At 43.2% G+C, this 103,757-nt stretch overlaps 1 protein-coding gene across 6 annotated transcripts; it reads left to right on the top strand.

The window, feature by feature from the left end:
• Positions 1 to 11,931: 11,931 nt before the first annotated feature.
• Positions 11,932 to 93,272, top strand: lig3 (ligase III, DNA, ATP-dependent). Of its 6 annotated transcripts, none has more exons than XM_068010187.1 (22): positions 11,932 to 12,017; positions 22,189 to 22,379; positions 23,526 to 23,836; positions 24,529 to 24,630; positions 26,738 to 26,932; positions 27,725 to 27,876; positions 31,492 to 31,658; positions 41,856 to 41,933; positions 43,663 to 43,831; positions 61,487 to 61,642; positions 70,696 to 70,827; positions 74,047 to 74,126; positions 74,586 to 74,673; positions 76,209 to 76,286; positions 81,549 to 81,672; positions 82,619 to 82,761; positions 82,889 to 82,963; positions 83,271 to 83,417; positions 84,016 to 84,187; positions 86,671 to 86,771; positions 88,500 to 88,577; positions 91,450 to 93,272. In XM_068010187.1, exons 3-22 carry the CDS (start codon positions 23,554 to 23,556, stop codon positions 91,681 to 91,683), a joined length of 2,754 nt encoding a protein of 917 aa, XP_067866288.1. In that variant the 5' UTR covers positions 11,932 to 12,017; positions 22,189 to 22,379; positions 23,526 to 23,553; the 3' UTR covers positions 91,684 to 93,272. The 6 variants fall into 6 exon arrangements, with proteins under 6 accessions (XP_067866288.1, XP_067866287.1, XP_067866284.1 ...); XM_068010186.1 differs by having other exon boundaries at positions 23,259 to 23,836; positions 88,503 to 88,577; XM_068010183.1 differs by having other exon boundaries at positions 23,259 to 23,836.
• Positions 93,273 to 103,757: the final 10,485 nt, after the last annotated feature.

Raw genomic sequence — 103,757 nt, 5'->3', positions numbered from 1 at the left:
TAGTCAAGAAGGCATACGGCATGCTTGCCTTCATCGGTCGGGGCATAGAGTATAAAAATTGGCAAGTCATGTTACAGTTGTATAAGACTTTGGTTCGGCCACATTTGGAATACTGCGTGCAGTTCTGGTCGCCACATTACCAAAAGGATGTAGATGCTTTGGAGAGGGTACAGAGGAGGTTTACCAGGATGTTGCCTGGTCTGGAGGGCATTAGCTATGAGGAGAGGTTTGAAAAACTCGGATTGCTTTCACTGGAACGACGGAGGTGGAGGGGTGACATGATAGAGGTTTACAAAGTTATGAGCGGCATGGACAGAGTGGATAGTCAGAAGCTTTTTCCCAGGGTGGAAGAGTCAGTTACTAGGGGACATAGGTTTAAGGTGCGAGGGGCAAAGTTTAGAGGGGATGTGCGAGGCAAGTTTTTTACACAGAGGGTGGTGAGTGCCTGGAACTTGCTGCCAGGGGAGGTGGTGGAAGCAGATACGATAGCGACGTTTAAGAGACATCTTGACAAATACATGAATAGGAAGGGAATAGAGGGATATGGGCCCCAGAAGTGCAGAAGGTGTTAGTTTAGGCAGGCATCAAGATCCGCGCAGGCTTGGCGGGCCGAATGGCCTGTTCCTGTGCTGTACTGTTCTTTGTCCTCCTGCCTGCCACAAGGAGGCCGCCTTTTTGTGGCAATTGTAAGATTAGACCCAAAAGAGTTTGCTGGCCTTCCTCCAGTTAAGGTTATCAACATTTTCCAAGTGCAAAGCCAGATAGATGACTGAATAAAAGCAGGACAGCGTGTATGGTGACAATCTCTGTCATGAGCTATGCTTTATTCACAACTACAAGTGTGAAAACTTTGTTGGAATTCCCTGACATTAATTTACCTTGTTTCACAAGCAACAAAATCATGAGCAGCAGACAAGTGATCATTTCACGCTTGTTTCACACAAAATGTCAAAAAATTTAATTAAATGTGGATGTTTTCATTTCGATATTAACTTAAATTTATTTGAGATGAGTTGTTTTGCTCATTGAGGCCTAGGTGCTGAGATGTGGGCCATTTTTGGACTTTCAGCCCCTGCAGGTCAAGTAAAGTATGGATTGGAAACAGAGTAAAGCTCCTACTCATAGAATCATAGAAATTTACAGCACAGAAGGAGGCCATTCAGTCCATTGTGTCTGCACCAGCCGACATGTAGCCATCCAGCTTAATCCCACTTTCCAGCTCTTGGTCCATAGCCTTATAGGTTACGCCACTTCAAGTCCATATCCAAGTACTTTTGAAATGTTAAGAGGGTTTCTGCCTCTACCACTCTTTCGGGCAGTGAGTTCCATATCCCCACCACCCTCTGAGTGAAAAGATTTCCCCTCGCGTCCCCTGTAAACCTCTACCTCTTACCCTAAATCTATGCCCCCTGCTTATGGACCCCTCAACCAAGGGGAATACGGCCTTCCTATCTACTCTGTCTAGAACTCTCATAATTTTATACACTTCAATTAGGTCTCCCCTCAACCCTCTTTGTTCCAAAAAAAACAACTCTAGCCTATCCAATCTTTCCTCATAACTAAAATTCTCCAGTCCTGACAACATACATGGGAAATGACAGGTCATTAGTTTCTGCATCTTTTTTGCAGACCTGTACTCCTTTTCCATTTGTTCTAGGAATGTAGGCAATGCTGACAAGGCCACATTTATTGCCCATCCCTACTTTCCCTGAAAAGTTGATCATGACCCTTCTAACTGTGCTTTGTATAGATTGTTTTTACAACAATGTGACGTACTGGACAACGTCAGGCTGCACTGAAGGTCAACCACATTGACTTCCTTTAAAAAGCAGCAAAATAGCAGAAGCAACTGAGATTTGCATGATATTTCTGTCCCTTTTGCCATGCAGATGGAGCTTAAGCCTACTGACCAAATATACATATGTTACCAACTGTTAATCAGGTAGTTGACATTTCCTGTCATCACAGACTGCATCCGCAACCTGGCTTGACTGCTTCTAGTTCCTGTCATACTATGTCTGCAGGTCTTCAGTACGTTTTGTAGAATAAATTAATTTAAGATTTCATGCAATCAAGTATACTTGTATAAATGATAGCACTAGATTCATAATTCAACATGCAGAACATCTACTAGATAAATATGGAATTTGTACTTAATGCTGCGTGTACTTTTACCAGTTTTAAAATAAAATTGTTGCTTTTTTGTGTTAGCTGAATTCGAATTAATTTTCTTGCATAACAGGGCATACAGACATTGAGAATGGACATGATTATATCTGGTGTTTCTTCATGAACCCAATTTCCTCATCTTAATTGTGCAGCGCTATAGGAACCACCCAAAGGAGTTCCTATTTGCACTTTGTATGCAGCAACTTCAATTGCAGCAACAAGCAAGAACATTGGAAGACTGCATTTAAAAAATGTCTTCGGATACAAACATGGCACCATACATAACAATAGAATCTAACTAAATATAATTAAACTTCAATTAACAAAACACATATTTAGCCCTTAAAACTACGTTTAAGAAACCACCTACAGCAGGCCAGACCAGTGGTTTAGCCATGTCTCTATTTTATATTGGTCGGTATGGACTCGATGGGCTGCATGACCTCCATCTGTACTGTGACCCTATGGTCACATCAAATTTCACAGGAAACATCTGGCTTAAGGGTACAAATGACTTTTGAGGATGCTATTCTGCAAACATAATAACAGGAGAAGGACATTCAGACCCTCGAGCCTATTCTATCACATCTGAATCTTGACAATCTGGCCTGGAAATTGGAAACTAATTTTTTTCAGGCTTCATTGGTGGATAAATCCTAAAGAACATCTGTAGCGATCAGCAATAAATCTAACTTATTGGGAACATGGATTTAAATTTAGTAGGTTGTCCTACGGCTACATGGTATGCATGAATACGGCCCAGAAATGCAAAAACAAAGGGCTGCGTTGCATCAGATCACAGCAGAGCTTCAGCCTTAGCTCTGGAGCTTCCACCTGTCCAACTTCGGATTTGGCTATTTGGAAATTTCCAAGAGGTAAACCAGATACCAAGGGAGGCAAATTCAACTTTGCCAGGGTGCAAAAGGGTTCACAGCCGTTATACATGCCACCCAATTGGTCAATGAAAAAGAAAGTTGGGAAGAGTATATCAAGAGCAGCCAATCTGCTACCACCAGAATTGTGCCCTCTCCCCACCCCAGCAAAAGTGAATAGGCTTTCAAAATAAAAATCCTTTTGTCGACTTACTCCTGTCTCATTATGCAAATGAGGTGCTGGTTATTGAGGTATCTGATAACCATTCACTATCAGAAAAGCAAATCTCAGAAATTAAGCCATGGTCATCTCTGAACTGTCCTGCCCACCATGCCACCATCTGTCCACGTATTGATTCAGCTAAAGATGGTGACCTGTTTGTCCCTTTAACGTCCAAAAGATCTGTATTATGTTACAAAGGGTCTAAAAAGAGAGAAATTCCACATGAAGAAATTGGGAACTTGCAACATTCATTACATTCATTTTAATAACAATTATGTTTCTGGGTATTCAAGTATGTCAGTGAATCTAGTTCTGTATATTTTCCCTCCTACTAAAACAATTTAATGTTTTTGACAAAGTCGATAGCAACCTGTGTGGGGCAATAAGTGACGTTTGCATTCTGTCAGTCAGTAGGCCTGTAATGAACCACAACCTGAAATAATTGCCCTTATCTTGCTTGAAAATGAGCTGGTTGATGCTGGAACTTGCTGGCCAGTCTGCATTTGCGATGTAGTTAAATCAGAACTTTGAAATTTTCCGTCTTTAGGGAACTGGGTAATTAGTCACTCTGAGCTGGATTTTGTGCTCATAACCCCTCATAACTTTGATTATACAGAAGTGTCAGTCGTGGTTCAGTTGGTAGCACTCAATTCAGAGTCACAAGGTTCTGGGTTCAAGCCCCACTCCAGGACCTGAGCACAAAAATCAAGGCTGACACTCCAGAACTGTACTGAGGGAGTGCTGCACTGTTGGAGGTGGTGTTTTTCAGATGAGATGTTAAACTGAGCCCTGTCTGCCCTCTCAGGTGGACGTAAAAGATCCTGCGTCACTATTTCAAAGAAGAGTACGGGATGTCTCCTCACTGTCCTACCTCAGAACATCAGAAATAGAAGCTGGAGCAGACCATATGGCCTGTCAAGCCTGCTCCACCATTCAATATGATTGTGGCTGATCTTGGGCTTCAACTCCATTTTCCTGCCTGGTCCCCATATCCCTTGATTCCCTTAAAGACCAAAAATCTGTCTATCTCAGCCTTAAATGTATTCAACAATGGAGCATCCACTACCCTTTGGGATAGAGAATTCCAACGATTCACAACCCTTTGAGTGAAGTAATTTCTCCTCATCTCAGTCCAAATTGATCGTCCCCTTATTCTGAGACTGAGCCCCTGTGTTTTAGATTTCCCAGCCAGCAGAAACAATCTGTCAATGACAACTCTATCAACCAGTCAAAATCTTGCAAGTTTCAATGAGATCACCTCTCATTCTTCTAAACTCCAGAGAATATAGGCCCAAATTACTCAACCTCTCATCATAGGACAACCCTCTCATCTCAGAGACCAATCTAGTGAACCTTTGCTGTACTGCCTCCAATACAAATATATCCTTCCTTAAATATGGAGACCAAAACTGCACACAATGGGTTGAATTTTACCAGCCCTCCGACTTTGGGCATCATGGTGGGGGGGCCCAGAAAATACTTCCAGGAGAGACCCGCCACGGGTTTTGATACTGGGAAGGCTCCGCTGCATTATACCGCTGGTGGCGAGGCCTTGGGGCGACCCCTCCCACCACTCAGCAGCGGAGCCTTAATTTTAATATTTAAATAAATGTTAATGCATGCAAAAGCATCTACCTTGTCCCGACGTCCGTCCAACTCCAATATTCCGGCTGATGGCTGGAACTCCTGCGCTTTTGGATCTCCATTCGGAGATCCGAGGCATGACACTGGTGGGGAGGGGGGAGGAGTGAAGTTTTCAGGGCGGGGGAGGGGGAGTGGGGATAACTATTCCTATTGGTTGTGGGGATGGAGGGAAGGCGTTGAAGGTCAAAGTTGCTGAAGTTCGGGGGGGAAAGTTCGGAATAGAAAATACTCTTCTTTGGGGGGATAGGGCAATTTATTTATTGAGTACTCAGTGGGAAGGGCTGGGAGAGGGGATTCAAAGTTAAAATTTTATTGCAATTTTTAAAACAACGGGGCTTTAAAAATTTAAATTAAACCAAAGGGCTTGAAGACCTTTAAAAATGGCGACATCATTAGGGCTGGGTGCTCCGCCCTCTCCATGCTAATGAGCTGCCACGCAAAATATCGCGGCGGCTCCACAGCGCACATCTCTCTAGTGTCGCTGCGCACTTTCTGAAGCTTGCCACCGAGAACGACAGCGAGTTATTAAAATCCAGCCCAGTATTCCAGATGTGGTCTCACCAAAGCCCTGTACAATTGTAGCACAACTTATTTATTCTTGTACTCCAATCCCTTTGCAATAAAGGCCAACATTCTATTTGCCTTCCTAATTGCTTGCTGTACGTGAATTCTAACTTACTGCATTCCTTGTACGAGCACATCCAAGTCTCTCTGAACATCAACAATTACCAGTTTCACGCCTTTTAAAAAATATTCTGTTTTTCTATTCTTACCGCCAAAGTGAACAACTTCTCACTTCCCCACATTATACTCCATCTGCCATCTTTTTTCCCACTCACTTAACCTGTCTATAACTCTTTGCAGCCTCTCTGTGTCCTCCTCAAAGCTTGCATTTCCATGTACCTTTGTATCAGCAACTTAGATACATTACTCTCTGTCTCTTCATCTAAGTCATTAATATAGATTGTAGATTGCTGAGGCTCCAGCACTACTTGTAGCACGCCACTAGTCACAGCCTGACAACTTGAAAATAACCATTTATGCCTGCTCTTTGCTTCTTGTCTGTTATCCCTGCTAAAATACAGCCCCCAACTCCATGAGCCCTTATCTTGCCCATTAACCTTTTGTGTGGCACCTTATTAAATGCCTTTTAGAAATCCAGGTATACTACAACTACTGGTTCCCCTTTATCTACCCTATGTCATGCCAATTTGCTTTGTTGATTGATAATTTTCTGTAATCCACTGACTGGAGGTTTGAATTTATATTTTTTTGGAAGAAATTTTAAAAAGAACAGATTAAAAAAAGATGACTTTGCTTGCAGCTTAAGAGGATCACCTAGTTTGCAATACTGTATCCTATATTGCAAGGACTGTGAGGAGGAAGGCGAAATGTCTGCTCATTTCCCAGCAAGAACAAGGACGCCGGAAGTTTAAGGGAACTACCTGTTCTTTTAGCAAGAAGAAATACTGCTAACTGTTATGTTTGAATCACTGAGTGACTGCTATGTGACAAGCCCCTCCCCATCTGTGGTTTTAAGCTTGTGTTTCTCTACAGCAGCAGAGGAGAAGCTTCTGGACTCTGACATGTGCAGACCCAGTGGGGTTCCCTCTGTTTCTCTCTCTGTCTCTCCATTTTCAGCTTACAAGCTTCGACCACTGCCTGTCAACTGACCACCTTTGCATACTCCGTCTACAATCAGAAACCCCGTTGGAGGGAATCATCCGCATCGCTGTCTCCAAGAGACCCACCAAACCAGTCATCTACCTCTTCAAATTAAAAGCCTCAGGATCACCGAATTCAACTAGAAGCCAACTGAATACCAACCGCCACAGAATGTATACTCCTTTTTTCTATGGACTCTAACTCAACTAATCTACCTTTCCCTAGTCTGTAACCTATTTGTGTGTGTGTATACCTCTAGCGTGTGTGTGTGAGTGAAAGTTGGCACATAATCTATTATTTTCGTTAGTTCGGTTTAGGTACAATAAAGTTAACCTCTTTCTTTGCTAAACTCAAGAAAACCTGTCCGATTGATTCTTGTTATGATCATGGCAAGTAAGTAATCAAACCGCTTGATTGGCACCCCATCTACAAACATTCACTCCCTGCACCACCGACGCACAGTGGCAGCAGTGTGCACCATCTACAAGATGCACTGCAGCAATGCACCAAGGCTCCTTAGATAGCACCTTCCACTCCCGTGACCTCTCCTAACTAGAAGGACAAGGGCAGCAAATGCACGGGAACACCACCACTTGCAAGTTCCCCTCCAAGTCACACACCATCCTGACTTGGAACTACATCGCCGTTCCTTCATTGTCGCTCGGTCAAAATCCTGGAACTCCCTTCTTAACAGCACTGTGGGTATACCTACCCCAAATGGACTGCAGCAGTTCAAGAAGGCAGCTCACCACCACCTTCTCAAAGGCAATTAGGGATGGGCAATAAATGCTGGCCTGGCCAGCGATGCCCACATCCCATGAATGAATTTAAAAAAACGGAATTGACCGGTACATTGTCAAACAAGGAGAGGGAAAAGAGGGAAGCCCTTCGACCCCTCCTCACTTGAACATAACACCTACTAGTTACATCCACAAAAACCTCTTAATAAATTTGTCAAACATGATTTTCCTTTCATAAAACCATGTTGACTTTGCCTGATCCTACTATGATTTTCTAAGTGCATTGTTAAGATTTCCTTAATAATAAATTCCAGCACTTTCCTGATGACTGAAGTCAGGCTAACTGATTTTTAGTTCCTGTTTTATCTCTCCCTCCTTTCTTGAATAGCAGTATCACATTTGCTAACTTCCAATATGCTGGGACCATTCCAGCATCCAGGGAAGTTTGGAAACTCATAGCCAGTGCATCCACTATCTGTGCAGATGTCTCTTTTAGAACCCTAGGACGTAGGCCATCAGGTCTTGGGGACCTGTTTGCTATTAGTCCCTTAAATCTCTCCAATATTTTTTCTCTGTTGATATTAATTACCGTAATTTCCTCATCTTTTTAGCCCCTAGGTTACCTTCTATTTCTGGTATGCAACTTGTGTCTTCTACTGTGAAAATATTTGTTCAATGTTTCTGCCATTTTCTCATTCCCCATAATAATTTCTCCAATCTCTGCTTCTCAAGGACTAATGTTTACTTTAGCTACTCTCTTCCTTTATATATACTTGTAAAAGCTCTTACAATCTGTTTGAATATTCCTAGCTAGTTTACTCTCATTCTATTTTTTCCCTTTTTATCAACTTTTTGGTGGCCCTTTGCTGGTTTCTAAAACACTCCCAATTCTTAGACTTGCCACTATTCTTTGCAACATTATACACCTTTTCTATTACTCTAATATTATCCTAAACTTCCTGAGTTATCCATGGATCTATCTTTCTTGCTGAATTTTTATTTTTCAATGGAATGTATTTTTGGCAAACATGTATATTGTTTCTTTAAATGTTTCCCACTATTTACTTACTGCCATACCTTTTAGGCTACTTATCCAATCCTCAGCCAGGTCTCTGCTCATACCTTGGTAATTGGCTTTGTTTAAGTTCAAGATTCTTGTTTGTGATTGGAGTATGTCGCTTTCAAACTTAATATTGAATTCAATGGTATTATGAACACTATTTCCCAGTGGCTCTTTTACTATGAGATTACTAATTAACCCTGCCTCAATACACAATACTAGATCTAAAATAGCTTTATCCCTAGTCAGTTCCACAATGTATTGCTCCAGGAAACTGTCACAACAACATTCCACACTCATCTTCTAGACTACCCTTGCCATTTTGTTCGGTCAGTCTATATGAAGATTAAAGTCTCCCACAATTATTACATTGGGCTATTTGTTCCACTAGTTCATCTACTTCATTGTGGATGCTTCATACATGCAGATAAAGAACTTCTAATTTAATTTTTTTACAGCTATTCCCTGCATGGACCGTACTCGCTAAAGCACAATTATTGTTGAACTCTCTGTCCCTTCCTGTCTCACTCTGCTTGTCTTTCTCCAATTGCTTGAATGTTCTATTGCCTCAGCTTTTCTCTTTAAATTTCTAAATCTCCCTTCATCTTAGCACTCCTCCTCCTCTTTTAGTTTAAAGCCCAATCCACAGCCCCAGTTATGCAATTCAGTAGGATGCTAGTCCCAGCCCGGATTAAATGGAGCTCATCCCAACAGAACAGCTCTCTCTTTCCTAAGTACTGGTGCCAGTGCCCCATGAATTGAAATCCCTTCTTCCCACACCAATCTTTGAGCCACGCCTTTAATTCTTTAATCTGCTTGATCCTATGCCATTTGGCGGTGGCTCAGGTAACAATCCTGAGATGATTACCTTTGATGTTCTGCATTTTAATTTGGACTCTAACTCCTCACACTCTCAGCAAAACATCATTCCTAGTCCTACCTATGTCATTGGTTCCCACGTGGACCACGGCAACTGGATCCTCCCCCTCCCATTCCAGTTTGGTCTCCAGCCATGAGGAGATGTCCTTAACTCTGGCATTGGCCAGACAACACGACCTTCAGAACTCTCGGCTGCGGCTGCAGAAAACAGTATCTATCCCCTGACTATACTGTCCCCTATCACTACCACATTCCTTTTTGCTCCCCCCACTTGACTGGTTTCCTGCACCATGGTCAGTTTTCTCATCCATCCTACAGTCCTTGTTCTCATCTGCACAGATAGCAAGTACCTTGTACCTGTTGGTCAAATACAAGGGCTGAGGCTCCTCCATCACTTTATGCTGCTTCACCATACATGCCTGACTCACAGTCACATCCTCCTGTCCCTGACCATTGATCAACTCTAAAGTTCTACTTAGCCTAAGGGGTGTAACTGTCTCCTGGAACAAAGTGTCCAGGTAACTCTTCCCCTCTCTTCAATATCTGCAACTCAGACTCCAGCCCAACAACTCTGAGCCGAAGTTGCTCCAACTGCAGACACTTACCGCAGATATGGTTGTTCGAGATTGCAATGCATTCCACAGATTCCCACATGTTGCAGTCATGGCCAATATTTAACCCTCAATCAACAACACAAAAAGAGATTATCTGGCCATTATCATATTGCTGTTTGTGGGAGTTTGCTGTGCGCAAATTTACTTCCACGTTTCCTACATTACAACAGTGATTACACTTTAAAAGTACTTCAAAGGCTGTAAAGCGCTTTGGGATGACCTGTGGTCATGAAAAGCGCTATATAAACGCAAGTCATTTCTTCTTAAATGTGGATAAGTGAGGCACCAAGCTGTTGCCATGAGCTTGCCTCAGTCTGAAAAGGCTCATTACCAAAATATTGCTAACTGGCAGACTGTTTGCTTGCATTTTCAGCTAAAGCAATGAATTGAAATTTTAAGTGCTCCAGACAGAATCCACTGATAACTCCCTCCTTGTGTGTGGGCACAATGCTGGTGCTTATAGCTGCTAGTGATTCCTAATTAGATTAGTAGAATTTTTTCCCTTGATACATGAGGTTGAGGGTGAAAACTCCACTGTTGAGTATGAACAAATAATCCAGCTGCCACTTCAAAAAAAGACTTGCATTTATATAGCGCCTTTCACAACCTCAGGACGTCCCAAAGCACTTTAATATGAAGTACTTTTTGAAGTACAGTCACTGTTACAATGTGCAGTGCAGCTCTGAGGGAACAGCGCATAGCAGAAGGTGTCTTCAACCTCAGGAACAAGGTTGACTTTCTTCCACTCCATGGTTGTGGGTCCTTAGGTGATTGAATAGTCCAATTCTGGGTCCGTGCAATCTGCCACAGGTGGGGTAGGTGGTGTTTGGTGAGGCGAGTGAACAGAATGCTCATCATTCCGAATGCTCCTTCCACTATTTGCACCTGGTTGCTGCCTGGGCATGTCGACGTTGTTCGAACTGGCTGGCACCTTCGCGGATGCTTCTTCTCCATTTTGCGCAGTCTCAGGCAAGGGATTTCCACGAATCAGTGGAGATATCACATTTTTTCAGGGAGGCTTTAAGGACATCCTTGTAGTGTTTCGTCTGCCCTCCTGTAGCCTCTCGCCATGACGGAGCTCGGAGTAGAAAGCTTCTTTTGGGAGTCTTGTGTCAGGCATGTGGACCGCCCAACATAACTGACTAGCCATGACCAGTGTCTCGATACCGGGATGTTGGCCTGAGAGAGAGAGGACACTGGTATTGGAGCGCCTATCCCGGCATTGAATTTGCAGGATCTTGCAGAGGCACTGCTGGTGATATAGAAGGTGTAGTGTTTTGGATAAAACATTAAACCGATGCCTGCTTTGACTGTTCAGATAAATATAAAGGTGGCAATATTTGAAGAAGAGCTGAGAATTCTCCTCATGTGCTGCCAAACATTCCTCTTTCAACTCGATGACACAAAAACTGATTAACTGCTCATTCGTCTATTTTGCTGTTTGTTCTCATTTGTTGTGTGCAAGTTAGCTGCTGTGATTAGACAACAGCAGCAACTGCATTTCAAAAGCAACCATGAATTGTGAAAAGCTTTGGGATGCCCTCAAGATATGTGCAAGTTCCTAAGTCTGCTTCTGAATTGGTGAAAACATTTAGGTTGGAGCAGACCTGTGAAATTTAGGAATAAAAGCAGAAAATGCTGGAAATACTCAGCATATCTGGCAGCAAGCATCTGTTGAGAGAGAAACAGAGTTAACATTTCAGTCTGTAACCTTGCAACAGAACTGGGAAATGTTAGAAATGTAATAGGTTTTGAACAAATGAAGGGGAGGGAAGGTCTGTGATTATGGTGGAAGACAGGAGAGGTTAAATGACAAAAGAGTTGGTGGTGCAGGGCCAGAGGGAGTGGTAAGGGGAAAAGTAACGAAAATAAAGATGTGGCTTTTATTCTGTATGAAATTTAGGACCTGGCATGCTTTATTTAAACAGTAAGCTGTTTCTTTTGCAAAATCCAGCCCACACTGAGGGAGTTGATGGATGAAACCTCTTAGGCCCAAGATTTTTTTTCTTGTGGGCAAACTATTTTAGAGGCGCCTTTAATTGGGCGCCACGTCACGGCGACCGAAGTGGAGACAAAGCGGGAGCGCCGGCAGTTAAAGGGGAGGTTCCTGCCGGCAGAGAGTGCAAGGCCGCGGCTGGGGCTTCCGAGCAGGTTGGTCAGACGGTGGGGAAATGGAGGATCAGGGGTCACGGGGGGCAAGCCGCTGGGCGATGAACGGGTTCCGGGCCGGGATAGATGGCTGCCTGGTTCTTTATGGCAGAGTGACGGTTAATTTTGAAGCGGTTTGTGGATCTGGGCCTTGAGGCTTTGGCCTCGATTTGGTGGCGGTGGCGGAGGATCAGGATCAGGATCCGGCCTGTCTTCGCCGCCGAAGGTCAGAGAAGCAGGGTGGCGGCATTTAAAGGTGCTGCTGCTGCAGTGGTTAAAGGGGATGTGCATGTTTGGCGACCCACATTTAATAAGGTTTGGAGAAATGTTCTAATCTCCACACACAGCTTTAGTTAAGCACTGATTGTGTTTCTTGAGCAAACTGGATTTACCCGGTGATTTTTCCCCCCCCAATCGACTTGATGTTTTTCTACTCTGGCCACGACATCAGTTGAAATCCGAATACTGCAGCGTGGTTATATTTGCTGCCTGTGAACTGATGGGTGTTGTTGTTGATGAGTTCCTTTCGCCTTGTTTTCTACATGAAATTATATGGTATCTGAATATTGGGATAAAACACTCCATACCGATGATGTCTGCATTTTAATAAGTAAAAAACTTGTACTTGATATGTGCCTTTCATGATGTCATGAGGTTGCAAAATACTTTACAGCTTTTGGGATTGTAGTTGCAATGTAGGGAAAGTGGCAGCCAGTTTGCATATGGCAAGGTCCCACAAACAGCAATATGTTAATGACCAGATAATCTGCTTTAGCTGCTATTGAAAGATGCATATTAGCCAGGGCACTAATGAGAACTCCCCTGCTTTTTCAATGGGATTTTTTACGTCTTCCTGAAGGCAGATTTGGTTTAACGTCTTCCCTGAAAGATTGCACCTGTGTCACTGCAATGGAGTACTCTCTCAGTACACACTGAAGTGCAATAACACCAACTCTGCTGTCTCATAAATCAAGGGACAAACTTAAAAATCAGGAGTAAATTAAAACAAGAAATGCTGGAAATACTCAGCAGGTCTGGCAGCATCTGTGGAGAGAGAAGCAGAGTTAACGTTTTGGGTCAGTGACCCTTCTTCAGAACTGGCAAATATTAGAAATGTCAAAGGTTATAAGCAAGTAAAGTGGGGGGTGGGGCAAGAGATAACAAAGGAGTAGGTGTAGATTGGACAAGGCCACAGAATAGCTGACCAGAAGGTCATGGAGCGAAGGCAAACAATAAGTTAATGGCGTGTTGAAAGACAAAGCATTAGTACAGTTAGGGTGTTAACGGACTGAAGATTGAACAGCAGCAAGTACAAACGTGAAAAAAAAAACTGTGGGTAAGCAAACTGAACAAACTAAGATGAAATGAAATAAACATACAAAAAAAATGTAAAAAAGAAAAAAAAATAACTAAAAATAAAAGTGAAAGGGGGGCCCATCATGCTCTGAATTTAGTGAACTCAATGTTCAGTCCGGCAGGCCATAGTGTGCCTAATCGGTAAATGAGATGCTGTTCCTCGAGCTTGCGTTGATGTTCACTGGAACACTGCAGCAAGCCCAGGATAGAGATATGAGCATGAGAGCAGGGGGAGTGTTGAAATGGCAAGCAACCGGAAGCTCGGGGTCCTGCTTGCAGACTGAGCGGAGGTGTTCTGCAAAGCGGTTGCCCAGTCTGCATTTGGTCTCCCCAATGTAGAGGAGGCCACATAGTGAGCAGCGAATACAGTATACTACATTGAAAGAAGTACAAGTAAATCACTGCTTCACGTGAAAGGAGTGTTTGGGGCCTGGGATAGTGAGGAGGTAAATGGGCAGGTATTACACCTCCTGCGATTGCAGGGGAAGGTGCCATGGGAAGGGGACGAGGTGGTGGGGGTAATGGAGGAGTGGACCAGGGTGTTGTGGAGTGAACGATCCCTTCTGAATGCTGACAGGAGGGGAAGATGCGTTTGGTAGTGGCATCACGCTGGAGGTGGCGGAAATGGCGGAGGATGATCCTTTGGACATGGAGGCTGATGGGGTGGAAAGTGAGGACAAGGGGAACCCTGTCACAGTTCTGGGAGGGAGGGGAAGGGGTGAGGGTAGAGGTGCGGGAAATGGCCCGGATACGGTTGAGGGCCCTCTCAACAACCGTGGGGGGCAATCCTCGGTTGAGGAAAAAGGAAGTGTTCCAGTGAACATCAACGCAAGCTCGAGGAACAGCATCTCATTTACCAATTAGGCACACTATGGCCTGCCGGACTGAACATTGAGTTCAATAATTTCAGAGCATGACGGGCCCCCCATTTTACTTTTATTTTTAGTTATTTATTCTTTCTTACATTTTTTTGGCTATTTTTATTTCATTTCATCTTAGTTTGTTCAGTTTGCTTACCCACTGTTTTTTTTCATGTTTGTACTTGCTGCTGTTCAATCTTCAGTCCGTTAACACCTTTTCTGGACTAATGCTTTGTCTTTCAACACACCATTAACATATTGTTTGCCTTTACCCCATGACCTTCTGGTCAGTTATTCTGTGGCCTTGGCCTATCAACACCTTCTCCTTTGTTATCTCTTGCCCCACCCCCGCTTTACTTGCTTATAACCTTTGACATTTCTAATATTTGCCAGTTCCGAAAAAGGGTCACTGACCCGAAACGTTAACTCTGCTTCTCTCTCCACAGATGCTGCCCGACCTGCTGAGTATTTCCAGCAGTTCTTGTTTTTATTTTAGATTTCTAGCATCTGCAGTATTTTGCTTTTATTTTAAATCGGGAGATTTGTTATGTAAATTGTTGCTTTCCCCCCACCCCGAATAAACCAATGTAACTGGTTTGTAAACCTTATTAGTGGTTTATTGAATTTTTAACAGGTCAGAGCTGTTTACAAAAATTATACTACCACATCTGAAATGCTTTATTGAAAAATTCTATCCGTTATCAGCATGTTGCTATGCATCTCAGTTTATGTTACAATCAACATTCTCGGTAAGCTGTGTGTGACTGCGGCTGGAAGGTACCATGCAGACTGCTCAGAAATTGTTCCCCTTAAGCTGCTGCGTGGAAAAATTTAAAGGTACTGCCTATTCACATCAACAGGCCATGCACGATGAGAAAAGATTTAGATGGGACTTTAGTTACGTTGTCATTGATGGGATGATAGCTGAATAAGGGTGATATTTTATAACCGTCCTTTTTGTTTTATAATTTAGTTCTTTTTTAGTTGTGTCCAAATGATTTTTTTAAAGTCACTTTTGTTAGGGAAGACCCCATTGTCTCCTTACTTGTTTGGAAAAAGCAACAAAAAAGATCTTGTGCAACCTGCAGTGATCATGTTTGTTGCAGCTTGAATGTTGCATATGGTGCTTTGCTCCTTTTAAGAATAATAAAGGGTTGGGGGTGGGGGGAAGGAATTGAAACCAAGCCTGGCAGGAGCTGGGCACGCTTTTTTTGTGGCAGCCATAGCTGTTTAGTTGGTGCAGATGTCAGTTGAGGTGTTATGGTACCAGGATGCCAGCATGTGAACTTGATGTTTGATAAGCAAGGGTGGTGGTGAAATGGCTGCAATGTGTGATTGTGGAGTGCAATTGGCTCTTTGCTTGGCCGGCCAGCCAGCCACAATTTCTCCCTTCCTAGGCTTAATTTTTAATGTTTTAATTGCCCTGTGAGGGAACTGGGGGTGGGGGATGGTGTGATGTGGTGAGGAGACACTCTTGGTTACCTACTACCATTTGTTACTGGTGGTTGGGGGTGAAGAGAGAGAGGAGGATGCCAGGTCAGATGCATCATGTAGAAAAAAAATCCTGAGATTTCTAATGCAAGATCAAGAGTAAGGCTTAATTTTACTTAAAAATCTTCTCTCATAATAAATTTGCTAAAGTTGACGTCTGCAAGTGGCAGCCTAGATTTTATTTATTTATACAGCACTGAAGCAGGCCCTTCGACCCACCGAGTCTGTGCCGACCATCAACCACCCATTTATACTAATCCTACATTAATCCCATATTCCTACCACATCCCCACCTTCCCTCAATTCCCCTACCACCTACCTATACTAGGGGCAATTTATAATGGCCAATTTACCTATCAACCTAGCACCACAGCCTCGCAGCTCCAGGGACCCGGGTTTGATTCTGGGTACTACCTGTGCGGAGTTTTCAAGTTCTCCCTATGACCACATGGGTTTTCACCAAGTGCTCCAGTTTCCTCCCACAGCCAAAGACTTGCAGGTGATAAATAAGTTGGGCGGCACAGTGGCGCAGTGGTTAGCACCGCAGCCTCACAGCTCCAGCGACCCGGGTTCAATTCTGGGTACTGCCTGTGTGGAGTTTGCAAGTTCTCCCTGTGTCTGCGTGGGTTTCCTCCGGGTGCTCCGGTTTCCTCCCACATGCCAAAGACTTGCAGGTTGATGGGTTAATTGGCCATTATAAACTGCCCCTAGTATAGGTAGGTGGTAGGGAAATATAGGGACAGGTGGGGATGTGGTAGGAATATGGAATTAGTGTAGGGTTAGTGTAAGTGGGTGGTTGATGGTCGGCACAGACTCGGTGGGCCGAAGGGCCTGTTTCAGTGCTGTATCTCTAAACTAAACTAAAACTAAAAAATTGGCTGTTGTAAATTGCCCCTAGTGTAGGTAGGTGGTAGGGAATATGGGATTACTGTAGGGTTAGTATAAATGGGTGGTTGTTGGTCAGCACAGACTCGGTGGGCCGAAAGGCCTGTTTCAGTGCTGTATAAATAAAATAAAATAAACCTGCAAGTCTTTGGCTATGGGAGGAAACCGGAGCACCCGGCGAAAATCCACGCAGTCACAGGGAGAACTTGCGAACTCCGCACAGGCAGTACCCAGAATTGAACCCGGGTCGCTGGAGCTGTGAGGCTGCGGTGCTAACTACTGTGCTGAAGTCTCTAGAGTGAGGCTTGAACGCAGAATTTTCTGACTTGGCAACACAGTAACAGGAGTAGAATGTTCAGTCCTTTCAGCCTGCTCTGCCATTCAATTAGATCAAAGCTGATCTGTACCTCAACTCCATTTTTCTGCCTTAGCTCCATTTTCCTTGATGCCTTTACCTAACGCAAATCCATTGATCTCAATGTTGAACACTCCAATTGTACCAGCATCCACAGCCTTTTGGGGAGGGAATTCCTGATTTCTTTTACCCTTTATGGTGTATACTTAAAAAAAAAAGTGCTTCCTGATTTTCCTCCTGAATGGCCAAACTCTAATTTTAAAGATACGTTCCCTCATTCAGAGCAATAATTTCTGTCTGTACCCTATTTGAATCCTTTTAAAATTTTAAACATCTTGATACAAGTCAAGTTTATGCAACCTGGCTTTTATCATTTTGATGAATCTGCATTGCACCTCTTCGAAGGCTTATATATCATTCCTGAGGCATGGCACCCAAATCTGAGCACTGCTCCAGATGGGGTCTGACCAAGGCTCTATACAACTGAAGCATAACTTCTGCCGCATTGTATTCCAGCTGCCTTGAGATATAGGCCAAATTCATTTGCCTTTTTGATTGCTTTTTGTACCTATTCACCCATTAAATGATTTTTATGCATGGACTGCCAAATCTCTCTGCTCCTCTACTGGTCCTAATTTTACACCGTTTTTAGAAAAAAAATCTCTGATTTATCTTGGGTCCAAAGTAGCTGACCTCCGACTTGCCCATAATAAATTCCATGTGCAGTTTGGCCCACTCATTCACTTAATCTGTCTATGTCCCTTTGCAATTTCTTGCACTACTTACTGTCCCTGCTAATTTAACGTCACCTGCAGACTTGGATATAGAATTCTCTATTTCTTCCAAATAATTAAAAGTCAAAAGTTCTGACTTCTGGGGAAGATTGTCACACCCTGCTTAAAGAAGCTCTGCTGGTTTGTGAAATGGCACACCTGTTTCTAAGCTAGCTTTTCTGTAAAAATTGAAAATGTTAAAGCAAAGTTGACATGAAAAAGGACAGGGAAAGACCAACTGCTCAGAGACTGAGCTGCTTGCATGTGATTGCTGTGACCATTAAGGGATGTCACTGCAGATGAAAATTGACAATCAACTGTTCCAGGCCAGACCAAGCAAACAACTTGCAGAACAACCAAGAAGCTGCTGTTCATGTTCTGCTCATGATCCATTCACATTACCTCCACTCGAGTGGTAGAAAATATGTAACAAAGGAACCATGTACCTGTCTGTTGATGAAGAATTTGGGTTGTCTTTGAAGTATCCCGTCTGGTATGAAGGAACTGCTTTGATCTGTGGTATTGAGCTTGCTGAGAATGGTGCAATTGCTGCAGCTTTTCCTAATCTGGAGTACCTCTGCTTAAGTTGTGTTTTGTTTCCACATCACCGCAGATACTCCATGGAGTGAAGAAGGACCCATTTTGTGCTCATGAAAGTTTGTTAAAAGTTTGAGAGACTAAAGATATTGAATGCTCTTTTTTATTTTAAAGCATTGTGTTGTATATGTTTAGTATTGTATTGCTGATAACCTGTTGTATTCCATTTGCTTCTGTGTAATTCTAAAACTTGTAAATAAATTTGAGTTTTAGCCTGAATGCAATGGTTCTGACAGCATGAAATATTATAGTACTGTAAAAAAGCATTGCTTATCCCTCATATGGATAAATGTAATGTTCAAAATTACATTTATATATTTAATAGGTCAGAGGCATGCTGCTGGTGGCAAAACTTTTGACTTTACTGATTATTTAGCTGGAGAAAATTGTGCTTGATCTCATTCTTAATGTCAGACATGCAGTTGGAGTGTGTGATAACAGCATTGATTGGTTTATGGCCTTGGGGGGGATAAAGATGGGCGCTGTCAGCATATGTTTAGAAGCTGACCTCTTGCTTTCATATGACAACAAGAGGAAGCCTGTAAATGGTGGAGACCTGGGTGTCTTAGTCAGCTATGACAACAGGAGGAGAAATAATTTTAGAGATGTAATGTTTGTGTGACATATGAAAGGAACAGTGAAAGAGGACTTTCCCAATGGAGTGTTCAGTTTATGTTGTATGCAATGCAGAGTGTAAGAGCCAAATAAATCATAGTTATGGTCATATGAATTAGGAGCAGGAGTAGGCCACTCGACCCTTCGAGCATGCTCCGACATTCAATAAGTTCATGGCTGAACTGATGACTCCACATTTCCACCTACTCCCGGTAACCTTCCACCCCCTTGCTTATCAAGAATCTTATCTACCAGTCTCAGTACTGTGGTGAGGTGGAAGTTGCATTTGAGGGTCTTGACTTGGAAATGTTGGGGGTGACGTTGCAGGACAATGATTTTGAGGACTTTGGAGATAGGGTGGAGCTAATTAGTGATGAATTTGAAGGTGAGGCCATTGCCTGAGAATAGAGAAAGGTTGAAGTCAGTCATTTATTGTCATAGAACGAGGCTATTCAGCCCAAATGAACTAATTAATTAGGAGCAGGAGTGCTGCACCAGTCAATAAGATCTGATCTGATTGTAACCTCAACTCCACATTCCCACCTACCCCCGGTAACCTTTCACCCTCTTCCTTATCATGAATCAATCTACCTGTGCCTTTAAAATATTCAAAGAATCTGCTTCCACTGACTTTTGAGGAAGAGAGTTCCAAAGACTCATGACCCTCAGAGAAAAAAATTCTCCTCAACTCTGTCTTAAATAGGCTAACCCTTATTTTTCAACAGTGACCCCTAGTTTTAGATTCTCCCACAAGAGGAAACATCCTTTCCACATCCACCGTGTCAAGACCCCTCAGGATCTTATATGCTTCAATCAAGCCACCTCTTTGTCTTCTAAACTCCAGCAGATACAAGCCTAGCCTGTCCAATATTTCCTCATAAGACAACCTGTCCATTTCAGGTATTAGGCTCGTAAACCTTCTCTGAACTGCTTCCAAAGCATTTACATCCTTCCTTAAATAAGGAGACCAGTACTGTACACAGTACTCCAGATGTGGCCTCACCAATGCGCTGTGTAGCTGAAGCATAACCTAGCTACTTTTGTATTCAATTCCCCTCGCAGTAAACTATAGCATTCTATTAGCTTTCCTAATTACTTGCTGAATTTGCGTACTAACCTTTTGCAATTCATGCACTAGGATCCCTCTGCATCTCAGAGCTCTGTAATCTCTCACCATTTAGTTATTATTCTTCCTGCCAAATTGGACAATTTCACATTTGCCCACATTATACTCCAGATTGCCAGATCTTTTCCCACTCACTTAACCTATCTATATCCTTTTGTAGCCTCCTTATGTCCTTTTCACAACTTACTTTCCTACTTATTGTGTCATGTCCATGCTGGAGAGTCTAGAACTATGGAGATTTATGGATGATTATTAGCCATTTGTGTGTGCCAGCTGTTTGCAAGAGCAATGTAAAATCTCCATAGGATGCTCGAGTGTGTAAACAGGCCAATCAGTATAACCCTTTCTCCATCATGTGTTTATCCAGCTTCCCATTAAATGCATCTCTGTTGTTGGCCTCGACTAGGTAGCAAGTTCCACATTCTAACCATACTGGGTAAAGATGTTTCTCCTGAATTCTTTATTGGATTTATTTATGACCCTTGGTTTTAGATTCCTCCACGAGACTGATTAGACTGAAGGTCCTGTTTCTGTCTTTTAACTTCGATATATTTGCATGATTTCGAGGAACAGACAATGGCCTTCATGGGCATCAGAAGGTTGATAGTACAGGGAGGTATTGGGGAGTAGACATGGGGTTGGCAGAAGTATCTCTGTGGATGGTGTTTTTTTTTAAGCTTGAGGTTTGTCAGTTTGTTTTTGGTAAAGATGGGGGGGATGTTTAAAAATGACAGTTGGTGACGATGGAATGGAATTTGAAGTTGTTCCTGCAGTTCAGGATAATCTTGCAGTGGGTTGGGGATTTAGCTGTGGAAAGGCAGTGATTGTACCAGTTGAGATGGCCAAATTAAACCAGATAGATGAGTAAGAGAACAGGCCAAGCTAGGATCTTAGCAACAAATATAGTTTTTTTAAGTTTGAAAAGTAAAAAAATATATGGAATAATGTTCAAAATAGATGATGGGAGAGAAAATGGAAAGATTGGAATTATTTAAATTTGAATATCCTGTTCATTGCAGGGTTGATTACTGTAATAAAGCTACCCTGGCAAATATTAGGACTGTAAGTATTTAGGGTTTGTTTCACCATGGTTTGTGCAGTTAAAAACTTAGAAAATAGTCACATAGGAACACAGACGTAGTAAGAGAGGAACTATCACCAGGCAAGAATCATGACTAGTTTCACTCAGCTTCCAGAGGGAGGCTTTTGACATTTTAGCCCTCTAAATATGAAGACTAACACAGGGGAGGCGGTGGCATAGTAGTAATGTCACTAGACTAGTAACCCAGAGACCCAGGTGATTGCTCTGGGGACATGGGTTTGAATCCCAATATGGCAGATGGTGAAATTTGAATTCACTTAGACCATGAAACCACTGTCGATTTGTTCTAAAAACCCATCTGGTTCACTGATGTCTTTAGGGAATGAAATTTTCTGTCCTTAGCTGGTCTGGCCTACATGTGACTCCAGACCCACAGCAAAGTGGTTGACTCTTAAAATAGCCTAGCCAGTTTAAGGGCAATTAGGGATGGGCAATAAATGCTGGTCTAGCCCGCAACGCCCGCATCCCACAAACAAATTTTAAAAAAAAAGTTACTTTGTGAAGTAACCCCATTTACATTACTTTGATTTTCCTAATGCTTTTGGTTCAGTGCCTCCATGAAGAAGCTGTCAACCAAGGGAGTATATGGTAGGTGAGAGATACAGTGAATCAATACTGATTTCTCAAGTTATCCAGCATCTCCTGTCCTGCTTGATATCTTCAGTGGTGGTGTTTGGTATTGGAAGGGCGCACCTCGACTCTGAGCATTTCTGAAAATATTGCAGTGCTCATTTTCGCAAATAATTGTTAGTGAACTCTCCTGGTGACTATTGTGTGCCGTATTCAGCATCTTGAACAATGGTATACTAATTCTGGGGAGTTCCTCAAGTGCCGTATTATAATTTTGAATGGATAAAAAGGGGATCTGAAATGTATTGATTAGAAAGTACAAGTTGCATCTGCTGACTTGATACCACTATCAGTCATTCTGATCGATGCCAACTTCAGCCTGAACATAATCTTCTGGGACTGTGCTGAGAAGGGTACTTTTAATCTTTCTCCCCTTTTTTTCAGTGGCAGTAAAATTCCCAGTGCAGGTTAAACTCCAGCATATAAATTGTTCAAGAGCAACGGGTGGACTTCCTCTGGCCCATGTGCAAAATCCAACACTAAAATGCGAGATACCTTAATGGCAAAAAGGGAAAATGGTTGTTGGAAGGTAGACGGACTCTAGGTTGGGATAAGCTGTCAGACTATTTTTGAGGGTAAGTTAACATGACTGCAAATCTCTTCGCCAATTCCTTCACATGAGGACCTGAATTAAACTGCTGGCGGATAAGCCTGTTATGTAGCATTGGATTTGGGTGTCTGTAATTTTTAAGATTGCTGCCATGTTTCAAGCTTCTCTGTGCAGATTGTTCCACTCCATTGGAGGCCTATAGTGAGTATCCATGATGTGACTCACTGAATAGGGAAGATGTTAGAAGGGTGTTCCCCCACCTTCTGTGGTCAGAAGCAACAAAAAAGGAAGAGTGTTCCTTAGTCAGGATGGTCTACTAAGACAATTTATTGTAATATTATTGCCCCTCCACTCCAGGCTGTATAAGCTGTGTTTTCTTTTTGATGCTAAAATGTATTATTTTTGATTTAGTCCACTAACCAGGACAAGGTTGCATGGCTTTTTTTCCACAAGAAGTGGCGTGAAATTAAATTAAATAAGATTAGAACTGTTACTCTGTATGTTCACTTGTGTCTTTAAAATAAAGTAACTTAATAACTTGTACCTGGTATCGTACTGAAGTGCTAACAGCCCACCTATTGAAAGATCAGAGTGCATATGAGGGTTCATGCAAAAGACATGATATCCAGCTCAGGGTGCTAATATTCTGTTCTATCCTGTAATACTGGATTGGCTATTTGCAGCATTGACTGTAATTCCAGGAATTTTACTTGTGTGAAATATGTTAATTTGCCACATTGTAAAGGGGCAGGCACAGCTTTCTGGCTGTGGGCAATATTGTGCATAATTGAGGTAATGATTTAGTTATAAATCAGCCTGTCCTCTACCAAACTTTGAGCAATGCCTTGTGAGCTGTCTTCTCTTATTTAAGGTATATTTCCCCCCCTTTTTTTTTTAATTGCAGCTAACTGCGAGAACTCTCCATGTACAGGCTGCTTTCCCACTTAACAAACATTTTGCTTAAATTAAAGAAGATTTGTCCAATACAGAGTCAACTAGAAAAGTCCGTGTTTGAAAGCCAGAGCAGCTGTGCTTTGCTCCTTCAGCTTTCCCTTCCATATTCTCACCAAGTCTGGCTTGTCCATCTCTTCTCAGTGCGTTTGGCAGTAAAACAAGGCCAGAGACTGTGTGTTTATAACCCAATTGTTGGGACTTTCTGTTGGGTCCCTAGCTGCCTGTTTTGCACGTCAAAAGCGGGGATGCCCGTGCAGAGATACTGTGTGGACTATGCCAAACGTGGCACAGCTGGCTGCAAGAAGTGCAGGGAGAAACTCACTAAAGGACAGGTACGGATTGGGAGGATTGTGCCGAATCCCTTCTCCGAGGCAGCCGAGATGAAGGAATGGTACCACATCAAATGTATGTTTGACAAGCTGGAACGAGCCCGACTAAGTACCAAGAAAATCGATGATTTAACAGACCTGGAAGGTTATGAAGAGCTTCAGGATGCGGAGAGGGATCTGATCAATCAGCACATTAAAGGTCAGAATGCTAAGAGTTAGAGGATGGATTGTATTTTACATAAATTCATACAGTCTGCTTCGCTTTGTGATTTTTAAACTGAGTTTCCATATACTCCTTGCTCATGTGATAAGCTGGATAGATCTGAAGTCAAACATTTTGAGCCTAAGTCTGTATTGAGCAGATGCTGGGACATTGCAATTGGCCATAGTGCCCTTGGGCTGAAGGGTTAGGAAATAGCCAATATTCCTGATCATCAGTATCTAATAATCCTACCAGAAAACATGGATGTCTGGTGGGAACTGGATCAGACCAAGTTGTGATGCCTCCTGTGATCAAATAGCCCAAGATCATTTGCTCTCTGTGCTCGCACATGGAGAATGGTCACTTGGGTAAGTTTTCAGTCAATTCCCATAGAATTGCTGTACTAGTAGAGACAGCTCCAGAAGAAGGAAGAAAATGTGAGTAAGCTATCTGTCTGTTGCCTTGCTCAGGGGTGCCTGTGTAAATGTTGGTAGCTAAATTCAGGAAGTGCACCAGTTCTATGCAATGCTCTGGTTGTACAGATTCCTGAATCATCAAGGGATCATTTTACATGATGCCCCAGCTTCCCTAGTTTAAAAAGAAATGACCAGTCAAAGGGAAAAGTTAGTGAATTGGTGGTAAATGTGTTTATGGGAAAAGGTCTAATGCATTTTAATTTTTTTTTCCAGAACTTGCAATCAAGAATGGCTTATTATCTTCAAAAATCAAACCCTCCCAGAGTAAGCCGACTGCGGTCACTCCATCGCCTCGTAAATTCTCCGGATTCTCTGGTAAGGGGACACACTGCTTTACCGGTCATCTGTCTGTGATAGTAACTGAAATAAATGGTGTGAGAATATTTTCCTAATATATTGTGGATGTCCGGTTTAAATGTTTGTTTCATATTGAGAGGAGAAAGGGGAAGGAATGCCAGATGCTGCAGTACTATTGAGAGGTTTTTATTTGCAGCACCCAGAAGACTTCTATTGGTAGTGAAAGAGATGATGCATCTTGCAGTTTAGCTTGTACCTTATTGACATTTCAGTTTGTTTTTTGGCTGTTGCTCACAAGTGAGGAATGGCAGACTGTACAAAAGTAGCAGAAATGGCAGCTGAATTCTACTTTATTCTCACCTGACATTGGTGCATGTACTTATTAGCAGGAATCACTAGATACTGATTGAGTGGCAACACATTTTTCAGACCACCCACTCTACAGCACAGCGTGCCAGAGCCAATTTTAGCCATAAGAACATAACAACATAAGAAATAAGAACAGGAGTAGGCCATTCAGCTCTTCGAACCTTCTCCATCGTTCAATAAGATCAAGGCTGATCATCTTCCGCAACTTGACCTCCCTGCACTATCCCCCATATCTCTGTACTATCCCCATAAATGTCTTGAATACAGTGGGCGGCACAGTGGCGCAGTGGTTAGCACCGCAGCCTCACAGCTCCAGGGACCCGGGTTCAATTCTGGGCACTGCCTGTGTGGAGTTTGCAAGTTCTCCCTGTGTCTGCGTGGGTTTCCTCCGGGTGCTCCGGTTTCCTCCCACATGCCAAAGACTTGCAGGTTGATAGGTTAATTGGCCATTATAAATTGCCCCTAGTATAGGTAGGTGGCAGGGAAATATATAGGTGGGGATGTGGTAGGAATATGGGATTAGTGTAGGGTTAGTATAAATGGGTGGTTGATGGTCGGCACAGACTCGGTGGGCCGAAGGGCCTGTTTCAGTGCTGTATCTCTAAACTAAACTCAACAACCTGAGCAGCCACAGCTCTCCGGTAGAGAATTCCAAAATTTCACAAACCCTTTGAGAGAAGAAATTTTTCTTTTCTTCTTCTCAGCCCTAAATGGCTGACCCCTTATTCTGAAACCATGATCCCTCTGTCCTCTCATCTAAATCATTAATGTAGATTGCAAAAGCTGAGGCCCAAACACTGATCATTGTGATACCTTGCTTGTTACAGCTTGCCAAGCCAAAAATGACCCTGTTTATTCCTAGTCTGTTTTCAGTCCATAAAGCAATATTCAGTCCATGTTAATATATTCCCAATCCCTTGAGCCCTAATTTGTGCAATAACCTCTTGTGAAGCACCTTATCAAATGCTTTTTAAAAATCCAAATACATTATATCCACTGGTTTCTCCCTTATCTACCCTACTAGCTACAATCTCAAAAATCTCCAACAGATTTGTCAAACATTATTTCTCTCTCATAATGTGATTAAGCAGAGTCACACAGATTTATGATTTTGAATTATGGTTATATAAGTGCCCTGTTACCACATCCCTAATAGTAGCTTTCAGAATTTTCCTTACTACTGATGTCAGGCTAACTGTCCTGTAGTTCCCCGTGTTCTCTCTTTTTTTTTTATGAACAGCGGGGTCATGTTTGCTACCTTCCAATCCATGGGAAATCTAGGGAATTATGGAAGATCAAAACCAATGCATCCGCGATCTCGGCAGCCACCACTTTTAAAACTTAGGATACAGGCCATTGGGTCCATGGGATTTGTTGACTTTTAGTCCCATTAATTTCTTTAGTACTATTTCTTAACAAATACTAATTTCTTTTAAGTTCCTTATTCTTGTTAGACCCTTGGTTCCCCAGTATGTGCTGTAAATTTTCTAAGATGCTGTATAAAACCATATTTTTTTCTTATTTGATTAGATTTAAGGGGAAAATGGTGATTGAACTGAGTGTTAAGTGCACTTTTTCAACAAAAATAGATTTACCGCATGTCAGTCAGCATCTGGAAGGGAAGGATAGGTGAACATTTTGGGTGGGAGCCGGTCTGATGAAAAGTATCACACAAAATGTGAACTTTTTCTTGCAGATGCAAACGCTGACATTTCTTTGTGTCATTTTTACTTTTTAAAAAAAAAAACCCACACAGCTAAAACGGAGACCCCTGATGAAGAGCCCTCAACCTCCAGCAGCACACTGTCAGCTGGGGTATGTGACCCGAGCCACAAGGATTGCTCCTTGCGGGAATTCCGTAAACTGTGTGCTATGATTGCAGACAAGCCGAGCTATAATACAAAAACACAGATTATCCATGAGTTTCTGAGGAAGGGCACAAGTGGAGATGGTGAGTCCCATCTTTTTACTTTCTTGCATAGGTTTTGTGAATCCATAGCTCGAAAGGGAACCATTTAAATCTCCAGATGTGAATTTTTTTTTATTTTTAAAGTAATGTTCCCAGTAAATCTCCCAAAGCCTGCAGTCGACCAGTTGCTAATCCGTTTGCACCTGCCTGTTTTGTATTGTATTGTGTTGATATTGGTGGTAATTGTACTGCTTCTATGTTTTGGAATGCCTCAATGCCAAAAATGAGGTAGGTTTACTTGGGAATGCTGGATACCAAATCTAATGTACCCAACCTCCTTGCTGAGCTCAGTTAAGAACAGGGCCTATAGTTTCACTGACCAGGGCAGGAAAGCTGGATCAGTTTTCTCCCATATTGAAGGTGGGGGCTTCTCCTCCAGTACCTTGCTCATTTGACTTTTCTTTGTCTAAGCCTAGAGAGTAAGTGTCACCTATCATTGGAGAAGCTTAAGTTGGCTTTAAGTGCTGATTGCCCTCCCAATACATCCGTCACAGAAGCAGGAGGAACATTTTTATTTTCTTTAGCTTTATTTTATTCCTTGTCCCAAAACCTAATATGCCATCTCCACTGAGACTCAATCGCCATTTAGTTTGTATGATTGACCAGAATTTACCCAATAGACGATTCAATTAAATGGAATTGAACTTGAAGAATGGTGTGAGAGTATTTCCTGGTGGTTAGTGTTTGCACCTTCCAGTAATGTGATTGAACTATGTTGTTGCAATTCAGTGTAAACTATGTAATAGTGCCTGTTGTATTGACTTTTTTTTCCAGGAAAATTCCACGGGGATGTATATCTGACTATAAAGCTACTCTTACCTGGTGTGGTAAAAACCGTTTACAACTTGAGTGACAAGCAGATCGTCAAACTGTTCAGCAGGATATTTAACTGCAGCCAGGATGACATGGTGCAAGACTTGGAGAAGGTTTGTTAGTGTTTGGCTGGAACTCGTCGGCCTGGTTTTTAAAAACAAACTGCAGCAAAAATACAGTATTATGACACAAAAATTGGTGGTGTCGTAAATAGTGAGGAGAAAAGCCTTAGATTATAGGCCGATATAGCTGGGCTGGTAAGATGGGTGGAGCAGTGGCAGATGGAATTTAATCCTGAGAAGTGTGAGGTGATACACTTTGGGAGGACTAACGAGGCAAGGGACTATACAGTGGATGGTAGGACCCTAGGAAGGTCAGAGGGCTCTTGGTGTACTTGTCCATAGATCACTGAAGGCAGCAGCACAGGTAGATAAGGTGGTTCGGAAGGCATATGGGATACTTGCTTTTATTAGCTGAGGCATAGAATATAAGAGCAGGGAGGTTATGTTGGAGCTGTATAAAACGCTAGTTAGGCCACAGTTGGAGTACTGTGTACAGTTCTGGTTGCCACACTATAGGAAGGATGTGATTGCACTGGAGAGGTGCAGAGGAGATTCACCAGGATGTTGCCTGGGCTGGAGCATTTCAGCTATGAAGAGAGACTGAAAAGGCTAGGGTTGTTTTCCTTCGAGCAGAGAAGGCTGAGGGGGGACCTGATTGAGGTATACTAAATTATGAGGGGCATAGATAGGAAGAAACTTTTTCCCTTAGCGGAGGTGTTGATAACCAGGGGGCATAGATTTAAGGTAAGGGGCAGGAGGTTTAGAGGGGATTTGAGGAAAAGTGATTTCTCCCAGAGGGAGGTTGGAATCTGGAATGCACTATCTGAAGAGGTGGTAGAGGCAGGAACCCTCACAACATTTAAGAGGTATTTGGATGAGCACTTGAAACGCCATGGCTTACAAAGCTGTGGGCCAAGTGTGGGAAAATGGGATTCGATTGGATGGGTGCTTGATGGTCGGCGCAAACACATTGGGCTGAAGGGCCTGTTTCTGTGCTGTATAACTCTATGGCAGTAGGTCAGTTTACATGCGTAAAGAGAAAATATAGGATATGATGGTTTAGATGTGAACCTTTTCATCAAAACCGAACACCTGAAAAATAAATGGGCATTTCAATAACAGTCGAAGAAAATGAGCAGAAATGCAGAGAGGAGATGAGCGGTTAACTGACTGCAACTGCTAAATAAAAGTCTTTTGCATGAAATAAAAGATGAGTACTGAGTTCAAGTGGCAGTATAAAAAAAAAACATAAAATTTGCAGAAAGGGGATCAAAAGACACAGGAAAGGTTCATGCAAACAAAAACATGAAGCCATTGTGGAGGGGTGGGGGGCATGCGGGTGTTGGTGGAGAAAGAACCAAGCTGTAAATACAGCCGATCTGAAACTAAAGTAGGAAATGGAAACAAAATGCTGTGGACCCACCAGTCATGAGCCAAGATAGATAGCCTTATGTGCTGCACCATCTGTATTCACTCTGGCCTTTTTACCTGGAATGTCAGCTGTAGCACTTCTTCACAGCAATTCTTTCTTTAAACATACAAGTTTTGATTTATTTTTAAAACCTTGGTGCTATTGTAATTGCAATATAGCATGGCCAAGGTTAAAATCCAAGTTCATAGTGTCAGTCTTAATGATGTTTGAGAGAAATTATGCTTAAGATTTTTTTAAATGCAGATTGTTCTATATGATATTCCCCCTCCCACCCCCATACTTTGTCTCTCTGTTCACCTTTCTTTTCCAAAGGCTCTGGGATATGATTCTATAGGCACCAGTGGACCTATTGCCTGATGGCTTATTCACAAGCCTTGATGATTTTATGTGGGGGACATCACAGTTTGATTCTGTCCTCAGCTGAAGTCCATATGTGCTTCATGAGGAGTTGTTGGATGGTGGTCGAGAGCAAGAGAATTGACTGATCTTCACCTTCATTCACCGTAAGAATGCTGCAACCATTTGTAGCTTCTCTGACTGAAATACAGCAGAGGTTGAGAATTGATCTTGAACCTTCAGATCTGCAGTTCTTGTGCATTCCTTTCACCACCATTGAAAACCTTTGATTATATGAGGGAAATTAAACAAATAAAAATAGATCTTTGAAAAAGAAAGTATCAGTTATGACCTAGAAATTCTCGAAAGCTTAATTTTTAATTGAGCTTTTGTCTTCTCTTATTGGCTTTGTAGGCAGAGTTGGCGCAACATCGAGGGCCGAAGGGCCTGTACTGCGCTGTAATGTTCTAATTAAAAAAGTTTTACTCTAGTGATAGTAAAATTTTTTTCAACTGTGGCCTGCTTTGTATTGTGTACTTGTACATTGATAGCTGGGCTGAGAATGCACAAATTTATTTCATTTAGTGTGTCGATTGCCAGGCACACAGCCAACAGAGAAAATAATTTCATTCTGCGAATCTGTTCAATTGAAAGGACTAACTTGAAAAGTTTGAGTGCATGAGAAGGCATTCTAAATTGTTCCCAGCATCCCTTTTAAACTTGCCCAATAAAATGCTGTTTTAAAAAATAAATACCAGCTTGCACCATTTGTGCTGGAACTTTATAGCAGTACACAAATGCACTACTTTCAGAGTGTGTTTATAACAATAGAGGCCATTAAATAAGTCTTGACTTGTGGAAGGGAGTTAAGTGCAAACCCCAACATGAAGATGAGCACTAGTCTTTGTTGTACACCTTTATTGTAAATTAACATGTTTTATTCTTGAGTTTTTTTGTTGGGCTTTGAAGAAACATTTGTATCTATGCTTAATAAGGACATATTTGAAAATACTTTGGTCCAGTGCTGAAAGTGAATATTAAGCATGTTTATGGTAAGGGAGTGCTCCCTGCCTGAGTGTTCTGTATGACTGGGAATGAATACTTTGAGTACTATAATGTTTTATACTTAAATTTATGGATGTTTAATTTTCAAGCTTTCTTTATACATGTGTTTATTTAGAGTTTTTCACACTTCAAATAAAAAACAGTTTCTGAATTAAAGATAACCAGAAAAAGGAGCTCCAGCATATTCAGAAGCTTGTTTTACTGCATTCTCCCTCCAGGTGGTGCACAATTCACAATTTAGACTGTAGATCGAAGTCTGAGCATTGCTAGGGAATGCTGCTAGAGTGGCCAACACCTGTTTCCCCCTGACGCAACCCCATTCCACTTATGGGGTCATTTTATTTTGGCTGTTCAATTGATCATGCTTATAATATTTGGTACTCTCTCTCTTTTAAATGCTAGCCTTCTGAATCAAAAAGTATGGATTCATGTCCCACTCTAGGGACTTGAACACAAAACCTAGGCTGGCACTTCAGTGCAGTATGAGGGAGTGCTGCAGGTTGGAGGTGCCATCCTTTGGATGAGATGTTAAAGCAAAGCCAGTCTGCCCCACTCATGGATGTATAAGATCATAAGGCGCTATTTCAAAGAAGACCAAGGGAGTTCTCCCTGGTATCTTAGCCAACATTTATCCCTTAATCAACATCACAGGTTGTCTGGTTATCACATTGCTGTTTATGGGAACTTGCTGTGCATAAGTTGGCTGCCCTATTTTCTACATTACAACAGTGACTAGACTTCAACAGTACTTCATTGGCTTTAAAAGTCTTTGAGACACCTTGGGGTCATAAAAGCTGCTATATAAATGTAAGTCTGTCTTGCTTTCACTCTAGGGAGATGTCTCTGAGACTGTGCGCATCTTTTTTGAACAAAGTCAAAGTTTTCCTCCAGCCCATAAAAGCGTAATGACAATTCAAGAAGTCGAGGCAGCTCTCACCCAACTGTCCAAATTGACCAGGGAAGATGACCAACAGAAGGAGCTTCAGAATATTGCTTCAAAGTAAGTCTTGAGCTTTAGAAATATTTAGTACCCTAGTGAAGTCCTGAGTGGATGATTCACCTCTGCCTCCTCCTGAGGTCTCCTGCATCACAGTTGCCAGTCTCAGCCAATTCATTTCACTCCACGTGATGTCAAGAAATGGGTGAGCATACTAGATACAACAAAGACTATGGGCCCCAAAAACATCCCAGCTGTAGTACTGAAAACTTATACTCCAGGACTAGTAATGCCCTTAGCCAAGCTGTTCCAGTACAGCTATGACACTGGCATTGACCAAACAGTGTGGAAAATGGCCCAGGTACATCCTGTCCACAAAAAGCAGGGCTATCCTACCAATTACTGCCCCATCAGTCTACTCTCGATTGTCAGCAAAGTGACGAAAAGCGTCGTTGACATTGCTGTCAAGTGGCACTTAATCACCAATAACCTGCTTACCAAATACTCAGTTTGGGTTCCTGCAGGACCACTTGATTCCAGACCTCATTACAGCCTTGGTACAAAAGAGCTGAATTTCAGAGGTGAGGGGTGAGTAACTGCCCTTGACATTAGGGTAGCATTTGACGCAATGTGGCATCAAGGAGCCCTAGCAAAATTAAGTCATTGGGAATTGTTGGCACAAACCTAGCACAAAGGAAGATGGTTGTGGTGGTTGGAGGCCAATCAACTCGGCTCCCAGGACATTGCTGCAGCAATTCCTCAGGCTAGTGTTCTAGGCCAAACCATCTTCAGGCAGTTCATTGGTAACCTTCCCTCCATCATAAGGTCAGAAGTAGGGATGATTGCTGGGAATTGCAGAGTGTTCAGTTGTATTTGCAATTCCTCTGCTAATGAAGCAGCCCGTGTCTGCATGCAGCAGGACCTGGACAATATTCAGGCTTGGGCAAGTAACATTTCATGCCACACAAGTGCCAGGCAAAGACCATCTCCAACAAGAGAGAGTATAACCACCTTTTTCTGACATTGGATAGCGTTATTGTTGCTGAATCCCCCACCAACAACATCCCGAAGGTTACCATTGATCAGAAACTTAACAGATGCTGGGCATTCTGAAGCGCGTAGCTCACCTCCTGATTTTCAAAGTCTTTCCTCCATCTTCAAGGCACAAGTGAGGAGTGTGATGGAATACTCTTCATTTGTCTGGATGAGTGCAGCTCCCACAACACTCCAAGCTCAACACCTTCAGGACAAAGCAGTGGCTTGATTGCCACCCCATCCACCACCTTAAACATTCACTCCCTCCACCATCAGCACACTGTGGGAAAGTGTGTACCATACAAGATGCGCTGCAGCAATTCACCAAGGCACCTTCCAAACCTCTACCATCTAAAAGAATGCTGGCAGCAGGCGCATGGGACCACCACCACCTGCAAGTTCCCCTCCAAGTCGCACATCATCCTGACTTTGAGCTATATCGTCGTTCCATACTGTCACCAGGCCAAAATCCCAGAACTGCCTTCTCTACCTACGTCACCAGGACTGCTGTAGTTCCAGAAGGCTGATCACCTTCTCGAGAGCAATGAATGCTGGTCTTGCCAGTGACTGCCACATCCCATGAATCAAAAACAAAATCTTGAAAATAAGGATAGTAATGTACTCATCACAATTTTTCATAAGTCTTTTTACCTCCTCTGTATTGGCAGTCATGACTTTTTGCCTCAGTAAAAGCTCCAAAAGTTGCTAAATTGTGCATTCGGTGTTGGTCGTGCTATAAAGCAAACCAATTTCAGGTAGGTGTCAGCTGGGGCATTGAATCATTTGCTGGGTTTGATACTGGATCTGCTTTGTTCTGCTGACCATGGGGATTGTTTTCACAAAATTTTAAAGGTAGTGGTGATGACTGTGAAGGAGTTTCTAAGTGCTGAGCAATTAATGTGGCTTTCATGGACTGATTGTGATCCAAAAGTGGTTCATGCAGAGGATGATGTTGAGTCAACTTTGAACATTTTGTAATGTCCCCATATACAAAAGCTACATACTGGTGGTCACAAGAAATCCATCTGAATTGCGGTTGTCAAAATCTGTTTGCTCAGGCTGACACCAGCACTTCAAGAGAAAGTTTTGCATGTTATGTGAGGAGATTGATCATTTTTTTGCATGTAACCCCAGACAATCTGTTACGCAGCGAGCTGTGGGAATGAGGGTAGAGAGATGGATGATCCTTTCTTTCCCTTTCATGCATAACTGGAGGGAAAGTGGTTTACATTTTTTTTGGTCTTTTCTACCCTTATCCTAGATAGGACATGGGTGTATATATGCATAAGTCACTGAAGGTGGCAGGATAGGTTTAGAGTGTGGTCAATAAAATCTGCAGTATCCTCTGCTTTATTAATAGGGACACAGAGCACAACAGCAAGGAGGTTATGTTAAACTTGTTATAAGACACTATTTCGACCTCCGCTAGTGTTACACCCAGTTCTGGGCGCTGCACTTTAGGAAAGATGTGAAAGCATTGAGAGTGTGCAGAAAAGATTCACGGGAATGGTTCCAGGGATGAGGAATTTAAGTTATGAAGACAAATTGGAGAATTTGGGACTGTCTTCCATGGAATAGAGAAGGCTGAGAGGTGATTTCATAGAAGTATTCAAAATCATGAGGGGTCTGGACAGAGTAGATCGGGAGAAATTGTTCCCACTCATAAAAAGAACGAGAGGGCACAGATTTATGGTAATTGGCAAAATAAGCAAAAGCGACATGAGGAAAAACTTTTTCATGCAGCATTTTTTATTGTTTCATGGGATGTGGGCGACACTGGAAAGGCCTGCATTTGTTGCCCATCCCTAATTGCCCTTGACAACTGAGTGGCTTGCTAGGCTAGTTCAGAGGGCAGTTAAGCATCAGCCACATTACTATGGGTCTGGAGTCACAGGCCAGACCAGGTAAGGACAGCAGATTTTCTTCTCTAAAGGACGTTAGTGAACCAGATGGGTTTTTATGACATTTGATGATATTTTCATGGTACCATTACTGAAACTAGTTTCCAGTTCCAGGTTTGTATTAATTAATTGAATTTAAATTCCACCATCTGCCATGGTGGGATTTGAACCCATGTCCCCAGGGCAGTAGCCTGTGCCTCTGGTTTACCAGTTCAGTGGCATTACCACTATGTCACCATCTCTGCAGATTAAGGTCCAGAATGTACTGCCTGAGAATGTGGTGCAGGTAGGTTCAATCAAGGCATTCAAAAGGGAATTGGATTGTTATCTGAAAAGGAAGAATGTGCGGGTTACTGGGAGCGGCACTAGGTGAATTGCTCATTCAGAGAGCTGGTGCAGACATGATGGACCAATTGGCCGCCTCCTGTGCTGGAACAATTCTGTGATTTCTGTGCTATTTCAGCTTCTGTGTTTAGGTTACTTTCGTAGATGTGTTCTTGGCATTTCATGGCCTGGACATGACCTTCGTTGGCCTTAATAACATTTGATATAAACTGTCCGGATTAAACAGAGTGAACTTTCTTCAAGATTTTGTTCAGCTGTCGAGTATATCCTGTACCTGTACAGAATCTTTATCTGAGCTTCAGAAATAGCAGACTGTCACAATATTGGACCTTATTTCGGATTAATGATCAAGTAAATTTATTGGACAAATAGTAATATATATAGATGTGTTAATCTGGCTCCTCAAATAATAAATATTCAGTTATGCTAAACTATTTCGTAGTTAATCTTTTATGAACAGCATTATTTTATTTTTGCAGCTGAATGCCTGACCTATTTCTCTGAAGGGTCCATACTGACTCATTGATGTGAACTGTGTAGCCTAATTAAATACCACCCAAACTGTCAGTGAGGCTCTTTGGATTTGAGTTTCTTGCCATTGTTCTTTTCCCTTGCATGAGCCTTCTCCTTCTGTTTAAGATCTGTCCTACCTACTCGAAGAATCCATAATCGCATAATCTTCAAGTTGCCTCTTTTTTTTGTGCATGAGGGTATGTGGGTTGCATATTTCTTTTGTATTCCATTTAGCTTCTTTAACAGATTCCACTGTTTGGTCCATACATTTATCAACTAATTTTTCCCTCCCTTCGTAGTCATTTTTTTCCTCATGCTATCAGTTTACCTTTATGATCCTCCCTTCTCTTCCAGCTTAAAATGAATTCAGTCATGTTACAGTCACTATTCCCAAGATGCGCTCTGACTGCCAAACTGCTAACTATTTCTAATTAATTACTCATCACCCCAAGTGTATCACCTATTCCCTGATTGGCATTACAGTGTGCTGTTCGAATGTATTCAACAAATCTATTCCCTTTTCTCTACTTCAGTTATAGCCTGTGTGTCCTAATTCTATACCTGTGCGATAATTGGCTGTATCAAATAATCGCTGATTAATGTAGTCAAGAGGATAGATATTGTTCTCTGCACCTGTGGTCCAAAGGCTGTGTTAAAGATATCTCCTCGTGGCTGGAAAAGATGGAGCATGAGGGGAGAGGATCCATTTGTCATGGTCCACATGGGAACTAGTGGCATAAGTAGAACTGGAATGAGGTTCTGCTGAGGGAGTTTGAGGAGCTAAGGTCCAAATTAATAAGCAGGAGCTCAAAGGTAATAATCTCTGGAATACTATCTGAGCCATGTACAAATTGGCATAGGCTCAAACAGCTCAGAGTTGAATTGTGGTTTAAAAAGAGGTGTGGGATACGGAGGCTTCGATTCACTGAGCAATGGCATTAGTTCTTGGGAAAGAGGGTGCTGTTTTGTTGGACTGGCTCAACTTGAACTGGGCTGGGACCAGTGTCCTGGTGAATCAAATAACCAAGGCTGTAGATAGGGCTTTAAACTAAAAAGTGGGTGGATAGAAGGGTGATACAGGTTAGGGGAACTTGGAAAAATCTAAAGGGTAAAGTCAAGGCCATAGAGCAATGTAGCAATGAGCAGAGTGTGACCGGAAGGAACAAAATGTTTAATGGTTATAGATCAGTGATCAGGCCAAATTGGGTTAAAATGGTAAAAGGTTAAAATTAAAGGCACTTAATCTAACTGTATGAAGCTGTTGTAACAAGATTGACTAAACACATTTATTGTTATTTGTGTCATTAATTTGTCTAAGAGCAATTACAGAGATGTAGTTGCACAAATAGCAATAAATGTGTTTGCAACCAAATCTCTGTAATGGCTATTTGATCATAGTGACTGAAGTTGGGAACTAAATATTCCTGGCTGCTTGGTGTTTTGAAAGGCAGGCAAAATGGAAAAGAGGGGGAGTGGTGGGGGTGGGGGGTGGTGGTGTAGCCCTGATGAAAGATGGCATAAGGATAGTAGTGAGGAAGGATCTTGGCTTGAAAGATCAGGAAGTGGAATCGTTCTGGGTGGAGATGAGAAATAACACAAGTTAGAAAACACTGGTGGGTGCAGTTTATAGGCCCCCAAAAGATGCTGAACTGTTGAATAGAATATTAATCAAAAAATAACTGGAGCTTGTAACAAAAGTAATGCAATAATTTTCATATAGATTGGACAATTCAAATGTGCCGAGTAGCTTGGAGGACAAGTTCATGGAACGCATCTGAGACCGTTTCCTAGAGCAACATGTCGTGGAACCAGGCAGAGAAGAAAGAGGCTATTTTAGACCTTGTCTTGTGTAATGAGATGTAGTAAGGGATCCTTTGGGAAAGAGTGATCATAGTAGAACTTTGCACTGAGTTAGAGTGATGTACTTAAATTCAAAACTAGGATTAAACTTAAAGCCAGTTACGTAGATATGAGGGATGAGTTGGGTAAGGTAGATTGAAAAATCAGATTTAAAAGGTATGATGGTAGATAAGCAATGGGGAACATGACCAGAAACATTTTATAATTACTTGTATCGATTCCATTGAGAAATAAAATCGCCACGGGAAAAGTGATCCATCAGTGGCTAACTAAAGAGGTTAAAGACAGTATAAAAGAAGAGGCTTGTAATGTTACCAAGGACAGTAGTAAGTCTGAGGACTGGGAGAGTTTTAAAAACCCAGCTAAGGATGACCAAGTAATTTAATAGAGGGAGAAGATAGAATATGGAACTAAACTAGCAAGAAATATAAAAACTGATTTTAAAAGCTTTAAGTATGTAAAAATGAAGGGAGTATTGAAAGTAAACATGGGTCCCTTAGTGACTGAGACAGGAAAAATTGTAATGGGGATTAAGGAAATGGCAGGGATGTTAAACATTTTCACAAAAGAAGGCACAAAAATACCAAAAATAGGGGGAACTAAAGGTCTAATGAGAGTGAGGAACTTAAAGAAATTAGTGGGACTAGAAACGGACAATTTCTCTGGACCTGAGAACTGTAGGATGTAGGCTAAAAGAAGTGGCTGGCGAGATAGTAGATACATTGGTTGTGATCTTCCAAACTTCCCTGGATTCTGGAATAGTCCCAGTGGATTGGAGGCAACTGTAACTTTGATATGCAAGAAAGGAGGGAGAGAGAAAATAGAGAACTACAGGTGAGTTAGCCTGACATCAGTCATCAGAGAAGTGCTGGAATCCATTATAAAGGAAGTGGTTAAGCAGGTATTTAAATAATCATGCGATTAGACAGAGTTGACATGGCTTATGAAAAGGAAATTGGTTTTGACTTTTTTTTTTGCATAAGTTAAGATGGAGCAAGAGTAGGCCATTCAGTCCCTTGAACCTGCTCCATCATTCAATAAAATCATGGCTGATCTGATTGTGGCCTCAGCTTCATTTTCCTGCCTGCCCTTGACTCCCTTGTAGATCAAAAATCTGTCCAATTCTGCCTTGAATATTTTCAATGAACCAGCTTCCACTACACAGAATTCCAAAGATTAATGAGCCTCTGAATGAAGAAATTCTTCCTGCTTTCCATCATAAATGGGTCTCCCTTATTTTGAAACTATGCCCCCATTCTAGATCTCCCCACGAGGGGGAAACGCCTCTCAACTACCTGATCAAGCCCCTTCAGAATCTTATACATTTCAATAAGATCACCTCTCGTTCTTCTAAATCCAGAGATTAGAGAGTCACTTACGACGTAGAAGGGGATCATTCAGCCTATCGAGTCCTTGCCAGCTGTCCACGGAACTATTCAGTCAGTCTTAATCCCCACAGCCCTGCAAGTCTATTTTCCTTTAAGTGGCCATCCAATTTCCTTTTGAAGTCATTTATTGTCTCCACTTCAACCACCCATGTGGGCAGTGGGTTCCATGTCATTACCATGCAGTGTGTATAAAAAAAAAAGTTCTTCCTCATTTCCCCTGCATCTCTTGCCCAAAACTTACAATCGATGTCCCCTAGTCCTTGTACCATTAGTTAATGGAAACCGATTTTCCTTGTCTAACTTATCTAAGATTATCATAATCTTGTACATTTCCTATTAAATTTCCCCTCAATCTCCTTTGTTCTAAGGAGAGCAACTCCCGTTTTTCCAACCTAACAGTGTAACTAAAATCCCCCATTTCTGGTAAATTTCCTCTGCACCCTCTCAAGGACCCTCACATCCTTCCTGAAATGTGGTGACCAGAACTGGATGCAATACTCCAGTTGGGGCCTAACCAGAGCTTTATAAAGGTTCAACATAACCTCCCTGCTTTTATACTCAATGCCTCTATTTAAGAGGTCCAAGATCCCAATGCTTTACTAACCACTCTCTCAATATGTCCTGCCACCATCAAAGATTGCACATGTACCCCCAGATCCTTCTGTTCCTGCACACTCTTCAGAACTGTGCCATTAAGTCTATATTGCATCTACCTATTCCTTCTGCCAAAATGCATCGCCTCTCAGTTGGCAGTATTCCATCTGCCACCTCTCTGCCCATTCTGCTCGCCAATCTATGTCCTTTTGCAGGCAATTCATATCCTCATTGTTTGCCACACCTGCAAGTTTGACCCAACCTGCTCAATTGTTCCTCATGAGACAACTCCTTCACCTCAGGAATCAACCTAGTGAATCTTCTCTGAACTGCTTCCAATGCTAATATATCCCTCCTTAAATAAGGAGCCCAGAATTCAATGCAGTACTTATAGGTGTGGTCTCACCAACGCCCTCTACAGTTGTAACAAAATAATATTTTGCTTTTCTATTCTTCCTGCCAAAGTGGATAACCTCGCATTTTTCCACATTATACTCCATCTGCCAAATTTTTGCCCAGTCACTTAACCTATCTGTATCCCTTCGCAGACTCTGTCTTCACAACTTGCTTTTCTATCTATCTTTGTATCGTCGGCAAATTTGGTTACAATACACTCTGTCCCTTCATTCAAGTCATTATTATAGACTGTAAATGGTTGAGGCCCAGCACTGATCCCTGTGACATCCCACTAGTTAAAGTCTGCCAACCTAAAAATGGCCCATTTATCCCAATTTAGTTTCTATGCTCATATATTACCCCGAACACCATGAGCTCTTGTGCAGTAACCTTTTATGCGGCACCTTATCAAATGCCTTTTGGAAATTAAAAATACTATGTCTACTGGCTTCCCTTTTTATCCACCCTGCTCGTTAGATCCTCAAAGAACTCCCAATTTATCAAAGATGATTTCCCTTTCATAAAATCATGTTGACTCTGCTTGATTGTGTTATGTTTTTCTAAATGTCCTGCTATTACTTCCTTAATAGTGGATTCTAGTATTTTCCCAATGACAAATGTTAGACTAACTGGCCTATAGGTTCCTGCTTTCTGTCTCCTCTTTTCTTGAATAGCAGTGTTACATTTGCATTTTCCAATCACTTAGGACCTTTCCAGAATCTAGGGAAATTTGAAAGATTGCAACCAATGCATCCACTATCTCTGCAGCCACTTCTTTTAAGACTCTAGGATGCAGGCCGTTGGGTTCAGGGGACTTGTCAGTCTTTTGTCCCGTTAGTTTTCCTTGTACTTTTTCGCTAGTGATTGTTTTAAGTTCCTCCCTCCCTTTTGCCCTTTTGATTTTCTTCTACTATTGGGATGCTTTGTCTCTTCTACCACGAAGATAGATACAAAATATTTGAGGATGTAGCCAGCAGGGCAGATAAAGGGGAACCAGTGGAAGTAGTATATTTGGATTTCCAAAAGGCATTTGATAAGGTATCACACATAAGGTTGTTAATAAGATAAGGGCTCATGGGGTTGATGGTGATATATTAGCATGGGTAGAGGATTTGTTTTTATTTCATGGGATGTGGGCATTGTTGGCAAGACCAGCATTTGTTGTGCATCCCTAGTAAAGGACAGAAAACAGAGAGCAGGAATAAATGAGTCATTTTCAGGTTGGCATACTGTTACTAGTGAGATGTTGCAAGGATGTCTGCTGAGGCCTCAGCTATTTGCTATCTATATTAATGACTGAGATGAAGGTACCGAGTGAAGCATGTCCAAGTTTACTGGTGGTGCAAAGCTAGGTGGGAATGTAAGCGTGAGGACATAGGGAGTCTGCAAAGGGATATAGGTAGGTTGTAAGTGGGCAAGCAGGTGACAGTACAATGTGGGGAAATTAGGTTATTGACTTTGACAGCAAGACATTTTTTAAATAGTGAGAAACTATTAAAATGTTAGTGTTAGGGGGGTTTGGGTGTCCTTGTACATGAAACACAAAGCATACAATAAATTAGGAGGGCCAATATTGCGCTATATTGCAAGGGGTTTGGAGTACAGGAGTAAGGAATCCTTTCGCATTGTCTAGGGCTTTGGTGAGACCACACCTGGAGGAATGCTATTTTTGGTTTCTGAACTGAAAGATCAATATACTTGCCTCCGAGGGAGTGAAACGAAGGTTCACTGGATTGATTCCTAGGATGAGAGGGGAGATTGAGTAGAATGGACCTAAACCATCAGGAGTTTCGAAGAATGAAAAGTGATCACATTGACATATATAAGGTTTTGAGAGGCCTTGACAAGGTAAATGCTGAGAGGCTGTTCCCTCTGGCTGAAGAGTCTCGAACTAGGTGGCGAAGTCTCAGGATACAGAGTCAGCCATTTAGGACTGCGATGAGGAGAAATTTCTCCACTCAGAGGGTTGAGAATCTTTTGGAATTCTGTATCTCAGAGGGCTATGGATGCTCAGCCGTTGAGTATAATCAAGGCAGAGTTAGATAGATCTTTGAATTCTAAGGGAATCAAGGAGCATGGAGATCAGGTGGGAAAATAGAATTGAGGTCGAATTTAAGCCATGATTCTATTTGAATGGCTGAGCAGGCTTGAGGAATCCTATGACCTGCTCCTGCTTTTATTTGTTTCCTTATGAGTGCAACTAAAGTCTGGTCATTTGTGTCTTGCAGGTGTACAGGTAATGATCTGAAATGCATTATCAGGTTGATCAAGCATGACCTAAGAATGAATTCTGGAGCAAAACATGTGTAAGTGTCTGTTACCTTTTTTAATTATGAAAGGAATGATGAAAATAATTACTTTTTAAATGTTTCTATAGTTGTAGGTTTAAAGTGGAACTTTTTAATGTACCTTTTCATTTGCTAGTGAATCTTTTTGTTTGAACTATCCTGAGGACTCTAGTTTCTTGACTGCAGAAATAAATACTTTTATTTCCCTCCTGTTTTACTATATTCCCCAGCTGAGAGAGCCTTTCACTGACCTGTTGAAAGCTGTAATTGTGCTATTTAGACTCTCCACTCTATTCTGGAACTGATTATACATTGAGCATGGCAGCCAAAGGTGTCATTATACTGCAGACTCAGGCTGGTATCTCTATAGTAGTATGAGCAGTTGGATGACCTTGGTAATACTGCCAGCTGTGCCATACAAAGAACTTTGTTCCTCAAGGGGTTAATTTTAACTTTAGGAAAGAGCTTTCAGAAGTGTTTACTTTTTCTCCTAATAAGACTACCTTTTTAAAAAAAACTTGCCACCATATTCATTGGGTTACTTGACAGCCTTTTACGTGCAGCTTTCCACAGTGCCTAACGTGCAGCAATATGAGACTTTGCTGCACTGATCCTACACTGTTTGCTGTCAGGCACTTGGAATTCCGTGGTCAACTGATTCCTGTTACGTTGCTGCTTTTGTGCACGTGCACAGTTCAGTTGTGTATGTGTGAGAGCGGCGCTAATTGAGAATAGCGTTTCTTCTTTCCAAAAATATCCTTTAAAAATTTTTTTTCACATTGCAATATGCATCTATACCAATATTTTATAATGAAATGCAAGTTTCTTTTACTTTTTTGATATTCAGTCTATTCATGTCGCTACTTGTATTTTGCAATAGTGCTGCCCTTTTCACTCTTTACTATCATGCACTGTCTTGGTCCTCAGGCTAACCATTGTCCTACTTCAAACTGTTAAATCTTTGCAGCTGGTATAGCTTGATCCCTGGCTTTGAAACTCGAGGGTCCATTCCGTTCATTTCCTTGATTTTTGAAAAGTTGTCATTTCCAATCTTGCTATGTCTATATTTTTCCATTATTATGAAATACTTGGCATTCCACTCTTGCAATGCCATTTCGTTCACAACAGCAATGCAAGACTCACCAGTATGGTTATTTTCATACATTGATGTTTAACATTTCCCCAGTTGTATTGCTATACTATTTCCTTTGTGCATTCTGTGCTTCCTTTTAGTAATTGGGAGCTGTCTGGACACTGTTAGAACTATTAATTTCTTTCATTGCCACACTTCTGGCAGTGGCTGTTTATCCTTGCTTCATGCAGGCTCTTTCTTACTGGTTGCACGTTACAGGTTACCTTTAACTTCAAGTTTCAATCTTGTGTAGCCAATTGCTGTGCAATCTGCCTACTCTCTAATCAAAAGGGAATATTCTGTTGCGATTGTGTGCTACCCTCCCCTTTTAATCAGTCCCTTAATTGTGGCCCCATCCATTCTTGCAGGACTTCAGGCTAATTTTCTATATTTCTTTAGAAGATTCTGGCTTGCACTCGAACAAGAGAAGCATTCAAGATTTGGAATTTAGTGCCAACTTTCCAATCTGCTTTATTTTTTGGGCAGTTCTTACAGTTGTATTGAATTCTCAAGTTACTAGCTCTGTTTGATTGTTGATCAAATACAAATTTCACTGGTCATTCTTTCAGTTGCTAACCAGGTTGAATATGTGATTTCCTGCTGATTTTCATTTAGGTTGGATGCCCTAGACCCCAATGCTTATGATGCATTCAAAGCCTCACGTAATTTGCAAGATGTGGTTGACCGTGTTCTCCAGAATCAACAAGAATCTGAACAAGTCCCAGGATTGAAGAAAATTCTCAGCATCAAGGCCAACCTTCTAACCCCAGTACAGCCTATGCTGGTAAGGAACAGATGATAGATCTACGTTGGATCTTTTACGAAACAGAGGGTTCCCATGTTGCTGAGATTGGTGAAGAGGCATGCTGTTTGATGGTTAGCAAGCTAAAGGTTGCTAGTAAGGATGGATAATTGTTTGGATTTGGCTTTTTCTTATTGGAACTGTGGTTTCTTAATTTAAAGATAGGTCTGGAATTCAGTTGTGCATTTCATATAGCACATTGTGTGGCTGTCACTGTGGCAAAACATGTTACTGCTTTCGAGAGAATGATGTCACCTTAGTAGTGGACAGGACACGGCTTTAAAGCTGCAAATATTAATTTTCAGATGATTTCCTGATCTCATTCAGACTGTTGAGAAAGATGCAGTTCTCCATTAAGACTCTGTTTTACCCAAGACAGTTATGTATCTCTTATTGGCCAGTTCTTGAGTGGTGGAGGCCTGGGAGCAAGTGATCTGAGAATGGCATGTCCTGTACATGTGTCCCAGTTTAAACAAAAAAAATTCTATCTCTACCAGAGTCCACCACACCCCAAAGGCACCAAACTCTTGCTGGATGGGACTCCAAGGGCAATCCTTTGTAGTGTGAGCTGCAACAGTTGCTGTTTTGACTATGGGTGCATTCTAGCATCTCCTGATGCCAGTCACAAATGGGATCCCTTGCTTCCCTCCCCCTCCTCCATAGCCCATGGGTTTTGAAGCTAATCCTAGTGTCTCATTTCCAATCTAGCAAAATCTAAATTCTGTTGTAGGATCACAACTGAAATATTGGTGGTTAAATTGGGTAACCCCGAAAGTGGGTGTGGGATCACAATATGCGATTAACCCGTGTACATTAAGTTTGTGCTGTCTGATGTTTCAAATGATTGCTGTGTGCAACCAATGCTACCTGTGCTGTTCATTGGCTGCACTCATCAGCAGGTGCTTGATATCTGGAGTGGCTAGCATTAGTAAAAGCAGCTTGCACCTCTTTTTCAAGGGGAGGTGCATTGTGGCAGTAAGAAGTGGTGGGAGCCCTTTGAAATTCTTGGCTGTGATACTTTGAAGAATAACTGAACATGCTAGAGAGCATGCACCGAAGTTTTCTGACCATGAAGTCAAGGTCTTGGTCTTGGTGCGAGATGTGGCAAAAAGAAGAGATGGGGAATCAGGATGCCCTCCAGACATGCTCAGGAGGCAGTGGGGGGGAAAGTAGCAGCAGCAGTCCGTTTCAGAAGCATAGCTTTAGGAACATCGATGCAGTGTAGGAAGAGTTTAATGATCCAATGAGTTGTCAAAGTGAGTGAGTTCAGTCTTCAGATGGCACATTCTACCAACTTCAAAACTTGCCTCATGCACTGCTCAATTCACTACATATCCATCACGACCTGCCAACAATCTCTATCAATCAGCACTTTTCAATTCATGTGCTTTGCCTCATTCTTGCGCACTTAGCACTGTTGTAAGCCTCACGCCCACAGCTCACAAACACTGGCAGCTATTCAGTCGTGACAGCCACATCACCTAAACATATTACAGGATACTCACTGATGCACTTCCTTTTCTCTTGTAGGAGAAGGTGGTACATAACAAGAGGCAGCAGGAAAGATCTGGGCTAATGAAAGGTCATTAAGCTGAAACGTTAACTCTGTTTTTCTTTCTCCACAGATGCTGCCTGATCCATTGAGAATTTCCATCATTTTCTGTTTTTATTTTAGATTTACAGCATCTGCAGTATTTTGCTTTTGTGTTTGTAGAACTGGATAAGCATCACTCCATGTTTCAACTTTCATGGAGGACATGGTGCTGGCCATGATGGTGAGGCTTTAGCCACTGGTGGGGACTGGAGGGATCAATGATGAGGGTATCTGCATGGTTAATCGTCCTCTCTTTCCAATTCTCCTTCATACCACAATCTCTTCTATCTCGCAAGCTGCAGATGGTGTAAGCACACGCTTACTTTTCCCCTTCAGTCACCACAACCCAATCCTTGTCCATTTATCATTTGAGATGCCCAAGAAACGTCCCTGTTACTGGAGGAAGAAGATAGTGAAGATGAAGAGATGCAGCAGCTCAGAGACTGACTAGGATAGAGGAGGGATCTGTCTGTGGTGAGACACTGGGCATAAGTGCGCAGGAATCGGGGTGGGGGAGAGTGTCGTGCAGGTGCCAGCTCACTGGAAGGTGAAGTCATACACATCAGTTCTGCTGCAGAGGAGTCGGGTGAGGACTTCAGATTTCAGGAGAAAGCTGTGAGTGTGCACAGCCAAATGCTTGATGCACTGGAAAGCCTGCCAGAAAACCTGTGAACAAAACCGAGGAGCATGGAGGTCGAACTTGCGCAGATCTTGGAGCCCATCCTTTCCAACATGGAAGGGGTGGTCACGTCCATCAGTTCGCCTGTGGAACCCAACATGATGCAGTGTCTGATGGCTAACATCACGGTTTCCATTGTGGCACAAAAAGATTGAATGAAAGGTGTGAGTAGTGGAAACTCAGAATGCTGCCATCGTGACTCTGATACCACTGTTTTTAAGAGGCCTCCAGGCTGTTACAGCAATCCAACATCAGTAGGATTCCTGAGGCACTGCCTGGCAGAATGGCAGTGGCTCCATGGAACACAAAACTGTTGTCCTGTCTCATAATGACAGCTTTCCTGCTCCCACTCTGCCACTGCTCTTGCTGTTGCCAACCCAGACTGCTGCAGCCCAGGTCAAGATAGTGCATTCTGAAGCCTGGCCTTCTAGGCCCAGAGTTGCTCGAGATTGCCTTCAAGGCCATCTGTCGCCTCCTGAATTGAAGCAGTCTTCCACCACCAGCCACAGGGGAAGCACCTTTGTAAGAGCACTAGGATAGATAAAGCTACAAGAAGACAGATACTAGGGAATGCACGAGGCTGATTATTTTAATTGTGCATGCCTTATGAATGATTGTATAAAGATTGGATTGAAATGTGCATTTTTTGTTTTTATTGTTGTGTTGTCGGAAAGAGGACGCTGATGGTCAGTATTAGAGGAAAGATGAGGACTGTGGAGTTTTGGTGAATGGGAAGCTGTGGTTGAAGTTGCTGGTATTGCTCATGAGTAATCTGATCGCTGAGAGCCTGGGTAGAAAGCAGTTCTTGACATTGTAGTGTCCTTTCCTCTGTGTTCCTCCACTTCCTATTGCATCTTCTCCTTCTGCTCCCTCCCACCCATTCTCACACCTTCCCAAGGCATGGGCTATTCCTTCATAGTGGCCAGGTTGTGCAGCATATTGATACAAATCTTGATACCCATTCAGCTGGCTATTGTAGGGCTCCTCCAGAGTCATTCAAGCAGCAGAAGCGGGTGCTCTACCCTGCAAGGCTCTCATTTTAGGCCTGCTGTGCACATGTGTGTGGGTACTGAGCCAGTCATGTGTGGATAACTCATGTTGCCAGTAGCTAACCTTGGACTTGCTATGATGGGACAAATGCAGCTGGCACAGAGGACTGCCACAGAATGAAGGCATCGTGACTGCTGTCAGGATATGGGTGTTCATCTGCATGATGTGCTGTCTGTGGTCATACAGCAGTTGCACATTGAGGAAGTGGAATCCTTTTCGGTTCATGTGAACTTGGCCATTTTACGTGAGATATGCACATAGCAATGTGTGTGCAGTCATTGGGAAGACTAAACGGGGAGGTTTCTCGTGCTCGCTCCGTCAGCTTGTCTCTGGCAAGAGGGAATGAGATGCACCTGTCTCTGGTGTATGGAGAGCAGTAAATGCAGCGGTGTGCTGAAAACTGTTAATGTTGCTTATATCTCCAACCACAGTCAATGTAGTCCTTCATGCATTTTGAGGCTTCAGTTGTGGCTGCAGCAGTTGACTCTAACATGCAGACCCCCACCTGCCAAGATTGAGGCATATTAATTTTGTCATATGAGCATTGCTTTTAAACTGTTGCTGGAGTGAAGAAAGGACTTGTTAAAAAGAATCACCAGACACTTGGTTGGGAAAACATTTGTATACTAACAAACAGTACTTGTGGCAACAAAGGACTATTCCCTGCTCCAATTAATGCAAATGAATTTTGATCACCAGGCATTGAAGGCAAGGAAACACATTCCTGGCCCTGCTAAGATGATACAATCCACAGAGCCAGGACTGGTTAAACCAACATGACTAACGAGCTGGCCCAGGCTTTTTGAACTAGCCACAGGACTGTTTGAATCGAAAAGGCAGTTTGAAACTGAAGCAGAAACGAGCAAGTCTCTCGCCTGGCTGTGTCTCTCTTTCTCTCTCGCGCCCTCTCTCTTTCTCTCTCGCGCCCATTTCCCAAGCCACCGGACCCACGGAGGACATGTAAACCTCAAGAGAAAAGATTCTGACCTCGAAACAAGTTGAAGTGTGCACTGGGCCCCAACAAATTGCAAGTCTGACCGGCAACAAGGGTAGGCTGTGGCGTAGTGGTATTATCACTGGACGAGTAATCCAGAGACCCAGGCTATTTCTCTGGGGACATGGATTCGAATCCCACCACAGCAGAAGGTGGAATTTGAATTTAATTAATAAATCTGGAATTTAAAAAAAAAAAAAGCTAGTCTAATGATGGCCATGAAACCATTGTCGATTGTTGTAAAAACCCATCTGGTTCACTAATGTCCTTTTAGGGAAGGAAATCTGCTGTCCTTGCCTAGTCTGGCCTACATGTGACTCCAGACCCACAGCAATGTGGTTAACTCTTACATGCCCTCTGAAATGGCCTAGCAAGCCACTCAATTGTACCTAACTGCTACGAAGTGAATAAAAAGGAATGAAACTGGACGAACCACCCAGCATCGACCTAGGCACCGGAAACGACAACGGCAAACCCAGCCCTGTCGACCCTGCAAAGTCCTCCTTACTAACATCTGGGGGCTTGTGCCAAAGTTGGGAGAGCTGTCCCACAGACTAGTCAAGCAACAGCCTGACATAGTTATACTCACGGAATCATCCCTTACAGACAATGTCCCGGACACTGCCATCACTGTCCCACCGGCAGGACAGACCCACCAGAGGTGGTGGCACAGTGGTATACAGTACGGAGGGAGTTGCCCTGGGGGAGTCCTCAACATCGACTCCGGACCCCATGAAGTCTCATGGCATCAGGTCAAACATGGGCAAGGTAACCTACTGATTACCACCTACCGCCCTCCCTCACTTGATGAGTCAGTACTCCTCCATGTTGAACACCACTTGGAGGAAGCACTGAGGGTGGCAAGGGCACAAAATGTACTCTGGGTGGGGGACTTCAATGTCCATCACCAAGAGTGGCCCGGTAGCACCACGACCGACTGAGCTGGCCGAGTCCTAAAGGACATGGCTGCTAGACTGGGTCTGCGGCAGGTGGTGAGGGAACCAACATGAGGGAAAAACATACTTGACTTCATCCTCACCAATCTGCCTGCCGCAGATGCTTCTGTCCATGACAGTATTGGTAGGAGTGACCACCGCACAGTCCTTGTGGAGACGAAGTCCCGCCTTCACATTGAGGATACCGTCCATCGTGTTGTGTGGCACTATCACCGTGCTAAATGGGATAGATTTCGAACAGATCTAGCAATGCAAAACTGGGCATCCATGAGGCGCTGTGGGCCATCAGCAGCAGCAGAATTGTACTCGACCACAATCTGTAACCTCATGGCCCGGCATATCCCCCATTCTACCATTACCATCAAGCCAGGAGACCAACCCTGGTTCAATGAAGAGTGCAGGAGGGCATGCCAGGAGCAGAACCAGGCATACCTCAAAAGCAGATGTCAACCTGGTGAAGCTACAACCCAGGACTACTTGCATGCCAAATTGCGTAAGCAGCATACGATAGAGCTAAGCGATCCCATAACCAACAGATCAGATCTAAGCTCTGCAGTCCTGCCACACCCAGCTGTGAATGGTGGTGGACAATTAAACCACGAACTGGAGGAGGTGGCTCCACAAATATCCTCATCCTCAATGATGGGGGAGCCCAGCACATCAGTGTGAAAGATAAGGCCGAAGCATTTGCAACAATCTTCAGCCAGAAGTGCCGAGTTGATGATCCATCTCGGCCTCCTCCTGAAATCCCCAACATCACAGATGCCAGACTTCAGCCAATTCAATTCACTCCGCGTGATATCAAGAAACGACTGAAGGCACTGGATACTACAAAAGCTATGGGCCCTGACAATATTCCAGCAGTAGCACTGAAGACCTGTGCTCCAGAACTTGCCGCGCCCCAAGCCAAACTGTTGCAGTACAGCTACAACACTGGCATCTACCCTGCAATGTGGAAAATTGCCCAGGTATGTCCTGTACACAAAAAGGACAAGTCCAACCCGGCCAATTACTGCCCCATCAGTCTACTCTCAATCATCAGTAAAGTGATGGAGGGTGTCATTAACAGTGCCATCAAGCGGCACTTGCTTAGCAGTAACCTGCTCAGTGACGCTCAGTTTGGGTTCCGCCAGGGCCACTCAGCTCCTGACCTCATTACAGCCTTGGTTCAAACATGGACAAAAGAGCTGAACTCAAGAGGTAAGGTGAGAGTGATTGCCCTTGACATCAAGGCAGCATTTGACCGAGTATGGCATCAAGGAGCCCTAGCAAAACTGAGGTCAATGGGAATCGGGGGGAAATCGCTCCGCAGGTTGGAGTCATATCTAGCACAAAGGAAGATGGTTGTTGGAGGTCAATCATCTGAGCTCCAGGACATCACTGCAGGAGTTCCTCAGGGTAGTGTCCTAGGCCCCAACCATCTTCAGCTGCTTCATCAATGACCTTCCTTCAATCAGAAGGTCAGAAGTGGGGATGTTCGCTGATGATTGCACAATGTTCAGCACCATTCGTGACTCCTCAGATACTGAAGCAGTCCGTGTAGAAATGCAGCAAGACCTGGACAATATCCAGGCTTGGGCTGATAAGTGGCAAGTAACATTCGTGCCACACAAGTGCCAGGCAATGACCATCTCCAACAAGAGAGAATCTAACCATCTCCCCTTGGCATTCAATGGCATTACCATCACTGAATCCCCCACTATCAATATTCTAGGGGCTACCATTGACCAGAAACTGAACTGGAGTAGCCATATAAATACCGTGGCTACAAGAGCTGGTCAGAGGCTAGGAATTCTGAGACGAGTAACTTACCTCCTGACTCCCCAAAGCCTGTCCACCATCTGCAAGGCACAAGTCAGGAGCGTGGTGGAATACTCTCCACTTGCCTGGATGGTTGCAGCTCCAACAACACTCAAGAAGCTCGACACCATCCAGGACAAAGCAGCCCGCTTGATTGGCACCCCATCTACAAACATTCTTTCCCTCCACCACCAACGCACAGTGGCAGCAGTGTGCACCATCTACAACATGCACTGCTGCAATGCACCAAGGCTCCTTAGACAGCAACTTCCAAACCCGCGACCTCTACCAACCAGAAGGACAAGGGCAGCAAATACATGGGAACACCACCACCTGCAAGTTCCCCTCCAAGTGACACACCATCCTGACTTGGAACTATATCGCCCTTCCTTCACTGTCGCTGGGTCAAAATCCTGGAACTCCCTTCCTAACAGCACTGTGGATGTACCTACCCCACATGGATTGCAGCGGTTCAAGAAGGCAGCTCACCACCACCTTCTCGAGGGCAATTGGGGGATGGGCAATAAATTCTGGCCTAGCCAGCGACGCCCACATCCCAAGAATGAATAAAAACAAAACCAAAGACTTCACAGCAAACTCAAAGGACAGTAAAATAGAAACCCAGCTATTGCCTCAAACATTTCCCTTTTTTTCTTTTCTACTTTTCTGTCTCTATATCTGCGTGTGTGTTTACCATGATGGCATGGTCAAGTTGCATATTCACAGTCGGTAACCAGATTAGAGTTTAAGATTAATAAATTTCTACCTTTCTTGTTTAAAATCTAAGAAAACCTATCTGAGTTGATTTCTTTGCCTTACAATTGGAAAGCAGTGAACAATGATTCACTAAGGGGGTGCTAAAACCCAGTGTTTTTAAAAAAAACAAAATTAAACCCTGTTGCGGTTGAACCAGGCAAAGGCCGAGCGGGAACCCCTAGACCTTCTCACCTGGTCGTAACAACTGATTTCGGCCGTAAGAAAAGAAATAGGAGGAGGGGTTGACCATCGAGCCTGTCCCTGCATTCAATAAGATCATGGCTGACCACCTACTCCAACACTACATTTTTTTTTTAAGACTATCTCCAACTCTCTTAATTCCCTTACTACACAAAAATCTGCTGATCTCTGTCTTGAATATGCTCAATGAGCATTGCAGCTATCTGGGGTCGAAAATTCCAAAGATTCACAATCTTTTGAGTGAAAACATTTCTCCTCAGATCAGCCCTAAATTGCCATTCTGTTCATTCTGAGACTGTGACCTCTAATTCTAGACTCCCCAGCCAAGGGGAGCACCCTCCCAATATCTAGCATGTCAGAGCCCTTAAAGATTTTATGATGTTTCAAATAGGTCACCTCTCTGTTCTTCTAAATTGTAGGGAATATAGGCATACTCTACTCAATCTCTTCACACAGGACAATCCTGTCATCTCAGGAATTGGTCTCGTGAACTATCGTTACTCTGCCTCTTAAGGTAAGTATATCTTTTTGTTAGGTAAGGAGACCAAAAGTATACATGGTATTCCAGGTGTGGTCTCACAAAGCCCCGACCTATATAATTGTCATAAGACATCTTTACTCTTATTCTTTATTACAAAAACATTGGAGTATAAAATATAATTTGCCTTCCTATGCGCTCGTCGGAAATATGTGTGTGCACATCTCTCAGCCATTTTCAATCCTTATGTGGCTGCATAGTGCCTAAAAGCAGCCATTCACTCCACAATTTAACCTCTAACTCCTTTCATTTGCTGTCTAATCTGTGCTGATCAAAGTTCTTATGTTTACAGCTTTTCTTTTTCCCATGCTTTTTGATTTAAGATTCTACCCTTTAAACCATCCACTTTTGGTAATTAATCACTATTTAAAAGTGTTAGCGAGGTTGGGTTTAGGACATGGCCTATTTAACCTGGATTAAGGAATTGCTGATTTTTAAGACTGGTAAGGCTCTAAGGGGATTTTGACCGATTGCAAAAGGTTTGGTTAATGAAACTGCATAACATGCTTATCTTAAAACATTTGAAATTGGTTATTTTAGGAAGACAACCTGAGATTATTGCAGTAGTCAGGCAGCTGAACAGGATTGTCCTTCATCGAAGCATTTGCAGAAATTGAGATTTTTGGGAGCCAGTGAAATTTAACGCGTTGCAATGTTACTAACCAGAGTTTATAACACAGAAGGAAATGAGAAAAAAAAACACTTGTCTGCAAATTTTTATTTTGATCAGCAAGTTCCTTCCCAGTGATTGAACTTTTTATTTCTATTTGCAACCATGCTGTTGCTGCAAGGCTGCACCAAGTATTGCTTTTGACGTCTATGTTTATAAACATTAGCTTTGTGGCTTCCCTGGAGGCTTCCTGGGTAATTAACCACAGTGTAGTATAAAACCATACAGACCATAATGTTCCAGTAAAAGTCGCCTTATCTTTGCTAGTGATGTCAGACAGAACAGCAGTAGGCACTACAGTCAGTCGTAAGTCTGGAGAGAGGGTGGGGTACTTCTTGCTGACTGTTCAGTTCCATTTACACTTGCCCTGATAAGGTGTACTTGTCCATAGATCACTGAAGGCAGCAGCACAAGTAGATAAGGTGGTTAGGAAGGCATATGGGATACTTGCCTTTGTTAGCTGAGGCAAAGAGTAGAAGAGTGGGTGTTATGATGGAGCTGTATAAAACGCTAGTTAGGCCACAGCATTATAGGAAGGATGTAATTGCACTGGAGAGGGTGCAAAGGAGATTAACCAGGATGTTGCCTGGGCTGGAGTATTTAAGTGATGAAGAGAGACTGGATAGGTTGGGGTTGTTTTACTTGGAGCAGAGAAGGCTGAGGGGGGCCTGACTGAGCTATACAAAATTATGAGGGCAGAGATAGGAAGAACCTTTTTCTCTTAGTTGAGGTAAGGAGCAGGAGGTTTAGAGGGGAGTTGAGGAAAACAATTTTTCTCCCAGAGGTTGGTTGGAATCTGGAACACACCAACTGTAGGGGTGGTTGAGGCAGGAACCCTCACATCATTTAAGAGGCATTTAGATGAGCACTTGAAAAGCCATAGCCTATAAGACTAGGGGCCAAGTGTGGAAAAATGGGATTAGATTGGATGGGTGCTTGGTGGTCGGCGCAGACACGTTGGCTCAAGGGCCTGTAATTCTATGAAGTGGCCCATGCCAATCTCTGGGCTTGGGCTGACAAGTGGCAGATAACAACTAGCACTATGTAAGTCCCAGGCAATGACCATCTCCAAGAAAAGGCACAGCCACCTATCCCTGACTTTCAGTGACACCATCATCAACTGAGTCCAGCACCTTAACTGGGCAGTCATATCAACACTAGTTATAAGAGTGTTGTAGAGGTTGGGTGCTCTTGCGATGAATGATTGACCTGCTAATCCCTCAACCTTTGAAGCCATAAGTGAGGAATGCAATGGAATACTCCCCACTCGACTGGTTGGATGCAGCTCTAAAAACACTATGTTCAAAACCTTCTGAAACAACACAGACTGTTTCATTAGCTCTGCACTCACTATCCATCCCCTCTGTCAGTAGGGAACTATGGCTGCAGTATATATTATCCACTAGATACACTGCAGCAACTTGCCAAACTTACTTTCTACTATTGAGAAGGGTAACCAGCAATATCATTGAAATGCCAACATCTCCAAGCTCCTCTCCCAAGTTGCATGCTATTCTGTCTGTTGCATATTGGTGATGCTTCAAAATCCTCATTCTACTTAACACTATCAGCAACAGTTCAAGGAGAAGACCCACCACTTTAGCCCATTTAGCGATGAAGAACAAATGCAACCTTGCCAGCTTCTCACGTGGCCTAAGAACTTTAATTAATGCAAAAAGTGTCCTTGTCTAAGGATGGAAAAAAAGCAACCAGGATTTCTGGTCAGTGATCCCTGCTGAAAAACTGGAGTAGAATAACTTAATGCTTGCCTAACCTGAGACAGCAAGAATGGCAATTTGACCATTATACCAGATGATTGGAGTACGTGGAACTGGACCCTAATAGGCATTGGCACCTTGAGGGAGAAATTGGGAACGATTGAAACTTCTATGATACTTAAACTGTGTTGCCACCTCAACTTTCTTTCCACCTGCAAATTGTATAAACATTTATTTGTCCAAAACATTATTAAATGCAATTAAAGAAATACATATGTATTATAAATGAAACAACCAGCTGTGTTAAGAGGCATATGGTGTGGGCTTGTGTTTTTATTTCCACCCCAGCACATTCAGATCCAGGTTGTAGATGTTTAGGGCTGAATATTGTGTTGGGTTACATTGGGAAACAGTGAGGGAGATCATGGCAGCTGGGGAATTTAAGTTGATGAAATACATTTGAAATAAAAAGCTAGTATCGGCAAAGGTGGCCATGTAACTCTCAGATTGTTGTAAAAAGCCATCTGGTTCATTAATGTCCTTTAGAGAAGGAAATCTGCTGGCCTAAATGTGACTCCGGATGCACAGTAATCTGAACGGCCCTCGGAAATGGCCTAGCAAACCGTTCTGTTATAATCAAGAAGGTGGCTTACCACCATCTTCTCAAAGGTAATTAGAGATGGATAATATATGCTTTCCTTGCCAGCAGTGCCCATATATTGTGAATAAATTTAATAAAGTCCTGCCTGCTGTCTGCTCCTTGTTCCCTGCGTCATGAGGGCACTTAATGTAAGAATTAGGAACAGGAGTAGACGAATGGCCCCTTGAACCTGCTCTGCCATTCAATACGATTGTGGACAAACAGTTTTGGAGCAGTAGGCCATGCGGCCCCTCGAGCCTGCTCCACCATTCAATAAGATCATGGCTGAGCTGATTGTAACCTCCACTTCACATTCCCGCCTAACCCCAATAACCTTTCACCTCCTTGTTTATCAAGAATCTATCTACCTCTGCCTTAAAAAATATTTAAAGACTTTGTTTCCACTGACTTTTGAGGAAAAGAGTTCTAAAGACACTCAACCCTCTGAGAGTAAAAAATTCTCCTCATCTCTGTCTTAAATGGCGACCCCTTATTTTTAAACAGTGACCCCTAGTTCTAGATTCTCCCACAAGGAGAAACATTCTTTTCACATCCACCCTGTCAAGACCTCTCAGGATATTATAATGTTTCAGTCAAGTTGCCACTTACTCTCCTAAACTCCAGAGGATACAAGCCTACCCTGTCCAACCATTGATCATAAGATAACCCACCCATTCCGGCTATTAGTCTAGTAAACCTCTGAACTGCTTCCAACGCATTTACATCATTCCTTAAATAAGGAGACCAATACTATACACAGTACTCCAGATGTGGCCTCACCAGTGCCCTGTATAACTGAAGCATAACTTCCTGACTTTTGTATTCAGTTCTCCTCACAATAAATGATAACATTCTATTAGCGTTCCTAATTACCTGCTAAACCTGCATACTAACCTTTTGCGATTCACGCACTCGGACACCCAGAACCCTCTGCATCTCAGAGCTGTGCAGTCTCTCATCATTTAAATAATATGCTTTTTTTTTCTTCCTGCCAAAATGGACAATTTCACATTTTCCCACATTATACTCCATTTGCCAGATCTTTGCCCACTCACTTAACCTATCTATATCCCTTTGTAGCATCCTATGTCTTCATAACTTACTTCCTTAACTTATAACTCATAACTTACACTCCTGCAGGGGATGCAGAGACCAAGTGGGCCCACATGAGAGACACCATCTATGACTCAGCAATGACCACCTTTGGCAAATGTGTGAAGCAGAATGCAGACTGGTTTCAATCTCACTTTGAAGAGCTGGAACCTGTCATAGCCCGCTAAGCGCATTGCACTGTTGAACTACAAGAAAACCCCCAGCGAGTTAATATCTGTAGCACTTAAAGTAGCCAGAAGCGCTGCACAAAGAACAGCTAGGCGCTGTGCAAATGACTACTGGCAACACCTAGGCAGTCGTATTCAGCTGGCCTCCGACACCGGAAACATCAGAGAATGTATGATGGCATTGAGAGATTTTGGGCCAACCATTCAGAAGATTGTCCTCCTCGAGTCTAAATCAGGGGACACGATCACTGACCAACGCAAGCAAATGGACTGCTGGGTGGAGCACTAGCTAGAACTGTACTCCAGGGAAAATGTCACTGATACCGCCCTCAATGCAGCTCAGTCTCTGCCAGTCATGGATGAGTTGGACGAACAGCCAACAAAATCGGAACTCAGTGATGCCATTGATTCCCTAGCCAGTGGAAAAGCCCCTGGAAAGAATGGCATTACCCCTGAAATAATCAAGAGTGCCAAGCCTGCTCTACTCTCAGCACTTCATGAACTGCTTTGCCTGTGCTGGGATGAGGGAGCAGTACCACAGGACATGTGCGATGCCAATAACAACACTCTAGAAGAACAAGGGTGACCGCGGTGACTGCAACAACTACCGTGGAATTTCCCTGCTCAGCATAGTAGGGAAAGTCTTCACTCGAGTCGTTTAAAACAGACTCCAGAAGTTGGCCGAGCGTGTCTACCCTGAGGCACAGTCTGGCTTTCGAGCAGAGAGATCCACCATTGCCATGCTGTTCTCCCTTCGCCAGCTACAGGAGAAATGCTGCGAACAATTGATGCCCCTCTACGTAGCTTTGATAGATCTCACCAAAGCCTTTGACCTCATCAGCAGACGTGGTCTCTTCAGACTACGAACAAAGGTCGGATGTCCACCAAAGCTACTAAGTATCATCACCTCATTCCACGACAATATGAAAGGCACAATTCAGCATAGCGGTGCCTCATCAGACCCCTTTTTTATCCTGAGTGGAGTGAAACAGGGCTGTGTTCTCGCACCTGCACTGTTTGGGATCTTCTTACTGCTGCTCTCACATGCTTTCAAGTCTTCAGAAGAAGGAATTTTCCTCCACACAAGATCAGATGGCAGGTTGTTCAACCATGCCCGTCTTAGAGTGAAGACCAAAGTACGGAAGGTCCTCATCAGGGAACTCCTCTTTGCTGACAATGCTGCATTAATATCCCACACAGAAGAGTGTCTGCAGAGACTCATCGACAGGATTGCGGCTACCTGCAACGAATTTGGCCTAACCATCAGCCTCAAGAAAACAAACATCATGGGACAGGACGTCAGAAATGCTCCATCCATCAATATCTGTGACCACCCTCTGGAAGTGGTTCAAGAGTTCACCTGTTTCTGTTCTGTATAACTCTATGACTCTACCTAGGCTCAACTATCACCAGTAACCTGTCTCTCGATGCAGAAATCAACAAGCGCATGGGAAAGGCGTCCGCTGCTATGACCAGACTGGCCAAGAGGGTGTGGGAAAATGGCGCACTGACACTGAACACAGAAGTCCGAGTGTATCAAGCCTGTGTCCTCAGTACCTTGCTCTATGGCAGTGAGGCCTGGACAATGTATGTCAGCCAAGAGCGACATCTCAACTCATTCCATCTTCGTTGCCTCCGGAGAATCCTTGGCATCAGGTGGCAGGACTATATCTCCAACGCAGAAGTCCTCGAGGCGGTCAACATCCCCAGCATATACACCCTACTGAGCCAGCGGCGCTTGAGATGGTTTGGCCATGTGAGCCGCATGGAAGATGGCAGGATCCCCAAGGACGCACTGTACAGCGAGCTCGTCACTGGTATCAGACCCACCAGCCGTCCATGTCTCCGCTTTAAGGACGTCTGCAAATGCGACATTAAGTCCTGTGACATTGACCACAAGTCGTGGGAGTCAGTTGTCGGTGATCGCCAGAGTTGGCGGAGAGCCATAAAGGTGGGGCTAAAGAGTGGCGAGTCGAAGAGACTTAGCAGTTTGCAGGAAAAAAGACAGAAGCGCAAGGAGCGAGCCAACTGTGTAACAGCCGTGGCAACCAATTTTATCTGCAGCGCTTGTGGAAGAGTCTGTCACTCTAGAATTGGTCTTTATAGCCACTCCAGGCGCCGCGCCACAAACCACTGACCACCTGCAGGCGCTTACCCATTGTCTCCCGAGACAAGGAGGCCAGAGAAGAAGAATGATAAAAAGTTGAGGCCCCAGCACTGATCCCTGCAGCATTCCACTCGTTACATCTTGCCAAGCAGAAAATGACCCATTTCTGCCTACTCTCTGTTTCCTGTTAGCTTGCCAATATGTTACCCCCTACACCACAAGCTTTTTTCCGCTATAACCGTTGATGTGGCACCTTATCAAATGCCTTCTGGAAATCTTAAGTACAATACATCCACTGGTTCCCCTTTATCCACAGCACATTGTACTACTTCAAAGAACGCCATGTTGATTCTGCCTGATTACCTTGAATTTTTCTAAGTGCCCTGCTATAATGTCTTTCATAATAGCTTCTAATGTTTTCCCTAAGGCAGTTGTTAAGCTAACTGGCCAGTAGTTTCCTGCCTCAACTCCACTTTCCAGCCAGCACCCTATATCCCTTGATTCCTTGAGAGATCAAAAATCTGTATCTGCCTTGAATATAATTCAACGATGGAGCATCCACAAACCTTTGCGTAGAGAATTCCAAAGATTCACAACCCTCTAAATGAAGAAATGTTTCTTCCTCGCAGTCCGAAGTTATCGGCCCCTTATCCTGAGTCTTCACTCCCATGTTCTAGATTTTCCGGACAGGGCAAAGAACCTCTCAATGTTACCCTGTCAAGTCCGTTCACAGTCTTGGATGTTTCAATGAGATCACCTCTCATTCTTCTAAACTCCAGACAGTATAGACCCAATTTACTCAGCCTGTCATTGTAGAACAACCATCTTATCCAAGAAACCAATCAAGTGAACCTTTGCTGTACCGCCTCTAATGCAAGTTATCCTTCTTTAAATATGGAGACCAAAACTGCACACAGTACTCCAGGTATGGTCTCACCAAAGCCATGTACAATTGTAGCAAGCCTTCCTTATTCTTGTGCTCCCGTCCCCTTGTAATAAAGGCCAACATAGAATTTACCTAATTGCTTGTAAAGGGCTGCAAAGGAGACCCAACCCCGACACATGTCGTCGGGTCCCGTCGGGTCAGGTAACAAGCCTTTACATCAGTACATGGGTAAAGGCCGGCTACCCGACCCCACCCCGACGGGACCCAACGACGTGTCGGGTTCGGGTCGGATCGGATCGGGCTTCCGGGTCCGGCATTTGGGCTCAGGTCGGGTTTCCTTTGCAGACCTTTAATTACTTGCAGTACCTACATGCTACCTTTTTGTGTTCCTTGTATGAGTTCACCCAAACCTCTAAGCATCAACATTTAGAAGTTTAAAAAAAATATTCTTTTCTGTTCTTCCTACCGAAGTGAATAACCTCACACTGCTCCACGTACTCCATCTGCTATCTTGCTGCCCACTCACTTAACCTGTCTATATCTATTTTCAGCCTTTGTGTCCTCACAGCTTACACTCCTACCTAGTTTTGTATCGCCAGGAAACTTGGATACATTACCTGCAGTCTCTTCATCAAAGTTATTATTATAGATTGTAAATAGCTAAGGCCTTAGCGCTGATCCTTGTGGCACTCCACTAGTTACAGCCTGCCGGCTGGAAAATGCCCTGTTTATTCCTACTGTCTGCTTCCTGTCCATTAACCAATCATCCATTCATGCTAATATATTACCGCCAACTCCATGAGCCCTTATCTTCCATTTTAATCTTTTATGTGGCACCTTATCAGATGCCTTTTGGAAATCCAAGTATACTACATCTACTGCCTGCCCCCCCCTCTCCCCCACCCGCCTTTACCTACCCTACTAATTACATCCTCAGAAAACTAATACATTTGTCAAACACGATTTCCGTTTCACAAAACCGTGTTGACATTGTCTGATCATACTATGATTTTCTAAGTGCATTAAGACTTCCTTGATGATGGATTCCAACATATTCCTGACGACCATTGTCAGGTTCACTGGCCTGTGGTTCCCTATTTTCTGTCTTTCCTCCTGTCTTGAATAGCGGTGTTACATTTGCTAACTTTCGATCTACTAGGAATCTTTTAGTGCTTTCTGCTGGAAGTGATGTTGCATGCCTATATTAAGCCCTTCCAAATATGGACAGGTATTTTATAATCTGAGGCCAATGCACCATACAATGTATTTCCCGTCATTTGTTCCCCTGCAGTTCTGGGTGCCAGGGTTGTCTATTGTTCCTGATGCCCATTGTTGCTAAGGGCCTTGGGAAGGTGGGTGTTTTGGGAGGGTGGGGGGATTAGAGGGGAGGAAGGGAATTGGAATTTTTAAAGTCTTTTAAATGGGGTTGCGACATTTTGACTGTTTTCCTGTCACTGGGTGCTGAAACACCAAGCCAGTTTTGTAATTCAGCCTCAAGTTCCCAACTAGTGCTCCCAGAAACTCCTGTACAGTGCAGCAATTACAAACATCTGAACTGCAATTTTCAGCACTTGACCTAAACCCCTGGGGTTTAGTGATGAGAGCATTACTAACATATTGCGTTCTGGAAAATAAACCTTACAGAAAGGAAGAGCATTTAATTTTTGGCAAAAATATCCCTTGAACGATACTTCACAGACTATAAATATTAAAGATGTTTTATCTTCCTGGAGATTTTAAAGAAATTAATCTTTTTTTCCTACTTCAGGCTGAAGCATGCAAATCAATTGACTATGCCATGAAGAAATGTCCAAATGGAATGTATGCAGAGATCAAGTATGATGGGGAGAGAGTTCAAGTACATAAGAATGGGGACACCTTCCAATACTACAGCAGGAGCCTGAAACCAGTGTTGCCACATAAAGTAAGTAACTCTCCTTCCAAAGGGACAAACTTTCACAATGCCTCGCTGCAAGTGAGAGTCATTTTTTTTCTCCATCTCTGGTGGCGGGGGTAGGGGACACATTTGAAAGTTCACAACTTAGAGCTTTTAATTTCAATTTTCTTCTTTCTCTGCTAAGTGATCTTCTGAAGACAGTAATTCATTCTGGGCTGTAGGCTCCTTCAAACAATTTGAAACAAATTGAAGGAGAGTAGAGGGGGGTTCACTCAGTGTCTGGCATGCTGTTTCTACCTGGGACTCCTTGCTTGCTGCTAATGCCTTGTGCAGTAAGTGGGAATTGTTTCATTCTCCAACACTGGCATTTATTGCCATTTAATGAGCGCAAAATTTTATTAACAAAACAGCAGAGCTAAATTTGGGGCTGTAACCGAATCTATGCTGATTATAGATTTTAAAGAGCTTAACTATTTGACATTACCTCAGCCTGTTTAAATCACTCTCAACTTATTTTGGATAGATATGCTTTTATCTGCAACAGTGTTGTAGAGTGAATTTTTCACACCTCCTTGAGCGAGATTTGCCAGTTTCATGAGATTTGTGCCAAATGTGGTTAGTTTTATACTTGAGACGGTGTCCAATTCTTGATGGATTGAGACTGCCACACTCATTTGTTATAGTGAGAAATACAAGAGGGGATTTTCATACCAACAGGCTTCCGACCTAAAAGAACAGTGTTCTAATAGTGCATTATCAAGCAATTCTCCTGTTTCCTTTTGATTTTCTGTAGGATGGTTTTTATTTTCCATGCTTGCAGCTGATGCGCAAGGATGTTGGTGATTATTGCCGCGCCAAAATTGGGGTGGAATCATTTAAACCACGATGAATCTCCCTCACAGTGCCTACATGCAATATAGTTCCCACCAGTACTGACACAGTTATGAATTTTGGAGCTCTACATAGGACAAATCCTAGGAATAAGATCAGTGTGACTGCTGCGATAACCTCATCTCTGTAACTGTCTTGTGTGGTGTGTGCTTCCTCACGTTTTTTCTCTCTCACTCTCCTCACTCATTCTCACTCACACTCTCTCATTCTCAAAGCTATTGCAAAGACTGAAATTTGATTTGTGCCAACACTATGACCACCCAGCTTCCCTTCCTGGCTCCCATTAGCTGACCTTTGTTAATGGTTCTCTCTCTTCAGGTGTTGTCCTTCTCTCCTTCAAATCTGCCATCAACCCCTCTCTCAGGAAAAAAAACCACTCATTCATGACCCCTCCATCCTTGCAAACTACCTCCCTTAACTCTCCCAAGTCCTTGAACTTATCTCCCAAATTTGTGCCCATCTTTCCGGGAATTCCATGTTTGAATCCCTCCTATCAGATTTCCTCCCCTGCAGTAGTACTGAAAGGGCTGTTATCAAAGTCACAATTCACATCCTATGTGACTGTAATGAAGGGAAACTATCCCTCTTTGCCTTTCTCGACCTATTTGCAGCCTTTGACACAGTTGATCTTGCCAGGGATAGGCACCAATATGTTGTACCAAGGACATTTGACACAATTATTGACTCAGCCACGGATATGGGGAAAATTAATCTTAACGTGAAGTGTATAGCCAATCTAATGCCATCAAAACACAATCTGATTTAAAACACATTTCTGCCTATAAATAAAGTAGCTAACCATACAAACATCAATGGAGAGCAGCACAACTGTATTAGCTAGCTGGCAAGCAAAATAGTATGCAATGCCAGTGTGAATTACTTTTGTTGACAGAATAGAGCTAGCTATATCATGTCACGGGGTGGTAGAGGGACTTGGCAAGATGAATTCTGTGAATTCATACTGTGTCAGGAGTGCAATAAACCATAAAACTCAAGGGGAGGATTGTTATTGAGGTGAGGCAGTAGAAAAATCAGCAATAGGAAGACGGACCATTTCTCTCACAATTTAACCCGTGGTCAATGTTTGTGCAACTTCTCCACCTGCTTGTAATATGTGTCTGGCAACAGGGCAGCCAACAAAAGGGCAGAGATCTCCAAATCAGGAGAATTTTATAAGATGGAGCAGATAGTACTTCAGAAGTGTCATGTAAAATGGAAAAGCAGAGCAGGACAGGAAGGGAGAGAGAGATTAATGGTAGGTAGCCAAGACTAATTTATTCACCGTGTCAGGCTGTTAAACTAGGTCCTGGATTCTAAAATACAGAAACAACAGAATCCCTCGTGAACAAAATGTCATTTGCTCACCAAAGATAGTGACAAAGTTAGATAAACGCAATTACAAATAAAGAGCACCCTTCAGTTCTTCTAATAAAGCGATTCTCTTAAATTCTCATGTCTGTATCTCAGTCTATCATTGTCGATTATTCAGCTGACAAGATAATTATTAACAAAAAGCTTTTCTGCAAAAGGTAGAGTGGTTGTTACTGCATATATTATTCAATTACAAAATGTAAGATTGTAGTCCAGACTAACCAATTTATGTCCATGCCAAATCTCTTACGTTAGCAAAGGTGCACTATAATGTAATATGATACAGACAACTTTCAAATGGCATTGGCAACTCCAGTTATCTGCCCTCAAACTGGATAGTAAACGATGTACATTGCAGTTACTGATCTTTGACATAATTGTAAAACTTGTCCTTTGATCCAATTTGCAGCAAAAAAAAAATCAGTTAATGACTGTTTCTAACATGGTCATTGAAACAAAATAATTTCTCACTATGTCTTCCCTGACCGTTTTTAAAACTGCAAATGCAGCGTGAATTTTGTTAAGGAATTGTAGATAGTTCATCATAGATTAAGGTTATTAAAGCTATCCATACATTGTATTTACTAACTATTGTATATGGGTCAGCAGCATCCTGTTTTCACAGTGTCATTTAGCCCCAATACACCCTATTCTTGTATTCGTGAGGCACTTACAATGCTAGTTTCGAGATTCCTTGGATTTTCTTGCCTGTTTTCCCCCTTCTTTAAATTCTGGAACAATGTGATTCCAAATGGATAGCAGTGGAATTGTGACATTTATGTAGAAATAAAAGGCCAGTAACTTTCAACGTGTCACTGAGATTGTGTCCCAAGTGAAAGTAATATGTGCAAGAGCATACAAATCGAGACATTCCCCAAATGACATTTGCCATTTTAAAAAGAGTTTACATAACTATAGCCTTTAAATTTGTGTTTTAAAATAACCAAGCTGCTAAGTTATTTTAAAACACAAGGTTAAAGGCTTGGTCCCCCCCCCCACTCGTTCTCCCCCCCCCCCCCCCACTCGTTCTCCCCCCCCCCCCCCACTCGTTCTCCCCCCCCCACTCGTTCTCCCCCCCCCACTCGTTCTCCCCCCCCCACTCGTTCTCCCCCCCCCACTCGTTCTCCCCCCCCCACTCGTTCTCTCCCCCCCCCCACTCGTTCTCTCCCCCCCCCCCCACTCGTTCTCTCCCCCCCCCCCACTCGTTCTCCCCCCACTCGTTCTCCCCCCACTCGTTCTCCCCCCACTCGTTCTCCCCCCACTCGTTCTCCCCCCACTCGTTCTCCCCCCACTCGTTCTCCCCCCCCCACTCGTTCTCCCCCCCCACTCGTTCTCCCCCCACTCGTTCTCCCCCCCCCCACTCGTTCTCCCCCCCCCCCCACTCGTTCTCCCCCCCCCCACTCGTTCTCCCCCCCCCCACTCGTTCTCCCCCCCCCACTCGTTCTCCCCCCCCTCTCGTTCTCTCCCCCCCCTCTCGTTCTCTCCCCCCACCCACTCGTTCTCTCCCCCCACCCACTCGTTCTCTCCCCCCACCCACTCGTTCTCTCCCCCCACCCACTCGTTCTCCCCCCCACCCACTTGTTCTCCCCCCCACCCACTCGTTCTCCCCCCCACCCACTCGTTCTCTCCCCCCACCCACTCGTTCTCTCCCCCCACCCACTCGTTCTCTCCCCCCACCCACTCGTTCTCTCCCCCCACCCACTCGTTCTCTCCCCCCACCCACTCGTTCTCTCCCCCCACCCACTCGTTCTCTCCCCCCACCCACTCGTTCTCTCCCCCCACCCACTCGTTCTCTCCCCCCACCCACTCGTTCTCTCCCCCCACCCACTCGCTCTGCCCCCCCCGCACTCTCCCCATTCCCCTGCGCACTCTCTTTTCCCCCCCCCTCTCCAAATCTGTCCAATGTTCAAAAGTGCTGTTCTGCTTCTGCATCTGTCAGCTGTGAAACTGACACTTTCAAATCTTTTTTAAGCCTGTCTATAGCCGCCAATAGGAAATTTCTCAACCCTGAAATTACCAGTGACGGGCCCCAAAATTGTTTACCATGGGCACTGGTATCTGTGTAAGGACACATTGCTGACCCCTGGATCTCACTGTCCTCCTCCAGTGAAGCCAATGGGGTCTGTGCTGGGGCCTCAACTTTTAATCCCTTTTTATAAATGACTTGGATGAAGGGATCGAAGGTATGGTTGCTAAATTTGCTGATGACACAAAGGTAGGTAGGAATGTAAGTTGTGAAGAGGACATAAGGAGGCTGCAGAGGGATATAAATAGGTTAAGTGAGTGAGCAAAGACCTGGCAAATGGAGTATAATGTGGGAAAATGTGAAATTGTCCATTTTGGCAGGAAGAATAAAGAAGAAGCATATTATTTAAATGATTAGAGATTGCAGGGCTCTGAGATGCAGAGGGATCTGGGTGTCCTGGTGCATGAATTGCAAAAGGTTAGTATGCAGCTTCAGCGAGTAATTAGGAAAGCTAATAGAATGTAAATGTGTTGGAAGCAGTTCAGACAAGGTTTACTCGACTAATACCTGTAATGGGTGGGTTGTCTTATTGGAAAAGATTGGTTACGCTGGACTTGTACCTGCCGGAGTTTAGGAGAGTAAGAGGTGACTTGATTGAAACATTGTAAGATCCTGAGGGATTTTGACAGGGTGGATGTAGAAAGGATGTTTCCCCTTGTGAGAAAATCTAGAACTAGGGGTCACTGTTTAAACATAAGGGGTTGTCCATTTAAGACAGAGATGAGGAGAAATATTTTCAGAGGGTCGTGAATCTTTGGTACTCTCTCTTCCTCAAAAGGCAGTGGAAGCAGTGCCTTTAAATATTTTTAAGACGGAGGTAGATAGATTCTTGATAAGCAAGGGGGTGAAGGTTATTGGGGTAGGCAGGAATATGGAGTCGATGTTGCAGTCAGGTCAGCATGAATGGCGGAGCAGGCTTGAGGGGCCGAGTGGCCTACTCCTGCTCTTAATTTGTATGTTCATATATAATACCTTTCCACAGTGGTCTAGCAGCCTGGGACTGCACTCACCTGGTTCCATTCTTATCTATCTATGCTTTGACTATCCCCCCGCCCCTCCCCCCACTCCTATTTCTAATCTTTTCTGCCCCTCGACAGAATCATCCAAAAATGCATTAGTTTCCACATGTCGCTGATGACACTCAGCTTTACCACACCATCACTTTTCTTGGCTCCTCCACTATCTCTAAATTGTCAGATTGCTTGTCTGACATCCAGTACTGGATGAGGAGAAATGTCTTCCAATTAAATACAGGGAATACTGAAGCCATTGTCTTCAGTCCCTGCCACAAACTGCTCCCTAGCCCCACTGAATCCTTCCCTCTTCCTGGCAACTGTCTGTGCCTGAACAGGACTGCCCAACCTCTGTGTCATATTTGACCCCAAGATGAGCTTTCAATCACATATCTGTATTGTCACTAAGACCACCTATTTTCACTTCCATAACATTGCCCAACACCGCCCCCGCCTCAGTCTTATGCTGCTGAAACCCTCATACATGCCTTTGTTACCACCAGGCTTGACTATTCTACTGACCTTGTGACTGGCCTTCCACATTTTACCCTCTGTAAACTCTAAAAATCTGCTGTCCATGCCCTAATTCACCAAATCTCCTTCACCTATCACCCCTGTGCTCACTGACCTACACTGGCTCCCGATTAAGCAGCACCTCAAAACTGTCATCCTTGGCTTCAAACCCCTCGATAGCCTTGCTGCTCCCTATCTCTGTCATCTCCTCCAGACCGCAGATATTTTGAAGGGTCGTAGCGCCTCCAATTCTGATTCTTGAGTAGATCCAATTTTTATTGCTCCATCATTGGTGGCTGTGCCTTCAGCTACCTAGGCCCAAAGCTCTGGAGTTCCCTAAACCTCTCCTCATCTCTACCTTACTTTCCTCCTTTAAGACCTGCGTCTTGGACCAAGCTTTGGTCATCTACCCTAATATCTCCTTATGTGGCTCGGTGTCAAATTTTGTTTTATAATGCCTCTGTGAAGCGCCTTGAGACAGTTTATTACATTAAAGGTGCAATATAGGAACATTCCAACAAGGGTGAAATTTAGGAGAACCAAGAACAGGCTCCTTGGTTGAAGCGGGAGATAGAGATGATGATGAAACAAAAAAAGAGGGCGTAGGATGCATGTCAGGTGAACTCATTAAGTGAGAGGCAGGCTATATACAATAACTTGAGAGGGGAGGGGAGAAGAGGAAAATAAGACTGGCAAATAGAGAATATGAAAACAGACTGGCAATCAACATAAAAAGGCAACCCAAAGATCTTCTACCAGCATGTAAGCAAGTAGTAAGGGGGAGTGGGGCCTGTTAGGGATAGAGAGGGTAATATATGGTTAGAGGTGCAGGGCAAGGCTAATATACTTAATGAGTACTTTGTATCAGTGTTCACTAAGAAAATGGAGGCTGACAAAATATCAATAGCAGCAGAGAGTTTAGAGGCAATGGATGGGATAAAAATTGAGAGGTGGGAGGTACTAAAAAGGCTGGCGATTCTTCGTCCGGATGGTTTGCTGAAGGAAGTGGGGATGGAGATAGATGGAAAGGTTTGCCGTAATCTTCCAATCTTCCCTGGATATGGGGGATGTGCCAGAGGATTGGAGAGTGGCAAATGTGACACCTTTATTCAAGAAAGGGTGTAAGGACAGTCCTAGCAACTACATACTGGTTAGTTGAACATCAGTGGTGGGTAAGATTTTAGAAACAATAATCAGAGAAAATATCAGCATACACTTGGAGAGGTTTGGGTTAATTTAGGATAGCCAACACAGATTTGTAACAGAAGATTGATGAAAGGAGTGGGGTGGATGTTGTTTATATGGATTTTAAGCAAGCATTTGATAAGGTGCTACATAAAAGGCTGGTTAACAAAATTGATGCTCATGGAATAGAAGGGTTAGTGTCCAGTTGGATTAAAAAATTGGCTTAAGGACAGAAAACACTGAGTCGTAATAAATGGTTGCTTTTCAGACTGGAGGATGGTTGACAGTGGAGTTCCTCAAGGGTCAGTGCTGGGACCACTGCTTTTTTTTTTTGCTATATATAAATGACTTGGATCTTGGAATAAAGAGTAGAATCTCAAAATTTGCTGACGACACCAAACTTGGAGGTGTGGCAAACAGTGAGGATGATATGAATTACCTGCAACAGGACAGATAGGCTAGCAGAATGGGCAGAGAAGTGGCAGATGGAATTTAATACTGACAGTGTGAGGTGATGCATTTTGGCAGAAGGAATAGGGAGAGGCAATATATACTTAATGGCACAATTCTAAAGCGTATGCAGGGACATAGGGACATGTGGGTGCATGTGCATAGATCTTTTGAAGGTGGCAGGACATCTGAGCTTCATAAATAGAGGCATTGACTGCAAATGCAGGGAAGATATGCTGAATCTTTATAAAGCTCTGGTTAGGCCCCAACAGGAGTATTGCATCCAGTTCAGGTCACCAAACATCAGGAAAGATGTGAGGGTCCTTGAGAGAGTGCAGAGCAGATTTACCAGAATGATTTCAGGGATGGAGAATTTTAGTTGCAAGGTTAAGTTGGAAAAGCTGGGGTTGCTCTCTTTGGAACAAAGGAGAGTGAGTGGAGATTTAATAGAAGTGTTATGGCAGGCTTAGATAAGTTAGACAAGGAAAAACTGTTCCCGTTAACAATTGATACAAGGGCAAGGGGACACAGCTTGAAGCTTTTGGGCAAAAGATGCAGGAGAACATGCACTTTTTACACAGTGGGTGGTAATGACTTGGAACCTGCTGGCCACAAGGGTGGTCCACAAGGAAAGGATCAATGACTCCAAGAGGAAGTTGGATAGCTACCTGAGAGAAATGGACTTGCCGGGCTATGGGGATCGAGCCGGGGATTGGGACTGAATGCATAGCTCTGTGGAGAGCTGGCATGTACTCGATGGGCCGAATGGCCTCCTATGTGTAAATGACTCTGGCTCTATATATGTCGTTACAAAATAAATGCATCTCACCTGGACCTGGGATGTCTGAGAAGCATAAATTTTCTGTGCCCCCACTTGACCTTTTGTTTCTTCATTTTCTACTTTTCTGTACATTTTCTTCAAAGCTCGCTGACTGCACTTCGCATTACTTTCATCTCCCTGCTAAGAGTAAGACTAAACTATGCAGATAAGGCTTATCCCGTTTCCCATTGTGATCATGAAAGCTGTCTGCTCTATCTTATAGGCTTATCTAGATTTGTTTTGAGAACTTTTCCTACCTCTGTGCATGTTGGGATAACCTTCATTTGCCTTGCCTCACTAGCATTCTCTTTTTTCCTCCAGTGAGAGGAACCAATAATGTTGATGGAATTTACTGGTACAGTGAAAACAGGTGGAAATTGCAATCTTTGAGTAAATTGGCAGGCTCAACTGTTCTTGAGTTTGTTTAGCTGGATTTATGTTGTCCCTCCTTTCCAATTAAAGTGCTGAGCAGATGCAACTCTACCAGAAATGGATGTGTTCATTCCATTGGGACTGGAGTATATCTGGTATCGAAATAATAGGTTTGATGTTTTGCTGTATGTTGCTAGTCATCCTACAATATTATAAACGTGAAAAATAACCTGCATTCACTTAATTTAAGAGTGTCAGCCCAGATCATGCGTTCAGCTGGAGTGAGGCTTGAACCTCTGACCTACGGACTCAAGTATGATCAGTACTTACTGAGGCAAGCTGATAACATGATGTTAGGTATGCCCCCATGGGGATGGACCAATTTCTGTGTAGTTCTATTGCAAAAACTAATTTTGCCTTTTTTGTTGTTTCCTTCTAGGTTGCTCATTTTAGGGATTTTATTCCCAAAGCTTTTGTAGGAGGTGACAGCATGATTTTGGATTCAGAGGTGCTGCTGATTGACACACATACTGGAAAACCACTCCCTTTTGGAACACTGGGTATCCATAAGGTAATGTCATTGAAGGATCCAAGTTTGATTTGTTCCTATAATGTTCACATGCTGAATGCTGCAGAGATATTGAGGTCCAGTTAAGAGACCCAGGGTTGAAATTTATCCATGTTCAACTTTCATGGACAAGAATTTGAATCAATAGGAAAAATATTCAGTCGTTGTTCTTTCCATGCCATTTCTGCCATGCTATTCTTATCTGCCTCTGGTGAAAACATGATTTGTGCTGCGGTACATGGATGCTGGGTTTGCTCCAGATTCTTGACAAGTAACTATGCTTTATTTTACAAGCCCAGGCAAAGACCATGGCAGGCTACTCGATTGCATCCAGTCCTTTCCAACAGGGAATCACTAGCGAGAAATCAAAAAGCTTGGATGATTTCTCCTCAGCCCTGTCTCAATCTTAGCTCTTGCAGCCAAGTGTAACCCTCTCTACTGCCACACTGGCTGAGATCCACAAACTCCACACGCTCCAGCAATTGAACTTAGAACCTTTTGATTCATATGCTACCGATACTTGTTGCTTTTAACTACAGAGCCATTGGATGTGAAGCTTTAGACTTCAAAACTCTATGTTGCTGTATGCAAAACTTCTAATACATTATTTAGAGAGGTATGTTAGATATAGAGAATAAAGTATTATTGTACAATGTTTTAAAGTAATAAAACCAAAACTTTTTTTCTGTACCTGAGAATTCCTCACCAGACTTTCCATCTCATTTGGGTCATTGTGAGGGTAATTAACTCACTGTGTCCAAGCAATCTAGGAGTAGATTACAGAGCAGTAGAGGCTTGGGACAAGGTCATCTAGGTGAGCTTCTTTGATCAAGAAATACAGTTAGCTGAATAATTGAGAACTCTCCCACTCATCTCATCTTAACTCATCATGCTTTCTCTCTCCTCTGAGTTCACTGCCCACTTATCCCTTAATCTCTCCCTCCATGTAAACTCCCCAATCCGTATTCATGACCACTCCCTTGACCTTGCCATCTCATGTGGCCTCGCAACTCCCATCAAATCAATCACATATCACTTCCTGTATCACTCTCGCCCACATCCCCCTTTCTCCCTCGGCCCTACTTCCTTCTGTGTCTGCCGCTGGAAAAACTATCACCCAATTCACCTCCAACTTCAGTTTCAAAATTCCAACTGTCTAGACTTTGGCTCTCTGTTCATCACAGCATTTCTGCAGCTACTGATTTGCTGAACCGTACCTTCATCTTCACTTTTGATGTCCTAGTCCCCACTAAAACCATTGCTGTCTGTCACTTTGGCTGTTCCCCTGGTATGCCTTCATCTCCGCTCCCTTATGTCCAAGGGACACAAACTTGAATGGATATAACGGACAACCGGTTTGGCAATTCACCACCAGATCTGGCTGTATTATGTAAAGCACTATTGGCTCCTGCTCTCATTTGCTAAAACTGCTCACTATTCCAGGATCATCCTGCAATGCAAAGATAACCCGGCTTCCTTTCTCTACTGCACACCATCAAGTTAAATCCATCTCCCCTGTATCTTCCACCCACACCTCCAACAATAAGTGCAGGGAGGTCAACGATTTCTTGGTAACTAAGATTGAGACCATCCGATCAGCTACCTCTTCCTCCCATCTCCTATCACTCCAGGCCAAACTTCCTCTAAAGCTCCCCCCCCCCCCCACCTCCCCCACCCTAGCCCTGAAATTGTATCTTTCTCTAGTTTCTCTCCTGTCTCCCCCATACCCTCTCTGAGCTCATTTTGTCCATGAGACTCGCCTCCTGCTCACTCCACCCTGTTCCATTTAAACTGCTGACCACCCAACTTCCCTGCCTGGTCCCCACGTTAGCTGATATTGTTAATGGTTCTCTCTTTTCAGGGACTGTCTGTCTTTCCTTCAAAATTGCTGTAATCACCTCTCTGCTCATAAAATCAACCCTTGACCCACTGTCCTTGCAACCTACTGCCCCATCTCCAACCTCCCTTTCCTCTCCAAAGTCCTTGAACGTGTTGTTACCTCCCATGCCCATCTTTTTTGGAACTCCATGTATGAATCCCTCCAATCAGGTTTCTGCCGCTGCCACAGTACTGAAATAGCTCTTATCAAAGTCCCAAAGGGCATCCTCATTGACTGTGACAAAGGTAAATTATCCCTCCTCATTCTTCTCGACCTGTTCACAGCCTTTGAAACAGTTGATCATGCCATTGTGCTGCAATGACACCGCCATCATCCAGCTGGGTGGGGCTGCACTCACCTGGTTCCATTTTTTTCTAAATGTAGCTAGAACGTCACTTGCAATGGCTTCTCTTCCCGCTCCCACACCATTACTGTGGTGTCCCCAAGGATCTGTTCTTGGCCCCCTGCTATTTCTCATTCACCTGCTGCCGCTTGACATCATCCAAAAACACAGAGTTACGTGTACGTCGACGACACTCGGCTCTACCTAACCACTACCTCTCAATTCCTCTGCTGCTGCTAAATTATCAGACTGCTTGTCTGACATCCTTTACTGGATGAGCAGAAATTTCCTGTAATTAAACAGCTGCCTGATCCTAAACTCTGGACTTCCCTCCCTAAATCTCCCTGGCTCTCTACCTTTCTCTTCACTTTTAAAATGTTCTTTAAAACCTACCTCTGTGTCCAAGCTTTTGGCCATCTGCCCTAATATCTACTGATGTGGCTTGGTGTCAGATTTTGCTTGTTACTCCTGTGACTTGCCTTGAGTCATTCTATTATGTTCAAGGCATTTTATAAATACAAGTTGTTGTTGTTGACAGTAATATTCAAATAATTGGTCATAAAGTGATTCAAAAATTCTTCAGGATTATAAGCCATACAAACTGGAAGTGTTACCAGGATTGGTGCCTGCTTTGTTTGAGATAGCTGATCTCATCAAGCTAACAGTTGTCTACAGTCAGCTTCAGCTCCCTGGGCTAGGTAGAGGAAAATTCAGCTGAGGTTCTCATTCCTGATTGCTATCCACTGTGGACAGATTTGGCTTACCTGGGATGGATCCCATAACCATGTTTGCTGATGATGTATAGGCTCACATGTAAAGAATGGCCACTTGTGTGAGGCAGCAGAAAGCTGCCGATTGTGAAGCTGTACCCCAGCAAGAGTCTGTGCCTTGGGTCTGAAGGATGGAGATTGGAATATTCTTTTAGACTCCTGAACAGTACAGCTAGAATTGTGTGTTAGTTTGATAAAATTATTTAAATTTTATTTTTCTTCTGTTCCAGAAAGCTGCCTTCAAGGATGCTAATGTTTGTCTTTTTGTCTTCGACTGTATTTATTTCAATGGAGTCAGCCTAATGAACAGGTCCGTACATTTCCCATCAAAAATCTGCATGCATTTGAAATTCCTTGTGATTCTGGCTCTTAACAGACACATAGAGCTTATTGTATAATTTAATTACTGCTTTATGTTGTGCTAGTACCACTGGCTCTTGACTCACAAGTCTCCAAAGCAACAATCCCAAAAATAAATTGTTCAGATATTCAAAGGCCGGCAGCCAGAAAGATACTTTTCCATAGTTCTGCCTGGTCTCCAGCCTTGTTATCCCTGGTGTTGCACCAGATTGAGACTTGGATGTCCCAACATTTTCCCTTGGACAATTTAGAAATTTGGGTTCCTATCTTTTTTTTTAAAAAGTGCGGGGGCCTGACTGGTTTCCATCATCTCCACTTATTGAAATTGCAAGTTTCTGTGGTCCATTGGCTTCCTTTATCTGCACTTATCCTCGTGATTTATTTAAGTATGCTTTTCCTGTCTTTACAGACCGATCAGTGAGCGAAAGCAATTCCTTCATGATAACATGGTTGAAATCCCCAATAGGATCATGTTTTCAGAGATGAAACACGTGACTGTGAGTACATTCATGTTTTCAGTGGAACGTTTTACAAAGGCCTCTCAGTGTTGCATTTAGTCATTACTGAAATGGTCTAGATTTTCTTTGTTTGGTTTTGAATTGGTGGTCAATGGTAAAGGTAACACCAATTTATTTGAAGCTTTTAAACAGAATGCTTATTGGGAATTCAGGCATGGCATTGTGCATGTCCATGATTTGTCACCAATAATGACTTCCTTTCCCGAGTTCCCAATCTGCAATACCGTCACACAATCTCTGTGCCACCAGCGCAAATTCAGAAAATCTGCTCCAGAGTCTTTGTACGTCCGAGACATAGATCTTAATGATAGGCAGATTGAATACCCTATCCTCATTCCTTCTTATCTCATGTTCTTATGTTGCCACTTACTTTTGTTTTTTCTGATATTTTGATAAAATCTAATCACTAAGTGGTCTGTGGCTTCAGACATTTGATGCCACTGTATTTCTACCTGTGATGCAGTGGGCTACATTGAGGTTTTCTTTTTAATGTACTAAGGCACCATAGCCTGCCTAAACAGAACAGAACTTCTGTCACATCATACATGTTCTACCATGCTAACAAATGTGAGCCGTTGCATCACTGGCAAAACTGTGTACACATGCAGCTTAGAGGGAACATTCTCTCTCTGTCCCCCTTTTGGACGATCCTTAAAACCCAACTGTTTGACCAAGCTTTTAGTCACTTCTCCTAATATTGTAATATCTCAATTTGTGGCCCAGTGCTCCTGTGAAGCACCTTGGGATATTTTCCTGCATTAAAAGCATTATATAAATGTAAATTGCAGTTTCTTTACCACTTGCTTTTCAATGCTGTCGGCCATTTAACATATAATCCTACTGCTCTGTCCCTAAACATCATATTACTTTCGGGATAATCACATTTTGTTAACATTGGTTATCTTGAACACAAATTAGTAACAGAAAATGGTAACCAAGATTGTAAATAATGTATATCCAAAAACTGCTATCTTGAACCATCTGTTAGAGATAGCAACACAATCTTGAAGTTTTTTGATATAGACTTATAGTAACTCTACTCTCAGAGGCTACGTAGTGGAAAACTCTTGATTATATCACTGTTATAACACAGCCCAGATAGAGTTGCCATATCTAACTAATCTCTTGTCTTTTCACATTACCTAAGATGCACTTGGTATATCTTTATCTTTGGTTCCTTTTTAAGGAGGGGATCTTGGGTCTGTACAGTTAGACATTGACAAGTTCTACAGATTAGTCTTGTGTTAAATAACTCTAATCATGAACTTTGGTCAAGTTCGTCCACTCTGAAATTGCAAGAGACCATGCTGTTATCTGGAGCAATTGCCCACCAACCAGCTTGTTAGCCTAAACTTTAACTTTAAACAAAATTCAAATCAAGCAAATGTTGCAATTTAAAGGTACTATTCAAAGAAATCACTCTTACAATTATCTCTGTAGCTAATTAGCTTATTTGATGAAACAGGTATACATTTGCTGATTCTCAAAATTTATCTTGCATCCTGTTTTGGCAGAAAGCCTCTGATCTGGGAGATTTTATCAATCGAGTTATTAAACAGGGCCTGGAGGGACTGGTACTAAAAGATGTTAAGGTGAGATATTCTCAACATGGGTTGTTACAATAATCCTGTCTTCTGTAAGTGGGCAGAATTGGCTGGACTGATCAGCTAAGTGTTTATCTGTGTATGACAATCTCAAAATAACTGAGTTGTGCCTGTACCTGCTTTGTCAGTTGTGTCTCTTTTTTAAAATAAGTATTCATTCTTGGGTTGTGTTGTGGGTGTCACTGGCAAGGCTGACATTTATTGCCTATTCCTGGTTGCCCTTGTACAACTGAGTGGCTTGCAAGGCATCGATCACGTTGCTGTGGGACTTTCCTTGCTTCCCTATTTCTTTCTGTCATTCAAGGTGTTTTTGTACAGTTCTCGCATGTTTTTTTTATTGATGCAATCAGTTTCTATTATTTCATTTGCTATAGCCCTGTTAATACAGTGAAGTGTCAGCTGACTCGTACCACAATGACTTTTGTGACTAAATAGGATGGTACTGGCTATGTGTAACCTGATGAAATATGCATAGATTAGGGAGAAAGTGGAATGTTGTGGGGCTTGTGATAGTTTGGCAGGTCTGGGTGTAGGCATGAGAGGGCTGGGGGGGAAGAGGTGGCTTAGGGTTTGGGAACAGAGCAGACAGTGTAAGGCCTAGTAGCATTTCAGGAAATGATATGTCTGGTGTCTGGTAGCATCTTATCTGGCATCTTCGCAGACTGGAGTGCACTGGAGTGAAACTGAATCAAACCAACCATTTGATTGGCTTTATTGTAATCTATTGGTTGCAGCTTTTGAATGGATCTCTGTTTAAATAGTGATTTTAAAATCAATAGGACATTTAGTTTTTGATGCATTTATTCTTCATTACTGGGACATTTGAACTAATTGGTCATTTTCATGAATGGATTTTTTTATTTAGGGTTTTAATACCCTGGAGACCCGCAAGACGTTTGCGGTGAAATTAGTATCTTTCTTGCAACATAATTCTTTAAATTCTCATGTGATCCCTCTCATGCCATACCCATTCTATCCCCATTCCATCCTTCCCATGTCGGTCCCCTGCCCCTTCCTGTGCCATCAAGGGGCCAGGTCAAGTATGGGAGGCCCGGGAGCAGTGGGACCAGGTATGGCAGGGCCGGGGGGTCAGTAGGCAAAGCCAAAATTTTCATCCTCGTCTTCTACCCGACTAATATTAAGAGTAGCATTCTGGGCTCCCCCTACCTTGCCATTTTATACTTTATATGTCTCTGAGGTTCACTCCTTCAACTTTCCTCTGAGGATGTCAGCTCAGTAACTGAGGCCACGGAGCAGCGAGAGCCGGGGGCCAGGACCAATAACCATCGGCTCCTTCCCACCCACCTCCACACACACCAGGCACTGCCCACCAAAGAGGTGCCCTTATTAAATCGATCAAAAAACTCTCACTCAACACACGCTGTACTTTAATGTTACAACAAAATGTTACAATATATAATCAACCAACTGTCAGCTCACAGGTGCAAAGCTTCACTGGACCGAATAAAACACTCCACAAACCGAGACCTTATAAACCCAACAAAAGTTGTTTATTTTTAAAATGGGTCTCCTTCTACCTTCCTCTGTTACATTGGTTATACTTTACCTCAGTCTCTCTCTCTGTTTCATATAATATTTTACCTCTGTCTGTGCTTGTCTCTCTCTCTGTCTAATATTATATTGGCTGTATTTAAGCCTCAGTCTCTGTGTCATATTACATTGATTAAATTTTACCTTCTTCTCCCTCAATTTCATATTATAGTCTTGCAAGTGTGTACTAAACTCACCTCTCACTGTACGTGTGAAAACCTTGAACATGTCCACTGTAGACCTGATCTTTCTGCTGAGTGCTGGCTCCACCCACCAATTCAACCTACTGACAAATCAGGAAAGTGAGGACAGAAGAAACTTATTATATAAGATAATGCACTTTAGCAAACTAGTCAAAGATCAGAGATAGATCATACTGTTGTGTCGTTTGTATCTGGTACTACTTCAATTTAAAGTGTCAAAAAATCAACCTATTTATTTTTCTTATAGTACCTTAACATCCATTCTTAAAATTAACGAAGTTTTCAAAGACTTAGAAAACGCTTACGACCATTAGATACTAAACAGTTAAAAGCAAAGTGTCCTATGAACTCCAGTGGGCAAAGAGCTATGTTGGAAAAATGAGATATAAGGTAACTTGAGTATGTAATTTTACAGCCAACAGAAACTTTACTCTTGCAAAAATGTAAAATGAAAAAAGCGACCAGAAGGCAAAAAAAGAACAGCACTGGTAGATAATGTGTCATGAAAATTTTCTGCTACCCACACTGGTGAAGTCTAATATTGAAATCCCAAAACTTATATTCAAAACCTTAATCATAAATGGAATTTTGGAGAAAAAGAAATTGATTTGGTTGCTCAATTTTCCTTTCAGTTACTCATTTCCAGTTGATACATTATCCTACTTTTGATTTGCTCACATTTTGTCCCTTTGAGGCAATATTTTCAGGTGTGATGTTTTTGAAAAGCGAGACACTTTGGGCACATGCTAACTATGTAGATATCACTGTGCAAAAGACTACTTGTAATGAACAAGAAATCCCATTCTTAGAATCATGGGATAGTACAGCACAGAAGGAGGCCATTGGGCCCATTGAGTCTGCACCAACTCTTTCAAAGAGCAATTCAGTTACTCCCAGATCTCTAATGTTTTTCTCCTTCAAGTATTTTACTTGAGCAAAAACATTCTGTTGCTGTTGCCAGATCATTTTACAGTTCAGTTGCTTCTTCTGATTCTTCTCTAAGCCCTTTCCACATCGAGGAGCCACTTTGGCTGTTTTTGTTGATTTTTGTGTCACTGATTTCCTCGATGTTGGTTAAGGGATAAATGTTGCCCAAGACACCGGAGAGAACTCCCCTGCTCTTCTTCCAAATAGTGGCATGAGAAATCTTTAATGTCAAATGAAGATATGCGGGGTCTCAGTTTAACAACTTACCCGAAGGCCAGCGTCTCCTACAGTGCAGCACTGGAGCGTTGGTCTAGATTGTGCTCAAGTCACTGGTTTGGAGCTTGAACCAACAACTTCCTGCCTCAGATGACCCGCCAACAACAGAAAAATATGATTATCACATTACTGTTTGTGGAATCTTGCTGCATGCAAAATCTCTGACATTTCAAAGTGCTTAATTAGCTGTAATGTGTTTTGGATGTCCCTAGGTCATGAAAGGTGCTGTATAGGTGCAGGACTTTTTAATGTTACATGTTTGGAAACCCCAAGTGTGAATGGAGCGAGGACTTCACTATCCTAGCTGAGTGGCTAATTGCTGCAGTGTTGTAGTTACAGGGCCTCTAGCATGCAGATATATTTTCATATTTGAGGGTGTTTTGAACTAAGTTGATGTAACAAGGTTAGTTTAGAAAGTAAGAACATAGAAATAGGAGCAGGGTTAGGCCATTTGGCCCCTCAAGCCTGCTCCACCATTCAATCTGATCTGATTGTGGCCTTAACTCCACTTTCCTGCCTGCCCCCCATAACCTTTGACTCTCTTTGAAGATCAGAAATCTGTCTGACTCAGCCTTGAAAGTATTCAATGACCCAGCCTCCACTGCTCTCTTGTGTCGAGAATTACAAAGATTAACGAGCCTCTGAGTGAAGAAATTCCTCCTCATTTCCTTCTTAAATGGGAGACCCCTTATTCTGAAACTGTGCCTCCTTGTTCTAGAGTCCCCCACGAAGGGAAACATCCTCTCAGCATTTACCCTGTCAAGCCCCCTCAGAGTCTTATATGTTTCAATAAGATCACCTCTCATTCTTCTGAACGCCAGAAAACATAGGCCCAACCTGCTCAACCTTTCCTGAGAAGACAACCCCTTCATCCCAAAAATTAACCTAGTGAACCTTCTCTAAACTGCCTCCAATGCATGTATATCCCTCCGTAAATAAGGAGACCAAAGGTGTACACAGTATTATATGTATGATCTCACCAGTGCTCCGTACAGTTTTAGCAAGTCTTCCATACTTTTATACTCTCTCCCCCTGGCAATGAAGGCCAACATTCCATTTACCTTCCTAATTATTTGCTGTACCTGCATGCTAACTTTTTGTGATTCATGTACAAGGACACCCAGTTCCCTCTGTACCATAGCATTCAGTAGCCTCTCTCCATTTAAATAATATTTTGCTTTTCTTTTCTTCCTACCAAAGTGAATAACCTCACATTTTCCCACGTTCTACTCCAGCTGCCAATTTTTACCTACTCACTTAACCTATCTATACCCCTTTGCAGACTCACTCTGTCCTCCTCACAACTTGCTTTCCCACCTATCTTTGTGTTGTCAGCAAATTTGGTTACAATAAACTCTGTCCCTTCATTCAAGTCATTAATATAGATTGTAAATAGTTGAGGCCTGAGCTCTGATCTCTGTGGCACTCCACTAGTTACAGTTTGCCAACCTGAAATTGACCCATTTTTCAGACTCTCTGTTTCCTGTTAGCCAATCGTTTATCCATTATATATTACCCCAAGACCATGAGCTCTTATCTTGTGTAGTAAACTTTTATGTGGTACCTTATCAAATGCCTTTTGGAAATCCAAAACACTACGTCTGCTGAGTTCCCCTTTATCCACCCTGCTAGTTACATGCTCAAAGAACTCTGATAAATTTGTCGAACACGATTTCCCCTTCACAAAACCATGTTGACTCTACTTGATTAAATTATGACATTCCAAATGTCCCGCTACTACTTCCTTAATAATGGATTCCAGCATTTTCCCAGTGACAGACGTTAGGCCAGCTGGCCTAAAGTTTCCTGCTTTCTGTCTCCCTGCTTTCTTGAATAGGGACTTTTGTGGTTTTCCAATCCTCTGGGACCTTTCCAGAATCTAGGGGATTTTGGAAGATTACAACCAATGCATCCACTATCTCTGCAGCCACTTCTTTTAAGACCCTAAAATGCAGGCCATCAGGTCCAGGGGACTTGTCAGCCTTTAGTCCCATTAGTTTTCCTGGTACTTTTTCTCTATTGATAGTTATTGTTTCAAGTTCTTCCTTCCCTTTTGCCCTTGATTTTCTTCTATTATTGCAAGGCTTTTAGTGTCTTCTGCCATGAAGACCAGATGCAAAATACTTTTCAAAGCCTCTGACACTTCTGTGTTTCCCGTTATTAGTTCCCCAGTCTCATCCTCTAAGGGACCAACTTTTACTTGTTATCAGTGTTACCTTTGGAAATGTTTTTACTTTATTGCAGCTATCTTTTGTAAATGTTCTAACTGTTACTGATGTTTTGTTGTGTGTAGAGTCTTTACGAGCCGGGAAAACGTCATTGGCTGAAAGTAAAGAAGGATTATCTTAATGAAGGTGCAATGGCTGATACTGCGGATCTCGTTGTGCTGGGAGCATTCTATGGACAAGGCAACAAAGGTAATGGTGGCACTTGCATGAAATCAGATATTTATACTGGCATAATAAAAGCAAAATACTGCGGATGCTGGAAATCTGAAATAAAAACAAGAAATGCTGGAACCACTCGGCAGGTCTGGCAGCATCTGTGGAAAGAGAAGCTTCTCTTTCCACAGATGCTGCCAGACCTGCTGAGTGGTTCCAGCATTTCTTGTTTTTATTTATACTGGCATGCTGCTTTACAGATTTCTGCTCTGGCTCTGCAAAATGTATCGTTGGATTGTCCACAGTGCTGCCATTCAAAGCCCATCTAAAGCACTTTCTATTAAAGCCTTACTGGGAGGCACAGGCTTTATAATAAGCAGGTGGAGCATTAGTGTGGGAAGGAATTTGTGTAATAAAAAAAGATTTTATGAGGGAACCACGAGTACCATAACTTGTATGTGAAGTTGTGTACGTGCACCTTCCCAGCAGACTCACTCAGTAGCAATCACGAGTAGTTGACTTATATTTGCCACCCTGTCCCTGATTCAGGAATGCTGGAACCAATTTTAGCATCACTACAACTGTCCTGGTAGAAATTAGAAAATGCAGCAGAGGCCAGGATTCAGACCTGACACTTTTCTGGTCTGTAAGGCTGAGTATCCCAGCATGGATTAGCTCATTTAACCAATGAGATTGGTCTTATTGAGAGGACCACACCATCCCAGTTAATGTGAACCAAATAATAGCTTAGTCATCTTTGTTGTAAGTTCTGTCCTGGTGGTAATGGATCTTGAAATTGGCCAGCCACCTCGAGAAGCCTCTTGGAGGTGATAGTTTTCTCCCCATTGCAATTTGAACTGATCTATTCAATGTTTCTACCTTTTTTCAAAAAGAAAATCTGCCCAGGCCTATACGAGTTCTGTTTAGATATATGGGTAACTGTGGGTCAGTGTAGTTAATGGGTTACTTGGACTGGTTGTAGGTGGGATGATGTCCATTTTCTTGATGGGCTGCTACGATCCTGATTCTTCACAATGGTGCACCGTGACCAAGTGTGGAGGTGGCCACGATGATGCAACATTGGCACGATTGCAGAATGAACTCGATATGGTGAAAATAAGCAAGGTAATGCAACATTTCCAATTATTCACTATTCTTTTCATATGTTTTAGAATTATTTAAACTTCTATAAAATCCTAAAATTAAACTGATTCTTGGTTTAGCTATTTAAATAAATGTTCTTTTGGTGCAGGATCCAGGCAAGGTGCCAGGTTGGCTAAATGTCAGTAAGAACTACACACCTGACTTTATTGTTCGAGATCCAAAGGTAGGTTTACAAACTTCCTACATTGGATAGAATCCTATCACAATCATGATGTCTTGAAGTGTTGGATGAGACATCTCTTTGTCACTCTTTCAGTCACTTGGCACATCCAGGTGGAGACCATGTTTTCTTTGATTTGACTTGTTTCTGCATGAAGACGTTCCAAGTCTTCTAGGACTGATTTAGGAGAATTCTGTACGCCAGTCTGGTTATAGTTCCCCCTCATCCATGTCTCTCGAGATTTAAATTTATTTTCTGATTTTAACATTTTGCTGCACACAGCAATCACTGTTTTCTTTCCCTTTTTCAGAAAGCACCAGTGTGGGAAATCACTGGAGCGGAGTTCTCTAAGTCGGAGGCCCACTCTGCTGATGGCATTTCAATTCGGTTCCCAAGGTGCACGCGTATTCGTGATGACAAAGACTGGCAAACTGCAACTAATCTTCCTCAGCTCAAGGTAAATGACATTGCACATTGTGCAGCGTGGTGTTGATGTCTTTTGGCAAAGAACTAGGGGTAGCTATGAAAATTGATTAACTGGCAGGACTTTCTAGAAGATTGCAGATGTATTACAGTGCTGGGCTGTCCAAGATACTAAAATATTTATTTAAAAGAAAAGGTCTGACTGGACCCAAGGAATGGAATGTAAAGTTGTCGGCCTACTTGTCTGCATTCGTTCTTGCAGGACGCGTGGGTTGGGGGGTGTGGGGAGGTGACGAGCTTGCAGAAGGAGGGAGTGGAGGCCCTGCTGGCAGAGGGTGAATGAAGGGGTCATGCTTGGACCTTTTGAGGTTTGTCTACAGCATTGGGAGTCGAGTACCAGGTATTCGCTTGGATGCCTTGTAAGTTATGCTGTATTAGCTGGACATTATTCTGTCAGTTGGGCTCTGTGGCATGTTGCAAATGATTCCTGCCATTGCTGCCTAGTTATAAATAACAGCTAAAACTTTGATTACACGACAAATGCTTTTTGTATTAAACCATTGATCACAATTTTTTTTTTAAGAATCATCCTTTAGCTTTTACTGAGCTTTTTAATAAACTTGATTTTGCAGGAATTGTACAGGGTTTCTAAAGAGAAGACAGATATTATTGTGACTTCTGGGAAAGGTGATGATGAATGGCCCTCTGGTGATTCTGGGAGCACTAAAGTGACATCAAAACTGACATCACGTGGTTCAAAAGCCCCTTCAAAATCACCTGTGAAGAAAAATAAGAGTCAAGAAGGTGAGAAAGTATCTCCTTGTTCAGCAATTTAAGTTTCTGGGGATTGATGTAGTGGGTTAGTCTCTGGGACAGGAGTTTGAATCCAGTCTAGATTGATGGGCAGGAAGTTACCTCCTTGGCTTTGTGGAATAGAAAGAAAGAAAGAGACTCACATTTATATCGTGCCTTTCATGACTTCAGGACATCCCAAAACACTTTACAGGCAGTGAATAACTCTTGAATTGTAGTCACTGTTGTAATGTAGGAAACAGCAGCTAATTTGTGCACACCAAACTCCCACAAACAGTAATGTGATAATGATCAGATAATCTGTTTTTGTGACGTTGGTTGAGGGATAAATATTGGGCAGGACAGTGGGGATAACTCCCCTGCTGCTCTTTGAAATAGTGCTGTGGGATCTATTGTGTCAACCCGACAAGGCAGAGGATTACTGTCTCATCCAAAAGACAGCACCTCTGTGTCAGCCTTGATTTTTATGCTCAAATCCTAGAGTAGGACTTGACGCCACAACCTTGTGACTCAGAGGCAAGAGTGCTACGAACTGAGCTATGGCTGACACAGCTAATAGGAATGGTGATCTCAGTTCATTTCCTTTTGGGTAGGGGCCTACAGCACAAAGTGTAGCACTAGTTTGTCACCTCACCCTGAGAGCCACAGTCACAGGCATAGGTGACATTATATTGTGAGGGGTTGGGGTGGGATGGAGAGGATACTTGGATTTTGAGTTGAGATACCCTTTTATGGCAGTGAAGAATTCTGCTGCGAACCCAAGCTATGACAGAGAAAGGGAACTCAAATCATCTTTTATGCCTGTATCTGAAAGGAGCTTGCAACTCAAAGCAATGCAGCTGAAATCTGTGTAATTGTATGGATATTATTGGACAAGATACATAATCAAGTTTCAAAAGGTTGGTATTTTGATGCCGCAAATGAAGCAATTGTCATCTGACCTCCTAGCTTTCAGCTAATTACAGGCTAATTATTTTCAGTGTTGCCCCTGCTATGGTCAGTACAATCTGGGAGGGTGAAACAGTGATTAGAAATGTTCGGTGATGGGAGATAAATTAAAAGAAAGAGCTTGTATTCATGACCTCTGGGTATCACAAAGCAGTTCACAGCCAATGAAGTACTTTTTAAGAGTATTCATCGCTGTTGTAATGTAGGAAACATGGCAGCTCACTTGCACTCACAGGGTTCCACAAACAGTAATGAAGTTTATCATCAGATACTGTGTTTTAGTGATATTGATTGAGGTATAATAACTCCAGGACACCAGGAGATTTTCCTGCTCTTCTTCGTATAGTAAGTGCCATGGAATCTTTTAGGTGCACCTGAGAGGGCAGATTGGCCATCTGTTTAACGTTTCTGACCAACGACAACACATCTGACAGCACAGCATTCCCTCAGTTACTGCACTAAATGTACAATTACAGTGTGAGAAGGAGTGAAGAGAGAGTGAGGAAAAGCATCAACAACATAAATTTAAGTAACATGTATAATTAGAGTTTTTTGTATGAAGGTATGATTAAAGTAATAAATCTCCTTCTGACATCAGAGTAACTTTATTCTTGTGGGGTATCAATTATACCCAATCGAAGGGGACGATTGGATAAAGGAAGACAGCAGAGAATTGAATGGGCACTCAACAAAATTCAGCCCAATGCTGGGATTGCCGGGCCCAATCTTCCTAGTGGCGGCACCCCGCCGCTCGGCAACGGGACGCAACTTTAAATACTTAAATAATAGAAATGAATACGTTCAAATATCATTCACCGTGATCTTGTCAGCTGACCAGGATCTTCTGCGCGACGCTCGGCAATCGTGCGTCTTCACTTTCCCGTCCAGGGAAAGCTGGCACCACCGAGGTGGGGAAGGGGGGAATTTAGGATTCTTAGTGTAGTGGGGTGGGGGTGGGGGGTGATCACTGCACTTTGCGCAGTTGATGGTGGGGGGTGGGGAGAGGTGAACTCGGCAGTTTAAGTGTTTCGTGGGGGAGAGGGCAACTATGCAATGTGTGTTTTGGTGGGGGTGGGAACGGGGCGACAATTTATTTGCGGTGTCGTGGAGGGGCGGCATGGGATTCAACTCTGCACTTTTTGTGGCAGGTCTGGCAGACCTTTAAAAATGACTCCAGCGCCTGTGCAGACACAGCTGATGCCGTTCACGGCGTCGCTGAGGCTGACCCCGCCAGGTGATTGTTGGGGGGAGAGGGCTCGCTCTGCATATTTAAATGAGCCGCCACACACGAGATCACAGCGGCGTTGCAGCGCGCGGTCTGTACGCACAGGCCGCCATTTCTTCCGCTGAGCGGCAGCGAGAGAATAAAATTCAACCCAGTGTTTCCAATTTACACACCTGTTCTATGAAAACAATGAAACATTTTACCAGCCACACAGACACTACCCCTTCCCAATTAAACTGGTTTTGTAAAATGTACTGTTTATTATCAGGAAAATTAATGTTTTTGTTTTAAACTATTTTAGCTAACAGCACCTCCAAAAAATCACCTCCTGAAACTTCAGATTCATCAGCAGGAAAAGGGATAAAGAGGAAATTACCAGCAGTTGAACAGAATGGAAAGAAGGTGATACCCATTTTTTCAAATAAAAGTTTGCTCCTGTATATTGTGTTTGTGATAGAATTCTACAGACAGTACTCTGGTGCTTAGAGGGGGCAGGGGGTGGTGTCTATGCTTCCAAACTGAGGTGCCAATCCTTGCTGTACTGTCATGCAGAAGATTGATGGGGGAACCATGTGCCTTTCTATGGGAGAGAGGCTACAGGCATTCTTGGGCTGCTGTTGCTCCAATAATCATGACACTGTTTTCTCCCAGTGTAAACACTGATCCAGTTGTTTACAGTATACGTTTTAAAATCTCCCCTAATGGCTCAGTGAGGTTATCCAATGAGTAACTGAGTACTACATACAAGTGATGTCCCAGGTTTTCTCCTCATTCTGTATAGAGTTAGTTAATCTCACCTGCAGCATTGGAGCACTGATTGAGTGCAGTGTCTCTGTGTTTGGGGAGGACCGGGGAGTTTTTTGGGATTCCTACTTCCAGCATAGGTATATGTGCGAGGTGACGAGAGAATCTGTCTTGGCCGAGATGCCAACACCACACCCCATAGCCAAATATGTGCTAGGACTCTCACTTGAGCAAGATATTGGAGGGTGTCCAGTACATGTGAAATTGTATTTCAACAAGGAGTCAATGCATTTACGAGAGGAGGGCGGGGAGAAATTTGAAAGGAAAAATAAAATAATGCTGTCTTTTAAAAAATTCTTTCATGGGATGTGGGCATCGCTGGCAAGGCCAGCATTTATTGTCCATCCATAATTGTCCTTGAACTGAGTGCTTACTAGGTCATTTCAGAGGGCGTTTGAGAGTCAACCACATGGCTGTGGGTCTGGAGTCACATGTAGGCCAGACCAGGTAAGGACATTAGTGAACCAGGTGGGTTTTTACGATAATCAGTGACAGTTTCATGGTACCATTGCTGAGACTAGCATTCAATTCCAGATTTTTAATTAATTGAATTTAAATTCCACCAGCTGCCATGGTGGAATTTGAACCTGTGTCCCCAGGGCATTAGCCTGGGCTTCTGGATTACTGGTCCAGTGACATTACCACTGCACCACTGTCTTAGGGATCCTTTTGTTGGCAGATTTTTTTTTTTTAAGATTTGAGAAACCAAAATTGGAAAGAATAAAGTACAGTAAGACAAAGTAGAACTGAAAGTAGTGTTTTAAATGATAAATTTTAAATAAGCCTAGATTTTAAACAGCATAAAGATTGTTGAATGAAATAAAGACAGTAAGGAGTTTGCTCAATTTTCAGGTCCTGAGAAAGAATGAGATGGAGTAGGAGATAGTTTGATGAATCTTAATTTCACTCCAGTTAGTAATGAAGTGTTTTCGAAAAAGATGTATTTGCAACTTAAGAGGAACAAGAGGGAAAGATTTAAAGGGGACACTGACCACAATGGTACCGTACTGACCACGGTATTGATAAAATAATTAAAACTGAGATCTTAAGGTAATCTGCCTAATTCTGTTAAAGGAATCCACACTTTATTCTCCAGCACTGTGCGAGAGTGCCCATCTCTTCTGATGGCCTCGGCACAATGAGGAGCTCCACACTTGTGGAACAAAGGTGTAAAGCCTGGCATTTACTCATTGAGTTGGAACATAAATATGGCCTCACAACTACACCATCTAAAAGAAACATGATTTAAAAAACACCCTGCATCCCTCCAGCGATTAACTGGAAATATCTTCATGCTTGTTTAACTTGGCCTTTTTTTTTCCTCAGCAGATCAAATCACCTGTAACTGAAAAGAGTAATGGCTCTTTGCTTTCCAGTCCATCTTTGCCATCTTCTCCTAACCAGGTACTTATTATTATTTGAAGGAAGAAGTTCTGCTCAAATTGTGCAATTTTTGTGAATACTGCCTTCCATTTAGCAATCCTTACACTGTGGTTCCAACAGTGCCTTGCATCCACTTTCCCTTATGGTCATGAGGATTTTAGCATTTTGAAAGGAATTAATAGTAGATAGGGAGAAACTTTTTTTCTGCTGGTGGAGAAGTCTAGGACGAGGGGACATAATCTTAAGATCACCGTCAGGCCATTCAGGAGAGAATTTAGTAAACGCTTCATGCAAAAGGTGATAGAAGTGTGGAATTCCCTCCCACAAAGCGCAGTAGATGCCACCTCAATTAATAATTTTAATTCGGAGATCAATAGATTTTTGCAAGCCAAGGTTAAAGAAGGATATGGAACCAAGGCAGATGGATTGAGTTGAGATACAGATTTGTCATCCTCTCATTGAATGGTGGAACAGGCTCGAGGGGCTGAATGGCCCACTCCTATTCCTACACTCCTTTGAGATACATAGGGCTGATTATCCAATTGGTCACTTGCAGGCATTGCTGCTCAGGAAGCCACAGGCCTGCAGCTTTCCAACCTGCACTTACTGTAATTGCTGCACCTCGCTGCATCTGATCAGACAATCAACATTGTATGTGTTTTTAAACAACTTTCTATTCTCCTTCTCCCTAAAGATGCTAGTCTTACCAGGAGAGAGTTTTCCTGCCATTGGCAACCCTCCAGTATCTTGCTCAAGTCACTTTTCTTCATGTGAGCCTAGATGGTGAACGTTGACAGGTTACTGAACATAAGGGGCATATGATATTCCCTATCCAGTAGTGGTCACCTTGAAGGGACCTTGGCTGATCATTACCCTCGTAGCACAAGATCATTGAGGCTAAAAGTAGTTCTGACCTGGCTGAGATTGGGAATTACACCTGGGGACTTTTGGCTGCATGGATTAATGGTATACTGGCTTAAGCCTTTACTCATTAAGGCATAGAGACAGAAGTTTCTGCTCAGTTGTTTGCTACAAAGGTATTGCCGGAGTACTTCTTTTAAGCCCTGCGTTGTTTAAGTCACACTAGAGTTGTGACCCAGTTCACATTGAGATCTTGCTGTGTACTGCAATTTCACTGCTAGATAGTGATCATGGTACAGTAGCTTCCGGCTTATGTCATGACGGTTATGTGGCAATAACCACAAATCAGGAACTTGCACTGTACGTCCGCATTTCTTGAGCTTCTAAAAACCACTGTGAGTGCTTCATTGTTCTGTTAGGTATCCTTATTACACTGTGCAAATAAAGTCTTGGAAATGCTAGCAAATAGCAAGTTTATTTTTCCCCTAAAAATTGTTTTGTGTTCCTTGAGCTGCAGAGGTGAGGAAGGTCTCCAATTTATCCTCAAGTAGATTAGCTTCAATAGACCTTGGAATCTTAACAAGTGTATTCAAACAACTTACTCGTGAGATTTGAGCTGTCAGTGTGATCGACCATAGTGAGCATCAACAATAGTATTGTTCTTAACAGGGCACATCTAAAGAATAAAACATGAAAATAAAACACCAACCCTTTTAGCGTGTGTACTGATTCAGCAATGAGTTGTTCTCTGCTTCGGTTCTATGGTATCAACCAAACACACATTGTGTAGGCAGCTATTTGAAAGAATCAATAAAGGAAGCAAAATGTACAAATAACCTCTCACAGACAAAAGGGTCTATGGCACATGATTGAAATCAACTCTCAGCATAGAGAGCTTGTACCTACTAGATGTTACTGCTGTATGCTGCCACCTCTGACCCTTACTAATGTGTGTATTAAATAATTTGCCAACATCAGTTTCTGCCAAAGGCTTTCAACACTGTACAAAATACAGTAACCTATCCATGATTGTTGATGGGCATACTCAATTCATAAAATGCTTGTTGCCTAAACAACAGCCTACTATATTTATCTTGGATTTTCTAAGCACACCCGCAAAGAGTGCCCTATATTATTGAGAGCTAAATAGAAAACCAGAAAAAGTACAAGAAATAATGTAAATTGAAGCCAAAAGTGCCACTGAAAACTTAGGAGACATGCCAGTACAGATCAGTGGTAAGGATACGTTGATAATCAGGTATTACATAAGTTAAAGGCAAAACACACTGAAATCCTTCAACAGCTGAACTCCTTGGGGTCTGCAATTACAGAAGAATCCTGGCACAGGGACTCTTGAGTAAAAATGTTGGTCATGCTTGGTATTGCTGAAGCTGCCCTGACGCTGATTTGTTACCAGAAATGCTTCAGAACACTCATCACAATGATAGTCCAAATATGTTGTTACTGGCAACTGAGCTGCTTCTCACTCAGCTCCAGATAACCCTGCAGCAAATACTTTTAACAATGAGTTAATCTTAACTGGACATGCAGCAGGCATCTTACCAATGTTGGTAAGCTAAACTGTTTTAATTGGTTAAAATCCAGCAATAACCCCATACACACAATTGGGAAGGGTTTGGGGTGCGGGAGGGGGCATGGTGGGGAGGGAATCCCTAAGCTTTGTACTCCTAAGCACCAGATATTTGGATAGGGCCTGTATTTTCTGAACTGGCAAATAGGGACCCAACTAATGTGAAACTCCAGGTAACTTGGATTGGACATACTTGGCTCAAGTGATGGATTTACACATATATCAAACACAAAAAATAATTTAACGAAATAGCATTAATTCCCTCATCCAACCAGGCAGACCTAGATTACTGCCTTTGGTTGACTCAAGTGGTAATTGCTGGTCCTAGTTCAAGGAAGTTGAGAGAGTTACTGAATTTTGCATTTTACGGTAAACATTTGAAACCAGGGCAGGAGTTGTTCAAAGGTTTCTAAAAATTCATAAAATATCATCTTTCCTCAGACGCTGCTGAACATATTTACAGGAGTAAAGCTTTATTTGCCTGCATCAGTGCAAGACTTCAGCAGAATCCGCCGGTACTTCATTGCATACGATGGTGACTTAGTTGCAGAATATGACCTGGCTACAGCAACGCATCTGGTTGGTGATATGAAGGATAATATGTGTGCCAAACGTGTCTCTGTGAATTGGATCTGGGAGTGCATCAAGAAAAGAAGGCTGGTTCCACCATGCTGATAGATTTCATTCTGCGGCAATAACTGTTCAAAACAAAAGGGTGAAGATCTTGAAGTCGAGATTTAACTACTTTTTCCAAGAAATTTTAAACCTGTAATCAAGACTTCTGTGTCGTGGGAATGAATGATATTGGCACATTGGTATTCTGTGCTTGGTATCACGTATGCATTTGTAGACTTGCCTAGTAAGGAGACCTATGCAAAGAGGTGCTGCAAGTGTTTTCACTTTCTTTAACACTCCGGTTTCTGAGACGTGTTGACAATTTCTGTACTGTGGTGCTGTACCTCACTGTATTCGAGGCCATGGGAATGTGCATTCCAATCCACAGTCCTTATGGGACACTACCTTACAGAACAAAGTATGAAAGGACAGCTTCTTGAAGAGCAGTGGTTGTTGTTTAATCTGGAGTCATCATGACTTTCTAGAGTTAACAGAAATATTGTATTTCTTTTATTTGTGGTTGAATTCTACAGTACCCCTAAAGTACATCAATTTGGAATGATTTTTGAAAATACAAATGAATTGGTATACAACCTGACCTCTTGATTCTTAAGCTTAAAATAAATAATAAAAACATGGAACAAGGTTTACTTGAGGACAAAGGTTCAGGCAAAACTTCACAAGGTAACTTTTCCTCTTCTCTGCCCAATGGCACGATGGATAGCTTGGTGTGATACTTAGCCATATAGTTTGATTCCTTGGTTTGCTGGACCCAGATTCTTCCTGTTCCTGATCACTTCCCTGAAACCCATATGGGTGTTATGTAAAGATATGTGATGCCTCATCTGCCTCATGATGAAATAGGATCAATACCTGGGGAATGGCCACTTAGACAAGGCACTTGTGGTACTATACCCTGGTGTGAGTTGTTGCCTGCAGGGGAGGAAGAGGAGAAAATTAGAGAGGGGTAAATAATTTCTCCACTTCCTCTTTGAATTTTATTCTGTATTTTTCCCGACCCAAGACCAACCTATGCAATACCAGTTGCTTCAAGTGGACAAATGAGGGCTTAAGTTGGTTGCAGGAACTCTAGCAGCATTCTCCAGGTTGCGTAACCCATTGGAGATTTCCTTCAATCACGACAGATTGGATTGCTTATTTTAACTTGCTCTTCTCTTTCCTTGTTGTTTTCCCCCCACACACCACCCCTGGCCCCAACCTTCCATTTTGCAGCTTGACAAGTACCCAGTGAGGCTCGTTTGTCAATAATGCAAATAGGATGTTGGGGGGAGGGGGAGCAATCATTTCAGGTTTTGGGCAAACTTTCCAAGTTTCTTCTCATCTGACAAAGGTTTGTCTTCAAGAGTGCATCTAATGGGGATGATTAATGTGTCCCAATGGCGACATCTGTGTTTACTAACTGACAAATTCAAAATGTATTTTCTTTTAGACTCTACAGACTTCATGTAATGGCTTTTTGCCAGTTTCTGGGTTGTTCTGAGGATCAGTATGTTGTGACTAATTGGTGCTGCCAAATCAGTAAATGCCTACTTTTTAAAAAAAAACAGATTAACTTCTCACCTCTGTTTATTACTAGCTTAATAACACAGGTGAGGAGGCAAGTTAGAAATAAAAATAAATTTGGTAAGTGGCTTCTTCTTTGCAAACTGCTTGTTTTGTTCTTTATGACCCAAACACATTTGGCTCCGTCAGAGGCTCAGTGTTTTACTGCCTTAGGCCTAAAGCAAAGAAATGGAGAAAAAGTGGAGGTGATAAGTTGGGGGGGGGAGGGTAGGGGGGTGGGGGGGGAAGAAGGAAACAGTGAGGTGCAAGAAAGAAGAGTGAGGAATATGGAGCCAAGGGGCAAGCAACAGGCAAGTAGAGAGGAAGGCAATAGGGAGGGGGAAAAAGGAGTGAAGCGTGAAGGGCAAGAACAAGAAAGGAACAAGGGGAGAGTGAGGAGTGTAAAAGGAAAGAATGTAAGCTGGTGGGACATGGGGATCACCAATGGTCAAACACTCATTGTGGAATGAACATGAGGGACAGCAGACAGGGTGGGACAGAGATAGGTGAGAGGGTGATACATGGAAACAGTGATGTGCTGAGAATATTGGAGAGAGGAGCACATGAGATAAAGAAAGGGAACAAGAGGAAAATGAAACAGACAGACCCAACAACTCAACACAGTAGACAGGTAAGGCAAACACATAGCAAATGACCTTGAGCAATAATGCAAATCAAATCCAATAAGGAGAATTAGTCTTGAGTATTTTATGCTGAATTGGGAATTTTACCTAATATGGGGGGAGATGAGGGATAACTAGAATTTATCAGAGAAGTTCTGACACTGGGGAGAGGGAAAGAGACAAATTCAGACATGAACAGGGAGAGAGGCAAGATCACAAACAAAGAAAGGATTTACATTTATCCACCACTCGTGAACTAGAGACATCCCAAAGGATTTCACAACCAAAAAAGTGCTTCTGAAGCTGGATCAGTTGAAACTTTCACTATTAAGTTAGATTTTGTTATGTGAAGATATCAAGGGTATGGAGTTAAGTACAGATCAGCCTAATCTAATTGAATGGTAGAACAGGTTGAATAGACTAACTGCCATACCCCTGCTCCCAATGTTCCTGTAAAATTTTAGTGTTTAATTCACTGCCACTTCTCTTCCAGGAATGCCTACCTTGAAGAAGTTCTGCTCTTCTCCCCGATGGGATTTTTGTTCGTCTCTTTTACCTTGTTCACCTTCATTGCTTTCTATTTCCCTCCTGGTGTTTGATGAGGTATCTACCAAAACTCGTTTTCACAGCCACATCTCCTTCCTCAGTGACTGTCTCCGGCTCCGACTGATTCCACGTGGATTCCAACTGCAGTTTCACCCATCATGCTTTGAAACCACCCAGGATCACAGGTATCTCCGAGAAATACAACGTTCCTCGGACTGCTACTCTCGCCGCATCCTGAGATCCACACTCAGTGCTATGCGCCGCCACATGCACACACTGGACCTCTCTCTCCAGCAGCACCATCTTACCTTATCTCAAATCTGTTCTACTCCGCAGTTTCATCTCATCTTACGTCTCATCCGACGCTTTAACAAAAAACTTTTTTTCTTCCTTTCAGGTGTCAAGGAACGCAAGCTCCAGCAGCTGATGGGGACTAATGCCCCTCCAGACCCTCCTTCCGCTTCACTTCCCTCTGACCCCACCCCTTCTGATCTGACCCCTTGCCGTGTATTCACTATACCCTCTGACCTCCCCCTCTCTGATGCTGAGCGTTCTGTACTCAGCAAAGGTCTCAGTTTTATCCCCTTACGCCCCCACCTCAATGAATTTCGCGCTCGGCATGACGTTGAGCTCTTCTTCCGTCGCCTCCGCCTCCGGGCTCACTTCTTCGACCAGGAGTCCTCCCCCCGGCCAGCAGACCCATTCACCCGCCTCCAGCATTCTCCCTCTACCTGGACCCCTCCCCCTGGCCTCTTACCCGCTCTTGAACTCTTCATTGAAAACTGTCGGCGAGACATTGGTCGTCTCAATTTCTCTGCCCCCCTCACTCACTCCAACCTGTCCCCCTCTGAACTTGAGGCACTCCGTTCTCTCAGGTCTAACCCCGACATGGTCATCAAACCTGCAGACAAGGGTGGTGCTGTTGTTGTATGGCGTACCGACCTCTACCTTGCAGAAGCTCAACGCCAACTCACAGACACCTCTTCCTACCTCCCTCTGGACCATGACCCCACCACCGAACATCAAGCTACTGTCCACAGGACTGTCACTGACCTCATCTTCTCTGGAGATCTTCCCTCTACGGCTTCCAACCTCATAGTCCCACAACCCCGGACAGCCCGCTTCTACCTCCTTCCCAAAATGCACAAACGGGACTGTCCCGGCAGACCCATTGTGTCAGCCTGCTCCTGCCCCACTGAACTTATTTCTTCCTATCTAGACTCTATCTTTTCTCCGCTGGTCCAGTCTCTTCCCACCTACATCCGTGACTCTTCTGACGCCCTACGTCATTTTGACAATTTCCAGTTTCCTGGTCCCAACCGCCTCCTCTTCACTATGGACGTCCAATCGCTCTACACCTCCATCCCCCACCAGGATGGTTTGTGGGCTCTCTGCTTCTTCCTGGAACAGAGGCCCAACCAGTCCCCATCCACCACCACCCTCCTCCGCCTGGCTGAACTTGTTCTCACATTGAACAACTTCTCCTTCAACTCCATGCACTTCCTTCAAGTAAAAGGTGTTGCTATGGGTACCCGCATGGGTCCTAGTTATGCCTGTCTTTTTGTGGGATATGTCGAGCATTCTTTGTTCCAGTCCTACTCAGGCCCCATCCCCCAACTCTTTTTCCGGTACATTGATGACTGTATCGGTGCCGTTTCCTGCTCCCGCCCCGAACTGGAAAACTTTATCAACTTTGCTTCCAATTTCCACCCTTCTCTCACCTTTACATGGTCCATCTCTGACACTTCCCTTCCCTTCCTCGACTTCTCTGTCTCCATCTCTGGGGATAGGTTGTCTACCAATATCCATTATAAGCCCACTGACTCCCACAGCTACCTCGACTACACTTCTTCACACCCTACCTCCTGTAAGGACTCCATTCCATTCTCCCAGTTTCTCCGTCTCCGACGCATCTGCTCTGATGATGCTACCTTCCATGACGGTGCTTCTGATATGACCTCCTTTTTCCTCAACCGAGGATTTCCCCCCACTGTGGTTGACAGGGCCCTCAACCGTGTCCGACCCATTCCCCGCACCTCTACCCTCACCCCTTCCCCTCCCTCCCAGAACCGTGACAGGGTTCCCCTTGTCCTCACTTTTCATCCCACCAGCCTCCATATCCAAAGGATCATCCTCCGCCATTTTCGCCACCTCCAGCGTGATGCCACTACCAGTCGCATCTTCCCCTCCCTTCCCCTGTCAGCATTCCGAAGGGATCGTTCCCTCCGCGACACCCTGGTCCACTCCTCCATTACCCCCACCACCTCGTCCCCGTCCCAGGGCACCTTCCCCTGCAATCGCAGGAGGTGTAATACCTGCCCATTTACCTCCTCTCTCCTCACTATCCCAGGCCCCAAACACTCCTTTCAGGTGTAGCAGCGATTTACTTGTACTTCTTTCAATGTAGTATACTGTTTTCGCTGCTCACAGTGTGGTCTCCTCTACATTGGGGAGACCAAGCGTAGACTGGGTGACCGCTTTGCGGAACATCTCCGCTCAGTCCGCAAGCAGGACCCTGAGCTTCCGGTTGCTTGCCATTTCAACACTCCCCCCTGCTCTCATGCTCACATCTCTGTCCTGGGATTGCTGCAGTGTTCCAGTGAACATCAACGCAAGCTCGAGGAACAGCATCTCATCTACCGATTCGGCACACTACAGCCTGCCGGACTGAACATTGAGTTCAATAATTTCAGAGCATGACAGCCCCCCATTTTACTTTCATTTTTAGTTATTTTTTCTTCCTTTTTTTTCTTTTTTTTTTACATTCCTTTTTACATTTTTTACAATTTTTTTTGCATTTATTTCATTTCATCTTAGTTTGTTCAGTTTGCTTACCCACTGTTTTTTTCAGGTTGTTTTTCTTCAGGTTTGCACTTGCTGCTGTTCAATATTCAGTGTATTTACACCTAATCTGTACTAATGCTTTGTCTTTCAACACACCATTAACATATTGTTTGCCTTTGCTCCGTGACCTTTTGGTCAGCTATGTGGCCTGGTCCAATCTGCACCTTCTCCTTTGTTATCTCTTGCCCCACCCCCACCTCACTTGTTTATAATCTGTGACTTTTCTAATATTTGTCAGTTCCGAAGAAGGGTCACTGACCCGAAACGTTAACTCTGCTTCTCTTTCCACAGATGCTGCCAGACCTGCTGAGTGATTCCAGCATTTCTTGTTTCTGTTTCAGATTTCCAGCATCCGCAGTATTTTGCTTTTATTCCTGTAAAGCACAGTGGTTATGTTACTAGACTAGTGCCACATACAGTTGTAAATGGTGCTGCACAATTAACATTCCCACTCTAATGGCAGAGTTCAGCATGTGAATGCAAAAGGCAAAGTGCTTGCGACCATCTTCAGCAGAAGTGCAGAGTGGATGATCCACATCACCCTCATCCAGAGGTCCTCACCATCACGCGGGCCTGTTGGCGGCAGCGACAGGTGAAATTATAATGGGGAATAAGGAAAATGGCAGAGACATTAAACAAATACTCATGTATCTGCCTTCACGGTAGAAGACACAAAAAAATCCGAAAATAATGGGGAATCAAGGGTCTAGCGAGAATGAGGAATAGTATTGGAGAAATTAATGGGACTAAGTGGTGACAAACCCCCTGGATCTGACAACCTGCATTCTCGCACTTTAAAAGATAGTGGGTGCATTGATTTTGATATTCCAGAATTCCTTAGATTCAAGAGCAGTTCCCAAGGATTGTAAAATAGCAAACACAACCATGCTATTTAAGAAAGGAGGAAGAGAGAAAATGGGGACCTATAACATCAGTGGGTGGCAAAATGCTAGAATCTTATCAGGGAAGTGGTAACAGGGCACTTAAATCATAATGTGATTTAAGCAGAGTCAACACTGATTTATGAAAGGGAAATAATGTTTGACAAATCTGTGTCGCGAGGATGTAACTATCAGGGCAGATAAGGGGGAACCAGTGGATGTAGCGTATTTGAATTTTCAAAAAGCGTTTGATAAGGTGCCACTGGAGGTTACTACACAAAATTAGGACTCGTGGGATTGAGGATAATATTAGCATGGATTGTGGATTGATTAATGGACAGAAAACAGAGTAGGAATAGACAGGACATTTTTAGCAGGCTATAACTAACGGGGTATCACCAGGATCAGTACTTGAGCCTCAGCTATTTACAATCTATATTGTGGTTGTGCTTGTTGGAGGCCGAACATCTCAGTCGCAGAATATTGCTGCAGGGGTTCCTCGGTAGTGTTCTCGGCCCAGCGGTTAGAATTAGGGATGCTCGCTGATGAATGCACAGTGTTCAGTACAATTTGTGGCTCCCCCGATACTGAAGCAGTCACTGTCCATGTGCAGCAAGACCTGGACAACATTCAGGCTTGGGCTGATAAATGGCAAGTCACATTTGTGCCACGCAAGTGCCAGGCAATGAGCATCTCCACCAAGAGCAAATCTAACCATGTCCCCTTGACATTCAATGGCATTACCATTGCTGAATCCTCCACCATTAACATCCTGGGAGTTACCATTGCCAGAAACTTAACTGGACCAGCCATATAAATACAGTGGCTACAGGAGCAGGTCAGAGGCTGGGAATTCTGTGGTGACTCTCCAAAGCCTGTTCATCATCTACAAGCCACAAGTCAGGAGTGTGATGAAATACTCTCCACTTGCTTGGATGAGTGCAGCTCCAACAAACCTCAAGAAGCTCGACACCATCCAGTACAAAGCATCCTGTTTGATTAGCACCCCATCCTCCACCTAAACATTCACCCCATCCACCTCTGGTGCACAGTGGCAGCAGTGTGTACCTTATACGAGATGCACTGCAGCAACTCAGGACAGGGAGCATGGAAGGTCTGGTAGGCTAAACTGCATTTACTTTAATGCAAGAAGCCTTACAGGTAAGGCAGATGAACTCAGAGCATGGATCGGTACATGGGATTGTGATATAGCTATTACGGAAATGTGGTTGAGGGATGGGCAGGACTGGCAGCTCAATGTTCTGGGGTACCGATGCTTCCGGCGTGACAGAGGTGGAGGTAAGAGAGGAGGGGGGAGTTGCACTATTAATTAGGGAGGACATCACAGCAGTACTCAGAGGGGATATCCCGGGGGGAACCTCCAGTGAGGCCATATGGGTAGAACTTAGAAATAAGAAAGGGGTGATCACTTTGATGGGATTATACTGTAGGCCCCCAATAGTCAGAGGGAATTGGAGGAGCATATATGTAGAGAAATCACAGATAGGTGTAGGAATTATAGGGGTGTAATAATAGGTGATTTTAACTTCCCTAATATCGACTGGGACTGCCTTAGTGCTAAGGGATCAAATGGGGAAGAATTTGTTAAGTGTGTTCAGAACAGTTTTCTGCAGCAGTATGTGGATGGCCCTACTAGAGAAGGGGCTGCACTCGACCTCCTCTTAGGAATTGAGGCTGGGCAGGTGGTGATGTGTCAGTGGGGGAGCACTTTGGGATCAGTGACCATAACTCTCTTAGCTTCAAGAGAGTTATGGAAAAGGATAGGACTGGTCCTCAGGTTGAAGTCCTAAATTGGGGGAAGGCTAATTTCAATGGCATCAGACAGGAACTCTCAAAAGTTGAATGGGAGAGGCTGTTTACAGGTAAAGGGACGTCTGGCAAGTGGGAGGCTTTTAAAAGTGAGATAGAAAGAGTTCAGGGCCGGCATGTTCCTGTTAGATGGAAGGGCAAGGCTGGCAAGTTTAGGGAACCTTGGTTGACGAGGGATATTGAGGGTCTGGTCAGGACAAAGAAGGAGGCATATGTCAGGTATAGGCAGCTGGGATCAAGCGAGTCCCTCGTGGAGTATAGGGGATGTAGGACTACACTTAAGAAGGAAATTAGGAGGGCAAAAAGGGGCCATGAGATTTCCCTGGCAGGTATGATAAAGGAGAATCCTAAAAGATTCTGTAAGTATATTAAGAGTAAAAGGGTAGCTGGGGAGAGAGTAGGTCCCCTTAAGGATCAGTGTGGTAATCTATGTGTGGAGCCACGGGAATTGGGCGAGGTCTTAAATGAATACGTCTTGTCTGTATTTACCGTGGAGCAGGTCATGGAAGCTAGTGAGTTCAAGGGAGGGAGCAGTGATATCCTGGGGCATATCAACATTACAAAGGAGGAAGTGTTGGAGGTTTTGAAGCACATTAAGGTGGATAAATCCCCAGGGTCTGACCAGGTGTATCCTAGGATACCATGGGAAGCAAGGGTGGAGATTGCAAGGGGCCCTGGCAGAGAGTTTTGTATCATCGTTAGCCACGGGTGAGGTACCGGAAGACTGGAGGATAGCTAATGTTGTGCCTTTATTTAAGAAGGGCAGCAGGGATAAGCCAGGGAACTATAGACCGGTGAGCCTTACATCAGTGGTGGGAAAGTTATTGGAAGGGATTCTGAGAGACAGGATTTATATGCTTGTGGAAAGGCATGGTCTGATTAGGGATAGTCAGCATGGCTTTGTGGGTGGGAAATCATGTCTCACGAATTTGATTGCGTTTTTTGAGGAGGTGACCAAGAGGATTGACGAGGGCAGGGCGATGGACGGTGTCTACATGGACGTTAGCAAGGCCTTTGACAAGGTCCCGCATGGTAGGCTGGTCCAGAAGGTTCGAACACATGGGATCCAGGGTGAGCTAGCCAATTGGATACAAAATTGGCTTGTTGATAGGAGGCAGAGGGTGGTAGTGGAGGGTTGTTTTTCAGATTGGAGGCTGGTGACCAGTGGTGTGCCGCAGGGATCGGTGCTGGGCCCTCTGTTTGTCATATATATTAATGACTTGGATGTGAATGTAAGGGGCATGATTAGTAAGTTTGAAGATGACACCAAAATTGGTGGTATAGTGGACAGTGAAGAAAGTTGTCTAAGGTTACAACAGGATATAGATCAACTGGGAAAGTGGGCAAGGGATTTGCAAATGGAATTTAATGCAGACAAGTGCGAAGTGATGTGTTTTGGGAAGTTAAACCAGGGCAGGACATATACAGTGTGATTGGCAGGGCCCTGGGGAGTGTTGTTGAGCAGAGAGACTTTGGGGTGCAAGTACGTAGTTCCCTGAAAGTGGCAACACAGGTAGACAGGGTGGTGAAGGCGGCGTATGGCATGCTTGCCTTCATCGGCTGAGGCATTGAGTACAAGAGTTGGGACGTCATTGTACAGTTGTACATAACGTTGGTTAGGCTGCATTTGGAGTACTGTGTGCAGTTCTGGTCGCTGCGCTACAGGAAAGATGTGATTAAGCTAGAGAGGGTGCAGAAAAGATTCATAAGGATGTTGCCTGGTTTGGAGGGCTTGAGTTATAAAGAGAGGTTGGATAGGCTGGGTCTGTTTTCCTTGGAGCGAAGGAGGCTGAGAGGGGACATGTTAGAGGTATATAAAATTATGAGAGGCATAGTAAGGGGAGAAAGCCAGAGTTTGTTTCCCATGATAGGGGTGACTAAAACTCGAGGGCATAAATTTAAGGTGAGAAGGAGGAGGTTTAAAGGGGATGAAAGGGGTAAATTTTTCACACAAAGAATAGTGGGTATCTGGAATGAGCAGCCTGAGGAGGTGGTGGAGGCAGGAACAGTAGCGACATCTGGACAGGTACTTGAATGAGCAAGGCATAGAGGGATATGGAATTAATGCAGGCAGGTGGGATTAGTATAGATAGGCATTATGGACGCGGTGGGCCGAAGGGCCCGTTTCTATGCTGTATGACTCTATGACTCTAACTCGCCAATGCTCCTTCGGCAGCACCTTTCAAACTCATGACCTCTACCACCAAGACGGACAAGGGCAGCAGATGCATGGGCACACCACCATCTGCAAGTTCCCCTCCAAGATGCCCACCATCCTGACTTGGAACTATATCGCGCTTCCTTCGCTGTTGCTGGCCAAAAACCTTGAACTCCCTTCTTAACAACACTGTGGGTGTATCTACACCAGATGGGTTGCAGTGCTCACCAGCACCTTCTCGAGGGCAATTGGGGATGGACAAAAAATGCTGGCCTAGACAGCGACACTCGTATCTCATGGAAGAAGAAAAAAAGTTGATAGAGATGAGGGGATTGAGTATAACATATCCAAGTTTGCTGGCGATACAAAGTTAGGTTGGGGATGTAGGCAGTGAGAAGAATGCCAAGAGGCTGCAGATGGATATAGACAGGTTGGGTAAGTGGGCAAGAACATGGCAGATGGCATACAATGTGGAGAAGTGTGAAGTTACCTGTTTTGGAATGAAAAAGAAAAAAGCAGAATATATTTTGATCAATGAGAGAATGCTTGCATTCAGAGGGACTTGGGAGTTCTTGTACATGGATCACAGAAAGTTAACATGCAGGTACAGCTAACAATTAGGAAGGTAAATGCTATGTAGCTTTTATTACAAAGGGATTAGAGAAGTCTTACTGCAATAATACAGGTGAGACCACACTTCGACTACTTAATGCAGTTTTGGTCTCCTTACCTAAGGAAGGATGTACTTACCCGAGAGGGAGTGTAACGATGGTTCACTAGACTGGTTCCTGGTATGAGGGGATTGTCGTATGAGGAAAGATTGAGCAGACTAGGCCTTTATTCTCTTGAGTTTAGAAGATTGAGAGGTGATTAACTGAAACATTTAAAATTCTTAAATGTTTCACCTAACTGAGGAATCTCTAACACGGGGTCACAGTCTCGGAATAAGGGATAGGCCATTTAGGACTGAGATGAGAAGCTTCTTCACTTGAAGAGTTGTGAATCTTTGGACCCCAGAGAGTTATGGATGCTCAGTCATTGAATATATACAAGTGTATTACATTTCAATCCGATTTACAAAGACATCAGTTGTACATATACAGTTTTAGGTAGTAAGGGAATTGAAGGATATGGGATACCCAGGAAGATGGAGTTGAAGTAGAAGATCAACCATGATCTTGTTGAATGGCAGAGCAAGCTTGAAGGGCCAAATGGCCTACTCCTGCTGCTGTTTCTTATGTTCCTTGCTCAACCAATTCGATTCACTCCATTTGATCTCAAGAAATGGCTGAGTGCACTGGATACAGCAAAGTCTAAGGACCCCAACAACATCTGGGTTGTAGTACTGAAGACTTGTACTATAGAACTAGCTGCGCTGCTAGCCAAGCTGCTCCTGTACAGTTACAACAGTGGCATCTATCCAACAAAGTGGAAAATTGCCCAGGTATCTCCTGTCCACAAAAAGCAGGACAAATCAAATCTGGCAAATTATCACCCCATCAGTCTACCCTCAATCATCAGAAAGTTACTAAGGAAGAGGATGCTGACAAAATATTGGTAGGGGTAATGGGTGGGGTGAAAATTGATAGACAGGATGTACTGTACCATCTCCAACCTCCCTTCTCCAAAGTCCTGGAGTGTGTCGCCTCCCAAATCTGTGCCCATCTTTCTTGGAAATTCATGTTTGAA

Source organism: Heterodontus francisci, chromosome 30 (assembly GCF_036365525.1).
Source record: "Heterodontus francisci isolate sHetFra1 chromosome 30, sHetFra1.hap1, whole genome shotgun sequence".
Classification (NCBI taxonomy): domain Eukaryota; kingdom Metazoa; phylum Chordata; class Chondrichthyes; order Heterodontiformes; family Heterodontidae; genus Heterodontus; species Heterodontus francisci.
Note: the sequence above shows the minus strand (reverse complement) of the source record. Positions and strands in the feature narration are given on the sequence as shown.

What these genes read in the sequence shown, in the direction of transcription:
- lig3 (XM_068010183.1), top strand. Translation starts at nt 23,278, where the DNA reads ATGTACAGGCTGCTTTCCCACTTAACAAACATTTTGCTTAAATTAAAG. An exon ending in CTAATCTTCCTCAGCTCAAG is followed by an intron (nt 83,418 to 84,015) that starts GTAAATGACATT and finishes TTGATTTTGCAG; the next exon opens with GAATTGTACAGGGTTTCTAA. An exon ending in TTGAACAGAATGGAAAGAAG is followed by an intron (nt 86,772 to 88,499) that starts GTGATACCCATT and finishes TTTTTTCCTCAG; the next exon opens with CAGATCAAATCACCTGTAAC.